Source organism: Arabidopsis lyrata, assembly GCF_000004255.2.
Source record: "Arabidopsis lyrata subsp. lyrata unplaced genomic scaffold ARALYscaffold_4, whole genome shotgun sequence".
NCBI lineage: Eukaryota > Viridiplantae > Streptophyta > Magnoliopsida > Brassicales > Brassicaceae > Arabidopsis > Arabidopsis lyrata.
Window position 1 is genome coordinate 4,202,627 of NW_003302552.1, and position 132,654 is coordinate 4,335,280.

Sequence of the window (132,654 nt, forward strand, 5' to 3'; positions counted from 1 at the left end):
GAAATTTGATACATTGATGATATGTAGAGGGGACTGCCTTCATTTGATAAATCCAGGGAGTCCCGAGGATGATGTTGTAAGCTGCAGGCTTATCGAAGACAACAAAGTCTACGATCTTCGATACCTGTTTGGCAAGTACCGGTAGCTTGATTGTTCCGAGAGACATGGCTAACTCGCTTGTGAACGCAACTAATGGGGACGGAGGCCCTACTATGTCCGCCTGACTAATTCCCATTCTTTCAAAAGTACTTAAAAAGATCAAGTCGACCGAACTGCCTGTATCGATAAGGGTCCTTGATACTTCGAAGTTGGCAACGTCAAGGGTAATGACTAGAGCATCATCATGAGGTCTTTCGAGGTGCCAAATTTCTTCTTCGTTAAATGATATTGATGCACCTTGAAAATCGACTTCATCGCTCAAGCTTGCTTTGAGTAAGACATTTCGTCTATGTTTCTTGATGGAACTTATCGAATCTCGACAAAATTTGGAACCTCCTAGAATAACATTGATCTTACCCTTCGAACTCCTTGGTTCTTCCTCGTTGGAAAACCTTGGTCTTTTGGAATTTTGATCTTTGGAGTTTTCCTTTGCTTCGTGGTATTCCTTCACAAAATCTTTTATATCGAATTTGGAGATATCTCCACTGGCCCAAAGCTCCGCGAGGTGCCTTTTAAGGATACTACAATCCTTGGTTAAATGTCCGGTAACTTTATGAATTTCGCAATATAGACTTTCATCACGGACCCAAGTGTTCGACCTTCCTTTCCCTTTGAATGGCTTTCTGACGGTACTGTTGAAGGGTTGCGACCCAAATTTCCTTGGTCCTTTGCTCTCCCTAGGTTCGAACTTCTTGGTAGGGACGGCGATTGCCGGCTTTTCTTGATTGTTTCTTTTGGCGAAATTTTCTTTTTCGTCCTCTACTTCCATCCAGTTGTTTGCGCGGAAGAGTGCATCCTAAATTGTGTCTGGTTTATGAAGTATTAAATCCTCTTTAAACCTTGAATCATGTCGCAATCCTTTTCGTAGGGCAGATAAAGCTGATTGTTGTGAGATTCTTGGGAGTTTCGACAGCACTCCTTTGAACTTGGTGATGAAAACTCGAAGCGACTCATTTGATCCTTGTGATAGGTTCCAAAGATCGGCATCCAAAACGCTTTTATCCATAAGGATGGAATATTGCTTTAAGAACACAGCTGATAGTTCGTCGAAATTGCTGATCGAACCCGGCTCTAATTGGGTGAACCACATTAGAGCTTGGCCGCATAGATTTTCCGAAAAGAGCTTGCAGTACCCCACGTCCTCATCAGCTTCATCCAATTCGACTCTTCCAGCAGCGATCAGAAAAGCTGCGAGATAGCTCTTTGGATCCTCCAATCCGCTGTAAGGGTCCAATTTGAGCTTCCGGGAATCTTTGATTCTCAAACTTGCAATTCGCGAGATGAAAGGTGTTCGCCTAGCTTCTTCAATGACTCGATTGATGTCTGGCTCCGAACTTGTAGCTTGATGAAATTTTGATTTCATTTCTTTTAATTCCTGGCTAACCTTCCTCATGGTCTCGAACTGGTCGAGGTTCTCCTGCTCGTATTGATCTGCAAGTTGATCTTCATCTTCGAGCTGTGTCTCTCCTTCCGACGGCTGAACTGCCGTATTAGTAGCACCAGGAGTCGTTTGTCCGCTGGTTTCATTTCGCGCAACGGAACTTGGCGAGTTGAATATCCTTCTTCGGATCCCCACAGGGTTTCCTGCACTTAAAGAGCGAACACGAGTTTGTATAGTACTGACGTTTTGACTAAGAGATACATGGGATGTTTGTAACGTGTCGACGGCCTTTTCCACATTCGAGAACTTCTGCGACATTTCCGACATGGTTTGTTGCATGGCTTTGAGGGTTTCGGCCACTGATACATCAGCGGCGTCTCCTCCGGACATTGTTGCTTACCTCGGAAACGTAGTAAAGAAAAATCTGACCACTCAAGAATCCTCTAATCCCCACAGGCGGCGCCAAAATGTGGAAGTCGGATTCGCACACTCAAATATTTTTATTAAGTAGGAAAGATTATTCTTGAGGGACAAAAATGAATATGTAAAAAACTTATGAATTGCTACAAAAATCGCTATAGTATTTCTTACTCGAGAGGAATCATTCCCTTTTACATGGCCATTGGCCTTTTTATTTATACATAGAAAGACGACATTTAAATGGCTAATTAAGTACAATTATTCTCTCTTAAATGTGTCCGTTTTGATCTTTGATTTTAATGCTTAACGTTCGAATTTGAGTTGATTTCGATCTTCTTGGGCCTCGCCTTTTGGCCCATATGTCCTTGGACCGACTTAACTGCGACTTCGTCTCCGGACTCGTGTCGAGGTGCAGTCACTTCGGATTCTCCTTGTGGTGATAACCACTTCGACTGTTCCTTCGACTTGCGGGTCTAATAGGCTTTATCCCTCATGGGCCGTTATCCTGATTATGTGGCAATCTTTGGTTGGTCCCGGACCTCTAGTGCGGGATCCGACACCAACAGAGGATACAATCTTACAAAGCCCTAACTAACTGACTTGCAAAAATAAAAACAGCACAAGACTTTATCAAATAGGATGTGTCACCAAGGAAGAGATAAACAGAAATTATCTACATCATACTAGGTATGAACCCCCACGATGTTTAGGAGGAACTCATTTTCAACGAAATTTTATAAAAAAAAAATATTTCTCAAAATAATATATATTTTTATGAAATTTTTAAATACTTTCAAACAAATATTATGTATAAGTGAAATACTATTTCTTTAGCAAATTAACAATACATGAATGGTAAATGAACGCACATAATAAAAAGCTACATGAAAATATTTGTAATTAAAAATAGTAAAAAAGTGTGACTTTGTAAAACACTTTTAGAACTTTTAAATCGGTATTTTCCCTTTTCGTTGTAACCATTTTCAAAAAATGCTCCATTTATCTTTACATTTTCAAATATGCCTCTCATTAAACCTGAAAAGAATTATAAGGTTTATAAAGAGCATGATTATTGGTAGTATCTTAGAAATACCTCTTAGCAATATTTAAGTAATATATGTGTAAAAGTGATTGTTAAGAGATAGTATTTTTGAGTTAAGATTTTTGTGTGATTAATGGTAGGCTCTTAACATGTGGTTCTTAGAAAAAAAAATTAACATAAAAATAAAATTTATAATTATAGAAAATTTAATAATGGTTACAAATTAAAAAAATTAAAACATACATGAGATAAAATTTATAACATAAATAAAAGAAAGCATAAATATTTTATACTTAATTTCTAGAATATTTTGTCCATATATGCTCTTAGCTAAGGAACGTTCCTTAGCTAAGGAATGTTTCTTAATGTTAAAGCACAAAGTTGATTAAATTATATTGCATTAAATGCTAAGAAAAACTTAAGATTTCTATAAGAGCTTGCCTTTAATCATGCTCTAAGGTTTTTCTCGATGGTAACTACTATTCGGAGACCCGATTCAAGTATTTAAATGGTTTTATAAGATATTCATATGACTTTATAATGTATTTATATATGATTTTATAATATATGTATAAAGTATTTATAAGGTTTTACACATGTATAAAGGTTGTTTTGTATGTTTTTATAATGTTACACCCATATTTGAGTATTTTTAAAAGGTTTTAGAGAGAAAGCGTTTTTGAAAATGGGCATTTAGAAAAGGATATTTCTCAAAATTTTCAATGTTAAATGGTTATAAGTAAGATAGGTACATAAAAAATAGTTGTGATGATAAAGACAAGCCACACTCCAGATCATTTTTAGGAAACCAATTAATTTTTGGGAGATTGACAAAAATAGCACTAAAATAAGTTTTTCTTCCAAAAATAGCACTACATTTGAAAAGTTCCACAAATAGTACTATAAACTTTAATTAAATATTAAATATAAATAATTAGTTCAATTAAAATAAATAAATAAATAAAATTAGGAATTTCCCGCCAAAATTTATTTTTCCAGCCAAAAAAATTCCGCAACTTAAAAATATTTTTTTGCCAAAAATTTTTTATCAAAATTTTCCCGCCAAAATTTTTTTTTCAACATTTTCCCGCAAAAAAAAATCCGGTATAATTTTTCCCGCAAAAAAAAACCACGAAATTCAGGAAGGATTCCTTGAATACCAGGAAAGGATTGCACGAAATTTAGGAAGGATTCAACGAAATTCAGGAAGGATTCCACGTAATTTATGAAGGATTTCATGAATTTCAGGAAAGATTCCACGTAATTCAGGAAGGGTTTCATAAATCGTGAAAGCCTTCCTTTTTTTTGTCAACAATCGTGAAAGTCTTCCTAAATTACGTGAAATCCTTCTTAAATTTCGTGGAATCCTTCGTGAATTTCTTGAATTTTTTTTTGGCGGAAAAATTCTAACGGAATTTTTTTTTGCGGGAAAATTTTGACTATATTTTTTTATTTTCGGGAGCGGAAAATATTTTGGCAGGAAATTTTGGCGGGAAAATATTGACGGAATTTTGTTTTAGCGGGAAAATATTAGCGATGAATTTGTGATTTTTTATCTATTTATAATTATTTATTAATTTAATAAATCTATAATAAGGTGCTATTTTTGTCCAATAAACTTTTGAGTGATATTTTTTTTTTTTTTTGATAAACCCTATCGGCTGATCCGGTCAGCCCCGGTAGAAACGCACCGAAGTGCTTCAGAGTGGACTTCTCCCCGAATGGCCACCACACTGTCTGTCCCGAGTTTGGAATGCTTTCTGACTAATGCCAGGGGGTAGCCAAATCGCGTATTACTGACTACCAGGTAAATTGTTTGGGCCTTTGGCCCAAACCCAGACTTCCCACACATATGTGATTTTTGTTTTCAGGGTGGATCGAACTTGGGTTAGTTCCTTCCAACCTATCCCCAGTTCTCCCTTACCACTAGACCACATATGTCTGGGCACTTTTGAGTGATATTCTTATCCCAAAAACTTGATTTGGGGCTATAAGAAGCAATTTCTCTTAATTTTTTAACTTCAAATTGTTTTTAAAAATCTTCAAAAATTTTTTAAAAAATAATAAGAACTTATTCACTTATAAAATAATGTATGTTTAGAAACAAATTTTGAATAATTGAAATAATATTGTTGTTAAATTATGGATTCATTGAAAAGTTAACATATTTCAATTTTTATTTTTAAGAAATAAAGAGATTTAGAAAAAATATGAGTGGTAAATAGATACATATGTTAATGAAAATATATATGATGAAAACTTATAAAAAAAATGATCTATAGTGAAAAATACAAAAAATAAGTTATAATAAAAAGTTAAACATTTCAAATTATGTTTTACATTTATATCATGATCAATAAATAAATAACAAACTTGATAGTTATCTAAAAATTAAAGAAATAAATAAAGTTATAAATCTAAAAATGTTAGACATAAACAACTATAGCAATAATATACAACTATCTAAAACAGTGAGATGGAAAAAACGAGCATAATAAAAATTATGGTAAAGAGACGAAATCATAAATAAAAATGATAAACAGTCATATTAAAAAGAAAGTGACATTTTATAAAAAAAAAAATTTAAGCGATCATAAATATATTAAACAAAAATATATATTTAGAAAAAAAAAATACAATCTTTAAAGCTACTAGGTCGAAACCTGCGCACCGCCGCGGGATAGTTTTTGAATATTATTTTTGTTTTAATATAAGTATAATTTATACAAATTTAAAAGAGTTTTAGGATTTGTTCTGTTATCTACCTCGTGATATTTTTTGAAATTAGTTTTGTTTTAATATAAAGATGATTATTATAGATTTAAAAGACTTCTAAAATTTGGTTTTTTTATTTTTTTTGGGATTTTAGTAGATTCAGTTTACTATTTTATTTTATATATATACATACATTTATAAATACATGTTATATATTATTTTTACAAAATTAATATATTGTATTATCCCTACATATCAATAATTATGTATAATGCACGTGTTTACACAATATTTCACCTAATGTACATTCAAACTCTTAATGTCATATATTCGTTTGTGTATTTTATTTTGTTTATTGTTTTCAATAGCTTAATTTTACTTTAAGAAAAAAAAAACAAAAGACATTTTATTAAAAGAGCAAAAAAGAAAAAGAGTGAGAGTAAGAGAAAAACAAAAAGATAATTTGGAGCCTATTAAATACTATCTTTTTGTGCTCAATTTGTGATCAGTGGATAATGGTTTGTGGTAAAATTACTTCTCAGGATTAATTTTGATTTTTATGTGGTTAGATTTTGTAGTTATAATTATAGTCTCTATTTCAATTCTTAGTTTTTTTTTTGTAGTTTATACAAATTTAATCACCCAATTTTATATATTTTTTGTTGCTAGAAAAGTTATTTATTTCTCTTTTGTTATTTTTGTAAAATATAACTGTTTTGAATAATAGCTCCATGTATGTCAAAGTACAAATACATATTTTTAATTTAATTTGGTTTTGTGTTATTCTTAGCTAACATTGATTTATATTTTATTTGTATTATATTTATATTTTATATGATGTATATAATAAGCCTTTTATAATATTTTTATAAGATGTATATGTTATAAGATGTTATAATATGTAATATGTTTATACTTTTTATAAACACCGCATAATATAAACTTATAAACATCTTATAAATATTTATAAAATATTATAAGGTTTTATAACCTTTATGATATTTTTTATATGCTTTTATAGCTTTTATAAAAATTTATACAAGATGTTTATAAGCTTATATAATATTTATAAGATGTTTATAAGCTTTTTACTTATAAAACACATATACATCGTTATAAAAAACCTTATATGATTTCTGTAAGCCGTTTTTATCAGATTTTTTATAATAATATACAATTTATGTAAATGTGTTTTATAAGTTAAATTGTAAGGCTTATGTAAATGTACATTTTTTATTTTTAAAGCGAAATTGATGTATTAATTTATATTAAATTTAAGCTATAATTTTAAACCATTTTTTTAGAAAATATTAATATAATGTGTATTTTTTTAAATATTATTTTGTTTTAATATAAGTATAATTTGTAACAATTTAAAAGATTTCTAAGATTTGGTGTTTTATGTATACTTCGGAATATTTTTAATATTAATTTTGTTTTAATTTAAATATGATTGGTATAGATTTAAAAGACTTCTAAAATTTGAGTTTTTACCTTTTATCAGATTTTAGTAGATTTAGTTAGCTATTTTATTATATATATACAAATATTAATAAATATTAATATGCTATATATTACTTTTACAAAATGAATATATTGTATTATCCCTCCATATCAAAATTTATGTATTATGCATGCGTATACTCAATATTTCATCTAATGTATTCAAACTCTTAATGTCATATTTTTAAGTGTGTATTTTATTTTATTTATTTTATTTTTTCAGTAATTTTATTTTACCTATAGAAAAAAATAAAATACTTATTTTGATACTTTATTTATTTTATGACGATATATCATACGATATATATTGATACTTAATTTATTTTCAAAAATAGGATTTTAATTTTTTGGAATTGGATTAATCATAAAATAAATGAAGTATCAAAATAAGAACATCAAAAGTCTTACGAAATTGGATCTTACTACAAAAAGATAATTTGGAGCCTATTAAATACTATCTTTTTGTGCTCAATTTGTGATCAGAGGATACTGGTTTGTGGTAAAATTACTTCTCATGATTAATTTTGATTTTTATGTGGTTAGATTTTGTAGTTATAATTATAGTCTCTATTTCAATTCTTAATTTGTTTTGTAGTTTATACAAATTTAATCACCCAATTTTATATATCTTTTGTTGCTAGAAAATTTATTTATTTCTCTTTTGTTCTTTTTTTAAAATATAACTGTTTTGAATAATAGTTCCATGTATGTCAAAGTACAAATACATATTTTTAATTTAATTTGGTTTTGTGTTATTCTTGGCTAACATTGATTTATATTTTATTTGTATTATATTTATATTTTATATGTATTATATTTTATTAATATAATACTTATTGAATTGCATACAATAATTATTATATTTGGTTAACATTGTATTTTTTAAAGCGTAATTGATTTATTAATTTATATTAAATTTAAGCTATAGTTTAAACCTTTGTTTTTAGAAAATATTAATATAATGTGTATTTTTAAATATTATTTTGTTCTAATATAAGTATAATTTGTAACAATTTAAAAGATTTCTAAGATTTGGTGTTTTATCTATACTTCGGAATATTTTTAATATTAATTTTGTTTTAATATAAATATGATTGATACAGATTTAAAAGACTTCTAAAATTTGAGTTTTTACCTTTTATCAGATTTTAGTAGATTTAGTTAGCTATTATATTATATATATATATATACAATATTAATAAATATATGCTATATATTACTTTTACAAAATAAATATATTGTATTATCCCTCCATATCAAAATTTATGTATTATGCATGCGTATACTCAATATTTTATCTAATGTATTCAAACTCTTGATGTCAGATTTTCAAGTGTGTCTTTTATTTTATTTATTTTATTTTTTCAGTAATTTTATTTTACCTATAGAAAAATACAAAATTCTTATTTTGATACTTTCTTTATATTATGACGATATATCATTTGATACATATTGATACTTAATTTATTTTTAAAAATATGATTTTAATTTTTTGGAATTGGATTAATCATAAAATAAATGAAGTATCAAAATAAGAACATCAAAAGTCTTACGAAATTGGATCTTACTAAGTTTTGTGCTTTCACTTTGCAAAAACGAAAAGATAATGACCGAGAGTGTTGTTGTAGTAATTTAAATTGTAACACATTTTTTTTTCATCGATTCACTTTCGTTTTGATTTTCTTTAATATTTGAAATAAACAATGGGTTAAAATTGAAATATATAAAAGTTACAAATTAATTTGGAGGAATCGAAACAGATAAGACAATGAGACCGTGAAAACAAATCTAGAATATACAAATAGATGTTTATTTGTTTTTGTTTTTCTTTTAACAAAATTAAAAATATATATGTTATTATAAAAAAAATTGTAGTGTATATTGTTTAATTTAATTTGATTGGCTATAATTTTAATGAGGTATTTTTTTAGTGAAAAAATGATGTAGCAAGATGGAGAGATGATGTGTATTAATTGAAATGTTTTGATTGGTTTGTCTTTTTAATGATGTCTCAGCTCTAGAATACACCAAATTGCTGATGTGTCAGATGCTGGAGAGTTTCCTAGTGTTTTTATTGTATTGATTTGTTGAGACTACTATTATTATCGGAGATGATAATAAAATCTGCCAATTGCTCCTCGATCTCAAACCTAGCATTTAAAAGAGATTCCATAAATTAGAGAGATGATGGTTACTATGAACCAACATAATCTCACAAAAAAAATGCTTGTTTTTATTATTTTGATGAATTTGGGTTCTCTCCAAAAATATACTCCCTCCGTCCCACAAAAATGGATTTTTTAGAAAAAAAAATTTGTCCCACAAAGATAGAAGTTTTGTATTTCCAATGTCAAATTTAAAACAGTTTACCTATTTTACCCTTATTAAACAATAATAAATAATATACTCCTTAAAATGTGTTAAAAGGTTAAAATTGTCAATTTACATTATTTCTTAAAGAATGTGAAATATCTGATAAATCTATCTTTGTGGGACGGAGGGAATATTTGATTTAGTAAATTTTCTTTGCTTTTATATATCTTTAATTATTGCCTAGAAAAATATGTTGCAACAGTTCATCAAATATAATAAAAGTTGCAACAATTCATCAAATATACTAATAATTGCAATGGTTCATCAAATAGCAAAGATTACAACAGTTAATCAAAATAAATAAATGTTACAACTGTTGGTGTCGGATCTCATAATCCACCCTACGCAAAGGAGAAATGGTTAGTTTCGAGTGACTAGGAATTAAAAATTAAATATTAATTTTTCTTCAAAAAGTTAAAAGTTTACCCGCAATTTAGGACAAGATTTTTTCAAAACTAATATGGGTTTTCTCACACTTTGGGGCACTTTTTCAGTTTGTTTGAGCAATATGAGTACTTTGGTGGGAGTAGACACTTTTTTTAGGTTTTTTCACTGTACAACAAAAATCAATACAATTTTGCTCTCAGATTTTCTACAAAAGCTTAACTAAAATAGTTAAAAAGTAACTGAACATGTTTTAATTCTGGCCGTCGGATTTAAAGTAGAAAACAGATTTGATAGTAAGTGGGAGAATATACTGCAAAAACAAAACTGAAAAATAAAACCTAAATATCCTCTCTACAACCATCGTCATCCTTCTCTCTTCTTCTTAGATCTAAAATGCCATTGTCTCCTCTGCAACCATCTTTATCCTTCTTTCTCTCTCATTTTTTTTTTCTAATCTGAAACTCAATCAAAGCTCAATCAAGAGAATACAAAATACTGAATCCACAAATAAAACACCTTATTCTTATTAATCGTCGTTCCATGCGTACTTCCAAGATCAAATATATACGCGGCTCCACTTCTCTTGTACTGAATAACTGTCAAGATTCATTACAAAGCAATTAAAACAATGTAATCCAAAATTAAAGCAATAACATTATGATAATCACTACATGAAACCGAGATATCAAAGGCAATAGATTCATAAAAGTTTACTTACACGTCTAATTTGTCAACAATGGTGCCTTCTTTAAGAACTTCAAGCTGAAAAGAATAGGGATCTACTCGTGCTAAAGAAGATTGATAGCCAACTACCATCTTATCTGTTCGGAACGAACTCCTATGTTTGGTGAGACGGAGGGCCACTCCACTCTGGAATAGTGTAGGGGACTGGATTCTGCTTCACGGTTCGGGTACGAACTGGTTTATTTTCGTCTACAGCGACGGAATCGTCCTTGGATTCCTCCATTGGTTCGGGCTCTACTACTTATTCCGTTGTCTTCAGATCAGGTAGGTTAGGGTTTCTGGGAGGTGGAGGATTCATCGATGACACTTCGGTTAGCGTTGAGGATTCGTCGCTTTGAGGAATTGATGATGTAGTGTTTGGTTCATACTTGGAATTATCATGGCTAGGGTTTCGCGGTGGAGGAGGATCCATCGCCGATGGTTGCAGAGATTGGAGAAATTCTGAAATTTGGCCGATAAAAGAGATCAGTGAGGCGGTAATTGTAACTCGGATCGGGTTACGGGGTACTCGCCAGTGACTGCAACTCCACCACCTCCGCCTATGGGCTCCGTGGAGGTACTCCCGTTGTTTAGGGATGTGCCGATTTCAGAGAGGCAATCTTTGTTCTTGAGGAAACTCCAGAATTGATGTTTCCTACTCGATTTCACTGACACGATTAAGAACGCGAGAGAGAGGGAGATTAAGAGGCAAACGTTGTTGGAGCTGGTGGATTTTATACAGTCTGGATCTAGTAAGATCTCAGAGTCGTGTCAGGAAAAAATGATTAAGATGATTTCTTTCGTTTCTTTAATTTAAGAAAGATTTAGCAATTGAATTTAGATGAATTTAGATTATAGCATTTTTTTTTGATTAAGTGATTTTTGTGATTGTGCAGACTCAAATCTTAGATTTATTTTAATGCAAAGCTTTTGTTGAATCAAATCTTATATTGATGGAAAGATGAATTGAATTATTAGTTCTTAGATATTTTTGGTTTCTTCATGAAGAGACGATCTTGTTTATGCAATCTCTTTTGACTATCTATATGTTCGCATCCATCATCTAATATGTTCATCTAACAATAAGCACACAAGTTCACTTGTGTTATTAAAAGCTCATCATCAAGATTTCTTGATATAAATTTCTCATTTTCATGTCCACATAAATGTATCCATTAGACGATGACCATAACAAAGTATGTTTAAGAATAATAGACGATGTATCAACGAAGTCTTCTGGCTTGTCTCAAAGAATCGAACAAAGTGAGGATATCGCCCTCCAACACCTCACTTTTAATGGTGAAATATGATTTTCATTCTCCACGTCCATGAAATCATATCCATATAGACGATGTGTTATAGATGATGAAACACAAGTTAATGAACACATATGTCAACACCAAAAAGTGTGCTATGACACAAAAGTGTGCTAGAATATAACGTAATTCAAGTTTCAAAAAGTGTGCTAGAATGTAATCTATTTTCGCCAGCTTCACCGTCTTACTCCCCATGGCGTTTAGTATCACATCGGTGACCACGTTTGATTTGTAGTGGAACTGTGGTGGAGGATGACGTAATTTGCCAATTTGGTCTCCAATAAATCCTAAATCCTAAACCCTAAACCCTAAACCCTAAACCCTAAACCTTATACACAAAACACTGAACCCTATACCCTAAACCATAAAGACTAAACCCTAAACCATAAATACTAAACCCCTAAATCCTAGACCTCCCTACACCATAGAGTCTAAACCCAAAACCCTATACACTAAACACTAAACCTAAACCCTAAACCCAAAACCGTAAACCATAAATCCTACAAATGCTAAAACTCTAAATCCTTAACCCTATACCTTAAACCCTAAAACCTAAAGCCTAAACCCTATATCCTATATCCTAAACCCCAAACACTAAACCATAAACCATAAACCCTATACCCTATACCCTAAACCATAAAGACTAAACCCTAAACCATAAATACTAAACCCCTAAATCCTAGACCTTAAATCCTATACCCTACACCATAGAGTCTAAACCCAAAACCCTATACACTAAACACTAAACCTATACCCTAAACCCAAAACCGTAAACCATAAATCCTACAAATTAAATGCTAAAACTCTAAATCCTTAACCCTAACCTTAAACCCTAAACCCTAACCCATAGAGACTAAACCCTAAACCCTAACCCATAGAGACTAAACCCTAAACCCTAAACTATAGAGACTAAACCCTAAACCATAGATACTAAACCCTTAAACCCTAGACCCTAAATCCTAAACCCTATACACAAAACACTAAACCCTAAACCGTAAACCATAAATCCTACAAAGTAAACACTAAAACCCTAAATATAAAACTCTAAACCATAAACACTAAACCCTAAAACCTAAACACTAATATTTACCTCATCCACTGTATTCTGACCACGTGGTCATTTCAATCTAGGTGTACTTTACCTCTTCATTCTCAAAAAACATATATTCATCCCTATCGAAATAGAGGCTTCCATAATATTTTTTCTATGCATGATCATTCATAATGCATAATACGACAACCATTATATGCCATCCATAATATGTCATATATAATAGTCAACAATAATAACGGCGATTGATTCAGATAAGTGTGGGAAGTTATTGACACAAAAAATATTTTTTTAAGGGATAAAATAGAAACTATCCACATAATCTTGAACACATGACAGTCTCTTATAACTTTACATCAAAATTTACAACACATTTTTCAAATTACCGACCATACACGCACATCCACCGAACTTCAGACAAATTAGAGCAAATAAGTTGATGAACATTAAATATATATACACATATATATTATATATTTATTAAATATTTTAAGTAATAAAATATAAAAAATCCACAGAATCTTGAACGCATGGTAGAATCTTTTTAATTTTACATTAAAATTTACATAAAAAAACTATTTATATATATATATATATATAATTTACATAAACAACTATTTAAAAATATATATTGAGCACATAAAGAATCTTAGAAAATTATCAAAATTATTAGACTTCTCTTTTAGGTACTCATCGTTGTTTGATGTTCTAACAACAAATTCTCAACCAAACATTGACTAGTATCAAAATTGGTTTCATAGAAAATGAGAAAGTAGTAGTGGATCGGAGGATCTTTGTTGGATTTACGAGCAGTGAATACACTGTCATCTATTTGTTCTAGTGCATATCTATTTGTTATCTACTACGTGGATACACTGTCACCTAAAAGTGTATATCCATTTGTTCGATACTACATGGATACCTATGGTGTCCTAATGAACACTTATTTGTGGATTGTCAGGGATGAGAATTTGTTCATTTATGTTTGGCAACTTATGTAGCCTTCGTTCAGATTTGGTGTTATAGAATATATTTTGTTCGTCGTTAGTATTTATGATTACGGAGCTGAAATAGGTGTTGTTATACCGTCCATCATTAGTGATTTTGCTTGTGTAGCTGAAATATGATTTGCTTGGTTTATCTAACCAAGAATGTCTTTCATGGTAATTATGCCGAACACTTGGAGGGCATTGTTTGTGATGTTGATACGAGTATTAATTTTCAATTTTTCTCGAGGAATAAGACTTGATTTTTATAACCCAGGTAGAACATCGGAGAAATCTACATGTTAATGTGTCAAATAGTCAATACTAAATTGATCAAAACATGGAAACAAAAAAAATCTTAATTTTTTCAATTCTCTTTATTCTTCTCTCTCTCTCACATTCTTCCTCCAAGTCCGGCGTGGTTGTTACCGGTGAAAGCCAAATCTTCCTCCGAGTCCGGCATGGTCGTTACCAGTGATTGATCTCCATCTTCTCAAACCACCGCTTCATTGCATTTTCCGGTAATAGATCCAAGCTGGTAAGAGAAGCAGAGCACTTGAAGCCAGAAACAGAGACTCAAAACCGGTGAGAGATGAAGCCATGACACTAAATCCGACGTTGAGAGGCTTGAAATCGAGATCAATCGAAGTAACCTTGTCGTTTTTGCAAGTACCGCCATCGAAAAAAATACAGATTGTGGATCTAAACAAAGTTTTCAAGCTTAGATTGATGGACAATGATGAACGAGCGAATACAATTGATCTCACGACGGAGGTTCTCCGACAGAAAGACTTTGTTATTTGTTAGGCTTCGGGAAAAATGAAAGAAAGAGAGAAGAAAGAGAAGAGAAGAAATGCATAATAATTATTTTAGTTTTTTATTGTAAAATATTTAGAGTAAATGAGAAGATGAAAACGTAACTAGACATTGAGGGTATTATAATAAAAAAAACTTAAATAAGTACTCACTACCCCCAATGTACTCTATTAAGAGATTGAGTTTCAGAAAAGTACTCCAGAGAGCAAAATTTTCAACTAATATTGCACTTGCATTTGTATAAAACTAATTGTAGATTGCACTTTCTTCAAGGTGACTATAGTAAAGTCTTATAAGATTGATGTTCGAAACCCTAGCACATATTATTTGGAAGATATATATAGTAAGGATCTTAAGTATTACTACTACGCATGCTGACCAACTGTCTCGCACAAAGACAAAGGAACAAAGTCTAGCATTGGATTAGGAACATGAGATCTAAAAAAGAGAATCAAGTCGGAGATGTCTATATATAGAAAAAATTTAACAAACGAATTGACAAGAAAAATAAGGATCAATTTGATTAGGTCTTTTTTTGAATTTTCATCATTTGTATTTAAATTGGGAAATCATGGTCATATGGTAAAGCAGAAAAAATTGTGCGAGTTTACGGCTTTCACATGTCATATAAGCAAAAAAATAACTGAATTTGTGGGTAAAATGAAATCCTTCTAATTCGGAATACGTGGTGGTAATAGCTTAAATTAGATATGCTTAAATAGGAGTTACATCTACGTTATTATATATAGCTACATTATTATATATATAGTTACATTATTTTTTATTATCTATTTTCAATTTTTAAAACACTACTAATTCATTTCTATCATCTACGATGAAGAAACACTTTCAACCCTCGTTCATCATTCTGATTATCTTCACCGTTTTTGTGCTAGGTATGTCTTTATGTTTCAAACTGTTTTATCATATCACGCATAATCGTTGTAGAAATTGTAGTTTTTTTTTTTTTGAATGAATGTAAAATTTATTCACCAAAAAAAGACGTTTGTATAAAGAATGCAACTTCGAGATTTGATTGTTTGAAATTTAAAACCAGCTGAAAATTTTAAAACCTGAAAACAAAGAATAGGATTTCAACGATACGAGTACTAAACTAGTATTGTAGCCCCCCTTCGTACGCATTTGTTCCCGATCTTTGAATGGAGCTAAAACGATTTCTTACATTCTTGTCAATGAGTTTTGCGAGCTTAGTAGATAGTGTAGGAGTCTCACCGTGACGCCTTCCATTGCGCTCTCTCTAAAAAGTATGAATTGTTAATTGGAAAGACATACCTTAACGTGAAAGTATATAACTTAGACTGAGAAGTGTCGAGCAAAAGAGAGGAGACCAGGCTCCAACTTGCTGCATAACGGTACTGAAGGATACCTCTTGTGAGAGATGACCACACTTGAGATGAGTAGGGGCAAGAGAAAAAAAGATGATCTCTTGTCTCCAAATGATTCTCAACAAAATACACAACTTACTCGAGCCGCTACGTCCCAGCTCCTAAGTTTGTCGCCCGTTGCTAAACGATCATGGTAAGCTAACCAAGTGATGAAAAGTGATATGGAGTAGAGAACGAGAACCAAACTGCTTTGTGCCAGTCGCTAATCGGTTTATGTTCTTGAATCAGATTCTAAGTGTGTTTCGAGGAAAACATATTCTTGAAGCCATCTTCTTTGAATTTCCAAAGAGAACGATCAACTTCTTCCTTTCTATGGAGTCGAACTTGGTCAATCTGATCCTCTATCAGATTGAGTATACTCACGCAATGATTTCGTCTCCTGTGATTGTCAAGCACTTCCGAAACAGAGGCACAAGAAGAAACTCCCATGTCTATTGTTCCTCTAGAAATTCTAGTTTATAAAAACAAGTCGACCAAAAATAAGTTTAAATACCATATAAAATTTTAATATATCATTATCAACTCACCTATGCTATATAAATTTGTGTCAAATCTTTGTTCAACATAGATTGGCATAGTATCACGTTTAGCTTTTTCTATGTCTCAATACATACCATAGCTATCCCTAACAAACTGATCCCAATAATTAATATTTTCAGAATTCCTTGATTCTGTAAAGTTATATGTCTTAACTCTTAACATATTATAAGGAACTATTGTGACATGAATTGATTAAACATACTTCTATTGATTTTTAGTTTGTTCATAGCCAATTCTTCTTTTTCCGCGCTGCTTATATAAATGTTTCAAAATACAGGTTTTTGTTTCATAACTATTGATGTTATATAGTTTTCTATGGAAATTGATATAATATTTTTCTATTCTCTCAATACAATTATAAATTCAGTTACAATTGCATGTCTTTTAAGAAAAATATATTTAATTAATGTTTTAAATCTCTTAATAATATTTTCAATATCCATAGAAATATATATCTTCTTGAAAAAAATAGATAAAGTCGTATTTTCTTATTTATATATAGAGACTAAGCTATTATGTTTTAAACATATGACAGGAGTGGTGGGAAATATGAGTGTTGACCAAAAAAGATGTTGGGCGACTCTAAAAGAAAACAATTGTGTTCACGATGAGTGCCGGTCCATGTGTTTGAAGAAAAATCCAAAAGGACATGGTAGATGCATTAAATCATCTCAGGGACGAATTATTTGTCTGTGTGGTTATGATTGCCCTTAATAATTATTTATTTACAATAAATCTCATATCATATTTACGATTAGAAGTCTTATGACAAAATAAAGTAATATTTTATGTGGGTTTCTGGTGTAACCATTATTATTGTTATCGAGTTAAAAATATATATTCAAATATTGTAATGCATCCTCTATATATTAAAAGAGAGTCTTTGGTGATTATGTGTCAAACAATTAATTTCATCTTTTTATTCTTTATTTATTTAATTCTATCATTTTTCTTGTCAAACACTTTTATTTCCATATACTACTTATTTTTATCATTCAAAAATTAAATGCTAAAAATATATAAATATTAACAAAACTTACTAATACAAAAGCAGTACTGTGTTTTTAAATTAAATTAGAAAAAGAAGATGGAAATTTATGAAAAATATAGAAGATTTATCCTATGAATATTATTTTAGAACAAGCTAATAATGTAAATATAATAACAACAAATTGAAAAAATAAATAAATAAATAAATAAAAATGATAGGAAATATACACACATGAACTTAAACTCAAAGGAAAACCATACAAGAGACTTAAGACACCAATGGCGAACCAAAAGGCAAAAGGCACCGAGGTTACATTGGTCTAATTCACATAGAGGCTTTAAAAATTTAAGGTGAAGTTGTCACGAACCAGAAAATAGAAATTTTCTTATACGAACTCAAATATAATTGTTGGAATGACTGTAGGTTTTTGCGTTTATCTAGAATTATCCGGGTTAGGTTTTAACTAGTCTGAAATGCGTTAAGGTAGGCCAAAGTGGCTTGGGACTTAACCGCTTCCACTACAAGAAATTATTCCAAATTTCAGGCATATTTTTTACCAAAAACTAATCAGAAAAAGATTGTCTTTGTGTTTTGTTCCGGCAAACCAAGAGGTAAAGAACACTTTATCAACACCATATCTATGGATAGTGACTATTACAAAACTCCTTGATTTGATCGTGGATGTGTCTTTGACACACCATAAGTTCGTTTGTGGAATGTTGTTTGATAGCTTATGTCTCCGATTTTCTATGGCTTATCAGTTATCTCTGTCTTTTCAAGTTGTACGCTTTCACTTTCTTAAGGATATTGTTCCCAACCTCTTGGTTGAAGATTTTGTAAACTTTGCTCCTATGGGGATAAAATGAATGAAATACAAGATTGTTTGCAGAAAAAAAGATGGAGATGAAATATTTTTATATGATTGAAGAAACTAAAAAATAATTTATAGCAAACAATAATAATTCAGAAAAAGAAAAACATTTAAAACACTACTTCACAATTTTGTACTGCCACTTCATTTTGTACAATCTAATTATAGTACCTTTACATTTACTACTCTATTTTCATAGAAACAAATGTAATGTCTATATTTTGTAATGCACACTTTTGTATAATTCATGTGATTGGTTACATTAGAGGCATTACAATCATTACTACTTCCATTTCATGTAACCAATCAAAGCTAATATATGCATTATCACAAATTCACATCCACATATATAATTAAATTTTAGATTATGTTTCTGATTACTATTTGACTTCAAGGTGGCGTCTATTATATATAGATATAAAATGAACCAGTCCAAAACATGAAATTGTGGCGATGATTAAGTTGGATACATGTGCTACCACAACTAGCTACTGGTAGCTTTAACCGAGGAAGACCATTGAAAAAAACTCCGAGTCCAAAATTGTTGCTAACTAATGTTGACTATTTTATAGTTTAAAGTAGTCTTGGGAAAAATACTCGGAACCGAAATACCCGAAACAAAAACCCGAAAAAATATATGAATTGAACCTGAACCGATTTTTAAAAATATCTGAATAGATCTTAAACTTTTCTATCCAAAAAAATCGAATTAAATTCGAACCGAATCTAATGCTCGTAGATACCCGAATACAATTATACACCTAAAAATATTGTTTTAATTTATACTTATTATACCTATTTACTCAAACTTACAATTATATACCCGAATATATTAGATGTTTTTGAGTAACTCGGATACATTTGGGTAAAAAATAACCAATATTTTAGTTTTTTTTCGGGTAATTTAGATATTTTTAGATAAATTAAGTTATATTTAGGTAAAAAGTAACCAATATATTTTTGGGTAATCAGGTATTTCGGCTAGATTTGGGTATATATAGATAAAAACCCGAATCCTATCTTAACCCGAAAATATTTCAGATATTTTCGGTTCTCAAACTAAATATCCGAACCTAAACCGAACTCGAACTAAAATTTTAAAATACTTGTATGGGCCTAGAACACTCTACCCGAATGTACCCAAAACCCGAAAGAAACGATCTGATCGGATCCGGATACCCGAATGTTAGTAGTTTAAAGTTGTTGTTAAGTAAACAACAAATTGGGAAATTTTAAAAACGTATTTGTTATTTAGTATTTACCATCTCCCTTCCCCAAATTCTAGTAGTTTGCTTTTTGGATCGGTAAATCGGAAACTCGATCTCGTCTCCGATTTGGATGTGATCGGAAGATCATATTTGGATGAGATTATGCAAAGACGGAGTCCACCGAAACATAGACACGATGGAACATCGCCGCTTCCACTGGGAATGGACTGGAGTCCTCCGCCGCGTATTTGGGTGAGTTTCTACAGTTTCCGAGAACTCAACGATTTTCTCTTTCTGTGAGATGCTTTGTTAGCTTCTTTCTCTGTTATGGTTTTGCTATCACAATTTGAGATTAGGGAAATTGTGAGGTAAGAGTTTAAGGGACTACTCAAAAAATGGAGAAGTTTGTGTTGTTTTGTGCAGAATGGTAGAGATACAGTTTGGCCTCATGATTTTCGAACTGGATGGAGTTATTGTGTCACTATACCATCATGGACACTTCTTTCAAAATCAAGAAAGTCTGATCCTATAGTGGTAAATAAGTTGAATATCTCTCTATAGTTTATATTTTTCAATAGCTAGTTGTTGTTCTTATCGCAGTTTAGACGAATATTGGCTATTTGTTGTTATAGATCAACATGCCCTTGAATATATCTTAAGTTGTGTATTTTCATGAATTATTCGTAGGAATTCGCTCAATATATGTGACATTCTTGAGGTACAGTTTTACAGGGTTCAGGTAAGTGTGCAATCTCTAGAAGGTGTTACTACAACGCGAGGAATTCTGAAGAGATTTAATGATTTTCTAAAGCTTTTAGCAGATGTAAGATTCTCAAGCTTATTCAACTCAGTGATGTTCAACATGATTTGTAGTTTTTTTTTTCTCAGTGTGTGATTCAAACAAGTTAATTGCACTGTGTTTTATGGCATATGATTTACAGCTCAAAAGAGCATTTCCTAAGCAAAATTTTCCATCAGCTCCTCCTAGAGGAATTCTGCGTGTCAAAAGCAGAGAAATGTTAGAAGAGGTATGCATTCTCTTGTGGATATTTGTGAATTGAGTTGCTGTTCTTTTCAAAATTTCTATCTTTTGTGCTTTCCTGGTTTTGGGGTTTCGAGTTTCGTCAATCAAGAATTTGACACAGATTTCTTGTAGACTCAGGGGTAGAAGTATACGTAAAGCATAGTAATCAAGAGTTATATTTCACTCATTCATGAAAACAAGCAATAGGTTATTTAAAAGTTGTGATCTTGTTGCAGAGAAGGTACTCTCTGGAGGACTGGATGACGAAGCTATTATCTAATATAGAATTGGCTAGAAGTGTTGTAGTTGCATCCTTCCTCGAACTAGAAGCTACTGCTAGGTCTGGTATGAGCCCATTAGATAGTGTGAATATCTGGAAGGCAGTTAGTAATTCTATGCTCAAGTAACTGTGGTTAGTCCATCACTAGAATCTAATATTGATGTTTTGTTTTTCCAGCATGCCAAGTTGTAGATCAGAATGCTTCTGATTCCAATGATGATGGAAATATCACAATCTTACCGTCTCTGGTTCACCCAAATTTGAGCTTTTTACATTCTGGTGGCAGTTCTTTGCTCTCATCTGACTATAGCAGCGATACTGCTTATGAAACATCTGAGCTTGGATCAGCAAGTTTAGGTCAGGATGATGTTTCTGAAACTGGTACTGGAGATCTAATTTTGGATGAAGATCTGACAAATCCAACAGAGAAGCTCGTCAAGTTTACCATGTCCAACATTGACAAGGGACTGAGTATGAGCCAAACTATTATCGAGCAGCTAGATGATTTTCCTAAGCACAGAGTCCACTTAGGATATGCCAATGATATCACAGAGGCAAATTTGTACAATGGAAAAGCTTCTAAAGGTGTATTTCGAGCAAACGACGACTTACGACGTCTCTCTGAATCAGAAACAAGTCAATCAGTGATGCATGATAGAAAGCTTTCTGCTGAGAGCACTAACGAGTTTCCATCACTAGCCGGTGAGACATCAATCTCTGGTATCCAGCTGGATGTACATCATGGTATATCTGTTGGTAACCTGGAGATGCCGGGTAGTGGACGAATAGTTCTCCCGCTGAAAATGCATAATAAATTAAATAGGATTCTATTAACTATGAATGAGAGACTTCTCAATTCAAAAACAGACATGGAGGATCTTATAGCGAGACTAAATCAAGAGACAGCGGTGAAGGAATATCTGAACAGAAAGGTACATGAAAGAGAGTAACAGTACATTCTGTTTAATGTTACATATGTAATCTTGATTTTCCTTCTCAGGTTGATGATCTGGAAGTGGAACTTGAAACTACTAAACAGAGAAACAAAGAGAATTTGGAACAAGCTTTGATGACTGAGAAGCAGAGTGTTACCCAGATGCAGTGGGATATGGAAGAATTCAGGCAAAAAACTTTTGAGATGGAACTGAATTTAAAGTCAAAAGAGGTAATGAAATTTGATATAATTCCATGTCAATCACTTTCTTTCCACAACTAAGCAAGTTCACATCAAGAAGTAATTTCTCTCTAGCAAAGTAGCTTGCTGACATCTGCAAACTAATACAGGATGGGAGCTCACATGGTAAGCCTTCAGGAAACTCAACAGTCGGTGAGAGCCATGAGCTGATACAAGAAATGGATGCCACAAAACAGCAACTGGAAGATCTTTCTAGACGGTATGTTGAACTGGAGTCAAAATCAAAGGCAGACATAAAGGTGCTTGTCAGAGAGGTCAAATCCCTGAGACGTTCACATATGGAGCTAGAAAAGGAGCTGTCTCGATCTCTGACAGAGAGGTCAGACACTGAGGTAAATCTTTAGCTTGAAAATGAAAAGCATTACATTATTGGTTGCATCATGCGGTTGTGGTATATGTAATATGATACTACAGAAAGAACATGAAAACATACTGAAACATGTTTAATTTTCCAGAAACTCCTCCAACAGGAAAGGAAAATAGTCGAGAACAAGCTAGAAGCAAGAAAAAAGTTGGTTAGTGACTGCAAAATTCTCCATGACAGGCTTAAAGTCAACAACACAAACTTGTCAATGGGTGAGCAGTGTAACTTGAGAGAGGACTTATCTGACTGAAGTATCAAATGCCTTGCAAGGTCAGATTGAGGTAAGATATGAATTGGTACATCTACTTTTAATCTATAGCAAGAAAAATCATATTCAAATGTTAATATGATAACCATGGCTCAAAATCGCCAAGCTAGATTCCTCATTTTAAATTTGAATGTGGCATATTTTCAGGTGCAACTGCTTTTAGGGTTTGATGAGACTGCTTCTGAGGATGAACTGAGGAAGATGATGGCAGATATATATGCGGAGAATATCAACATGAAAAGCATGTGAGTTCCGCAATGCGGGTTACAAGCTCTCTGAAAGATGAAAATGAAAGACATGAAAGGTGAAGAGAAAGATAGAATATAGTTATATAGATAGAGGGTATTGTATATGTACAGAGTAAACTCAAAACCCATTTAGATGGAAATAATGGTGGTTATGTGTAGAGAAGAAAGTTGGTTAGTGATGTAATCCATTATTGTGAATTTGTGATTCAGATTCTTCTTAAATCTTAATGTAATTAATTAATCTAAATGCACACACATGTCTACATCAGATCTTAACCCGTGAAACCATTAGTGTCATGTTTCTTGTTAACCAAAAACACCTACCATCTATCGATGATAAACCGGAATGTATAGTTCATTCGTATACCAGGTTAGTTTTGAAGTGAAAATAGAGAGCAATCGTTGAAAAGGAGTGTAAAATTTGTTATTTTATCTCATTACTGGTATGAACTACGATAGTAGTGTATACTAGTATTTGGTTTGGCAGAAACGGAAAAAAAAAAAAAAAACAAGACTTTTATAGCTAACCGAACTAAACCGAAACAAACCATTCTAAAACTTGGTTCGGGGGTTCTCAACTTCCGATGGATCGTCTTCATTCTTGAACGAACAATTCTTGGGTTCACCCCTAGGGAGGAACCCAATTCAATCACCCCTTTTTAATCACCAATCAAAATTTGACATGTCATCTAACTAAAATAACTAATATTATCTAAACAAAATAATTAAACTAAATCATTAAAAACTCAAAATTAAATTAATTGTAGGCCCTACTACTCTCTCTCCCACGTCTCTCTCTTTTCTTTTCTTTTTTCTTTTTTTCAAATATTGTTTTTCTTCAACTTTAATAAAAAATGTAAAAAAAATAATTTAACCAAAATAATTAATAGTAAAGCTTTAGCATTTCCATATGTTTTCTGACTTTGTATTCAAAATGATCGAGCTTTACAATAAATCTCCGTAACTTTTGTCAAATTCCTACAAAATATAAGATTTCAAATCATGAAAAATTTGACCGAAAAGTCAAATATAAATAGTAAGAGTAAATTATTTACCTGAAACACTTATGAAGAAAAAGACTCCGTCTGTAAAGTCGGGCTGCTTGTAGCTACAGATAAGTGGATATCGGAAGCAAAAGTTGAATCCTGAAGCATTTATCGATTATATCTTGTAATTAATATACATACATCTATTGACGAAGTCACCGAAAAATCAAATATAAATAGTAAGAATGAATAGTTTACTTGTAGCACTTGCGAGGAAAATGGCTCTGGCTGTAATGTCGGATTGCTGGTAGCAAAAGTTGAGTCCTGAAGCATTTATCAATTTGATCTTGTAATTAATATATATACATATATTGACGAAGTCACGTTTTGCTGGAAATTGGACATAAACGAAAAAGAAGAATTATTTATCAAATACCTGAAACGATAATTTTCTCTTTGATGTACCCCGTTTTTTCGTTTCAAGAGCATTCAAATATCGACCGTGGGGTCCGACCTTTTTGTTCTTTGGTCGTCCAACAGTAGCTTTTCTTTTAATTCCACGTGTATTTAGAACTTCCTCGTCTTCTTCTTCTCTTTCGACATGTTCAACATTTGAAGTTGGGAGCATCCATGCATTAGCCTTCACAAGTTCTTTTTTCTTTTCCTCCAATTTTTTAAGCAATTCACATGCAGCTTCATTCGCACACATCGTCAATTCTACATGTTCAGCAGCAACATATGCAATCTCACGAAAATTGTGACATAAATGGCTATAACGCTTTCCAATCGATTGCGTTACTGTTCCATTAAATGTCTCTGAACGATAAGAAAATATGTTTCGTGATTTTGCCTCTTTACTCCATCGATTCAAGATGTAGCTAGATGGAATTCTCCTAACATCCTTCTTATCCAATACTTTCAATGCATGACGATATAAGATCCCAGCAAAAGAGTACTTTATGCAACTACACTGTATCGTTTGGTTTGTAGCATCATAATTAACCAAATGCTCTCGCGGTCCACCACGATAAGATACTTTGTATTCATACACCATCTCAGACTTACTGACTTTTTTAGCAACATAATCACCGATAACTGTATATTGCTTCTGAAACAACTTAAAAACTTTGGGTGTATACACCTCCTCTGCATGTTGCAACATCTCTACGGTAGCAGATAATACCGAAGAGGTATGCATCATTTTGAAGTCAGCATTTAACTCGTTATATCGCCGATCATCCAACACTCTCTCATAGTGTTCAAAGAAGGACAACAAGTCATAACTACTCTCCAAGTATCTTTTCAAAATATTATTCATACTTTTCAATTGACTAATTTTTAAACTAAGAAACTTTGATGTAAATATAAAAATTATTTTGACTTACGTTTAAATTGTGTAGAAACGTGAAACTCTTTCCTTTGATAAAACTAATCTCTTTTGATGATATGTGAGAAGAAGAATAGAAAAAATGAAACTCTTTCCTTTGATAAAACTAATCTCTTTTGATGATATGTGAGAAGAAGAATAGAAAAAAATTATGAATAAGGTTAGGGTTAATGACTTTATAAAACATTTAGAATTAGGGTTTTTTATTGACTTATTAAATTTTTTTTTTCTATTGGATTTAGGAGTGTTACGTGAATGAGAGAGTTAGTGGCCCCACAATTAATTCAATTTTAATTTTTAATGATTAAATCTGATGAAACTAAATTATTTTTTTTACATTTTTATTATAGTTGAAAAACAATATTTGAAAAAAAAACAAAAAAAAAAAACAAAAGAGAGAGACGTGGGAGAGAGAGTAGTAGGGCCCACAATTAATTTAATTTTTAGTTTTTAATGATTTAGTTTAATTATTTTGTTTAGATAATATTAGTTGTTTTAGTTAGATGACATGTCAAATTTTGATTGGTGATTAAAAAGGGTGAATGAATTGGGTTCACCCGAAAATTGTTCTTCTTGAACATCCCCAAAGCCATAAACTTTAGGGTTTTAGAATTTTATTTAGGGTTCTTGTTTCTCTCTATCTCTCAGTTCTGCTCGTGCTCTGTCTTCATCCATTGGTGTTGTTATTTGTTACCGAAGAAGTAAGAAAGATGGGTACTGAAGTTTCTACCTCGCCGACAAGCCTCATTGATCAGACTGTTGTGCGTAATTTCTATTAAAATCTCTGCTTCTTTGATTATCTTTATAAATTGAGATTTGATTGAAAGATTAAGTTTTATGAGATGGGTTCCAGGTTCCAGGTGATATTGTTCTTGATTTATCAAACATGACTAACCAAACAATCAAGCTCGGCAGTGGTCTCCGTCAGGTTTCTAACTTTCTCAAATCACACTTCTTACAAATCTTTCAACTTTTTTTTTGGAGTTTGACACTTTTTGTTTTCCTCAGTTCTGTGTTATGTGTAAGAATGAATGATTGAATTTCATATTATTAAACAAATTATGTTTTCTTAGTTGAATTTTGGATCTAACATTGGCATTTGAGGAATAAACTTTCTATGAGATTGATATATGATTTTGTGGATCTTTCAGGATAATGATTCGATATCTGCTATGAGAGCAGGGAAGTTGAGGTACTCTAAGCCAAATAAGTATTGGGTGGAAAGTTCTCATAAAAGGGTGAGAACTAATTAGTTAAACCCGTAGTTTATCGCCAGTTATTTGATTGTTCATCTGCGCTTAACTTGTGAAAAAGTGGTGGTTTGAAGGATTATTCCATGTAACTCGATTTTGACTCTGCTATTATGGTTTTTCTTGCAGTATATACCTCGTCCTGAGGATCATGTTCTTGGCATTGTGGTAGATTGTAAGGGAGAAGTAAGTACTCTAAAGCCGATCCTTCAATTTTGCTAGAGATCCTTTTCCCTTGGACCCTCTGAAGCTCAAGCATTTTATTCTCTGTATAACATCATGTCTATATAGAATGTTGATGTCTGTTGCGCTTTATCATTATCCAAAGACTCCAATGATTGCTCAGCTTGTTTGTTAGTAACATGTAGATATTAATAAAAACTTGAGAGCATGGAAATATAGTTTAGATCAGAAGAAAACAAGTAGGCGTGAAAGTAAATAAAACGGCATTAGCCTTTATTTAGGGTGTTTCCCCTAGAGTTATCAGCCAAAGTTTAAGCATGTTGCATGTGACAAAGTAGATCATAATATTTTGTAAATCGTTTTGACTCATGTTTTATTGCAGAATTATTGGGTAGACATTAAAGGACCACAACTGGCTCTTTTACCTGTGCTTGCATTTGAAGGAGCAAACAAAAGAAATTATCCCAAGTTTGAGGCAAGTACCTTCTGAATATGCATGTTCAATCTGAACCATCATCAAAATAGTCTCTAGCTGGTAACTGCATTCAGTTGCTTGCTTGAGATGTTATAATGGCTATTACAGTGTATTGGGAATTCCCCTGGAAATTACCATGGCTTGTGTGTGATATTGAAAGGATTCAGTACTTCATTGGTTGTTTATGGGCATAATAGACACTTTTACTTCGTCTGGAGTTGAGCTCTATTTCAAGTGGATTTGCCGTATGAAGTGATAATATAAGGATCACGTGTTTTTGGGAGTTTTAACAATTTGTTGAAACAGGTAAGCACTCTGCTTTATACTCGGGTTGTGAAGACAAACACAGGAATGAACCCGGAGCTGTCCTGTGTAGACGGTTAGTCCGTGATCACAAAGCTTAAAAAGTTAATCTTTTCCTTGTTTCTCTGCATTAATATTTAGACTAAGCAATTGATTGTTGGACAATGTAATAGAAAGTGGAAAGGCTGCAGTATTTGGTCCCTTAAAAGATGGTTTCATGTTTGAAACTTCAACTGGTTTATCAAGAATGTGAGTTTTCAGTCTTACTCCTAGATTTTTCTTCTAGATGAAGCCGCCTCTTCTTGACTCTCTCTCTCACACACTTTGTTCTTCTTAGGTTGTTGAGTTCACCAACTTGCCCGGTCCTCGAAGCTCTTGGGAAGAAACTCTCGTTTGAGACTGCATTTGGCTTAAATGGGAGATGTTGGGTAAGAAAAATAGTGATTGCTTCTTAAGATTCCAAACAATGTATAACTTCTGAAATCGCATGTTTTAATATCTTCTGTCTGGTTTCAGGTGCATGCGGCTGCTCCTCGTATCGTGATTATCGTCGCCAATGCGTTGATGAATTCTGAAACTCTAAGTGGGACACAACAGAGAATCATGGTAGAGAAATTGCTGGAGAAAATTTCAGACTGAAAAGCGTGCTGTATGCTTAACATTATCACTACTTTATAAAAGAAACAATTTGATTCACATCTCTGTTTGTAGTTGTTAGGCAGAGACATGTACACATTACATTATGTTTCTTTTTAACATAAAAATGACATGATTTAGCCATTTTTAAGTATTAAGTAGTAACCATAACGAACCAAATAAAGACCACATTATTAGGTTTTTTATTGTCACCTATTTGCTTAAATCCGTAGCTTTAAAGAAGATCATAATTCAGAAAAGTAAATCCCCTTGGCAACATAATACCCAAATGGCTTACCACTCTTCCCATGCCTAAATTAACCGGTTAACTTAATCAATTCGGTATGCTGCCAAATCAGGACGCAAACCGGCAAAATAATTAACCAACACTATTCGATCACCCGGTTAGTCGCCAATAGTTATCAAAGAAAAACTTAGGGTTAGCCTTGGGAGGTTGATTAGTGGAACTAGGGTTTTGACCAAGGTGGGATTCGTGAAATGATAAGTTTACTTTAAAAGTATCATCAATGGCATTTAATGGAAATTTGAAGTCTATAGAAAAATCAATCGACACTAAAACAAAAACGGTTACAATAATTACATTAAGGTGCTTTTATATCAAAGGCTCAAAGCAATTAATTAGAATTTATTTGGCAACTTCTCAAGCACGCTTTAGTCCCTCTCTCTTCTTCCTCTTATATATAAGTCTTCAGATTCTCCCAATAAAACTATTTGAACACTAAACAGACATGCAGAGACACGACCTAAACTTGAGTTACAAAAAAAGGCGTTTAGATTCTACGACAAACCCTAAAGGCGAGGGTGGTTCTACAGTCGTCCAATCTGACTCTGCCGTGGCAAAATTTTTGGACAATGTCGTCTACAGATTGTACATCAAGGGTTTGGTGAGTGAAGAGACGGTGGTGGACGGTAAGGAGAAGACTAAGAAGGCTGGATTTGGAGTTGCGATTTGCGATGAGAAGGATAATTTGTTGTATGAGATTAAGGAATCACTTAGCGACACTGAGATAAGCTGCTTAGAAGTAGAGAGCAAGGCATTGATTCGTGGGTTAAGAGAATCCTTGGATTTTGGGATCCGAAACGTCATGGTTTATTGCGATGACCAACAGATTTACCAATATGTAAGTGTTTTCTCTTCTTTTTTTTTTTGGTATGAGTGTTTTCTCTTCTTTGTTAGTGCTTGGTTTAGTTATTCTGAATCATTAGACTACTATTGTAGCGTGGAATAGTCAGAGGCTAAATTGTTGATATTGCATGTTAGAATATACTTTGAACTCTTTGTAATGATGATATAATGTCTTGGTTTTAATGAGAGTGAATTCTGATTTACATTGCAGATTATTGGTGGAGGGAAGGTTAAGAAGAAGATTGTCCATCTAGTGGACGAATTTCAACTTCTTCTAGAAGATATGACCTCTAATGACGTTGATTTGGTCGCCCCGAACGATGTTAACTTTGCTTTTAGACTTGCAAGAGAAGCCATAGTTTCAAGGGACGACTTGAAGGCAGAAATATGTGGCATTTGTGTTAAAGAAACCGATGCCGAGCGCATGTTCTTTACCACCGACAAATGCATTCACCGTCATTGCTATTCTTGTGTGAAAAAGCATGTGGAAGTGAAGCTGCTTAGTGGAACTGTTCCCACATGCCTTGAATATGGATGCAAGTTCTCACCCTTGAAAACTGTAACAAGTTTTTGACACCAAAGCTGAATGAGATGTGGAAACAAAAGATGAAAGAAGACTCGATTCCCGCTGCAGAGAGAATTTATTGCCCATATCCAAACTGTTCAATGTTGATGTCCAAAACCGAGCTCTCTAAATTAACCGATGAAGCGTCAGACCAATCCAATGTTAGGACATGTGTCCAATGCTATGGACTCTTCTGCATTGATTGCAAAGTACCATCGCATTCTGATTTGTCGTGTGCTGATTACAAGAAACTTCACCCTGACCCTCTAATTGATGACTTGAAGCTAAAGTTTCTGGCAATGGACAAAAAGTGGCGTCAGTGTGTAAAGTGTAAGAACATGATTGAACTTTCTTATGGCTGCAACCACATGACTTGCAGGTATATATTTATTTAACTCGATTAGTATTCTACTTCATTCGAATACTTTCATTTCGTACTGTTTTCTTTGTGCATGCATTGTGTAGATGTGGATATCAGTTTTGCTTCCAATGTGGGATTGAATGGAAGAAGAACCAGAGGACTTGCCCTTCTGCTGGATGCCTACAAACGAGACATGGTGATTATGATGATGATGACCAAGAATATGATTCTGAAGAGGATACGGGTGATTACTCTTCCGATGAAGAAGGTCGTCGTTGATCTAGCTATGAAGAATATATTGACCAGCAAATGGCAAATCCAAGAGTGATGTTCGCTCTCTTATTTAACTCCTTTGGTTCTTATTTCTTAATCCCTCACTGTATTGTTATATTTGACTAATTTTATGGATCTTGCAGCTACGACACTCAGATGGATGATCAGGATGTGGAATACAAGTATACTTCTCCTGAGCAGTTTTTCAGTGAATAAGAGAATAGTGATGGAAGTGATGACAATGGGGAGGACTAGAACAATTATGGAGGTTTAACTGATTCTGGCGATGAAGGTGGCTTTAATGAAGACTTACTATTCTCTTTAATTTATGTTTGGATCAACACATAGATCTGAGTTTTTGGAACACATTCCTTATTTTTCTTTGGCATTTTCTTTCTTTTATGATTTTTGAGAATTTTACAGACACTATATATCGTGTGTCTAGTACCATCTTTGGGGTTTCTTTTATTGTTCGTTTTTTTTTGTTTTACAACCTTTTTCTTAGTGTAATTTAAAGAATGGAAATTAGCGGTAGCTTTTTTTTTCATCAAACTCAATTTTCTGATATCATTTAACAAAAGGTTGGAAGCTAAATCGCGAGTTTGGGGTATTTAAGAAGTGTTGCATTGGAAGGTAGTAGCTATGTCTCAACCACAATGGCCGGACTATAAGTTGTACTCTCTCCGTTTCAAATTAGTTGTCGTTTTATGTTGTTTCACACAGTGGCGGAGCTAAGACAAACTTTTATTGGGGTCAAAATTATACAAAACAAAAAAGAACACTGAAATGCACTTGGAAAAAAAAATTATAAGCCCAAATTTTAGAAAACTTTACATTGTCTGAATTATTGTATTATGTATTTAGATTCAATCTAAAGGATCAAGTCTTTGTAGCTAGAAGAATATGGATTTTCTATCTTTTTTTTAAGTAAATCATGAGTTTAAGTCAAATTTATAGGGTTCAATGTCAAATCTTCAGTGGAGTCAATGTTATAATTTCTTAAAAAACATAAAAGGTAATTAAATTTTGTTGGGGTCAGTTGACCCCCCTTCACTACACTTGCCTCCGCCACTTTCACATAAATTAAAAAAATAAATAAATGTTCTGTTATGTCTTTATTTGACTATTAGAATTCCAAACTAGGTGATTCTTATTTCTTAAACCAAATATATATATATATATATATATATATATATATATATGTATGTATAACGTTTTCTTATAGAAGTTGTAACATACAAATATTCATGTGTCATTATTCTTTGCATTTCATTTCCAAGAGTTGTCAAATTATGTGTACATTTAGTAATACAGTTTTGAGTGTTGCGTAATGAAATAACTCAGATTTTGTTTTTTTTTTTTTTGTCTGGTAAATGTGGTTTGGATATACGAAATTATAGTGCAAATCAATAACTTTACTAATGAATCTGATAATCTATAGAAAAAAACAGTGTCAACCTCCCAAAGGTTAGTTGGGATGGTATACTAAACTTTGATTTGATATTGTCTTCAACATTGCTTTGCCAATTAGTAACCTACATGAAGAAAATGGAACATGTTTTACTACGATATGTGCAGGGGCTTGTGTAAAAGATAATTTAAACAGGCAAGTAACAATGGTGAAGTAATCGTACCTTTAGAGAATAAGCTATGTTAAACCATTCTCTTAACTCTTCAAATTCGGAAACACTTTTTTGAAAACCACATTAGTTGTTTGTCTTTCAATCTTGCCTACAACGTCTCTTCTCTTGTAATCTCTGACGGCGAAGACGAAGAACATTGTCCCGATCATCATCGTCCGGGTCTAGATAATCACAGTGATGAAATCTGATGGATGAGATCGTATTCTTGCGATTGAATCAAAAACCTTCCGACTAACGCAAATCAATCAGCTTTAATATAATCATGTTCTTATCGATTTTTATTTTGTTTTTGATTCGTCAATCATTTCAAAAATCGCTTCCGATTATTTCATAACAGAAGCGTGTGATTGAATCTAGGTCCATGGGTTCAACCGTTCCACTAATCCTTGTGATTACGCACAAATCTTTCATGTAGAAACCCTTTTCTTAGTGATTTAGAAGAATCGGTTTGGTGATGATCTTCATTTTATCTCTGTTTATCTTGTTTATTGCTAAATATATGTCACTTTTCTCTGGTTAATCATCGTTTTAGGGTTATGAATAACATTGGTTACATGTGTCTTGATTTGATAAATTGTTCCTTTGTTTATGCAAATCTTAGAGATTTAAAACTATTTGTGATGATTTGTCTCTGATTCGTTTGGTTAGATTTGGTCTATGTATAAAATCTATGTATTGATTTTGGTATTAGTTGCAGTGGTGCGTAGAGAAGGGGATAATAATGGTGGGACTGTTATCCTCAAGCTTAAATGGGGATACTTTGAGTTTAACTTTGGCTTTGCTCTCAAATGAATCGTGTATACTTTGTCATATTTTCATGAATATATGTTATTCAAAATGTGTTTATCAAGAATGTATCAAAAACTTGTGTACTTTGTCTTCTCTATCTTTCTTTTCAAGCAATCAAAACTCTAACACCAAACACCAAATTTTATTTTCAATTTTGTTTTTCTTAAGGATCTCTTAAGGATCCATACCGTTGGACATGAATATTTTTAAGAGCCCTAAACAAATCCTTAACTTTATATTTGTCAAAAAATACAAAAGAAAATTCCTAAGGATCCTTTAAAGATCCTAACCATTGGGGTTGCTCTTAGTTATTACTCTAGAAAACAAAGGTTCTTTCAAAAATATATTTTTGAAAAATGTTAATATTGTTGTAAACCACATAACGGATAGACTCCATAACCGTGGCCCATGTCCATGTTCTAGAAAGCCCATGTCTAGCTTCTAGAAGACTCGCCCAATCGACCAAGGCCAAAGACGGTTTATGTTAGTCTTAGTGGGCTTTAGTGTTTTCTAGTCCAATTGGGATTTGTCTCCCCTATTGTGTATATATATAAGTTGTAACCTCATTCATTAATCAATAAGAATACACGAGATTCATAACACGTTATCAGCACGACTTGCTCTTAACGATCCCTAACCCTAATTCGAAAAATCCTTCACACAAAACCTAAGTCCGCCTCGGTCATAAGCTTACGATCGGATCAATAGGTGCTCGCGATTCCTCCAAGCTCCCAACGTTCGTGATCAAGTTCGAAAACCGAGTTCTTTAGCTCCCGGTTCATATCCGTACAACCCCATAAGGTGAAAGGTAAAATCTGAAGCCCTAAAACCTAAAGACCAACATCGAACTTGAACCTAAAGAAATCGCAACCCTAAAAATCGGATATTGTTTGAATCAAAGTGTTTGCTATTGCTTGCTTTGCTCGCTTGTTCTTAGGAGAGTTATTGATTCAAACCCTAAATAGTATTGTTGAAAGAAACTTAAATCGAATCGAAACCCTAAAATTCGAAGTTAATAAATCCGATTGATTGAGGTTGCTTAGGTTGTTTAGATTGATTGTTTCTATGATTGGTTGCATGCATAAATTGTTAGAAATAAAACCCTCATATCGCATGAACCCTAGAAACCAAAACCCTAGAGAAAGCTTAATCCTAAATAAAATAGGAAAACCTAAGTAAAAAGAAAAAAACTAAAAAAAAAAAATCTAAAATCCTAATCAAAATAGAAATTTCTAAATCCTAAATCCTATTTGAAATAGGAAAATCTAAAAAACCCTAAATCCTATTCTAAATAGGAAAATCTTAAATCCTATTATAAATAGGAAAATCCTTAATTCTATTCAAAATAGAAAATCTCTAAACCCTAATTAAAATAGGAAATCATATATCCTAATCAATATAGGAAAACCTAAAACCTAATCGAAATAGGAAATCCCTAAAAGAGGAAATTTAATCCTAAGAGGAAAGTCAAATCCTTAAGTAAATCGATTCATGATTCGGTCTTAAATACCGCATGACATTAACGATTACATGATCTTTACTCAAAACCCTTTTTTTGCTTGTAGATGTCGAATTACAACTTGTATTTTACTGCCCTAAATATCTGAGGAAATAATTATTTAAAATGGGCAATGGATACTAAGATTATCCTAAAGTCAAAAGGACTTGGTGAATGTATCACATAAGGCAATAATGCCAAGTGAGAAAGATAGATACAAGGCAATATTAATTATTAGCCACCATCTTATTGAGAGTCTCAGAATTCAGGAACTATAAGTCCGTGGATGAGTCTATTGCTAGCTGAGCAAAATAATGACTTACTGATGAGAAACAATAAATTAAGACCTTATACATTAACCCCATTACTTGATGCCAATAAGGCCGCAGAGGATAAGAAAGAATCCAAAGAATCTAACCACGTCCAGAGTGATAGACCACACGGCCGTGACCGCGGTGGATGGAAAGAACGTGGTTGTGGCCACTATAACTCATCCGGCCGTGGGAACCACTATAACTGTGGTTGTAGACCCAATTTTGGCCATGGTCGAGGGCGAGGAGGCTGTGGTATTTGTAAACCACAACACTCGACCAAATCAGTGTGCCATAGATGTGGAATGGGGAACCATTGGGCTAAGATATGTAGGACTCCCAAACATTGTTGTGACCTCTATTAAGAGAGTGTAAAAAGGAAGAATCCTAAAGCCCATTTGGTCTATAAAGATGGTAAACATGATCAAGATAGTTTAATGGAGTATGCAAATTCTGATTGCCTAAAAGAATCAAGTTGATAAATCTGAATTCGACACAAAACCTCTATGTTTTCTTTGCCGTTTTATGTGTTCATTAATTGTTATCTCCTTGAATTTATTTGATATTATTTTATGTTTAAAACATGATTCTTGTCCATATTAGAAATGGCTGAGGACAAGAACATACTTGTGGTGGATAGTGGATCGAGCCACACAATTTTAAAAGACAAGATATTTTATAAATCTAACATTGAAAAATGCTAATATTAGCACCATAGCGGGTATAGCTAGTCTTATTGAGGGCCATGGTCAAGCCCATATTCTTTTACCTAAGGGCACGCATCTTGAAATAAGCGATGCCCTATATTCACCTAGCTCGAAGAGGAGCTTATTAAGTTTCAAAGATATAAGATTGAATGGTTTCCATATTGAAACAAAGGGTGAAGGGAATAAAGAATTCCTAAATATAATTGAGATCACCCAAGGACATAAGAAAGTCCTAGAGACTATACCCGCATTATCCACTGGTCTCTACTATGCTAAAATCGATATGATCGAAGCTAATATGGCAATGAACAAAGAGTTCATCGAGAAATTCACTTTATGGCATGACCGGCTTGGCCATCCGGGTCATAGTATGATGCGTAAGCTTATGATAAATTCAAGGGGGCACACCCTAAAAGAGAAAAGAGTTATCCCTAAGAATCTCACGTGTGAAGCATGTTCACAAGGGAAACTCATTATAAGGCCATCACCGGCTAAGGTAAATAAAGAGACCTTAAACTTTCTGGAAAGGATACAAGGGGATATATGTGGACCAATACACCCACCATGTGGGACATTTAGATATTACATGGTCCTCATTGATGCATCGACAAGATGGTCGCATGTTTGTTTATTACCCTCTAGAAACCAAGCGTTTGCTAGGTTGTTGGCCCAGATCATAAGACTGAGAGCCCATTTTCTAGATTTTCCGCTTAAGACTATACGTCTAGATAATGCCGGTGAATTCACGTCCCAAGCGTTTAATGACTACTGTATGTCCATGGGGGTAAGTGTGGAACATCCCGTGGCACATGTACATACACAGAATGGATTAGCGGAATCCTTCATTAAACGAATTCAATTGATAGCTCGACCATTACTCATGAGGTCGGAGCTTCCAGTAGCCGCTTGGGGACACGCTGTTTTACATGCATCAGAGCTTATACGCATAAGGCCATCTAGTGAACATAATTATTCACCATCCCAATTACTCACGGGTCATGAGCCAGACATATCCCATCTAAAGATTTTCGGGTTTGCCGTATATGTACCGATTGCTCCACCACATAGAACAAAGATGGGACCTCAAAGGAGGATTTAAATATATGTTGGATTTAATTCTCCCACCATTATTAAGTATCTAGAGCCAACTACGGGTGATCTATTTAAGGCTAGATACGCGGATTGTCATTTTAATGAATCCGAATTTCATACTTTAGGTGGAGAGACGAACAAGCTGGTCGAAGAAATATCATGGAATCAAACATCCTTAAATTGGCAAGATCCTCGGACTCTGGCATGTGAATCAGAGGTCCATAAGATAATAAATTTTCAAAAGCTAGCTAATGAATTGCCGGATTCCTTTGTTGACCCAAAGAAAGTTACAAAATCGTACATACCAGCTTGTAATGCACCAGTACGTATTGATGTCCAAAAGGGAATCAATGAAGTTGCTACCGAGTCTAACGCACGTAAGAAACGTGGTAGACGAATAGGTTCCAAAGATAAAAATCCTCGAGAATCAAAGAAAGGTGCAATAGGAAACGAGGTTAAGGAAACCATAGACATGGCCGCGGCAGACCCTAAGGAACCAAATAGAGAGATTTGGGACGCCAATCCTCATGGTCCTGAAGGGATAGATAATAATGAGATCTCAATAAATTATATCATGTCTGTAATAAAATAGAACCGCAAAGATGTCGACATCGATGAAATATTTGCATATAAGGTAGCACTTGAAATGAATGAGGATCATGAACCCACGTCTATATTAGAGTGCACTCAAAGATCAGATTAGCTAAAGTGGAAAGAAGCCATAAACGTGGAGTTAAGTTCATTAAAGAAAAGGGATGTGTTTTGTCCGACCTTAAGGACACCATCTGAGATAAAACCAGTAGGACACACGTGGGTCTTTGTGAGAAAGAGAAATGAGAATAATGAAATCGTGAGACATAAGGCACGGCTTCTAGCACAAGGATTCTCACAAAGACCGGGGATAGATTATGAAGAAACATACTCCCCTGTGATGGATGCAACGACTTTTAGATTCTTAATAAGTCTGGCAATAAGAGAAAATCTTGATTTGCGGTTAATGGATGTTGTGACCGCTTATCTATATGGTCCACTGGATAATGAAATATATATAAGATTACCAGAGGGTATTGAGCTCAAAGATAAAGATAAGAAAGGGTCTCGAGACCAATACTGCATAAGGCTGAACAAATCGCTTTATGGACTGAAACAAAGTGGGCGCATGTGGTACAATAGATTAAGTGAGTACCTAGTCAAAGAAGGCTATAAGAATGATCCCATCAGTCCATGTATCTTCATAAAGAAGTTTGCAAACAAAGGATTTGTGATAATAGCAGTATATGTGGATGATTTGAACATCCTTGGAACCTCTGGGGGAATCGCCCAAACAGTCGAATATCTAAAGAAAGAATTCGAGATGAAAGACCTAGGCAAGACAAAATTCTGTTTGGGATTGCAACTTGAGTACGTGAATAATGGAATCCTTGTACATCAAAAGGCATATACTAAAAAAGTACTCAAGAGATTCAATATGGACCAGGCCCACCCATTGAGCAGCCCAATGGTGGTGAGAAGCCTCCACTACAGGAAATGTGGGTATTGATAGCACTAAAAGATAGCGGTTTTTATGTCTCTGCTATGTTTTACGAGATTTGTTTAGGGTTTTAATTTAGGGATACGACTTGCGAGAATTCTCAAAGAACAACAAAACGGATCGAAACCAAAGATGGTGTTCTTGGTATTATTAAGAAAAAGATAGCTTTGATCGTACAAGAGTTTGATCGTAAAAGAAAAAGTGTTTGCGCTTTGAGAGCTTTGTGTAGTCTAAATTCTAGAGCGATATTGCCTTCCCGTTCTGTGAGAGCCTTGAGTCTTCTTATATAGGGATGGTAAACCGCCTCTCCAGCGATATTCTCGGAAGATTTCCATTTATCTTGAAGTCCGCTTAGAATATCGCGGATTAGGATAGTTTCCTTATTCTTCGGGGTTTTCGGAAGTTTTCCTGATTTGAGTTGATCCTTCAAGATTCTCCCTTATCATTTCCGGGCATTTCGGAAATGATCCTTCTTCTTCGGAAATGATGCCTTGTTTTAGAAATGGTACTTTGAAGGTGAATATTTTACTAAGTCCTTGCCTCGGGCAACTGATGATGAAGACTTCCTCCTCGGTGACTGAGGACTTCTCCTCGGGTGTTTTGTCCGGTAAGCACCTGAGGCTGCTCTGGCGAAGTTGGCTAGGGAACACGGGTGAAGTCGCCTCGGGGACATGGGTGAAGTCGCCTCGGGGACACGGGTGAGGTCGGCTCGGGGACACGAGTGAAGTCGCCTCGGGGACACGGGTGAGGTCGGCTCGGGAACACAGGTGAAGTCGCCTCGGGACGGGATAACAGTGTCGTATACAACCATAACAGAGGCGCTTTGGGTGTACCCCAGCTGACGGTGTACCCAAGCAATCTGACGGTGTACCCGAGCTGTCTGATGGTGTACCCGAGCTGTCGATGGTGTACCCGAGCTGTCTGACGATGTACCCGAGCTATCTGACGATGTACCCGAGCTGTCTGATGGTGTACCCAAGCTGTCTGACGGTGTACCCGAGCTGTCTGATGGTGTACCCGAGCTGTCTGATGGTGTACCCGAGCTGTCTGATGGTGTACCCGAGCTGTCATATGGTGTACCCGAGCTGTCTGATGGTGTACCCGAGCTGTCAGACGGTGTACCCGAGCTATCTGATGGTGTACCCAAGCTGTCTGACGGTGTACCCGAGCTGTCTGACGGTGTACCCGAGCTGTCTGACGGTCTACCCGAGCTGTCTGATGGTGTACCCGAGCTGTATGATGGTGTACCCGAGCTGTCATATGGTGTACCCGAGCTGTCTGATGGTGTACCCGAGCTGTCAGACGGTGTACCCGAGATGTCTGATGGTGTACCCGAGCTGATTGGCAGGATACCTCGAGCTTATTAGAAAGATAACCCGAGGTGTTGAAGTTCGGCTCGGTCTCAAAGGATGGTTGAAATCCGACCCCAACAGTTAGCCCCCTAGCTTGTTGACTTGGGGAGCAAGTGTAACGAGCTTCATGAACGAGCAGACCGAGCTGTTAACTTCTGCTTCGAGTCGCAAGTGAACCTGAGGCGGCACTCTTAGAACCGTTTGTTTTTCTTCCTTTTTGTTGTAGTGTAAGATTGTGAGGATGGCTTTATCCAAACGAACATGAATGTTTCATTAATTCTGCACGTATTCTTGAAACGTTTCTCGTTCTTTTGAAGCGGCTTTCATGATTCGAAGTGTTTCTCTTTTTGACTTGGAATGAGGACGTTCTTACTCCTCCGAACCGTTTCAGCTTTAGAACTAAGTTAAACACTTGTGTACCAGTGTTAGGATAACTGGGTTTCTGAGAATATGACTTTATCGTTTTCGGTTAAGTAGAAGTTATTCTTTCAAACCGAAAGAAAAATGAACTGTATACCAGTGTTAAGGTGACTGGGTTTCTGCAAATACGACTTAATCGTCCTCGGTTGCGACCCGATCTGATATAGTCAATATCCAGTGCTTAGAAGCGAACTGGGGCACCAGTGTTAAGATTTTACTGGGGTTTCTGAAGACAATTTCATCTTTGGTCGGATATCTCCGACCAGATTGTCTCGAATGCTTATATAGCGCGCTGTAACCGTGGAGGTGCAGATGAATTTAGTTCGCGGGCGTGGCCATCGCCCAAACGAACCGAACGGAGTTTAGACCGTGTTAAATTCCCGAGGCGAGTTTCGGGGTGAAGATCGTGGGTTTACTTCAAAGGAATAAAGCCCGAGGTGTTAGTCTTAGAAATAAATTCGTTAAAATTTTGAGTGGGAGTATGGATATACGGACCCCACTCCCCCCTCTTTTTGATTCGGGGGGGGTAGCTGAACTCGTCCGAGGACGAGCTGCCTACGTACCCTTTTCAGGGATCAAGCCACCCCGTAGTTCAAATTTACGCATACCTTAGGTTTTTAGCGGTAGTATTTCCTGAGGTGTTTCCACAACTGGGATAGTCTCGGCCTCCTCGGGACCAGTTGTGACGGCAATGGGGCTAGGATTCGTCATCTCCACCTCAGGCTCATCGGTCGCTTTGGGAGGAGCAAGAGTTCCGAGAACGGCCTCCAGAGCTTTCTTCTCTACGGCCGCCTTCTTTTCCGCAAGGTACTTCTCCTTGCTTCGGCCAATCTTCGCCTTTTTATGATTGACCTCGACTTTAGATTGGGCGACGAGGTTTCGAAGTTTATGTGCTGCCATGAAGCACATCCTGGAATTCTTTTGGCTTCCCCATATCGTTTTCACACCGTTAGGCGTCGGGAATTTCAAGCAGAGATGGTATGTCGAGGAGACAGTTCGCATTACGTTTAACCATGGGGTGCCCATAATGGCGTTGTAGATGGTCGGCTGATCTGTGACAGAGAAATCAACTATCTTCGTTATTCCACTGGCCTGGACTGGCATCTGAATAGTTCCGAGTGTCATTAGGGTTTCTCTAGAGAATCCAAGTACTGGCCTCGGAGTCTGGTTTACTTGCGACATGCTGATGTTCATTTGCCGAAGCGTCTCGCAGAAAATGACGTCAATAGTGCTGCCGGTGTCGATCAACACCCTTGATACGTCGTGATCTCCGATGGCAAGCGTGATGACCTTGTTGTGTCCACCTGTTCGGGCTGAACTTGTTCTAGTTGTAGGTCTTTGAGGGTTATGTTCGTCCCAAGCTCTCCGGCTATAAATTTGGCCGCTAATATTGCTCCGAGGCTCCTGCATCTGGAAGTGTGATGCCCGAAGGTCTTGTGATGCTCGCAGTATTCTTTTTCGTCATCTTGGGGTTGACTTCTTGTCCAAGTGAATGAATCTCTTCCTCGCCCACGGCCTTGGCCTCGGCCTACGTCGACTTGATAGTTGTGGGCTCCTGAGAAAACGTGCCCCTCGTGGTGCGTGTACGTTTCACTCTGATTCGGCTTCATCTGGCTCAGCGGTCCTGTTTGGGCGTTCTCGGTTCGGGATGCTTGCTTTGTCGGATCGTGTCTCTTTGCTAGTAGCTCCATTTCTTCTTCGTGGGCGACGAAATCTGAGGCTCGGTGCAGCGCGTCGCGAATTGTAGTAGGTTTGGATAGGTTCAGCTCTTTTCTGAATTCTGACTTGTACCAGAGAGCTTTCTTCAAAGCCGAAAGGGCAGCTACGTCTGTGATTCCCTCAACCTTGGCTAGCGTTGATTTGAAAGTCGTGAGGAAATCTCTTAACGGCTCGTTGGGCTGTTGAGACAGAGACCACAGATCTGCGTCGGAAGTTCCGGGGTCGATGAGCACAGAGTATTGCTTGAGGAAAAGTGTTGATAGCTCGTCGAAACTATCAATTGAATTTCGATCTAGTCTTGAAAACCAATCCAATGCGGGTCCCTTGAGGTGTTCCACGAACAGTAAGCACAGACCAGCATCCTTTTCTCCGGGTTTGAACCTGGCTCGGGCCACGGATATTACGAATGATTTAATATGACCCTTTGGGTCGGTTGTCCCGTTGTAAGAGTCGATCTTGAACTTTCCCAGATCAGAAATCGTTGCTTCGGAAATTCTTCTGGTGAAAGGCGTATTGCGAGATTCTTCCAAGATTCGGTCGATATTAGGTGCCGAGGAGGAAACGCTATACATCTGGGACTTGACGAGCTTCATATCGGCTTCCGCTTTGGCTAGAGAGGCTCGGATTTCGCCGAGCTCGCGATCTCTTTCGGTATATGTATATGTGGATGATTTGAACATCCTTGGAACCTCTGGGGGAATCGCCCAAACAGTCGAATATCTAAAGAAAGAATTCGAGATGAAAGACCTAGGCAAGACAAAATTCTGTTTGGGATTGCAACTTGAGTACGTGAATAATGGAATCCTTGTGCATCAAAAGGCATATACTAAAAAAGTACTCAAGAGATTCAATATGGACCAGGCCCACCCATTGAGCAGCCCAATGGTGGTGAGAAGCCTCCACTACAGGAAATGTGGGTATTGATAGCACTAAAAGATAGCGGTTTTTATGTCTCTGCTATGTTTTACGAGATTTGTTTAGGGTTTTAATTTAGGGATACGACTTGCGAGAATTCTCAGAGAACAACAAAACGGATCGAAACCAAAGATGGTGTTCTTGGTATTATTAAGAAAAAGATAGCTTTTATCGTACAAGAGTTTGATCGTAAAAGAAAAAGTGTTTGCGCTTTGAGAGCTTTGTGTAGTCTAAATTCTAGAGCGATATTGCCTCCCGTTCTGTGAGAGCCTTGAGTCTTCTTATATAGGGATGGTAAACCGCCTCTCCAGCGATATTCTCGGAAGATTTCCATTTATCTTGAAGTCCGCTTAGAATATCGCGGATTAGGATAGTTTCCTTATTCTTCGGGGTTTTCGGAAGTTTTCCTAATTTGAGTTGATCCTTCGAGATTCTCCCTTATCATTTCCGGGCATTTCGGAAATGATCCTTCTTTTTCGGAAATGATGCCTTGTTTTAGAAATGGTACTTTGAAGGTGAATATTTTACTAAGTCCTTGCCTCGGGCAACTGATGAAGAAGACTTCCTCCTCGGTGACTGAGGACTTCTCCTCGGGTGTTTTGTCCGGTAAGCACCTGAGGCTGCTCTGGCGAAGTTGGCTAGGGAACACGGGTGAAGTCGCCTCGGGGACATGGGTGAAGTCGCCTCGGGGACACGGGTGAGGTCGGCTCGGGGACACGAGTGAAGTCGCCTCGGGGACACGGGTGAGGTCGGCTCGGGAACACAGGTGAAGTCGCCTCGGGACGGGATAACGGTGTCGTATACAACCATAACAGAGGCGCTTTGGGTGTACCCCAGCTGACGGTGTACCCAAGCAATCTGACGGTGTACCCGAGCTGTCTGATGGTGTACCCGAGCTGTCGATGGTGTACCCGAGCTATCGATGGTGTACCCGAGCTGTCTGACGGTGTACCCGAGCTGTCTGATGGTGTACCAAAGTTGTCTGACGGTGTACCCGAGCTGTCTGATGGTGTACCCGAGCTGTCTGATGGTGTACCCGAGCTGTCTGATGGTGTACCCGAGCTGTCATATGGTGTACCCGAGCTGTCTGATGGTGTACCTGAGCTGTCAGACGGTGTACCCGAGCTGTCTGATGGTGTACCCAAGCTGTCTGACGGTGTACCCGAGCTGTCTGATGGTGTACCCGAGCAGTCTGATGGTGTACCCGATCTGTCTGATGGTATACCCGAGCTATCATATGGTGTACCCGAGCTGTCTGATGGTGTACCCGAGCTGTCAGACGGTGTACCCGAGCTGTCTGATGGTGTACCCGAGCTGATTGGCAGGATACCTCGAGCTTATTAAAAAGATAACCCGAGGTGTTGAAGTTTGGCTCGGTCTCAAAGGATGGTTGAAATCCGACCCCAACAAGATGTTACACCGAAAGTGGCTGCTGTAGATGATGAGGTAGAAGATGTAACACCAGAAGCTGTGGAAGAAGAAAAGGGTAATGACAAAGATATAACACCGGAGGCTGATCAGACTGAGAAAGCAATGTCTGAAGATGAGAATGAAGGAGAAGCTTGTTTGACTGGACAGGGCCAGGAGGAGGATGAAGAAGAAGAAGCTTGTTTGACTGGACAGGACCAACAAGAGTATCATCAAGAAGAAGCTGCCACTATGGAAGTAGCTGCGAATAATGAAGAAGTTGCCAATATGGAAGAAGATGGTGTTGGCAATGGTCAAGATAAAGCGATTCCTACCAACACTGATGAAGGAAGTCAGGTACCATAAGAAAGAGTGAAATTAAGAAGAAAAAGAGGACCAACAAAGATGCGTGAAGTGGCTGAAAATCCTAATGAAAGGGTTTCAGTTTCTTTCACTGACTTTGGTGATCATGTTGGAACTGGTTCAGTAAGATTATCATCTTTTTTTGGTGTCCTCGTGAGTCAATTCATTCCGGTTACAATTTCTGATTGGAGACAAGTTGATGCAGCGACTAAAGAAACATTGTGGGAACAAATTCAGGTATATATTTATATGCAACTAATTTTTTGTTTAACAGATATGAAACATGTTTGATCTTTGCTTGTTGTACTTGATGCAGGGGAGGTTTGACATGGAAGAAGAATGGAAAAAAGCTGTTATTATGAAGCAAATGTGTAATATCTTTAGGGGTATGAAGTCAAGACTAGTGACAAAAGTACGTGCTGCTAAGACAACTGCTGATATACTAGCTTTAAAACCCAGCAACATCCCATCCATTCAAGTGTGGAACTCTTGGGTTAAGAGCAAGACTAGCAAAGCTTTTACGGTTAGTATGAAGTTTATATGTTTATATGTCATGTCTTATAGATTTAATCACACTCATATTTATAATGTAGGAAGTAAGTAACAAGATGAGGAAGTTGAGACATGATCAGATTCCTCAAACCTCCAGCCGCAAAGGATTGGTTCGTTTAGCTGATGATATGGTAATAATAGTTGTCAATATCTATATATATTGTATATCTTGTTAGCATAAAATGGTACTGAGATATGTATATGTACTTTATATAGAAAAAAAAGAGTTCAAACCCAAGTAAGGTGACTAGGACTAAGGTATGGTTAGCGGGACACACTCATGCTGATGGTAGACCTGTGAAGCCTCAATTTGCTGAGACTATTGTAAGAATTCTGGAACTTGTTATATTGTGTGTAAGTAATGCATCATGATCAATGAGTTTTAATATTGTGTTTGAATGTTTGTCTCAGAAACAAATACAATCACTTGATAGTGAAAAGGACTCTACATCAGCTGCTGATAACATAAGGGAAGATGCTGTGAGCCAGATTTTGGGAAAAGACAAACCTGGACGAGTAAGGGGGTTTGGTAGAGGGATTACGGCTACTAAGTTAGCGTTTATGCAAGCTAGAGACGCAAAAATGGCAGAAATGAAAAGTGAGATTGATGAGTTGAAGGGAATGTTTAGAGACTTAGCTGGAAAGAAGGTAATCATTTTCATTACATTTAGTCAATTGGTCTGGTTTTAAGACATTAACAAAATTCCTTTTCCTTATCTCAGAAAAGTTATTGTGAGACTGAAACATGTGAGAGTAGTGGTGTATTCAAAGTAGGAGATAGAGTACAACTACTGGATTGGATTCATTCTGGAGAAGTAGTTGTTGGTGAAGGAGAATTCTGTTCTGATGAACCGATGTACAAAATTGGTCGTATACCAATTGGTCCTAATGCAGTGGCTGTCATTGTTAGTTCTGTACTAAGCTCAAAAGCTTCTCTCTGGAGGCCTACATCAGATGTGTTATATCTTAAGGAAGCTGTTGGATGCAAAATATCTTGGCCAATGGACAAAGTGCTTAGGGTTCCATTCACTTCTGAAGATGTATCCTTAGGGGTAAAGTTTTAAATTCCAATATCATTTTCTTGTGGTGAATTGATATATATCTAATCATTAGCCTCTTATATTTTAGCCAAACAAGGAAGGTGAAACTCGAAGCTGCAAAATATTTGATTGGGAAAATATAGAGAATGATGAGCTTATTGCTGAAGGTATCGTGTGCTCATCTAACTCCAAAGAGAGGGTTAACAATATTCCTCTAGGTCTGGGTGCTGTTAGTCTTCAAGTTGTGAAGGTGTTCAATTTTAATGCTCCTTTGTGGAGGCCAACTGCTGATATTAGTGTAATTGGTGAAGCAATTCATGAGAAAATCGCATGGCCAGTCCTAAAGATTGATGTCACGGCTGCAGCCACTCCAGAACCAACACTAACTAAATCAGTGGTATGTTATTGAAATTAAGTTTTTCATTTGTTTGTCTGTTGATTGATGTTGGGACTTTCATTGATGTTGGAACTTGCTTCTATTATTTGCTTTGAGTTGTAGAGTCCATGCAGCAATAGTTCCACCAAAAGTCCAAAGCAGAAGTGTGTTCTTTTAGACTGCAACAATTCTGGTCGTATTGTAGCTGAAGGAACAGTGATGTCAACAGATCCAGAAGATAAGTGCCATAATGTGCCCCTCGGTCCAAATGCAAGCAAGGTCTCTGTAGATTTGATTAAGATTGGTAATGCAAAGGTTTGGAGGCCAAATTCAGAGTTTGTGTTCATTTCTGATGCAGTAGGTTCAGTTGTACCTTGGCCAACCGAGAAAGTGAAGTTTGTGTGAAACTTAGCCAATTGTGATATTGGTATTGTATTGGTATTGCCGGTTATGGATATTAGATTGTGTAATATTTGTATTGTGATATTAGCATATTTGTATTGTGATATTAGCATATTGGTATTATGATATTAGATTATGGTATTGGTACTTTGTGTAATATTATGGTATAAATTAAAGAGAAATTGTTAAAAAATGCCCCTTTCAATACTCCTTTTCAAAAATGCCCCCTTTGAGAGTCCATTTTTAAGTTTACCCTCTTTTAATTTTTAATGACCATTTTACCCTTATTTGAAACAAAATTAGGTCCACAAAATACAAAATATTTTTTGGCGGGAAAAGTGATCCCGCAATTTTCCCGCCAAAACACTTGTAAAAACCTTTAAAATACCTTGTAAAATTTTCCCGTAAAAATTTTTCCCGCCAAAAATTTTTTTTTGCGGGAAAAGTGATTCCGCAATTTTTTTGGCGAAATTTTTTTGGCGGGAAAATTTTTGGCGGGAAAAATTTACAAGGTATTTTAAAGGTTTTACGGAGTATTTACAAGTGTTTTGTAAGGTTTTACAAGGTACTTATAAGGTTTTATAAGGTATTTATAACTTGTAAAACCTTATAACTTGTAAAACCTTATAAAATAGCTTGTAAAATCTTATAATATCTTATAAATACCTTATAAATACGTTGTAAAACCTTTTAAAATACATTGTAAAACCTTATAAATACCCTGTAAAAAACCTTTAAAACCTTGTAAATTTTTCCCGCCAAAAAATTTGCGGAATCACTTTTCCCGCCAAAAAAGATTTTTGGCGGGAAAATTTTTTGGCGGAAAAAAATTTTACGGGAAAATTTTACAAGGTATTTTAAAGGTTTTTACAAGTTTTTACAAGTGTTTTGGCGGGAAAAATTGCGGGATCATTTTTCCCGCCAAAAAATATTTTGTATTTTGTGGACCTAATTTTTTTATATTTCCTTATATATTTGTGATATCTTTTATTAAAAGAAGGGTAATTTAGTCATTTTGTACATAAAAAGAGGTATTTTTAAAAATGGACAGCCAAAAGGGGTATTTTTGAAAAGGGGTATTGAAAAAGGGGCATTTTTGTGAGTCTCCCTAAATTAAACTCTAAATTAAAGTTAAAATCTTAAATTAAATCTCTAAACCCTAACCCTTAAAGTTTAAACTCTAAATTAAAGTTTAAACTATAACACATAAATACTTGAGTAAAAAAATCTAAATCCCAAAGTTTAAACCCTAAACCCTAACCCTTAACCCTAAACCCTAAACCCTAAACCCTAAACCCTAAACTCTAAACTCTAAATTAAAGTTAAAATCCTAATTAAATTAAATCTTTAAAACTCTAAATTAAAGTTTAAACTATAAAACATAAATACTTGAGTAAAAAAATCTAAATTCCAAAGTTTAAACCCTAAACCCTAAACTATTCCTTAGTGTATATGAACATATAAGTTAGATAGTTGGAATACTAACCTATATTAATTGTTCTTAATTTTAAAATTTTATACTTATAAGAAAAAATATTTTAAAAATTGAAATACATATATTGTATTTTTAAAGAAATAATTTATATTTTTTTCATTAATAAAAAATTTTATATGATAATGTTATGATTTTTTCATTACTAGCCAATGAGAACTCACCTCCCACATTGTGGGACGAATCCTGCACCGTTAGATCGCGCCGACTTTGATCTGAGCTGTCCTTTCTTATTGTTAACGCGATTAATATACCCCCTTGATCTGTATCGCTGATTTGATCTGAGCCGTTCATGGTCTTAGCCAATAAGCTAAGACTACCGAGATTACAGTCTAGGCGAAACATACACCGTTGATCTCTCTCGCTGATTTGATCTGAGCCGTTCATGTTCTTAGCCAATAAGCAGTAACTACCGAGATTGCAAGCTTATTGAACCTAGACCGTTGATTCGTTTCACTAATTTTGATCCCATCCGTTCATTTTTTATATTTTGATTTAGGGTTTATCATTTCAGAACACAAATTTTCAGAGAACACAACTTCCCCAAATCGATTTTACCAAAAGTTCATCATTTCAGAACGGATTCATCTCCATCGTGACCAAATGGATAAGACGTGGATCTCGCTGCCAAGGTATACACTTAATTCTATCGAGCTTACTTATATTATCTGATTGAAAGAAATCTGAATTCTTTTCCAATTGACAATGTAGGAATACTATCGAGTACTCAGAAGGAGCAACGAATTTCGCCAATTCATCTGCAAGAAGATTGGGAAATCTGTCTGAAATGCTATGCCCATGTAGAGATTGCCGCAATTTATGCCATAAGTCTATAGAGGAAATTGTTGAGCATCTAGTGCTTAGGGGTATGGATAAGAAGTATAAGACTTCTTGTTGGAATTTTCATGGTGAAAAAAGAGCAGATACAGAAGACAATGCTCCTCAACATGAAACAGAGGCATTTGACTTGTTTAAGACATCATTTTCTATGGGTGAAGGTGAACCAAATCAGACGAATGATGATGAAGCATTAGAGGCAAACGACGATGAAGCAGTAGAGGAAACTGAGTTTAGGAAAAAGTTAAGAGAAGCTGAAACTCCATTGTACTCTGATTGTATCAAATACACAAAGGTTTCAGCAATTATGGGACTTTACAGATTCAAGGTTAAGAGTGGTGTGTCGGAGAACTACTTTGATCAGCTGTTGGGTTTAATTCAGGACATGCTACCTGAAGACAATGTACTTCCGAAGAGTTTAGATGCAATCAAGAAATTCCTGAAGATATTTGGTTTCGGATATGAAAATATTCATGCTTGCAAGAATGATTGCATACTATATAGGAAGGAGTTTGAGAAGTTAGATAGCTGTCCAAGATGCAAAGTTTCAAGATGGGAAAAGGATAAACATAGTAATGAGATAAAGGTTGGGATTCCAGCAAAGGTCCTTAGATATTTTCCAATCAAGGACAGATTTAAGAGGATGTTTAGATCAAAAAAGATGGCTGAAGATTTGAGGTGGCACTATACGAATGGCACTGAAGATGGTACAATGCGACACCCCGTTGATTCTATCCAGTGGGCACAAGTGAATGATAAATGGCCAGACTTTGCTGCTGAACCAAGGAATCTTCGACTTGGAATTTCTACAGATGGGATGAACCCTTTCTCCATGCAAAACACCAATCACAACACATGGCCAGTGATGTTGGTGAACTATAACACGCCTCCAACTATGTGTATGAAGGCTGAGAATATAATGTTGACTTTGTTGATCCCTGGTCCAACAGCTCCTGGTAATAACATAGATGTTTACTTGGCACCACTGATAGACGATTTAAAAGATTTGTGGGCTGAGGGTATTGAAGTGTATGACTCATTTGCAAAGGAGAATTTCACACTTAGAGTCATGCTGCTTTGGAGTATCAGTGACTATCCAGCCTTAGGAACATTGTATGGATGTAAAGTGAAAGGGAAACAAGCTTGCAATGTATGTGGAAAGCATACACCTTCCAAATGGCTTAAGTTTAGCCGTAAGTTTGTCTATATGGGGAATAGAAAGAGACTACCGCCTGGCCATCGTTACAGATATAAAAAAGCTTGGTTTGACAACACTGTTGAGGAAGGGACTGCCAATAGGATACAAACTGGCTCTGAAATATATGAGACACTACAAGCTTTTAAGAATGATTTTGGAAAACCTCTAGATAAGGAAACTAAAAGAAAAAGAACTGAGTTGGATCAAGATGAGGTGGTTGAAGAAGAAGAGTGTGAAGAATCAAATGATCTATGGCGGTGGAAGAAGAGATCAATATTCTTTGAACTACCTTACTGGAAGGTAATGTAAACTATTTGAACTATATTCTCTTATTGTTGGATCTGAATAAGCCTAACAGTTTCTTATTTAATGTGTTAGGATTTGCTTGTTCGTCACAATATTGATGTTATGCACGTAGAAAAGAACGTCTCAGATGCTATATTGTCTATCTTGATGCAAAGTGCTAAGTCAAAAGATGGTTTGAAAGCAAGAAAAGACTTAGAAGATATTGGAATCAGAAATCACTTACACACAGAGGTCCGGGGAAAGAAAACATACTTACCTCCAACAGCCTATTGGTTATCCAAGAAAGAGAAGACAATTTTCTGCCAAAGATTATCTAAGTTTAGAGGTCCTGATGGTTATTGTGGTAATATTGCAAATAGTGTTTCAGTTACCCCTCCAAATATAGGTAGTTTAGAGTCGTATGATCATCATGTCCTAGTACAGAACTTGTTACCAGCTGCATTAAGAGGGTTGTTACATAAGGGTCCTAGGATTGCCATAAATAGATTATGCAGTTACTTCAACAGGTTGTGTCAGCGAATCATCGACCCAGAGAAACTTATGACAATGGAGACAGAGTTTGTGGAAACAATGTGTCAACTGGAGCGCTTCTTCCCTCCATCCCTTTTTGATATCATGTTCCACCTTCCAATACATCTATCAAAAGAAGCACGTTTGGGAGGACCAATACACTTTCGCTGGATGTATCCATTTGAAAGGTTTGAAATATGTACTCATTTGATTCAATATATGTATTACTGCAATGATATTGGACTAATATTCATTTCTTGACTGAGTTATAGGTACATGAAAACACTTAAGGCTTTTGTTAAGAATCATGCAAGGCCAAAAGCATGTATGGCTGAGGGGTATTTAGCTGGAGAATGCGTTGCATTTTGTTTAGAGTTCCTTAAAGATTCAGTACCAGTTCAAGAAACAGTTAATCGCAATGAAGATATTGAGGCTGATAGAAGCGTGGTTGAAGGTCGACCTCTGCAGAAGGGTATAGAAGTTACCCTATCAGATAAAGATAGAGACAATGCACATCGCTATGTGCTAATGAACATGGCATCTTTGGATCCTTATGTCGAGTAAGAGGTTACCCTTTATGTCCCATCTACTAATTATGATTATAATTTCATTCTCAAGACTGTTGTTTAATGTAAAATCAGGATGCATTTGGAAGAATTACAAGCTAATGATGCTCGATGTGCTAAAAGTGAAACTTTGTTATGGAAAAACCATACTGAGCAGTTTGCACAATGGCTTAAAAAAAAGGTTTACAGCTGCAACTTGTCTTCTTGATTATTTGTTATACAACTTGTTAAATTGACTGGTTAGCTTGATGTCTGGTTTTCTTGGCACAGAATTGTTAGCTTCATGATCATGTTTTGCTTAATGACTGGTTAGCTTAGCTTGTAGCTTGATGTCTGGTTTTCTTGGCACATATTAATTGTTAGCTTCCTGATCATGTTTTGCTGTTGCAGATTCATTCAGACTCAAGAAATAGTCATTCTAAGGAGATAAGGTGGTTGGCATTTGGACCAAGAAATGTTGCTTTAGCACATAAAGGATTTATCGTTAATGGGCAACGGTTTCATATAGATGCGGTTAAGCGGAAGACACAAAACAGTGGCATAACTTATGAAGCATTTAGCATGTGTAGATCAAGTGCTCGAGATATGAGACAAGTCGCTAATGTGCTTACATATTATGGAGTGATAAAGGAGATTTTACTTATGGACTATGACATGTTCAAAGTGCCGCTGTTTAGATGCAATTGGGCCAACACAGGGAATGGTGTGAAGGAGGAAGATGGTTTCACTCTTGTTAACCTTCATATGAACCAAACAGCCTATTTGAAAGATCCATTCATTCTACCTTCTCAAGCAAAACAGGTTTTCTATTCTAGGGAAGATGATAATTCAAATTGGTATGTTGTTATGAGAGCACCACCTAGAGGCTATCATGAATTGGAAACAGAAAAGGATTTAGGTGGTGCACCTTTGCCTGTCCAAGAAGTCGATGATTTGGATGATGAAGCTTTTGATGATTGTGAAGGCTTGTTAGTGGTAGATTGATAGGTATGTTTGTGGTTTTTGTAAACAATGAAAATTGAAATGGGTTATTAAACATTTTAATGGTATTTTTTTTTTACATATATTATATATAAATTAAAATATAATTCGTAATTATTTATTATTTTGAATAATTTAAAAACAAACTAATAACACAAAACAAATGCTATCTTTGCTATAGGTAAAATCTAATTAACGAGTTTTACTAACATCTTTATCACGCTATTATAAACATTAACAATTGCACAAAAGACAACGCTATCGTTGTATACTTAACTATTGCACAACGCAAAACCGCTATCAAAAGTGTCCGACTTTCTATAACGGGCGATGTCAGAGCGCTTAAGAAAACGCTATGGTAGATGAATAATTGCGTTTTTCGGCCGCTATTAATACCCACATTTCCTGTAGTGCTCGGATTGGATAGTGATCCATTCGGTCCAAAGAAGGACGAGGAAGAAGTTCTCGGTCCTGAAGTACCATACCTCAGTGCCATAGGAGCGTTAATGTACTTGGCTAGCCACACTAGACCAGACATTTGTTTTGCCGTGAACCTCCTATCGAGATTTAGCTCATGTCCGACCCAAAGGCACTGGAACGGAATTAAACATCTTTTACGTTATTTACAAGGAACTGTTGATTTGGGTCTATTCTATACTAACCATAACAAAGAAGGTTTAGTTGGTTTTGCTGATGCAGGTTATCAATCAGATCCGCATAATGGTAAGTCACAAACAGGTTATGTGTTTACACACGGTGGAACCGCGATTTCGTGGCGTTCAATGAAGCAAACCATCTCAGCCACTTCATCCAATCACGGGGAGATCTTGGCAATACATGAGGCCAGCCGTGAGTGTATGTGGTTGAGGTCGATGACTCAACACATACGATCTAATTGTGGCATGGACGATGAGAAGGGACCAACGGTCATGTACGAGGACAATGCGGCCTGTATCGCTCAGCTCAAAGAAGGTTACATCAAGGGAGATCGGACGAAGCACATCCTACCTAAGTTCTTCTTCACACATGATCTACAAAAGGATGGAGAAGTTCAAGTGGTACAGGTCCGATCCAGTGACAATTCAGCCGACCTATTCACTAAGGCCTTACCAACATCGACAGTGAGGAAGCTCACACATCAAATTGGAATGCGAAGACTTAAGGACTTTCAGGGATGACCAAAACAAGGGGAGTAATACGTGCTGTACTCTTTTTCCTTCACCATGGTTTTGTCCCAATGAGTTTTCCTGTTAAGGTTGGGTTTTCCTGTTAAGGTTTTAATGAGGTAGCATCCCCAAGCGTATTACTGAGATCCTTTGGCATCTACACGGTTATGTCATCCAAGGGGGAGTGTTGTAAACCACATAACGGATGGACTCTATAACCGTGGCACATGTCCATGTTCTAGAAGGCCCATGTCTAGCTTCTAGAAGACTCGCCCAACCGACCAAGGCCAAAGACGGTTTATGTTAGTCTTAGTGGGCTTTAGTGTTTCGTAGTCCAATTGGGATTTGTCTCCCCTATTGTGTATATAGGATAAGTTGTAATCTCATTCATTAATCAATAAGAATACACGAGATTCATAACAAAAAAAAAAAATATATATATATATATATATATATATATAGGGTCATTGAAATAAGACGAAAATCAACCACTTATCACAATTTAAATAAATTTGAGGTTGATTTTTCTAAAATATTTTTCTTTTCCTAAAATTCTCTCTTTGTATCAACACTTAAACAAATAGCTAGTGTAATTCCTCTACAATGTTCCTTTTAATCTTTTATAAACAAAGGTAAGAACAACTTTATTGGCGTCTATTACATAGAAACTCCCTATTAAATTAAAAGATATTGTTATTTTATAGTTGAGATACCCTACCCAAATGGGTATTATTCAACTGATGAAGATGATGCTTTGTGAAGAGACACCATGTTGTTTGTGTCTTATGAAAATTAAGTAACTTCCCAAAACTATCGGTTGACTAAACCGATTCGATATGTTACCATATGATGGGTGTAAACCGACCATAAACCAACACTATCCCATCACTAGGTTAGTCGCCAATACATAGTTCAATCTAAATATACATTTTTACAGGGGATTTTTGCATAAATTCTTTTGGATCCGGGTTTGACCCAGTTTTAGTCTATTCGGATCTTGGATAAGCAATTTTAGGGATGTTGTCTTAATTTCAAACTGATAAATGAAGCCATGTTGTCTTTAATTCATCTACTTATTCTTATACTATTTCCATATTAATCATCTCCGGATACTTAGCATTTACCATACCTAATTGATTAACTCCATTTTTACCAAAATCAAAACAAATAACTTCTCACATTCCTTAAGTGTATATTGTTCCTTTATTTTCGCAATGCAATCTGCATCAAAGTTATTTTTTGTATCTGTCAATTTAAATCCCTTCCAAATATGTGTTTCCCTCTACTAAACTATTATTTCGCATATTCGTTAAGACTACAATTAATTCTTTTATTAATCATATTCGTTAATTTCCTTAACTTCTTATCACACCTCCATATATATTCTCTTCTTTAATTGAATCCACAATTTCCGCCACATTCAATTCGTTTATATTCAATTCCGTCTCAACGATGAGATTTTGTAAACTAACCATATTTGTTTATCTCATTGTATCCTATTTATATGTTATTTGTTATTTCCTGCCAAAAATAATATATTTAAAACGAAATTAATTACTTTTTAAATATCAACTAAAAGATTTAGGAAATAACAACCATTCCCTCAAATATCTCCATTAATTGTCGTTGAATACTTTCTATAATTTACAATCCCTTACAAATCAATTTAATTACTACCAACAAATCATTTTGGATATTTCAAATCAACAAGATCTCTAACAATACAATTTCATAAACAAACTAATGATGCATTGTTTACAAATCTATACGTTTTCTTTCCAAAAGCAAGATTCCAGTATATATTCTTGCAACTAATCACTCATCATATCTCTAATATCTCTACAAAATCGATTTAAGATAAAAAAAATTATGACTCATAAATTACCATATTCTTGGCATATTCCATATTACTGTAGATTTGAAAGATTTTATCCTTAATTAGTTGCTATTTAGGATTTTTGTTTTGCGTGATAAGCTACGGATATCGACCTAATGTTGAGCCTATAAATAATCTACACCTAAACGCTAATAAACATCACCAAACACCAAAAACCACAGCATACTTTTAAACCATTATACTCACCTTTGTTTTCTTTGATGTTTCTGCATTCTTAGTAATTTCATATAGGACCAAACTTGGGACTTGAATGGTGGCATTGACGTTGTAGCCACGGAGGAGTAAAAGCTTGACATTCAAGACACTATGTAACCGGAAGCTCTGGTAACGCAGGCCACCTTTTCTCCATCGGGCATCTCTCTTCACTTTATCTAATTAGTAGAATTAGTGTGGCTGGTGGGATTCACTATTAAAATGATAAACAAATGCCATAGTTATAGTTTCATACATTTTTAGTTTGATAATCTAATTTTAAATTTGCATTCAAAGATGTGTAAATGTAATTACGCAAAGAAATTGGAAATTTTAGAACTTTGAAATCAAAATTACCTTTGCCTAACTTTGCTTTTAGTACCTCGATTCCCACTTTCATCATCTATGTGGGATTCTTCTTCTACTCCCTAATTAAGGACGAAAGATTCGATTTCATAAGCATGAACAATTATTAGCAAATACTAATCGATTAAAGATTCTTTGGAAATCAAAACCAAAGCATGCTTATGAAATCGAAGAAGGAAATTAATACCTGAAGAACAAAAGATCTATATTAAATGAGCGTCCCATATCATATGTAGCTATTCATCACGGTCGTGCTTGCCAGTTCTGGAAAGATCTTTGGACACCCTTTGTACCTCTTGGAGCACTTTGATGGATCGCTTGGTCCTACTACTGATCCATTGTGTATAATTTTACAATCGAAACAAAAATCGAAAAAGAGAATGAAAATGGTCATGGTTCTCTTGACTGCATCATGGTCACGACTCTCTTCTTCTCACTTCTTTTTTGCCTCGACGGTACCGCTTCTACCTACGGCAATTAGTTGGGCCATTTTGGGCTACTACTTTGCTTGGGTTGGGCTATTTATACATCACACTTATTTCCTCTATTTATCAGTCAAACAATACTTCAAAATTTTATAATTGAGAAAATTGTAATACCATGTTATATTATTTATGATACAAAATGCATAAATATAATTTTGTTTGTGTTCTACTACGGGTTAAATCCTAGAGAATGCCATTACTACAATTTTTTTATCTATTAGTTAATATAAAAAAAACTTTATCTATATAAAAATATATATTTTATCTATATTTACATTAACTAATAATACAAAATATGAATACATATTCAATATTGTTAATTTTCTTTTTATTTTAAATATTTATAATTTTAAGAATTTTATAAACTTTCAAATAAAATAAATATTTGAGTTTTAAGGAAATTCTAAGAAATTTAAACATTATAAATATTTACAAAATATATTAATACGGAACGGTATATTACGGGTGAAATCCTAAATAAAACAATCAAAAGACTATTTGAATTTTGGGTCGATATTATTTTATTAGAAAATGACAAAATGATGTAGATTTCACGGGACAGGTTTATATGGTCGGACGAGGTTGGGTCGATATTAATACAATATGATATACTACAGGTAAAATCCTAGAATTGACAATCAAAATATAACTATACAATCTTAATTCTTAAACACTAAACAAAACTAAACAAACAATATTAACAAAACAAATAAAAAATTTAATTTTAATTTTTTACTTATAACATATCGTCGGTGTACCATACATTTAAATCAAACAAAATAATAATATATATCTATAGATCATCTTAAAAAATTTTAATTTTATTATTTAGTAAAATTATAGGCCCGCGGTACACCGCGGGTTAATATCTAGTATCAAATAAAACATTAGGGTGTGAACTGTGAAGTGTCAACAATGCGGGATTCGTCTAATTGATAAGTTTACCTTAAAAATTATATATCATAAATACATATTAATGAACATTTATAGAAAACTCAATCGATACCAAACCTAAAACGGTTACAAATATTACGGTGCTTTAATAACAAAATTTATTTGGCAACTTCTCAAGCACGCTTTAGTAGTCCCTCTCTCTTCTTCCTCTATATATTAGTCTTCAGATTTTCACGAGAAAATTACTAGAATACTAAACAGTCATGGAGAGACACGATCAAGACTTAAGCTACAAAAAACGGCGATTAGATTCTACGATAACCGGAGATTTTCCAAACCCTAAAGGCGAGGGTTCTTCTGCGGTGGCAAAATTTGTGGACAATGTCTTCTACAGATTGTATTTCAAGGGTTTGGTGAATGACGAGGCGGTTTCGGAGGGTGTAGAAAGGACTGTAAAGGCTGGATTTGGGGTTGCGATTTGCGATGAGAAGGATAATTTGGTGTATCAGATTAAGGAATCACTTAGAGACATTGAGATTAGCCGTATAGGAGTAGAGATCATGGCACTGATTCGTGGGTTAAGTGAATCATTTGATTTGGGGATGAGAAGGGTTGTGATTTATTGCGATGACGATTGGATTTACCAATCTGTAAGTGTTTCTGTTCTTTGTTATTGATTTGGTTTAGTTGTTCTGGAATCATGAGACTATAATGGTGATTTATTTTGCATGTAACATGGAGAAACCACTCCAAAACTAGTTTTTCTAAATAGTATAGGAAACCTAATTTTTTAAAATCTTGAATGGTGAGAAAATAGAGTTTCAAATAACAAAAACCAAAAACTACTAATGCAAGCTTTTTCAAAAAGTCTTGATTATTGTAGAATCTCAGAAGAGTAATGAAGATGTTAACTTTGATTGTGATGATATAAGGTCTTAGTTTAAGGAGAGTGAATCTGATTTTTATTGCAGATAATTGGTAGAGGGAAGTCTAAGAAGAAGATCGACCATCTTGTGGAAGAAGTTCAATGCATTTTAGAAGAAATGGCCTGTAATGATGCTGTTTTGGTTGCGCGGAACGATGTTAAGTCTGCTTTTCGACTTGCAAGAGAAAGCATAAACAGTAGCAGCGTTGATGTGAAGGCAGAACAAGGAGAGAATTGTGTCATTTGTTTTGAAGAAACCGATGCAGAGCGCATGTTCTTTACCAATGAATGCATTCACCGTCATTGCTTTACTTGTGTGAAACAGCATGTGAAAGTAAAGCTTCTTAGCGGAACTGTGCCCACATGCCTTGACTATGGATGCAAGTTTGAGCTCACCCTTGAAAGCTGTAGCAAGGTTTTGACACCAAAGCTGATTGAGATGTGGAAACAAAAGATGAAAGAAGACTCGATTCCCGCTGTAGAGAGAATCTATTGTCCATATCCAAACTGCTCAACATTGATGTCCAAGACCGAGCGCTCTAAATCAACCGATGAAGGGTCAAACCAATCAAATGTTAGGACATGTGTCAAATGCAATGGACTCTTCTGCATTGATTGCAAAGTACCATCGTATTCTGATTTGTCGTGTGCTGATTACAAGAAACTTCACCCTGACCCTCTAGTTGATGACTTGAAGCTAAAGTCTCTGGCAAACGACAAAATGTGGCGTCAATGTGTCAAGTGCAGGCACATGATTGAACTTTCTCATGGCTGCAACCACATGACTTGCAGGTATTTATATATTTATGTAACTTGATTATGCTATTTCATTCGAGTACTTTCATTTCGTAATGTTTTCTTTGTGCGCGCATTGTGTAGATGTGGTTATGAGTTTTGCTATCAATGTGGGATTGAATGGAAGAAAGACCAACAGATTTGTCCTTCTGGTTGTCTACAAACTGGACATGGTGATTATGATGATGAAGATAGCAATGATGATGACTCGGAACATGATTGTGAAGAGGATATGTGTGACTGCTATTACGATGAAGATGGTGTTCGTTGGATTGACTGGGAAGATTTTGTGGATCACCAAACCGCACAGTGATGCTTTGCTCTCTTATTTTACTACTTTGATTCTTAAACTCTCACTGCATTGTTGTGATTGACTTATTTTATGGTTCTTGCAGCTACGACGCACCAATGGATGATCAGGATGTGGTATACAAGTATCCTTCTCCTGAGCAGTTGTTCAGTGAAGAAGGGAATGCTGATGGAAATGATGACAATTGGGACGATTACAACAACTATGGTGGTTTAACTGATTCTGGCGATGAAGGAGGCTTTAATGAGGACTTTTTTAGAGATTATTATTCTCTTTGATTTCTGTTTGGATCAACACAGAGATTATAATATGTTTTGGAACACATTACATTTTGTTTCTTTGGCATTTTCTTTCTTTTATGAATTTTGAGACATTTACAGACACACTGTAGGGTGTGTCCTAGTAACATCTTTGGGGTTTTGATTTTTCAAAACCTTTTTCACCGTGTAATAAATATCATGGAAAAAGCATTAGCGGTAACTCATATTTTTCTTCAAACTCAATTTCTGATATTTATTTAATAAAAAACTGGAGGCCAACATTTTTATTTTTTATTTTTAATTATACTATCACACTATCACATATGTCAAACATAACTTTTCTTAATCTCATTCTCTTAAACCACTAACCAAACATATATATATATATATATTGTAAAGTCCAAACATATATATAAATCTCCTAAACCTATAGTTACCAAAGATTGATAATTTTAAGTTCTTATATTATTCCCTAGTTTAGCTATATCAAAATTTTACAAATTAAATGATTTAACTTTTTAAGAATCTTAACTAATACTATTAATTAAGAAATACATGTATGAACTTCTCCTCAGACTTGAAAACATCAATTTGTATTGTTCTGCAAGTACACTATACAAATCGAATCAAATCAAATATATAAGTAATAATTATAACATACAAATTGTTTTGTTATTATCACCCAACACATGTAAAGTTGATATAGAGAACTATAATTCTCCAATGGAACTTTCATTACAAAGTAGCTCCCGCTACCAAGTCTCAAGTCAAAGCAAGCCAAATCTAGCCAAATCTTAAACACTTATATAAACTTCACATCTTCTACGTAATCTACGAATAAGTGAGCTACTGTACTGGTCTTAAACCCTCCAAGTCCTTGGATTTCAACTTTCCTAACACTATTCATCTCGAGATTGTAGTAGAAAAGATAATAAGGCCGGTCAGATAAACCATACGGCGACAACACAATTTCACATGTCCCATTCATTCCAACAATACGCAGCTTAGTAGTATATTCAACCATATTCCTCCACATAAAAGGCAATACATAGCTACGCTTCGTCCATCCATTTTTCTTGACATCCTCAAGAATCAACAAATCAAAACTTTTACTGCTTCGAGTAATTAGCCCCGAGTTTGAACACTGAAATATACCCAACCGACCCTTGTAGTTAATCAGTCTCGACTCATATTTAACTATCATTCCCTTAGGTTTGTCGATAAAGCTCAACTTCTCATTCCTAACATCAAAACAAACGATAACAACATCCTCTCGATCGCAATTGAGCTTACCAAAATAATAAAAACAACCATTGATGCAAATCCCACCATCAAACACTGGACGAAAAGGTTTGCAACATTGGAGCAATCGCCAAATCATTTTACCACCAGCTCCTAATGTAATAACATAATGCTCTCCATGAGTATTGAATTTATGGTGCGGTGACCATTTAGTGCAAAATACCTTGAATTGTTTCTCAATCGGATCATACCCCAAAACGCTTTTCGACCACATCATCATCGATTTCAATGGAGGCAATGTTACTGATTCACTTGTGATTGGATTACAAATCACAAGCATCCTTCTCTTATCTTCGAGACATACCAATCCACGAACTGGTGGAGAAATTTTAGAGAAACGATCAATTGGTAGATAAGTACCGTGACGAGTGGCTTGAAGAGACGAATTTTGGTGATTTTGAGGTGAAGTGAAGAAAGGTAAGCCACCGTCGAGTATGAAGGCGAATAGAATCAGAGGCTAATTCGGAGATTTGGTCAAGAACAGTTCGTCGAATTCGGGACGGCGAAGAATCGCCGCCCACGATTTCGACACGCGGCGACAGTTGGGTATAGATTTTGCTTGCAATCTTGAGATGATATCGATAAAGACATCAGATGGGATCGAATTGAAGAGTGAAGAAGGTGTAGTGCATCGAGTAATGGTTAGATCACGATCCTCTGAAGAGAGCTGCTTCAGCTTTTTCATGGCGGAATAAAAGAGACATTAACCCTAAAGTGGACTCGGTTTTATAGTGAGAGACTTAAGGCTCGATTTCAGACTGACTTAGTCAGAGTCCATTGGGCCTAATCACTTATTTAACTTCTACTAGGCCCGTTATTCACCATAATAATGAAAATTTCAAAAAATATACAAATTGGTTCTGACCAGCACCTATTAGTGAGAACACACCAAAACCAGTAGCATTATGAGACAAAAACATATCAGAGTCAGCACATATACTGATATACAAGTCTAAAGACCAGCAGCAACACATAGTGAAAATACACCAAAACCAGCACCAACAAAAATCTAAATAAACAAGCAGAATTTGAATGAATCCAAAAACCAGCAACCATGCCAATAAACAAGCTCTCGTACCAGACTCAGCCATATTATGGCCAGGTTGACCGCTATGCATAATGTGTCTACCTAAGTCCGCGAACGCTTGATGCAGGAAAAGGACTAAACCAAAGCCCCATGAGTTTTTGGAGTCCAGCTTCGCATCAATAATCGCAAAGGTTTACCCTCAAGTGGTTGCTAAGAATGGTGTTTACATTAGGGAAAAGGGGATTTTCATACCCGTACTATCTGCACCGTGAATTTTCATACCTGGACAAATTCGTAGGATATTTTACAACCTAAACTTCAATAAAATTTAAATCTCATACCTATACTTGATACAACGTGCAAAAATCAGAGTCAATCTAACGGGTGTTAGTCAACTCCGTTACGGTGCTGAGTCATCGTACACGTGTACGCTGATCCCACAACATTCATGGAATCAGTTGGTATTCGGTGCTTCTCATGTGACTACGGCTCGCGGGTTCGAGTCCCTAATTTTGCAAAAAAACTTAAAACTTTGAGAACACATATCAAAATGACGTCGTTTCGATATGCACCGTAACGGAGTTGACTAACAGCCGTTAGATTGACTCCGATTTTTGCACGTTGTATCAAGTATAGGGTATGAGATTCAGATTTTATTGAAGTTTAGGTTGTAAAATACCCTACAAAATTGTTCAGGTATGAAAATCCACGGCGCAGATAGTACGGGTATGAAAACGACGTCGTTTTGATACACGTCAGCGTACACGTGTACGATGACTCAGCACCGTAACGGAGTTGACTAACACCCATTAAATTGACTCTGATTTTTGCACGTTGTATCAAGTATAGGTATGAGATTCAAATTTTATTGAAGTTTAGGTTGTAAAATACCCTACGAAATTGTTCAGGTATGAAAATCCACGGTGCAGATAGTACGGGTATGAAAATCCCCTTTTCCCGTTTACATTACTTAAAAGATCTGAAACCTGCCTCCCATTTTGGTAAATCTAGGCATTCATGGTTCATTGAGATCGAGATGATGTACTGCACCTACTTAGTCAAGGCATTTGCTTGCTCTTTGCATTGATTTGTCAACCCACAAGATAACGGTTCTCAAGTACTGCCACTAGAATCTGTTTATAAGGAGCCAAAGCTGGAAGAGATAATACATCAAGAGGTGGAATTAGCTTATTGTGGGCTGCCAAATCCACGCAAAGAGCAACCAAATGCCTAGTTTGAAATAGGTAAATAGGGGCAGAACGGCCTCTCAAATCTCCATCTCCATAAAAACTTTGCCTAAAGCTAAATTGCATCTCCCATCCTCATAATTTTCCCTTTTCTTTATGTCTTCGTCGTCGAAGTTTTTGCTACTATCGGGGTATACATTGTAGTCTAGAGGAATCTAATCCACCAACCGAGATACATGATCCTCAACTTCAAGGTCAAACCGATCCATTGTATATCATCTTCTCTTTTAGAGTTACTACCATCACTGCAAAATTAGACGCACGATGTTAAAAGCCGAAACAAAAACTGAAACACAAGAAGTTAAAAACCGCAACACATTATCATCAACATCAAACCAAGACATGACTATACTATATGCATCCTTAAAATCACAGACAACTTAATAATTAACGTATGCTTTAGTCACAAATGATGACCAAGAATTCAACTAACCATCTTAATTGTTCCCTAATAAATAGGCACAACTAAATTTGATTAAGTAAAACACAGAACATAAAAACGAAATTTAACAATAAAAACTTCTATAGCACACATCTTGATCGACTTCCCACTAGAGCACGTCTCGCAAACTGGGGCTTACAAATTGATACAAGCTGCTGTCTCTGTGGCTCATTCGCTGAAACTCGGGACCATCTCTTTCTTCACTGTGAAGTGAGTGAAGATCTCTGGGCAGAAGCAAACCGCAGACTAGGGTACGCACCGTTTACCTTCCACACTTGGGAAGCTTTCTCCCTCCGTAGGCTGGTCGCTCAGGTTGTCACTTACGAAATCTGGAGGGAGAGAAACAACCGTTACCACAACAACATCTCCACAGAGGTCCGTGTTTTATTCAAGGCGCTTGATAGGCAGATCCGGTACGCCATTATCGGAAAGAAAAAACGTAAGCTTTTTAAAAGTCTTATGCGTGTGTGGCTCAAGTATGACTAGAATTATTTTTTACTCTTTTCTCTGCTAGTAGATTCTTCCTTGTTTTTAACTTTTTTGCCAAGGAATGATCTGTTGTATCAAGTACATTGTAGCTTCTACAAGCCTTTTCATATAATGAAAATTCACATATTTAGCAAAAAAACTTATATAGTTTGTTCAACAGCCGATCTGCTTCAGGCATTTAAACAGAAATGAACATACAGCTAAATTGTCTCTCAAGTTTCCTTCACCGTAATAATATGATGATGGCCTCAATCAACTTACTAATACAGTAGTCAAAACTCAAAACCACTGAAAGTACTTGCAATTACTAAAATTGCATTTCATAATCCCAAAACCTTAAAAATTAGTAAGTTTTCCTCAGATCCACACATATACTCTTATTTGTTATCGGTGAAGATTGAGGAGATGTGTTAGACAATGTAGTTATTGGGCTTCGGTTTGTATAGTTGGGCCTTCGTTATGTCTTATATGACGGTCTATTGTATGTGTATATATATGAGGCATGTTTGCCCTAATGTGAACAAGAGAGTTTTCCCAATCATATCTCAAGCTTATCATGGTATCAGAGCAGCTTTCCTGAAAACCCTAAAGTTTTTTTCTTTTCCTTCTTGCTTAAGCTAGTTGCTTTTGGCAGTTTCTTTTGGTGTTTGTGTGAGTTCGTGAGACTCTTGTCCTCTTGTTTATTTGTGTGTGTTCGTATTAAGCTTCTTCAATGGTGAGTGAAGGTGAATCCTCCGGGTCTGAATCTGATGTTGAGACATCAACAAAGAAAGTTGAAAGTCCAAAGAAGGTTGCAAGTAAGAAGAAAGTTTCTCCTTACGCTATGTTCGCTTCTGATAACCCTGGTGCACTGATCTCGTCGGTTCAGCTGAACGGAGAAAATTACAACGAGTGGGCCACTGAGATGCGTAATGCACTTCAAGCTAAGAGGAAGATAGGATTTATCGATGGGACGATCGAGAAGCCTCCTCCCGACAGTGATGATCTCGACTCATGGAGGTCTGTGAATTCCATGATCGTAGGGTGGATCCGTTCGTCAATCGAACCAAAGGTGCGCTCCACTGTGACGTATTTCGTGGATGCTCACAGCCTTTGGGTGAATCTGCAACAACATTTTTCGGTGGGTAATAAGGTACGTGTGTATGAAGTCAAGGCGCGTCTTGCCTCGTGTCGTCAAGAAGGTCTCTCTGTGATGGAATATTATGGACGTTTGTGTTCTATGTGGGAAGAAATTCAAACATACAATTTATATCCGCTATGTACGTGTGGTGCTGGTTGGGAGTTTGAGAAAGAACGTGAAGAAGAGAAGGTTCACCAATTCATCATGGGTCTCGATGATGCTCGTTACGGTACCATCGTCACCTCCATTATTGGGACAGATCCACTGCCGGACTTAGCCACGGTTTACCAGAAGGTTATTCGTGAGGAGCAACGCCTCAAAGCTGCCCGTGTTCGTGAACAAGGTAGTGAAGCTGTTGGTTTTGTAGCTAAAAAAGACGTGTCTCAAGAGTCTTTGGCTATGGTGGCTAGGTTTGAAGCGTCTAGTGGGCAATCTCAGCGGCGTGTTGTTTGTTCTAACTGTGGTAGAACGGGTTATGAGAAAGCTAACTGCTGGCAATTGGTGGGATTCCCTGAGTGGTACACGGAGCGTGGCAAGTCAAGTACACGTGGTGCGAGTCGCGGACGTGGTGGTTATCATGGGGACATGTCTGGTGGAGGTCGGGGTCGTGGAAGTTACGCTTCCTCCGGTCATGAGTCTCCTTCTTATGGGCGTGGCTCGTCAGGTGGTCGTAATCAGAATGCTCAAGCGCACACTGCTCATGCCACTACATCAAATTCCTCTGTTTTTCCCGACTTCACACCCGATCAGTTACATGCATTGTCTCAGCTAATTCAAGAAAGGACTGCTCCTTCTAATGACAAGCTCTCTGGTAAGTTATATGGTGACCTCATTCTTGACACAGGCGCCTCCCACCACATGACCGGAGTACTCTCGTTTCTCGAGATAACAAGTATTTTTCATTGTCCTATTGGTTTCGCTGATGGGAGTAAAACATACGGGAGCGTGATGGGGTTTATTACTTTAAGGATGTCATGGCTGCTCGTGTTAACAAGGTCTCGGCTTCTACAGATCAGATTTTGTGGCATCGCAGACTTGGGCATCCATCATTTTCTGTTATTTCGGCTTTACCGGTGTTGCCGCCTGCATTTTTTAATAATGTTGGTCCTAGTCCTTGTGACACATGTTTTCGGACTAAACAAACTAGAGAGGTGTTTTATGACAGTTTGAATAAATCAAAAGAATGTTTTTCGATTATTCATTGTGATGTTTGGGGTCCGTATCGCGTTCCCGCTTATTGTGGCGCTGTGTATTTTCTTACCATTGTTGACAATTTTTCACGCATGGTATGGACCTACCTAATGCTAGAAAAATCAGAAGTGAAGACCATTTTGACAAATTTCTGTTCTATGACTGAACGACAATTTGGAAAAATGGTAAAGACAGTTCGTAGTGACAACGGGACGGAATTTATGTGTCTATCCGCTTATTTTCGGAGCGAAGGAATTTTGCATCAAACGTCTTGTGTTGGAACTCCACATCAGAACGGGAGGGTTGAACGCAAACACCGACACATTCTCAACGTTGCAAGATCATTGTTATTTCAGTCAAATCTGCCGGTACGGTTTTGGGGAGAGGCAGTTCTAGCGGATGTTCATCTTATTAATAGGACTCCATCTAAGGTCCTAAATGGCAAGTCCCCATATGAAATTCTACATGGTGAGCCTCCTGTGTATCAACATCTCCGCGTCTTTGGTTGTTTGTGTTATGTTCATTTACGAGCTCGTGACAAGGATAAGTTTGGGGAGCGAAGTCGTCGTTGTATCTTTGTTGGCTATCCTCTTGGTCAAAAAGGTTGGAAAGTGTTTGATCTAGAACGACAAGAGTTTCTTGTCTCACGAGATGTGGTTTTCAACGAAGAAGAGTTTCCATTCTCTACGTTGTCTATACAGCTCGTGTCTCCGAATGTTACTTTGAATCCAACATTGGTGTATGAAGATGATGATTGGATAGTAAATCAGGTCCCGACGTGCAACGACAGGGGGAGCTCGTCACAAGAAAATGTCGGATCGACCTCCCAGAAACACGGATCGATCGATCCGCCTACCTTTGACGCTGGAGCGATATCGTCTGCAGACACCGGATCGATCGATCCCGTCACTAGAACGATCGACCCAGACCAGTCTGGTCCAAATGCCAAATCTGTTGCAACGCCGGGATCGGGTACTCCTTTATCTGGATCGCCTGCTACACTTGCTCCTGCAGTCACTGAACAATTGGGTCAAGGCAAACGTGTCAAGATTCCGTCTTCTCGACTACAAGGTTATGTCACCTATAATGCGAGCACTAACATAAACCCATCACATGCTCACGCTTGCTCCGCCTCATCCGCCAGTGAAACGATCCCAGGTACTCCTTATCCTCTACTTGACTATGTCTCCGACGAAATTTTTTCTCCTTCGCATCGTGCATTTCTTGCAGCTGTGACCAAGGGTTATGAACCGCGCAGCTATAACGAGGCAATTAAATTTAAAGAATGGTGTGATGCAATGGGTATTGAGATCGATGCGTTGGAAGCTAACCACACATGGGACATTGAATCTCTTCCTCCTGGTAAAGTTGCGATTGGATGCAAGTGGGTTTACAAGCTCAAGTATAACTCTGATGGTACTTTGGAATGTCATAAAGCTCGTCTAGTTGTAATGGGAAATAATCAGACCGAAGGCGTTGATTACGATGAAACATTCGCTCATGTCGCAAAAATGACTACTGTGAGAAATCTCCTTCGCATTGTAGCTGCTAAGAATTGGGAAGTGCATCAAATGGACGTATACAATGCATTTTTACATGGGGATTTAGACGAAGAAGTCTATATGCGTCTACCTCCTGGTTTTAAACATGATGATCCTACTAAAGTTTGTCGTCTTCGAAAATCTCTTTACGGTCTCCGCCAAGCACCGCGGTGTTGGTTTTCTAAGCTTACCAAGGCTTTGAAAGAGTATGGTTTCTGCCAGTCCTACTCTGATTACTCGTTGTTCACTTACTCTAAGGATGGCATTGAAATTCGGGTACTTGTGTATGTTGATGACTTGCTCGTTTGCTGTAATGATTTGTCTACTCTCTCTGTTTTCAAGTCATATTTAGGAGAATGTTTCAAGATGAAGGATCTAGGCCGTTTGAAGTATTTTCTAGGCATTGAAGTTGCTAGATCTGCTGATGGGTTCTTTCTCTCTCAGCGAAAATACGCCATAGACATTATTGCGGAGATGGGTCTTCTTGGCACAAAACCTTATTTAACGCCCGTCGAACAGAATCATCATTTGGCTCTCGATGACGGTCCGTTGTACTCTGATCCACAACAATATCGACGGCTGGTTGGTCGTCTCGTTTATCTCTCTCACACTCGTCCGGAGTTAAGCTATCCCATACACATACTTTCACAATTTATGCAGTCACCGCGTGAAGCTCATTGGGATGCTGCTATCCGCGTAGTTTGCTACCTCAAGAGTGCTCCGGGCCAGGGAATTCTCCTTCGCTCTGACGCTGATCTTAGTCTTTCAGTTTAGTGTGATGCTGATTATAATGCTTGTCCTCTCTCTCGACGATCATTGACTGCTTATGTTGTTTTCTTGGGGGGTTCCCCTGTTTCATGGAAGACGAAGAAACAAGAGATGGTGTCTATGTCTTCGGCAGAGTCCGAATATCGATCCATGTCGGATGCTACTAAGGAAATCAAGTGGTTGCGTCAGCTTCTCTCTGATCTAGGTGTAAAACAATATCGTCCGGTTCGTATGTACTACGATAGTCAAGCTGCCATTCATATAGCCAAGAATCCCGTGTTCCACGAGCGCACGAAGCACATCGAAAAGGATTGTCATAACACACGGGATGCTGTTACGGACGGCCTTCTCACTTTGATACATGTCCGCACGCATGAACAGCTTGCCGATATACTTACAAAGCCACTCGGCCATTCACAGTTCGATAAGTTTATTCCCAAGTTGGGCATTGTTGATCTACATGCTCCAACTTGAGGGGGAGTGTTAGACAATGTAGTTATTGGGCTTTGGTTTGTATAGTTGGGCCTTCGTTATGTCTTATATGACGGTCTATTGTATGTGTATATATATGAGGCATGTTTGCCCTAATGTGAACAAGAGAGTTTTCCCAATCATATCTCAAGCTTATCAAGATGCATGGGATATGGCTCCGACGCGAGAAACCCTATATGAATTATATATATTTAAATTTTGTTTACCTAACAATGAGCACCCATGGCCTAATGGATAAGGCGCTTGACTTCTAATCAAGCGATTGTGGGTTCGAATCCCACTGGGTGTGATCATATTTGCCTTTTTTTCCTTTTATGATCACATTTGCCTTTTTTCCTTTTACGCTGGCAAAGGAGAATTAAAGAACATACAGCTCCGTTATAAAAACCATTGTCTAGGGCCATTTACGTTACGTAGTCTGTCAAATCCTCATGGTGGCGATTCCAACGTTTCTATCGATGGTTTATGCTAGGATATTCTTTATAAGGCAACTTTATTTGAAAGTGCTACCTTTCTTTATACGAACTAATCGTTCATGTAATAATGTTCTCCATATTTTAGCTATAAAGGGTTGTAATTCATCTTCGTTCTTCTCTGGTTGTATGGATCCTTCGTCACAGATATCTGACCTCTTGCATCATGATCGTTTCATAATATATTATATATAATCATTTTGCTGAAAAAAAAGAAAAAAAAAGCTCATATATATAGCATTTTCAAATAAAGTTGCATATGGTGATGAAAGACCATCCGTGAGCTTTCTATAAGTAAATAATCTTATTGTCATTGATTAGTCAAAATATACGATTGGAGGTTTATAGATAGACTGACTTTAGCCTAAATATATATAGCCGTAAACCGGAAAATGATAATGGTTTATCCGGTTATACAATACCACCAGTGTTCACAGATTCAATAGCAGTATAAAACTATACAGACTCGAGTATATATTAATATTTTCCTTGAAAACTATCAAACTCTCCGAATGTTTTAACATATATTTTTTTCAAAGTATTGATTTCATGAAATTCGATGACTTTTTTTCATGAAATCATCCTAGATCTTGTGGTTTTTCAAGATTACCCCACTCAATCGAATAACTAGGAGGCTTTTTTATTTTATTTTTATAAACTCAATCGGGTGATCTGGTCTGGTAGGAACGCAACAACGTGCTACAAAGCGCACTTCTTCTCGAATGATCACCACATTGCCTATCTTGAGTTTGGAATACTTTCTAACTAATAACTGGGGTAACTAATAACCATTACTTTCCCACATAGATAAGATATTTGTTTTCAGGGAGGCTTGAACCGAGGGGGAGGAGAAAGTCTTTTAGCACATTCCCAAATCTCACATACCATTGGACCACAACCAGTCGAGCACTAGGATGATTACTACTGTGTTGGGCTTCGAGCTTTGTCCGATAGAAGTCTATTTACTTCAATGAAGGAGGGCTCCATTAGTAGTTTACTGTTAGCGTTTAACAACAATCACGTAAGTTGTTTTGTACCGCTTTGAACTGCTTCGAATCGTTATATTTGAAAAGTTTCTTCTCGATAGTAACAAAAGTTATCATCATATTTTTATTTTATTTTCTGTTATTATTGTTTCTGTTATTAATTGTTATCATAAAAAGGGTTTAAATATTTTTTATGTATATTCACTAAAATATTTATAACCGTACAAACATTTCTTAAATATCAAGAAAGGTTCTAAACTTCTCTAAATAATATTTTAATTAGTTATTTTATGATTTATATAAAATTAGCATTTTAACATTTCATTGTAATAATACAACTTTAGTTGTTTTTTTTAATATTAATTATATATCATATGTAGTTTTAGTAAATTTTATGTTTGTGCCTCTTTTTCCGCTAATCGTAATACCTCAATTGGGTCAGTCAGCTCAAATTGAGCTCTATAATGAAAATCTTGGTTCTGTGGACTTGGTAAATCAAACTCGAGTGAGGGATACTTCACTTGAGTCGAATTATTCTGGATACCGTTGTTTTGTGGATGGATCATGGAAAGGAATTGATAAGTTCTCCGGTACAGGGTGGTTCTGTACATCGTCAAATGGAGAGCCGCCAACCATGGGAGCTGCGAACCTCCGTAGAAGTCTATCTCCACTACATGCCGAAGTCGAGGCCCTTCTCTGGGCGATGAAGTGTATGATTGGTGCAGATAATCAAGTGGTAGCGTTCTTTACAGACTGTTCAGACCTGGTGAAGATGGTGTCTTCTCCAACCGAATGGCCGGCGTTTTCAGTGTATTTGGAGGAATTTCAAAGCGACAAGGAAGAGTTTTCATCTTTTTCTTTATCTTTAATTTCTCGTAGGGCTAATGTCAAAACGGATAAACTGGCACGAAAAATTCGTACAGAACCGCTTCATATCACATATGTAAACAACATTCCTCAGGAATGGCTCTTTTGAGCTCTAATTAATTTCGAATGACAAAAAAAAAAAAAAAAAAATTTTATGTTAAATTACTACGATAACTGTTGTCAACCCGTCAAGGAAATTTTATGTGAACGCATATGTGTTTAGTTGTCAAATTATAGGGGTGATTTTTTTTTTTTTGGTAGGCGGAGGGGTGCAATTACCCCCTCAATTTATTAAACTAAAAAAATAAAGAATTACATACGAACGTGTCGTGGGAACGCAGTCCCATTAGCATCCGCTAAAAGAATCGGATGCACTACATCCGGACAATCATCTAAAAGCAAAAAACCCAAACCTAACGTAAACGCATAGTTCGCTAATCCATCAGCTAGACGATTAGCTTCCCTATACACATGAGTAACCCGGACTAACCAGTCCCTTGAGAAAAAGCCTTGGCACAACCGTACCAGGAAAGACAGAGGATGACCATCGCTAACCCCTGACTGAACGAACCCGACCACCAGCTCCGAATCCACTTCTAACTCTACCCGCCTATACCCACGTTCCCAGGCTATCACCAATCCATAGTATATACCCCATAATTCCGCCATCGGGGCTGAACATATACCTATATGAAGTGAAAACCCTCCCCGCCAATGCCCATCTCCATCTCGGATCACTCCTCCGGCTGCTGCCTGACCCGGATTTCCCCTAGAAGCCCCATCTATATTAAGTTTCACCCAGCCGTCCCCCGACTTCTTCCATGATACCAACCTTGCCACTCTCGGACCCGACAAAGATCCCATATTCCTACCCAAGTCCACCCCTAGTTGCGTGTGAGCCGCCATGACTTCCGTAGTCACATCTTTCAAAAACCGTACTCTATCTCTACATTTTCGTCTCTCCCCAAAGATATTTCCACATCTCCACTTCCATCCCCACCAGATTGCCATGCTAAAGAGAGTTGCCCAATTCTCAAACCCAAACATCTTCCCTCCATTTAAGTTTGTAAATAGCCACTCCAACAAAGATTTGTTAAAAAACGCTTGTCTCTCCCTTTGCGGTATATATGAACCGTACCCAAATCCCCGCCATGGCCGGACAATCTCTCAATACATGAATGATGGACTCCTCAGCCCCCTTACAAACCTGACATATCGCACTCTCGCCAATATGGCGTCTTATTCTTTCCATGTTGGTCATAATAACTTGGTGAGTTACTAACCAAATGAAGACATGAACTCGCTCTGGTACCTCCACTGCCCAGACTTGCTTGAAGAACCGTTCCATACAAGGCACCTGCTCATTCTCCTGCTTAAGTAGAGCGTAAGCTGAGCGTACCGAAAAAACACCATTCGCCGTCTCGTGCCAGGAAAGCTGGTCTGCCAAAAATGGGACACCCTTGACTACCACCGCATTTAGCCGCTGTAAATCAGACACCGAAAGATATTGACTTAGAGCAGCCGTATCCCACCCGATCCCCACAGTCCAATACGCCTCTACCCTCTTACCAATCTCTTCCTCCGGCAGCTGGGCTATTACTCTCTCCCGCAGTGGTTCACCTAGCACCCATCGATCAGCCCAGAATCTGATTGTTTTTCCATCCCCCGGAACCCATCCAATACCACGTGAGACCACCTCCCTCAACCCTACTCCAACACTCCGCCAAGTCGATGACCAATTACTCTTCGGTACCATCCATGAAAGATCATGAGCCTCCCCTACTTTATATTTCATTCGTACCACTCTTGCCCATAAGCTTTCCTTATCATTCATCAGCCGCCAACCTACCTTTGCCAATAAAGCTTTATTCATAGTCCTGGCTTCCTTCAGACCTAGCTCACCGTCCTTTTTCAGTTTACAGACCTTGTCCCATGCTAACAAGTGTTGTTTCCTCTTCTCCACTGTGCTCCCCCACACAAACGAACGCGCCAATTTATCCAAACCATCCAGCGTTGATGCAGGCAATAAAATAGAGCTCATGAAATACACTGGAATTGAAGATAAAACAGCTTTGGTCAATGTTATCCTCCCTGCCATGCTCAAGGTTTTATTTTTCCATCCCGCTAACCTTGACGATACCTTCTCCAAGACCTCGCCATAAGTCGTCTTGTTTATTCTTTTCTGCAAAATGGGCATCCCAAGATATTTTCCCAACTCTCTAGTTGAACTAATCCCACTTTCCGCGCTGATTGCTCTCTCCATATCCCGACTCAAGATTATAGGGGTGATTGGTTAAAACTTAAAAGATTTTTACATTAAAAAAAAAAATTAAACAGCCAAAATTTTACCAATCAGGCTTTTATTTATTTTTCTCTTTCTAAAGTTTCTAGAGTCATTTTCTTTTAGTTTTTTTTTTTTGCTTTCTATTTTTACATAAGTCACGTAAACATGGTTGTAGGATTTTGAAGACTATTTGCTACTCCCTCCGTATTTGAATAAATGTCGTTCTAGCCTTTTTTCTGTGTTTTTAATTAGTTGTCATTTTAACAACTTTTGCATAAAATTTCCTAAATTACCCCCAATTAATTGATCATAATTAATCAGTCTAAATTACCAAAACTACAGATACGAATCGATTTTCATAAAATTATGTGCCCTTTCTTAATTGATTTAAAAAATATAAAATATAATTGTAAATAATCGTTTCTCATATGGTTAGTTTTGTAATTCTGTGCCCTTTCTTAATTCACCCAAAAACAGTTGAAACGACATTCTTTCAAATACAGAGGGAGTATGTTGTAAGGAATTTTGCGCATTCCTTACAAAATTCATTACAAAGTCTTGACATCGTTCTTTTAACCAATCATGATTTAAGAATTTTTATTTTATTTTAAAGTCTAACCACCCACTATCTCTCTACTTTATGTTCAATTTCTTAAAGTTCCAAAAAATAATCTTTTTGGACTGTAGCAATTAATATAAATATGGCAACCAGCAAAGTCAGAACCACTTAAAAGTAACCAATCACCCTTTGTTTTAGCACCAAACTAAAGTGGTAACTGTAACGCCCCGACCGTCACCTCTCTTAATGGGTCCACATCCTCTCTCGGCCCGTGGGTTTACCATCTTCCGACGGTCGGTCCGCTACGTCCGGGAGGCTTTAAAGACTTGTTTACCAACCCTACAAATCACCACATTATCTTTTCCTGTGTTTTGTCCTCACTCACACAGTTCCGACAATCACTTCCCGGAAGGTCAGCCATCCTAAAACTACTCCAGCTCAAGCACGCTTAACTGTGGAGTTCTCTCTGGACAGTTGACCGAAAAGATAAGTGCACTTTGGTGACATAGGTGGCTAAATCAATTCTTTTAAACCTCTCCGCATGCACTACCATATTTCTGAAACCGGGGTGTTACATAACCAATCACCCCTTTTACTTTTTCCTATAAGTATCAAAAATTATTTTCTAATCTATAAGGTCGATTGGTAACGACTGTTACTTTTGGCTGTACAGACTTTGACTATAAGAACTTTTGCTGTAGAAATTTTTGTTGTTAGGACTTTGATTAAATAAACTTTTGCAATAAAAAAATTGGTTAAAACTTGAAACTAATTGATAAAAATTGTGAGTTTAGAAATTATAGTTTTAGATAATATAAATGACTAGATTATGACATGATCCGATTATCGGTAAATCTCACCAAAAATTATAAAATGGATCATAAACGAACTGAAAAAAAATGACTATTAGTTAATCTAATATTTATTTTTGATAAATTACATATAGATTAGAAAAAAAAATTATTACTAATGGAGAGAAGAATAATAATAAAAAATAAGAAAGAGAAAATTTTGAATCTAACTTTAGGAAGTAATTGGCTTAGACTTTCGAAACTTTTACTTTAACAAAACTTTTAACATACCAAAGTTTTCATTGAGGCTATAACTTATTTTTTTCTTTTTAAAGTCTCTAAACTCATTTTTTAAAAACCTTTTCTCTTTCATTTTTTTTTAAATCACCACGTAAACATGTCTTTAGGATTTTACTTAGTTAACTAGGATATGACCCGCGGTACACCGCGGGTTAATTATTTGATTTTTTTATTTTTATAAATTGATGAATTTATTGTGTATAATATTTTTTGTTGTATACCGCGGGTCATATGCGTTGTATCTAAAATAAAAAATTTTAAGTTGTATTTGTTTTGTTTAGTGTTTAAGATTGTATAATTGTATTTTGATTTGTTATTTATAGGATTTCACCTGTGGTATATTGTCTCGTATTAATATTGACCCAAACCCGTCCAACCATATAATCTAAAATGAAATTAAACATCATTTTGTTATTTTTTTAATAACACTTTTATTTAAATGTCATATAATTCGAGTTAATTTGAAAGTTGCTTTCAAATAGTTTCCATGTATATTTTTAAATTAGTGTGTGTTTTTGGACCAACCCGTAAAAACAATTTATAATTGTATCTTAAAATACTAATTAGGATTTCACCCGTGATATACTGTCCCATTTTAGATAATTGTAAAAATTAAAGAAAGATCCGAATGACTCAATTTCGGGTCCGAATAAAATAACGACATGATTAAATGCTCAATTTGTTCTTAAAAATGTTAATATAGATTACACACATATTTTTATTCATCGATTGAGTAATATATGTCCGTTTTAAAAAATTTGAATTGTAACATATGCAGAAAAAAAAAACTAAAATTTACTAACTATTTATATATTTTATAATAATTTAAAATAATATAAATATAAGATCAAATAAAAGTGAAATAAGAATCATATATTTATGTTTAAATTAGGTAGAGAGGTTTTAGGAAATTAGTGCAAATTTGTTATATTAGCATTAAATCATCATATTTGATTTCTTTATCTATAAAAATCGTGGAGAATATACCATAAATAAAGCGTTTAAATATAGTAATTAGTTGAGAAAGTATATATATTTTAGATTTTATTAATTATTTTCGTTTTTTAATTTTGCCAAAATTTAAGGAAAGATCCGATTGAAGATTTCCGGGTCAAAATTAAACAAATTTGACCCGATTTGGGTACCCCAAAAACTGCTGCAAAAATGTATAGTAGAAGTTCGATTAAAAATTCTAGCTTTTCTTCTTTTCTATTATTATTCTTCTCTTTCGTAGTTTTACAAATTCTTTTCAAATCTATGAGTAATTTACAATGTTCAAGAACGCGTTATGTGCTAAGAGGGTGGTGACTCAACGACCAGCGCCCAGAACGCTTAATCAGAGCCTAGACGGTTTTAGGCGGTTTAAACGTTTACCACATAAATGTTATAAATATGGTATTATAGATAAAATCATATAAAAGTATATATTAGAAAAATTGTTAATATTAAATTTTCAACAAAAATTAGACAAAAAATAAATTTATATCGAACAACATATGAATAGTTATAACCATATATATCAAGGTAAAACTTATAAATTTAAATCTATGTAGTCGAAAATTAGAAAAATACACTAAAAACTTTTTTATGCTATTTTAGGCGATCGAGGCGGTTATCAAGGCGTAACCTGAGTCTAGCGCCTAGACGGGGCCTAGGCGACCGCCTAAACCGATTTTTAGAACACTGGTAATTTATCACAAATAATTATCTATTTTCCGATTTTTTTAATATCCATTTTCCTTAATTTTTGGTTTAGATTTACCGATCATTGGAAACCGTCATCAATTCCTTAATTTTTGGTTTAGATTTACCGATCATTGGAAACCGTCATCAATTATGTTGATACCAATAACAACGAGCTTTTTGATAGAGAAGAAAAAACTATTGTATTGCACATGTCATAATCTGTTCATTTATATTATTTAAAATTATAATTTCCAAACTTATAATTTTTTACCAATTGGTTTCAAAATTTCAACAGCCAAAATTTCTATTGCGAAAGTCTTTATCGTTAAAATCATGACAACAAAAATTTCTAGAATGAAAGCTCTAACAACAAAGTCTCTATAGCCAAAAGTAACAGTAGTAACCAATCGACCCTTTGATAAAAAGAGTAACTATAGTCATGTTTACGTGACTTAAAAAAAATAAAAGGAAAATGGCTAAACAAAAGTAGTGACTTTAGAAACTTTAAAAAGAAAAAAATAAGTAAAATCCTGATTTGCAAAATTTTGGCTTTAAAAACCTTTTTCTATTAAAGTAAAAGTCTTTAAACCCTCAACCAACCACCATATATTTCTAATTTATTACAAACTAGATTTGGACCCTGCGTTGCACGGGTTACATGTCGAAATTGTCATTTTTAATTTTTATTTTTGTAAGATTAATTAAAATTATATAAAAATATGTTTTAATTTTAGAAAATATAGTATTTTAATTATTTTTAAAATATAGATTAGTTATGAATAATGTGTAATATAAAATACTATTTGTAGTTTTATTTATTATATGTGACAGTATGATATTTAATAAATGTTCATATGTGTATTATTGAATTTAATAAATTATCTACATCCATCGGAAGAGTGTATAACACTTTCTAATTTCAGTGTGGGCAAGATGGAAACAGAATTGTGACAATATGAGACAGTCTATATCCACACCATTTAACTTTACTTGATAATATGAGAAATCCTTAAAACAAAAAGACAAATTCATAAGGAATTAGAAAATATGCACTAAATAAACTAATAAAATAATATTAACTAAACAGTATCTATTTGCTATATGGTTTTTGTCAATTTTTGCCCCATTAGACAAATCCTCGAATCTCTTTTTTTCTCTCATTAGATTTCTCTTATTTTTTCTCGATCTCCTCTTTCTTTTTCTTTCTATCCCTCTCGTTGGATTTTTTCACCACCATATTTTTTTCTTTTTCAATATCACTATTTCTCATCTTTGTCGGGCATTACCACCGAGTCTCACTACTCCGATCCACCAGACCACCACCACAACTGAATCTCACAACTATCACAATCATCATCACCATCAATACTAAATCTCGCTAAATCTCGCTTATTATGGTATACTAATCATCGAAATCCGGCGTTGACCATCGTTGACCGGTATTGACCAACAAAAATATTCAAATTTTTTTTTTATATTTTAGTATTAAAAACAAAAACAAAAAATTGTTCTATTGAATCTTTTATGGTATTGTATAATTAAAGAGGAAAACACATTCTATATTCAACTTAAATAAATTTTGTATATATATTAAATAAATTGATTATTATAATTAGTTAGTTTTTTCAATTTCAATACTAAAATAAAAGTGAAATAAAAATAATTAAGCGAATTATTTATTTTTATATTGTCAATAAAAACATTAACTTCTTATTTTATAAATATTTTTGCTAAAATCAATATCTTTAGATGTTCTATTTGCTATATATTAAAAAAAAAAACAAATTGCGACCTTTTTTGTTGTTTATCCGTTATTACGATAAATTTTTTTAATAATTATAATTACAAAAATTAACAATATCTTAAAGTTAGACTAAAGAGTATGTTAAATTTTCTATATTTTCAACTATGTATTATGATTTTGATTTTAGCAAAAAAAACTTAATATTTTTTTACCATGAAAACTTTAGATTGAAGAGTCATATACTCAATTTTTCTAAAAAATTAATAAAATTTATTTCATCTCACTTTTAGTTTAGTTTTGAAGTTGAAAAAATTAACTAATTATTAAAATCATACAAAATATTTTTTTGTTAAATATAGAATGTGTTTTCTATTATACAACACCATAGATGGTTTAATAGAATAATTCTTTTTTAAATATTTAAAATAAATTAAAAAAAAAATTTTGAATATTTTTGTTGGTCTATACCGGTCAACAATGGTCAACTCCGGATTTCGTTGATTGATGTACCGGAATAAATGTTCGTGATGTTAACCACATATCATCATATAGTTGGTATATATGGGCATGCAATACATTTAGTTCATGTAGTTGGTTTTTTATTTTTAAACTTGGCATGTGTAGGTATGTATTCTCTTATACTTCGTGTAGCTGAATATTTTTTTCCTATAAATTATTTAACAACGGTTGAAACAGCAACTTCTGTCTCTTTCTGCAAATTTCCGCATCCGCTGCATTTAAACCAGTTGTAATCAATAGAAGTTTATAGTAGTCTGAGGGTAATGATAAGTAAGTGAACTTATCACACTCCTTATCGCTTCTCTCTCTGACCTCCGTTGCTTTCACTACACTAGACTGTCCATTAGCGGACTAAACGAAGACGACGAGAAAACTTTTGCTGACCTGAAAATTTCCCATTCGTCTTCAATCTCCAAATCTCGATACAATCTCGGGATTCTACTTGCCGTTCCGTGCGATTTCATCTCCTTCCCTACCAAAATTGATATCTCTCGAACCCTAAATTTCCTCTGGAGCTAAACGATGATCTTAGACGAGAAAAATCGGAAAAATCTCGTATTCCTAATCTTACAGTTCTTTGATGAAGAAGGCTACGAAGAAAGCTTACACTTGTACGGTTTACAATTGTTTCTTTGATTTTGATTTTTGGTTTCTCAAATAGTTTTGGTTATGGCTAATTTATGTGTGATTTGTTTTTGTTATGAAGATTGGAGCAGGATTCAAGAGTTTTCTTCGATTTTAGTTACTTCTCCAATGCAATCCTCAATGGTAACTTTAAAGAAGCAGATGACTATCTTTTAGCATTCACTCGTCCAGAAGCAAATACATATTCAAGGAAGATGTTCTTTGACTTGTTCAAGCGGAAATTATCCGAAGCACCGGATAGGCAAGCATTCCCCTAATCTTCTTAAAGAATTGCTATTGTATCATCATTGATCATTTTTGTTGTGTTCTGCAGGAGTGGTGGCTCTGAAGCTGTGAGCATATTCTCTAAGGATTTGAGACGGATTCCTGTTTTAAAAGATGATAGCTTCGACGATTTGGTTGAGGTGATTGCTGTAGATGATATGAGGCAAGGGTTAAGATATATTTAGCTATTGATAATTTGTTGCCACAATGCAGATCTTATAGAGTTTTTTAGTTGTGGTTTTGTTTATAGGATTCTGGAGGGAACTTGTTGTGTGGACAAAGTACCGGGAAGAGCTAAATTGTGTGTTGATCTACATAAACTAGCAGAAAGCAATCCTTGTTTATGTGACAAACTCGAATTTCCGAGCTTGAATAAATCTGCATTGCTGTCACTTATCTCCCTTATTTGTCCAAATTGTAGTGGGAGAAACGGAGGTTTGAAGGTAAAATTTTACATATTGTCGAAGGAACCGGAAATAGCTATGTTGAAACTAATAATGCAATGGAAGAGATTTTTGGCTTCTTGGGTTCTTTTGTTTCTGATCAGTGCGTTTCTTGTAGGAAGATCTCATTTGCTTAATCCTTCAGTTTCTCTATGAAGCCAAGTACAAGAACACTCTGCATAAGTAAGCTTTGCAGGGATAAATATGACTTTGGATATATCGTTGTTTACTTATTGATGGTAACTTTTTCTTTCTGAAGGTTAGAGCAAGAAACAAAAGTCTTCTTCAACTTAAATTATCTGGCGGAAGTGATGAAGCTCGGTGAATATGGCAAAGCTGAAGAGTACCTGGGAGCTTTTACAGACTCAAAAGATAACAAGTACTCAAAGGCTATGTTTCTTGAAATCCAGAAACTTACATGCCTACAATCTACAGAATGGTTGGTTTAGATTTATTTATCTGCATTTACATCTCATAATTTTGTTATGAGATCCCAATTATTTGGTTAAGGACTTTGCATATGATGAAAGCATGAACATAAGCGCAACATAAAGTAGGTATAAGTTCGTATTGAAATATTATTATCCCCAAATTCTCTACTTGTCAATTTTCCACTGTATGCTGGTGAAAAGTAGTTAGACTTCAATTTGTCAATTTTGATACAGAAAACATATCTTGAAAAGCTATTTACTCGTCCGCTGTATGCTGATGAAAAGTGCACTAATCGATTGAGCAATTCTAGATTTAGTGTTCTTTAGTAAATCCTGTTAATTATTTATTTGACAGGCCACAGCTTTCATCCTGATTAAGATTTTCTACTGCAGGGAGGTTGCAACCCCATCTGGATCTCTTGATAACATGTCGCCGAAGATAAAGCTACATGCCTCTGTTGCCATGCTAGCGAAGAAGAATCCCGTACTGAAAGATAAACTCAAGTTTCCTAGCATGGAAAAGTCAAGACTTTTAACACTGATGAAGCAGACGTAAGGCTGCCAAAGGTTTTTTTTTCTAGTCTTGATTGTCTTTTCGTGGTTTCTTTTAGTTCTTATTTTCTTCACCTCATGCAGTATGGACTGGTGGACTTCTCGTACATGCAACAATTCTAGTTCTCTGGAAAATGTTCCAGTAGTGTCATACCTTTGTGGCACACCATTCTCTTTGAAAAAAAAATTCAATAAAACAGGGCAAAGGAAGAAGGTTGTTAACTACAAACCAAACGAAATCAATGATCCATCTCAGTGCAATGCACTCGTTCTTCCTGATTATTTCTCAGAAGAGATGGTAAGGTTACTTTCTCCAGAATCTGTTAAAATTTGATGTACTTCAGTTTTCATGTCATCCAACGCATTCATTCACATTTTTAATTGATCTTTAAAAGGAAAAAAGAACATGGCTCTTGAGAAATTCTAGCCATCAAGGATTGTGCTTTGTTGCTCCCAAGAACTCTACTTTGTTCAGAGTAATATTATCAGTTAATTTAAGGGGAATGTCTCATGTTAGCACTTATTATTTGACTACAGAGTTTCTACCACCTGTGTATACATTCTCGGTACTAGCATCATCTAGAAACCATATTCTCTGAGAAATTTATTTCGCTTGAGCTGTTTGGAATGAAAGTATCACCTACGCTTGTAGTCCTCGGTGAATATTGAATGTTAATGCTGTTTGTTGATGCATATAGTCAAACTTGTCTTCTATATCTTCAACTATTGGGATCTCATTGATTTTGTTGACTTTGGTAGATTGCACGTTTGACCTATTCCCCTTCTGGAGATTATATACTGGCTTTGGCAGAAGACGCCACACATAAACTCTGGACGTGGTCGAGTAGCCAAAATGAATTCTCCAAGGTTTAGTCTCAGATGCCAAAATTATCTCTGCTATGTTTCAGCGCTGATGTCCTGACTACTTACCTTGTCTACTTGATTGATTCTTTAAATTTTCTGCTTATAGTATACTCCTCGAATATTGAAGGAAAATGTATTTCCGAAGCCACGATTACATCAACCTCAAAGTGGGAAAACTATGAAAAACGAGATGGCCGCCTCTGTTCAGAATTCAACGTCATGTTTCGCTATCAAGGGTTCCTATCTTTTCTCTACTTCAGGAGGAAAAATAGCAGTTTTTGATCTAAAGAGTTTTGAGGTAATAAGCATTGTAGTGTTATAAGCTTTTAGGTCATGCCTTTGTGTCTGCATCATCAAATGACACTGTTTGCATAATAATGCAGAAGGTAGCTGCTTTTGGAAGTCCTACACCTATGGCTACGTATTTTATATTTATTCCTGGTGATTTGCTTGCTGTCGGGCTAGATGATGGTTCTATCTTTATCCATTGTTTATCCTCGAGAAAGGTAAAGTCTTCGTTTTTGTAGTAATCGTCTGAAACCGTTTGCCTGACTTTGTCTGCTGCTTAAAGATGTTATAAAGCTGTAAATGTATTAGGTCAAAGAAAAGCTGGAGGGCCACGATCAGAAAATAACCTGCCTAGCATTTTCACGCTGTTTTAATGTCCTTGTCTCATCTGACTCTGATGGAAAGGTTTGTACATGCATCTGTAGATACCCAAAATTGTTACTTTCAGGATTTCTAAAGTGTATTTGTTTTCTCCAGCTCTGTCTTTGGAGCACAAAGAGTTGGGTTAAGCTAACAAGTAAGAACTCTACGCGTAAGTTCTGCACCCGGTCTAACCATGAGTCCACCTCTTTAGTAACTCACATCCAGTTTGACCCATATCAAATTGAGCTACTTGTGGTCCATGAGGGTTGGATAGGTATATACGAAGCTCGAACTCTTGATTGCCGTTTGCAGGTAAAAGGCAAAGACTTTGAAGAAGACTCTTTTCTCTGATAATATTCCCTTGCCTCTAGTTTTATCTTACGACTCTAAATAAAAAATGCTACGCAGTGGATACCCGATGAATCTGATACTTCAATAACTTCCGCTACATATTCTTCCGATGGTGAGATCATCTATGCTGGCTTTAGAAGTGGATTTATAAAAATTGTGGACTCCAGGACCTTCATGACGGTATGTCGAATCAATATGACTTCTCTTACTCAACCCAGCCCCAACAACATCAGGTACAGTTTCCTTGCCCACACTTCTATTTTGATTCAAACAATGATGTAATTGAGTTTGCTAACAAATTTGGGATGGCACAGGCTCGAGGTTTATCCGACTGTTGTTGCCGCTCATCCTTCACATCCGAGTCAGATCTCTGCTGGACTCAGTAATGGTAAGGTCATCGTCCTTCAGCCGTTGTGGAGTGGAGGATGGGGTGAAGCAGCTCCCCTTGAAGACAATGGAGATTATTCTAATGACTCAGATCATAGTTACTGACCAGTGACCACAGAGGTTGTCTTAGTTTTCTGTATGTCTCTCTGTGCCAACTGCTCTTTTTGTATGTAAGTGAGATTACTGCTCTTTTTGTATGTTTGTCTATGTAACGTAATTCGTAATAAATATATGTCTTTTTGTGTATTATTCATCGTAAAGCATCTGCCAAAAGGCTACCAACTTACTTCTGCACCTTTTCTTGTAAATAGTTATGACTTAGTTATTAGATGGAGACAGAAGATTAGTGCTGGTAAAGTTAATGCATTCTCTTTTTGTTCTCCAATAAGATTGGAATATCTATGCCAATTTGCGGGAAGATAGTGTTCCTTTTTTCATTATATATCTATTTTATGACACAAGATTTTGTTCCATTTTTCATTGTGACTAGTAACACTGTAACAGTTAAAGGAAGTGAGAGTAATTATGATTTTTTATTTCCACACTTATAGTCATCAAATCAGACCCTTAGTTTACCACCAACAACAACGCAACATAACACAATGGATCTCATAATTGACCTCCCACATCAGTTTTTAGAGAAATTGTGGTATATTGTCATTCAAGATTAGGAGTTAATTGCCAAAAATTGGAGTTATTTTGTGGAGTTAACTCTGAATTTAATGGCCAAGTAAAGACACCCTAGAAGGAAGGAAGAGACTATAAAAGAGAAGTGAAGACTCCAAGAAAGAGACTCATATTCTTCTACACAAGATTCATCTTCTACATTTCTCACCATTATTTAGACACAAACAATGTCATTCCTAATAATGACTAAATACATTCTCTTTGTTGTAATCGAACTACGTTTTGGCTTGATCCCGCTTTGGGTACGTAGGCAGCTCGTCTCTCGAGTCCAGCTATAACAAAATCTATATTATTTTCTCCACAAATTTATACGATCTATTCAACCCATCTTTGTGCTTGTCTTATGAGAACTTTGTCCCATCTTTTACATGATGTTACCAACCCTGGGGGGTTCGGGTTCAACAATAAATGTTTTTAAATGGCTCTCGAAAGTAATCTTAGAGGAGATAACATATGCCGAAAAGCAAAGACCTCATAAGAAACAACATATCTCAGATGGTTTTTAAACGATAAGGGAATAGACGTAACTAACACATATTTCGTAGTTTGTTTTTAGCAATGGCTGAATTTTGTTTAGATAAAATAAATGATTTTTTAGTTTAGAAAATAAATAAGTAAATGATTTTAATACAAAATAATATTTTTTATTTTTGGTGATATTTTCTCTTTTTACACAAAAGTAATTTGTTTTAATGTAAATACTATAAAATATTACCGAAAATGAAACAATTGTTTGGTCTAAAATATCATTTAATGAGAGGAAAAAAAGAGAGAGAGGGAATTGTTTAAATGGAAAATTGTATTGTATAACCAACAAAAAAACTATAATTCACTAACTAACCATTCTAACTATGAAACCATAATATTCTTTATAGTATATGTAATATTACCAAATTTGTCCTTTCGCTCTCTTTTGTCATCTCATCTTATATTTTTTTATTCTAATATAAAAAGAAAAAACAAATAAACAAAATACTAGTCTATATTCTATAATCACCACCACCAACAATTATTATTACACTATCAACATAGCCACTACCATCGCCACTACAATCATTATCACTATCATCGTCATCTCACAACCGTCATCACCACCCCCGTCACCACCACTACCATTGTTACCGCCATCCACCGCTACCGTCACTGTCATGACTACCACCATTGTTACCACTTACCACCACCATTTCCATTATCATCACTACGACCACATCTACCATCCCTGTTATCACCACCATCACCACCACCGTCATCACCATCACCACCATCACTATAACCACCGCCACCGCTATAGTTACCACTATCGTTATACTATTCAAAAGTGATGATAAATTGTATACTATGAAGTATGTACTATATATTCTGTTCTATGTGTGTCTATACTATGTACTATGAACATTTCTGTTTTTTATTAACAACATTTTTCACCATTTTAAAAATTTCACATCAGATTTAAAAAATATAAAGTATGTCCTATACATAAAAAAAAAACAATACTATTTTAAAATAGATTTGAGATTAATAATTTTTTTTAATAAAAAATATGTTGTAGAAAGAATATGAAGGGGTAAAAATATATTTTATTCATAAAATATTACCTTTTCTCTTTCCTTTGCCATGTTACGCCCAACTTCGTTCACCTTCCTGCGTACGTGTCCAGTTAGGCAGGTTAAAATTGTCATTGCACTATGTCTTCTGGTTAGTTACTTCATTTTATATATTATAGTGCTATATGCTTAATTTATTTATCAAAAAGTGTTCACCAAGGCTTGTGTTAAGATAGAGCGAATCATTGTTTATGACTGATCGACTATCAAATGCAACTTGATGAAGACTTACAGTATTACATGATGAAGTTCAACCCTTGTTTAAAAAACAAAAGAGATGGGGTTTTTAAATTTATTTTCTGATTGGTAACTAAAAGCTATACAAGTTTCTTGGTTGTTAGATGGAGCTGTAAGCTATACCGGAATAGTGCAAAATTGTAAGAAATAACTGTATAAAAAAAACTGTACGAAAAGTTAAGAGTAAAATTGTTGGTAACGCTTTGATAAAGCTTTTGTGATTGGTAACTGTCAAAGCTATATACTCTGTACCGCTTTGAAAATGAGTTAACATTCAAAGCCATTATCTTAGTTTAGTTGATTTATCGTGTAGAAACATCATTTTTTAATTAATTTTTTTACAGCGACATCACTTTTTAAGTTGTCCACCAAGTATAAAAATGAGACAATAAACAAATTACGGTATATCATACTCTCTCCGTTTCATAATATAAGGCATTTTGAATAAAAAATTTTGTTTTACAATATAAATGGTTTTCGAGTTTCAATGCAAATTATATATTACTTTAATATTTTATGATTATTTATATTATGTAGTCTCTTTAATGATTGGTTGAGTTTTTAAAATTAGATTTTTTAATGAGTGTGATTTTATTTAAAATGCTTTATATTATAAAACGGAGAGAACATATGATAAAGCCGTCGTTCCAGCTCAGACTATTCTAGTGCCACCGTATTTTTAAATAAAATATTTTTTTCAACGCTTTCGAACTTCCATTCTCCCAACTTCAGAAAAAAAAAAAAAAATTCTGCTTCTACTTCGAAACATAAGTAATCTGTTACCTACATTTCAGAAACTAGAGTTAATTTCCCCAGACAAAAGTAATCTGTTATTACGCAAATTACATGTTTGAACCCAAAAAAAACAAAAAATAACATCTTTACCTTCCGACAAGCACCCAGCTCCCGACAGCGCCGGGTAAAAAAAAGCTTTAGCATCTCCTTCTCTCTAAATCAACGACTTAAAAATCGCCACGTCATCACAGACTCCAACATTCCTCATAAATCCAACTCTGTTCTCTCTCTTCAGCCACCACCATTCTCTTTTACTCCTTCGCCGAATCTCACAACGCCAAATTTGGCGTTTCTACAGATCTATAGATCCCAGAGATCTCCAACAAATCCGACACCGTTTTGTACTCCGACGAATCCTCCTCCGTAGATCTAGCCAAGGTACGAACCTAACGGTAATTTCTAAAAATAGCTCAAAGAAAAAATCGAAATCGATTTTCAAATTGTGTTTCCCGTTAGATTCTTAATCAAATCTCTCATCAATGTCAAATTATTTTCGATTCTTTGTGTTTTTTGAATAGTTGTGTTTAAACTTTTTCAGAAATTCGAAATCGGAGATGGCGCCGAGTATTCGAAAAGCGATCGGTGCGGTTAAAGACCAAACAAGCATCGGAATCGCTAAAGTAGCAAGCAACATGGCTCCAGATCTAGAAGTAGCCATCGTGAAAGCTACAAGCCACGACGACGATCCCGCGAGCGAGAAATACATTCGTGAGATTCTAAACCTGACTTCTCTCTCCCGTGGCTATATCCTCGCTTGTGTTACTTCCGTTTCACGGCGATTGAGTAAGACGCGTGATTGGATTGTTGCTCTCAAGGCGCTTATGCTTGTGCATAGACTTCTTAATGAAGGAGATCCAATTTTTCAAGAAGAGATTCTTTATTCGACTAGACGAGGTACGAGGATGTTAAACATGTCTGATTTTCGCGATGAAGCGCATTCGAGTTCGTGGGATCATTCCGCTTTTGTTAGGACTTATGCTGGTTATTTGGATCAGAGGCTTGAGTTAGCTTTGTTTGAGAGGAAGAGTGGTGTGTCGGTGAATAGTGGTGGTAATAGTAGCCATCATAGTAATGGTGATGATCGATATGGAAGAGGAAGGGATGATTATAGGTCTCCACCGCAGCGATCTTATGATTACGAGAGTGGTGGTAGTGGTGGTGGTGATTTCAGGGGAGATAGTAATGGTTATGGTGGTGTGCCGAAGAGATCTCGGTCTTACGGAGATATGACTGAGATGGGAGGAGGAGGAGGGAGAGATGAGAAGAAAGTTGTTACGCCTTTAAGGGAAATGACGCCGGAGAGGATTTTCGGAAAGATGGGTCATTTGCAAAGGTTGCTTGATCGGTTTTTGTCTTTGAGACCTACTGGTTTAGCTAAGAACAGTAGGATGATATTGATTGCGTTGTATCCCGTTGTGAGGGAGAGTTTTAAGCTGTATGCTGATATCTGTGAGGTTTTGGCTGTTTTGTTGGATAAGTTTTTCGATATGGAGTATACGGATTGCGTTAAGGCCTTTGATGCTTATGCTAGTGCGGCTAAACAGATTGATGAGCTTATTGCGTTTTATAATTGGTGTAAGGAAACGGGTGTGGCGAGATCTTCTGAGTATCCGGAAGTTCAGAGGATTACAAGCAAGTTGTTGGAGACGTTGGAAGAGTTTGTGAGAGACAGGGCAAAGAGAGGGAAGAGTCCCGAGAGGAAAGAGATCGAAGCTCCTCCTCCGCCGGTTCAAGAAGAGGAGCCTGAACCTGATATGAACGAAATCAAAGCGCTTCCTCCTCCAGAGAATTACACTCCTCCACCTCCGCCTGAACCAGAACCTCAGCCTCAAAAACCGCAATTTACCGAGGATTTAGTTAACTTGAGGGAGGATGAAGTCACGGCTGATGACCAAGGGAATAAGTTTGCGCTTGCGCTCTTTGCTGGTCCACCCAGTAACAACGGAAAATGGGAAGCTTTCTCGTCGAATGGTGTAACCTCTGCTTGGCAGAATCCTGCTGCAGAGCCCGGGAAAGCGGATTGGGAGTTGGCATTGGTTGAAACAGCTAGCAATTTAGAAAAACAGACAGCCGCTTTGGGCGGTGGATTCGATAACTTGTTGCTCAACGGGATGTATGATCAAGGAATGGTCAGACAACACGTGAGCACCTCACAATTGACTGGTGGTAGCGCGAGCAGCGTAGCTTTACCCTTACCAGGTAAAACCAACAATCAAGTATTGGCCTTACCTGCACCAGATGGAACTGTCGAGAAAGTGAACCAAGACCCATTCGCAGCTTCACTAACCATTCCACCACCTTCATATGTGCAAATGGCCGAGATGGAGAAGAAGCAGTATCTACTGAGTCAAGAGCAACAGCTATGGCAGCAATACCAGCGTGAAGGAATGAGAGGTCAAGCCAGTTTGGCTAAGATGAACACCGGTCCAGTTCCAGCTTACGGAATGCCACCTGTCAACGGGATGGGACCGCCACCGACGGGGTATTACTACAACAATCCTTACTAATTCATTCTTTTTTGTTTTTTTGCACCCACTCATATATGTGTAGATGACTCGTCTTCCACCATTGATCTTGTGTGTTTTTATCATATCCCCGGATTGTCGTAAAACGATTCAATCTTCCTTCTGTCTGCTCGAGTTTGATTTATAGTTTATGTACACTTTCTTGAGAATCTTGATTCCAATTCTGTATAACATTTTGATATGTTTCATGTTACCACTGTTTTAAAAGTTACTTATGGACACTTTTGTCGGATAGTTGTGACTTGTGACTTAGAAAGTCTCCATAGGACTGGTTATATTTTGGGTTGTGTTGTCCAAAACAGACAAGTGAAACATAGCCACTCTTTTGAAGCCATTGGTTCATTTGTAGATTATTAGGTGAAACAGATTTGTCGCTTTCTTGTTTTTCTTTCTAATATTCCATAAATATGATTCATCTTTTTATAGTTGAGATTGGAAAACGAAAGCACGAGATGTATGTGGAAGTCTCTGTCAGATCAAAAGAGTTAGGTTTAGGTGACTCAATGTGTTATATATATATTTGACAGCTAATATGTGACCGTCCATTACCAAAATATATGTATAATGACAAATTCTTTATATTATTTTTTTTTTCGTCGACCAGACATTAATTAATAAATAACTCCTTGATTGGTTGCCCAATTAGGAGGAGAAGAGTTTACAAAAGTAACTTCAGAAAATAAAAGTCTAGAAGAACGGGCTAAGCAGTCCGCTTGAACATTACATAAACGAAAAATAAGAGAAAGCGAGAAGAACGGGAAAGAGACACGGAGAAAACCAAATTCGTCTAGCAAATTGGAGAAAGCAGGCCATTCATCCGGTGACTGTATCATCGAGACTAACTCCGAGCAGTCTGTTTCAAACACCTGACAATCGATCTCTCTTGAAAGGATATTCTTCATAGCCCAAATTAAAGCTTCCATCTCCGAGTGAAGAGGGGAGGGACACCTCCGAAGGCACTTTGCACCGAGCAGTATCGTTTGATTATTTCCTTGAAAACACCACCATCCTATACCCATTGTTGGATCTGAATTTTTCCAAGAGCCATCAATCCGACATTTTATAGATTGAACCGGTCGTTCCAAAGTTTCCGTAATAGAACTAGTTTCGATCGGATCCAACTGAGTTTTGGGGCTAACGTTAAAGGTTGAAAGATACTAGCAAATCGTTTAAAGGAACTGCTACCGGAGATCATTCTTTCAAACCAAACCGCTTTTGTGAAAGATCGCTTACTGATGGAAAATGTCTTACTTGCATCTGAACTGGTCAAAGATTACCATAAAGAAGATATATCGCCCCGATGTGCGATGAAAATTGATATTTCCAAAGCTTTCGACTCGGTTCAATGGTCTTTCTTGCTCAACACGCTGCAGGCTTTGAACTTCCCGAAAAAATTTATTCACTGGATTCGGTCATGTGTAACAACAGCAACGTTTTCGGTACAAGTTAATGGTGAGCTTGCGGGATTCTTTGGTAGCTCACGGGGTTTGCGGCAGGGATGTGCTCTATCACCTTACCTGTTTGTTATCTGCATGAATGTACTATCTCACTTGATAAACAAAGCAGCGGCGGAGAATAAATTTGGTTATCACCCACGGTGCCATAACATTCTCTTAACGCATTTATGTTTTGCAGATGATTTAATGGTCTTTGCAGAAGGAACAAAGCGATCAGTGGAGAGTATCATCACTATTTTTGATGAGTTTGCCAAGATATCGGGTTTGAAGATCAGTTTAGAGAAGTCGGCTCTATTCATGGCTGGGATCCAACAAACCACTCAGGAAGAGATTTTGCAAAATTTTCCATTTGAAGGAGGAACTCTACCAGTGCGTTATCTCGGGCTACCACTCATGACCAAAGCAATGTCTAGCAGTGACTATCTCCCTCTTATTGAGAAGATACGGAACAAGATCAGTATTTGGACAAGCAGGTTCCTTTCGTATGGAGGAAGACTGCAACTTATAAAGTCAGTTCTTCTGAGTATCACTAATTTCTGGTCATCGGCCTTTTGTTTACCGGGAAAATGTATGAAAGAAGTAGAAAAACTATGTTCTGCTTTCTTGTGGAGTGGACCAGAATTAAAGACTCACAGTGCAAAGATAGGATGGCAAACAGTTTGTCTTCCCAAACGTGAAGGAGGCTTAGGTCTCAGGCCACTAAAGGAAACAAATACAGTTTGCGGTCTAAAGCTAATATGGAGGTTGCTCGCAGCTAAGACGTCTTTGTGGGGACAGTGGGTTCACACATATCTAATCCGTAACAAGTCTTTTTGGAACATCCGCGGGTCTTCTGCGCAGGGATCCTGGATGTGGAGAAAGCTACTTAAACTAAGGGATGTAGCCAAAGAGTTCCACCGAATGGAAATCAAAAGTGGAAGAAACACATCTTTTTGGTATGACCGATGGACTTCCATGGGGAAGATGTCTGATATGCTTGGAGACAGGGGATGCATTGATCTCGGGATTGCGAAGACTGCCACTGTTGAAACAGTCCTACACAACCATCGACGAAGGTATCATCGTGTGGACCTATTAAACAGAATCGAAACAAAGATAGAGAAAGTAAAGCAGAAACAACGACGAGCTGTTGATGATGTGCACCTATGGAAAGGAAGAGCAGGGTTCAAGCAGAAGTTTATCACTAGCGAAACATGGAAGCTCATTAGAACAGAGAGCCACGTTTGTGAATGGGCAAAGGGCGTGTGGTTCCCGCAAGCCACTCCGAAATTTGCGTTCATAACTTGGCTTGGAATGCACAATCGATTGTCTATGGGTGACCGAATGTTGAAATGGAATCAGGGTGCACACTCAGCTTGTGTCTTCTGTCAAGAACCGGTGGAGACTAGAAACTACATCTTTTTCAGCTGTAGCTACTCTCATCATATTTGGGAACAAACAACAAAGGGTCTCCTAGGGATTCATTACACCTCTCAATGGGACCAGATCAAGTCACTTGTTTCAAGCTCAACTCTCGGCAAACACACTCTGCTGCTTCTACGGTATTCTCTTCAGGTTGCTGTCCACTACATTTGGAGAGAACGGAACAACCGCAGGCATGGCGAAGCTCACATTCCAGCCCCTCGCCTTAGCCAAATGATAGGGAAAACAATTCGGAACAAGATCACACTTCTTCGCAGCTCGGGGAACCACAAGTATGCAGACCTTCTCATGTTTTGGTTTTCTACTCAAACTTAAGCTTGTAATTTAAAACAGAGTATTTCTATAAAACTCAAAACTGATGCACTTGTTGTAACACTGGTTTTTTTTATTGAATAAATTTTACATTCTTTCAAAAAAATTTTTTTTTCACTCAAAGCATGATTTAAAATGTCTCTGGGTTCAGATTGTAATCCCTTGAAAACCTTTTTATTCCTATCTTTCCAGATGAACCACAAAATCCAAGCATAACTGAAGGTTTTCTCTCCCTCATCCAGATTAGATGGTAACTTCCAAAAAGGATAATCTAGATTTGAGAATTTCGAGGTTAGAGGAAAACTACCTATTGCCGTAGGTATATCGGATAATTCCCATATTTTCTGAGAATGAGTGCACTCAAATAAAACATGATTTATTGTTTCCTCTGCCATCTCACACCTTTTACAGAGAAATTCTTTATATTATTTGCTTGTGGAGAATAATAAAAAAGAAAAGCTAAGCTGTTGTTTTTCATGACCAACTCAAGTAAGGGTGTCTCATTTTTGAAACCAGGTCACGTACACGTTTCTGGATAAATTAATTTATCACTATCCTTATTTACGAAATCGTTTTTCTAATACATGAGATCAAATATGAGATTATGAGGACTATCCCTCTCAATTTGACTTAATTAATATTTGGTGTTGTTTAATCTTATATTTGTAAATCAAATATTTAGTGTTATTCAAAACCTAGAAGACTTATATATTGAGTCATTTTAAATGAAATCACTTGGGAGTTTTATAAGTAAATTAAATTAATAGAATGAAAATCCTAGATATACAACAGAGTTTTTGAAATCCACACAAATAGTTTCTTAAAAATATCGAATTTCAATTCTAAACCTTAGAATTGATTCAAATTTCATGATTGAATAACACCTTCTTATTGATTCATTTGATTTTTCCACTCCCGTAAATACTTTTTTTCTATGAATAAATTTAAATTTTCAACAAAAAAGCCCAAAATTTTAATATTTTAAGATTTGTTAAGAAAACAAGTCCCAAGTAGGCCTGAGCAAATAAACTGAACCGAATGTACCGAATCGAAATCGAAGAAAAAAACCGAACCGAACCGAACCGAAAATTTGAAAATAACCGAATAGATAGTAAATTTAATAACCGAAATAACCGTAACCAAATCGGTATCGAACCGAAATATTTCGGGTAACCGAAATACCCGAAATACGATTATATTTTCAACCTTTAACGTTAGCCCCAACTATTTAAGATTTTCACCATTTTGTTTCGAAAAAGGCCCAAAAGTGTTTTTTTTTTTTCAAATAAGCCCAAAAATATATAAATTTGCTTAAAAGTTTTTGTATTAAAAAGTCCAAAAATTTGTTTATCCTAAGGCCTCTAATTATTGGGCCGGGGCTGTTAACACTAGCACTTAAGAGCTCTAGTGTACTTGAAGCATCGAAGCAGAACTCTCGCCACCTCTCTCCCTCACTCACGCGACGTAAGAATGACGAATCAGAGAGTGATATAATCACTTTGACAAGTCCTTAACTTTGAAGTTTGAACTTCGACAAATCTACAAACAAACAATAATCCATGCCTCTTTATCACGTCCCTAAGACCCTAACTTTGAACTTTGACAATCCAAAAAAAATAATCAATGCCACATGTTATTTTGTAAAGCTCTAAGAGGTATAAACTTCTCCATCCTCCGATCCAAAAACGTAGCAAATGTGTCTGAACATAGGTTATAAATTTCAAACTGATGTGGATTTCCATTCCAAATTTTACGTTGGTGAAATTTAGTAACGTGGATTTCACGTCATGATTTTTGTGGCTCTTAGATATCAACTTGGCACATATGCATCATACCAAAAAAAAACTTGGCACTTACGTATACTTTTCTTCTGACCTTAGTTAGCTCTGACTTCTTCTAAGTCATGTTTCAATGAAAAACCTCCCCTTTATTTATATCATTTTTTTCTCACTTTCCTTAAACAAAATCATTCTTCTTAAAAACATTTCATGACGACCATGCGTTTGCATTTTCTCTCTCTACTCTTACTTTGTTGTGTCTCCCCTTCAAGCTTTGTCATTATAAGATTCATTACAAATAATCCTGTTGCTGGTCTGGTACGTTGTCATCCCCACAAGTTTCAAGCCCTTATACAGTTCAAGAACGAGTTTGATACCCGCCGTTGTAACCACAGTGACTACTTTAATGGAATCTGGTGTGATAACTCCACAGGTGCGGTCACGAAGCTACGACTACGGGCCTGTCTTAGTGGAACTCTCAAGTCCAACAGCAGCCTCTTCCAGTTTCATCATCTTCGCTACCTTGATCTCTCTCACAACAACTTCACCTCCTCTTCCCTCCCTTCCGAGTTTGGAAATCTCAACAAATTAGAGGTCTTATCCCTTTCCTTTAATAGCTTCCTTGGCCAAGTTCCTTCCTCATTTAGTAACCTTAGCATGCTTTATCAGTTAGACCTTTCCCAAAACGATCTCACCGGTAGTTTCCCACTTTTGCAGAATCTAACCAAGCTCACACTTTTAGACCTTTCTCATAATCACTTCTCTGGAACTTTGAATCCCAATAGTAGCCTCTTTGAGTTGCACCGTCTTCGTTACCTTAATCTCGAGGTCAATAACTTCAGTTCCTCACTCCCTTCCGAATTTGGCTATCTCAACAATTTAGAGGTCTTTTCTCTTTCCTCTAGTGGCTTCTTCGGTCAAGTTCCTCCCACAATTAGTAACCTAACCCAGATAAAACTTTTGTACCTTGACCAAAACAAGCTCACCGGTACTATCCCGCTTGTACAAAATCTAACTAACCTCTCTGTTCTAAATCTTTATAAAAATGATTTCTCTGGAACCATTCCTTCTTCCCTCTTCACTAATCCTTATTTATTTTATCTTGATCTTCGTGAAAACAATCTCACTGGTTCTATTGAAGTTCCTAACTCCTTTACGTCATTTAGGCTTGAGTACATGTACCTTGGGTTTAACCATTTTGAAGGAAATATCATAGAGCCTGTCTCAAAGCTCACCAACCTCACACATCTCGACCTTTCTTATCTAAACACAAGCCACCCAATAGACTTAAAACTCTTCTCTTCTCTCAAATCTTTGGTGCACCTTGATCTTTCCGGTAATAGTATATCTCTAGCCAGTTTAAGTTCAGATTCATACATCCCATTAAACATGGCAATGATGTTCTTAAAGCACTGTGGCCTCAAAGAGTTCCCAAACATATTCAAGACCCTTCAAAAATTGGAAGCTATAGACGTATCCAACAATAGAATCGACGGAAAAATCCCTGAATGGTTATGGAGCCTTCCTCTTCTGCATTTAGTGAATATTTTAAATAATTCTTTCGACGGTTTTGAAGGATCAACGGAAGTTTTAGTAAGTTCATCGGTGCGGATATTACTTTTAAAGTCAAACAACTTTCAAGGAGCACTTCCTAGTCTACCACACTCTATCAACGCCTTCTCTGCGGGTTATAATAATTTCACTGGGAAGATACCTATATCAATATGCACCAGAACCTCGCTTGGTGTCCTTGATCTAAACTACAACAACCTCATCGGTCCAATTCCTCAATGTTTGAGTAATGTGACGTTTGTAAATCTCCGGAAAAACAATTTGGAAGGAACTATTCCGGACACATTCATTGTCGGTTCCTCCATACGGACACTTGATGTTGGATACAATCGACTAACCGGGAAACTTCCAAGGTCTCTTTTGAATTGCTCATCTCTAGAGTTTCTAAGCGTTGACAACAACAGAATCAAAGACACATTTCCTTTCTGGCTCAAGGCTTTACCAAAGTTACAAGTCCTTACCCTCAGTTCAAACAAGTTTTATGGTCCTATATCTCCTCCTCATCAAGGTCCTCTTGGGTTTCCAGAGCTGCGAATACTTGAGATATCTGATAATAAATTTACTGGAAGCTTGCCGCCAAGATATTTTGTGAATTGGAAAGTATCGTCCTCCAAGATGAATGAATATGCGGGTTTATATATGGTTTACGAGAAGAATCCTTATGGTTTAGTTGTCTATACCTTTTTGGATCGTATAGATTTGAAGTACAAAGGTCTACACATGGAGCAAGCGAAGGTCCTAACTTCCTACAGCACCATTGATTTTTCTAGAAATCTACTTGAAGGAAACATTCCTGAATCCATTGGCCTTTTAAAGGCATTGATTGCACTCAACTTATCAAACAACGCTTTTACAGGCCATATTCCTCAGTCTTTGGCCAATCTTAAGGAGCTCCAGTCACTAGACATGTCAAGAAACCAGCTCTCAGGGACTATTCCTAATGGACTCAAGGCCCTCTCGTTTTTGGCGTACATAAGTGTGTCTCATAACCAACTCAATGGTGAAATACCACAAGGAACACAAATTACTGGGCAATTGAAATCCTCCTTTGAAGGGAATGCAGGGCTTTGTGGTTTTCCTCTCGAGGAAAGTTGCTTCGACACTAGTGCATCTCCAAGACAGGACCATAAGAAAGAAGAAGAAGAAGAAGAAGAAGAAGAAGAACAAGTGTTAGATTGGAAAGCAGTGGCAATAGGGTATGGACTTGGACTGTTGATTGGATTGGGAATAGCCCAAGTCATTGCTTCATACAAGCCGGAGTGGCTCACCAAGATAATTGGTCAGAATAAGGGCAAAATCTGGTAGGATATTTTTAGTTTTGAGTTTGAATCTTACATGTTTCTCAAATAGTTTTGTATTGAAGCATTTGCATGTATTTTATATGATGCTTTTGTTTCTACTTATTTTTATATAAAGTAAGAATGGTGAATTCTATGTATGCATATTGATTTACATCTTTAGTTTTTCCCAACGAACAAAATATCAGAGGCAGGGAAGAGGTGAATGGGAATTAGTAATAAAAAGATTAGATTGATCCACTCACTAACCTATGCTAATATGATGTATTATTGCAACGTGACCAACGTCACGTTAAAATGCAGTAAATACAAATAACAAATCAGAGGCGTGTTTTGACTCTGAGATCGATCATCAAGATTTAACCAATTTGCTTTTGTAATGTGTATACAAATCTTGACAGATTTATGCGATAATTCTTCCATGTGGATGATCACAATTTCGTTGGAAATTTGATGGAGATTTCTAATATATTAAAATTTATCAGAAAATGCCAATGATATTGTGAATGTTGAAAATTACTGATAGGGTATTTGTCATAAATTCCAAACAGTTGGGAATATTATCGTTAAAGCCATTTCCGATGGACGTTTTCCGAACAAATTCATCCAAAAGGTTTGAGAAAATTTTGGTTATCAGAAATTACGTAGGAAATTTCAAGCCGTTTGGCATGTTATCGTTAGATCCATTTCTGACTGATTTTTTTTTTTTGTCACAAAATCCGCTGGAAATTTTGATGTATATAACCAAGACCAAATACTAATTCTTAAACAGCCACAGCCGAAAGGTGTTCCATGAAAATTATTAAATCACTATTTTGCGAGAAAGTGAATCCTAGCCACTTGATCCGTGATGTTTAGGATGCTTGTAACTTTGATGGATTTGTACCTAGAGTATCTTAGCCATTGGGATAGTAGTATGACAAAAGTTAATATCAAATTTGGTCAAAATATAGGGACTAGTTGCATCCCATAAGGAGCATAGACTAATCGATATATAGTGTTCCATTTTCATAATGGTGCTTTAATGATCATTTAGTTAGAAACATTTATAAACATCTGTTTTTATGCCTAGAAATGCAGGTTCCAACATAAACTCTATTTTTCTTCTCATATCGGAAGCATTGCTCTATTATTTTCTCATATCTGTTTTTAGTACCGTCAGGTTTTATGGTTTTTACCCATTGCACACAGAACCGACAACAAAAAATTTCTAAAAATGTTAACTCAGTTTTAAGCTTTAACAGAAACTAAATCGAATCACCTACATTAGGTTCGGATTCAGGTTGTTTTTTTTTTCTTTCTCAAAAACATGCCAAAAAGGAACCCTGTTTTGATTTTAGTACATAAGCCAGGACAAATGAAAACTTTTTCTCGACTTATCCCAACACATTATCTCGACCATATGCACAAAAATACTCTCTCTATATCTCACCATCCTAACAAATCTACACTAACGAGTCACCAATCAATAGTCAGAAAAACAAAAACTAGCCCTAATCATCGTTAGTCAACATAATATGATGCAAATCAATCTGAAGTTTCTCATGAAGAAGAGACACATCCACTACATTCCCTTTCTCCTCCTTTGCCGCCAACTCCGCCACCGGAATCGCCGCCAAAAACCTCTTTATATATTCTCTACAACACTTTTTACCTTCACAAACCAACTTCTCCGACGATTCCTCTCTCTCATACATCAAACTCGAATCATCAAACTTTAGAATGTAAGCTTGCTTGCATCCTTCAAACAATCTCTCCCCTAACGAATCGATTACGCAATAACCATCTAAATCTGCCTTCACCACGAAGAAATGATCGTTCCAGCTAACAATATAAACCCTAGTTTCACCATTACTTGAGGCTAACGCTACTTCTTTCTCTACCTCGTCCCAAATCTGATCAAACGACATTAGACCATCCAACGAAGCAAATCTCTCCGGGCTGAAAAACCCGGTAATCGATTTCTCAGTACAAACCCTAACCGGTCGTAAATTCGCGGAAACGATCGTTTCCAGATCGAAATGCTTGTTTGGGAACAATCTCAGATACGATTCTTTGTCGCAAAGAGATTGCCATAAAGAAGAGCCTTGCGTGATTAACGAATCGAACTCTGTTCCTGAAGGATTTATGAGCTTAGGATTCGCATGGAACCAATGCGCCACCACCACTGCAACCGCCGCGCAAGCTGCTTCTCCGGCGGCTTGCTCGCTTCTCTGATCAATCGACGCTGAGTAGACTTCCGATTTCAGTTTCGATTTACCATTGCGGCTCACTAAATCCTTCATTACCCATTTGTTTGCCTCGATCGTTAGCTCCGTCGCCGCCGTCGACGGTTTTTCTGGTTCCTCCGAAGGTTTTGTTGATGTCTTTGTAACTTCATCTTCTCTCTGCAAAAATAAACCGGTCCGGTTAAGGCTCAAAAGCGAACCGGGTTTTGAAAATTGAGTAAAACATTTACGTACCGGTTCTCTTCTCCATGTCATGGAAAAGCTTAACCGTCTTCTCTTCCACCAATTAAACCCGGCTTTCTGACCCGGTTCAGATTGGTTCTCATCCCGGCTTGAAGATGACCCGGTTTCAACAATTGGGCTCCGTCCACCTGAACTTGACGCAGTTGCCGGAGATGAAGACGAATCAAAATCCCTTACACCGCCGCGGCGACTCGTTGACATCTTCTTTGGAATTGCTGAGTCAATGGAGACCTGACCAAGTTGCATAAAGTCGTCTGGTTCGGTTCTTACCTCGGAAAAAGTCACGTTGACCTGATTTAAATAAACAACCGTGTGTCTTAATTAATTAAGGATAAGGATTAGATTATTAATTTACTTTTTCTTTCTAAGGAAAGTCTTTAAAACCTTTCCATGATGTTTCCGAGATTAATTTAATATCCAATGAGAACAAGAATAATTCAAATTCAAAATGACTTTTGGTGAATAAAAAAATAATGTGTTAGATTTTAATTGACCAGATTAATTACCAAAAGAGTTGCTTCCTTCGAAAGTACGGAACCTTTTGACCGAATCGGAAGCTTTCTCTCCACCGTCGATTCTTGTTTCGACGCTAACTCCGACAAATCCAACGATGCTTTTCCGATCAAAGACTTTTTGTTTTTTGCGTCCATATTCTCACCCTAATGCCAAAAATAGATGAATTCAATTAATTGAGTTTAAACATCAAATTAATAATCCTAAAAAGGAGAATTAAGAAAACTCACGTAGAAGACATTGAAGGAGAGGTTCCATGGGCCAACAATGCAACAAACGCGTTCGAATTCTTCTTCCCATTCTACATGGCTTACGCCTAAAGCAATCGGTTTAGAGCTCGTATGGTTAACCGGTCGATTCGACCGATAGAAAGGGACGAAGCCTAATCCAAAACCGGAGACCGGTCCTTTCCATTTCACCTCTACCATCGCGGAAAGGTTCTTCCCTGCGGTTTCATCACCGAGAATAGCCGGTAATCCATCAAGCCTCACCGGCTTCACCGTCACGTGAAGCTTCCTTACCTTCTTTGCCATAGATTTCAGAAGTTATTAATTCTTCCTTTTTTCTTGTTTTCTGTTGGGGTTTTCTTTGTTATTAATTCCTCCTTTTTTCTTGTTTTTTGTTGGGGTTTTCTTTCTATTTTTGTTTCTTTTAGGTGTTTATATAATGTGTGACTAAAAAGGAGGCGATGATTTTAGTTTTATATATAGCTGTATGTAAATGTGTACGTAGAGGCGTATCATACGCATTGTATGTCTTCTAAATAAGGCTAAGGAAACGTAGAGAACATTAAAAAAAAAAGAATCAAAGACAGCAAGGAAAGAAGCCCTCCAAGAAAACACATAAAAAAAGGTCAAGAAAAGAGCGACTCGGTCAGCAAACGCAGCAAATCCGCGTTTGAGGCAATATGAGATAAGGAACAAAACATCACGTGTGACTCACATGGTCTGGTTTCCGTGGGCTAATGCTGACGTGCCCGTTACTAATTGGATGGATGATTTTCGTACATTGGTTTTGTTTTTTTGTTTTTTTCCATCATTCGTACATGGTTTAAGACAAGCGAAACATTCTCTCTCTGACTCTCTCTCTATACAACTTTTACAAGACAAGAGAACTTATATTCGGATTGGTTCTTCTACTCCTTTTAAGTATCATTTTAAAAGTTTGCTTCTAATATTTCAATATAAATATTTGGAAAAATATATGAAAGTTCATGGAAATATAATCTTTGTATTTTTTTAATTATATGATAAAAAAAATTAACTCGTTCAAAGAGGACAAAGGAATCCTAATTTTCTTTCCTAAATACATAATGCTTTTTTTTGTTCTTTAATACAAAATGCTTTTACGATAAAGGATCAGCAGTACAAGTATAAAGTTGCCACGTCAAGTCGGATAAAGCTACAAAATGAACGTGAATTGTTTACTCCAAGCAAGTTATGTACTTCCTTCCTTCCTAGTTCCTACCTATGGTAGAGGAGAACAGAAGATTCTCCTGCCACGTGTTTCTGACGGTTTATTTCCTATACGAGCACGTGCTTTTTTCTCCCATTTTGGTTTTTGTAACTCTTATTATCCGTTTCAGCGTTCTTTAGGCTAATATTTGTTCTATAATATATAATTTCGAATAAGGAACAAACAATACAAGGTGGTATGTAATAAGCAAATCAAATGGAATAACCGAATAAGTAGAATAAGTAGAATAAGTGTAATCGTCATATGAATTTCTTGTCATTTGTTACACGAATTTTACTTCTTTAACTAGATTTTAACTCACGGTACACCGCATGATAATTTATTTACTAAAAGTAGTGATTTTTTAAATTTAATAATTATGTATTAAATAGAAAAATTTGCAATTAGTATCATTTTGTAAGACATTTATATTTTTATAGTTTATAATTTTTATTAAGTAGTGGTATACCACAAGATAATTTTTATTTTATACAATCTTATTAAATCAGGCTGATTCGATATGTCTAATAATCGTGGTATTAAAATAAAATAAAATAAAATGAGGGTTTAATCTGTATTGAAACGGTATTGAAGCGGCGAGTTAATGATATTTTCAATTTTTATTAATGTTAATTCAAATATGTCCCGCCATATAATCCGTACCGCAATATAATCTGTTCCGTGCTATTTTTTTAATATGTTCAAATGTTTAAAATATTATAAACTTTTTATTGATTTTAGACTGTCCTGTATTGAAGCGGTGAATTAATGATATTTTAAATTTTTATTAATGTTGATTTAAAACCCGTCCTGCCAGGCCACCATAAAACCTCGTCCCACAATATAATTCGGCACATGTTACTTTTTATTTTTATATGTTCAAATGTTCATAATATTATAAACTTTCTATTGCTTTCAAATATATCAGTTATAATATTTCTGGTAAAATGAAACAGTTTAACTAAAAACCGAATTAACTCGTATACAAAATTTTAAATTTGGATGCTTGTTAAGTTAAGGTTCATGCTCATTCAAATTTGAATTCATTTTGATCTATTTATAATATGACTCTGAATCATTGTCTAAACATTTTAGCCGAAGTGGAACGTTGAACACGCACTTTTTCATTAATTGGGTAATATATGTCCGTTTTTAAAATTTAAATCATAATATACGCAAAAAAAAATTGAGATTTTTTTAACTTTATGTATTATATGATAATTCAAAACAGTTACAAAAAATAATCAAACAAAGATGAAAGGAGAATTATAAATTTAAATCAGAACCAAATCTTCTAAATATCTTTATTATTAAATATAGAAACATAATTAGTGAATACGATCGAATTTTGGTAATATTTGTATCCGATTTTTAGGCAAACACCGGTGCAAGATTTGGGTTAGATATAACCCGATCCAACCAATTTTTTTATGAAGGAAATTTCTTATCGGGTCGGGTACCATTTGTATCCGAAAACAATTTAACCATCCGCTAAAAATGTACTTCAAAAATACTAGTATAGATTCTGATTTTGTTTTCCCATTCAAAATTTTCTGCTACTATCCTTAGATCCATTAAAAACTGCAACGATCGTTTTTTTGTAATTGTAAGTTTGGATGATTTGCGGTATTAAAATTCAGATTCTCTGTTTCTTTTTGTGTGTTAGTGGTTGTCTTTGATTTATAAAAATAGAGAGTTCTGTCTAGTTTGTATATATGATCAAGAACACAATCAAAAGAATGACTCTCTTTTATTACTTAGGAAAACTCGTTCAAAAACCTAAGCCTATCTCTCAATCTCTTTTACAAACTCTAAACGATACAAGTCATATCACAACACAACATGTCCTTATATAACAAAACCCTATGACCTAATCATATCTCAATTAGGATAACACAAAGATCCTTTCTAGATAACTCCTAAAGGATTTACAATAATATCTCATTAAACCAATGACTTGTTGTTTAAGTAACCCACCGGTTAAGCTCCTCTCAAGCTTAAACCAACAATCTCCCCCTTAAGCTTGAAATCCTTGATCACCACATCTTGCACACCTATGAGCTCCCTCATTTCCTTGAACTTAATCTTCCCAAGGGCCTTTGTTAAGATGTCTGCTCTCTGTTCATTCCCCGGCACATGCTCTACCTCTATCAAGCCGTTTTCAACACATTCTCGTATGAAATGATCTGCGGAACAATAATCTCTCTGGGAGTATCCCAAAGTTTGTTGATACCCACCCCATAAGAATTCTTTTGTTGAGTGGGAACAATTTAACAGGATCTATTCCAATACATCTCTGTGATTTAAGCAAGATCAGACTCTTAGATCTCTCAGATAACAAGCTCAACGGCTTCATACCTTCATGCCTCAATAATTTATCATTTGGACGAGGAGAGGAATCTGCGTACAATAGGTTATCTATCACCACAGAGACCCTTGACCTGGCATTTTACAAATACACATTCATGGTAGAGGAGCTCGAGGTAGACTACTTTACTTTTCAAAAAATTGAAATCAAATTTGCAACGAAGCAAAGGTATGATTCTTACTTTGGTGGCTCTGGGTTCAACAAAGGAATACTTGACTATATGTATGGGTTGGATCTGTCAAGCAATGAATTAAGCAGTGTTATCCCAGAAGAGCTTGGAGATCTCTCAAACCTACGAGCGTTGAATCTATCTCACAATTTCTTGTCGAGTTCTATACCACCCAACTTCTCCAATCTGAAGGATATTGAGAGCCTTAATCTTTCTCATAACATGTTGCAAGGAAGCATTCCTCAACAACTTACCAGCCTTGATTTTCTTGCTTTATTGGATGTGTCTTACAACAATTTATCAGGAATCATTCCCCAAGGAAGGCATTTTGACACCTTCGACGAGAACAGCTACCTGGGTAATCCTCTTCTTTGTGGACCACCGACCGATAGAAGTTGTGAGGCTAATAAAAGCTCAGATGAAGCGGTTAATGGAGGAGAAGAAGGAAGCGATGAAGCTGCTATTGACATGGTGGTATTCTATTTTAGTACTGCTGCAACTTATGTGACCGCGTTGATAGGTATTCTTGTACTTATGTGCTTTGATTGTCCTTGGCGTCGAGCATGGCTCCGCATTGTTGAGGCTTCCATCGCCTCAGCAAAACGTATGTTGCCTTAAAGCATTTCAGCTCAGTTGTTATCATTGTGTTTCTGTAACTATATGTACTTTGGATTTTACCTTGCATGGTTATGAATAAGGGTCTCTACATTATGAAAGAGAGAAATAAGTAAAAAGTATTGAAATCTTCTTTCTGTCTCGTTAAGGAAACCAAATTCCATTTTCTATTTGCTTTAGTCTCTCTAACAAATTAAATTTAAATCCTCTGATTTTTTTTCTGTTCAACAGTTTAAATCCTCTTAAATTAAGAAGTTAAAGCTTAAAACTTTATTTTGTCCAAAAAAACAAAAAAAAGGGTTAAAATTGAATTATGGTGGAGAAGTCCTCCAAGTTCCAATTCAACAAAACTGTTTTCTAGCTACTCTGTTTTTTTCGCTACTTTCCTTAACTAAGTTGTTTTCTACATACCTTTGCCTGATTTGATTTAACTTATTTCGTGTTATAAGTGCTCCTTCGATTCCTTTAATCATTTTCCAACATAAAAATCTTAAACCCCACTGAAAAAACCATGGAGCTTACCCGAAAACATATCTTGACGGCCAATCTCTTATTCAAACCCCAACGTAGAGTCGTTGGTGTAGAGGCGGAAGCTTGAAGAGGTAAGGGACGGGTGCTCTGTTTTTGGGAAGCAAAACAGAGGAGTTGCAGGTGGTTTATAAAGAGAGAGAGATCAGAACAAAGGTGGTGAGGGAGAGACGTGATTTGGTGAAGGTGAAGTGGGAACGAGACGTAACCGGCGAGAGTCCTCCTCTCAGGGCTTGGAACAAGCTCTTTTGGGCAATTAAGATTGCCTCTTTTTGGGTTTTCTTTTATTTCTCTTTCAAATCAATGATGTTGATACATGGATTTGAGACTCTATATAAAGGGAAAACGGAAGCAAAGATGCGATCTAATCCTAAGCAAAGATATGATCTAATCTCGAAAGATTTAGACTTATCCCGAGTTTAAAGAAATCAAAACAACGAAATAATGAGATGACGCTAACTTGTCGAACAAGTAATACTAAACCGGTCCGCTTGTTCGACGGTCGTAAACCGGTAGGATGTACGCTACATCAGGTCTCCCCAGGTGGGAGAGGATTCGCCCACGAATCCGGTTCGTCATTGTCTCCATGGTAAGGTGAAAGGTACTTCACGTTGAAGACGTCCGATGTGTTCAAATGTGGTGGTAACCGAAGGCGATATGCATTCGGGTTAATACGTTCAAGGATCTCAACCGGGCCAATCTGACGGGACTTAAGCTTGTTATACTCTCGAACCGGAAGTCGATCTTTGGTCAGCACGACCCATACCAAGTCACCCGGATCAAAGAGAAGTTCTCGACGTTTGACATCCGCTGCTACCTTATACTTAGCTGAAGCTGCTTCTAAATTGGTCTTAGCGGTCTTGTGCACCAGCTCGAGCTCCGTAATAAAGTCAATGGCCTGCCCATGGAAACGGGTACGGTCTGGTACTGGTGTCTAGTCCAGCGGCCCGCGAGGGATCAGGCCATACACGACGCGGAATGGGCTGAAACCCAAACTCCTATTTTCTGCATGATTGTGAGCAAACTCTGCTTGACAAAGCTTTGAATCCCAGCTGCGAATATGATCTCCGACCAAACAACGCAAGAGACTGCCTAATGATCTGTTGACGACCTTCGTTTATTCGTCACTTTGAGGGTGATATGCGGTGCTCATGTTAAGAGAAGTCCGGAGTAACTTCCATAATGATCTCCAAAAATGGCTAGGGAAACGAGAATCACGGTCGGAAACGATTGACAATGGCAGTCCATGGAGCCTATAAATCTCTCGGAAAAAAAGTGTGGCCACATTAACCGCATCCGATGTCTTCTTGCAGGGAATGAAATGAGCCATTTTAGAGAAACGGTCTACAACGACAAAGATGGAATCATGACCTCGTTGTGTTCGCGGTAGTCCCAAGACAAAGTCCATGCTGAGGTGAGTCCAAGGCTGATCCGGAATGGGCAATGGCATGTACAAACCGGCGTTAGACGCTTTGCCTTTTCCTTTTTGACATACATGACAGCGTTCCACAAAACGTTCAACGTCACGGCGAATTGATGGCCAGAAGTAGGACGTGGTCACAAGACTTAGCGTCCTATCACGACCAACATGTCCTTCATTGTGAAGCTCGCGGATAATCTGTAAACGCAGGCTGCACATAGGGATACAAACACGTAAGTCTTTGAACAAAAAGCCCTCATGGATTGTAAAGTCGCCGGTTAACCCGCGTTCAACGTCGCTGAAAATTGCTGCAAAGAAAGGGTCCGTTGAATAAAGATCTGCAAAGGAGGCGAACCTGGGAACGGTGTTATGGATGGACGCGAGAAGTGAGTGGCGACGGCTAAGAGCGTCGGCGACGCGGTTGGTTTTTCCAGCTTGATGGCGGATAGAGAAGGTGAACTGTTGGAGGAATGCGATCCAGGAGGCATGGCTTGCCGATACTTTGGCTTGACTATCCAAGTGGCGAAGAGCATCATGATCTGTGAAGAGAACAAAGTCCCGGTGCACCAAATAATGTCTCCAATGTCGAATGGCCTGCACAATTGCGTAGAACTCGGAGTCGTAAGTGCTATACCGTAAACGCACTCCCGAGAGTTTCTCGCTAAAATAAGATATTGGTCTCCCTTGTTGGCTAAGGACAGCACCAATACCCAGTTTCGACGCATCGCAATGAAGCTCAAAAGTTAGAGAAAAATCCGGCAGCACTAGCACAGGGGCTGAAGTAAACTTTTCCTTGATCATCGCGAAAGCTTGGTCAGCGTCACTGGACCACACGAATTTCCCTTCTTTCATACATCCCGTAATAGGAGCCATTATTGTGCTAAAGTGGGGAACAAACCGTCTATAGAAAGATGCGAGGCCTTGGAAGCTACGGACTTCCGTGAGAGTGCGCGGCACGGGCCATGACTTGACCGCGACAATCTTTGCCTCATCCACTGACAATCCTTTATTTGATATCACATAGCCAAGGAACTGAATTTCGGTGGTGCCAAACTCGCATTTCTGTTTTGCTGCGAAAAATTTCTCTTGACGTAAAACGACAAGGACTTCGCGGATGTGTTGGGCATGCTCGGTCATGGACGTGCTGAAGATGAGGATGTCATCGAAGTAGACGACGACGAATTTGCCAATGAACGGTCGAAGAGCTTGATTCATTACACGCATGAATGTACTTGGCGCGTTGGAGAGACCAAATGGCATTACTAACCATTCAAACAAACCTTCCCGTGTTTTAAACGCCGTCTTCCACTCATCACCCGGGCGAATTCGAATCTGATGGTAGCCGCTTTTGAGATCAATCTTGGAGAATATTGACGTTGTCTCGATTTGATCAAGGAGGTCGTCTAAACGAGGAATGGGAAACCGGTAACGCACAGTGATTTTGTTGATAGCACGACTATCCACACACATTCGCCAAGACCCGTCTTTCTTTGGAATAAGCAATGCGGGGACTGCGCACGGGCTCAGGCTTTCACGGACATAGCATTTTGTTAACAAATCTTCCACTTGGCGACGAAGTTCTTCGTGTTCTGTAGGGCTCATACGGTAATGAGGTCGGTTTGGGAGTGTTGCTCCGGGCACGAGATCAATGTGATGTTGGATATCTCTTAATGGAGGTAAACCGGTTGGCAGCTCATCCGGAAAAATATCACTAAACTCGGTGAGGAGGGTGGCGAACGGTGCTACGGTTTTGGTGTGCAGGGAGCTGGTCAGATATGTAAACAAGGCAAAAGCAACGCCTTCCAAACGAAACTCTGCTGCAAATGCTGAATAGGAGCAAAGAAGATGTGGGTTTGTTGGCTGAGAAGGTGGCAGCGAGAGCCGTGAGAACGCAGATGGTTGTGTAGGTGGTAAGGACAGCCGTGAGAAAGGAGATGGCCGTGACTTAGGCTCTTCTTTGGGTGGTGGTGGTGACGGGTTACACGTTAATTCTAGCGAGGAAAGGAGCAAAATTTGGTGAGTCTCCCAAGTGAATTTATATGTATTCTTGAAACCATCATGTATGATTTTTCGATCATACTCCCAAGGTCTTCCCAAGATTAAATGAGCTACATCCATTGGAACTATATCGAAATAAAAGCGATCTCTGTAGAACTGCCCAATTGAGAACGGTACAAGCGTTCTATGTGTGACCCGAAGATCCACACCATCGTGAAGCCACGTGAGAGGGTAAGGACAAGGATGTGTCTCCACGGGAAGCTCAAGTTTCCTTACTGCTGCCTATGAAATGATGTTGCGGCTGCTGCCCGAATCAATAACAAACGTGCAAATGCGATCACGAATGGTGCATGTTGACTTAAAGATGTTGTAGCGGAGCCAATTGTCTGCTTGGCCTGGAGGTGTCACCAACACTCGGCGAGAAACTAATGTTGTTCCCGTGTCGCCAAACGTTGCATGTTCTTCATTGTCATTACCGCCATCCACTTCTTCCGTGGAATCGTAAACGGGCTCTTGTTTCTCGCCATTGTCGTCAATGAGCATAGAACGACGCTGTTGTTTAGGGCATGCTGTTTGTCGGTGTCCTAATTCTCCACAAGAAAAAAAAACGAAGTGCGTTGCGGGTTGAACGCTTTACTCCATTTTCATCTTCACGGAAGCCAAGTTTTTGTTCTATTTTTCCCGGTTCAGATGCGTCCTTTGCGACAGGGCTAGCGGACGTGTTGTTCTGTTCCAAGAGACGAGCACGAGGAGTTGATGAAGACCACTTTGAGGAGCGAAATTGTTGTTCAAACGAGGCGGCGCGGCGATGAGCTTCCGAGACCGTTGTAGGGTCGAATTGAGCCAAAGAACTTTGGAGTTGAGGTCGCAGCCCACCTATGAATCGTGACACCAATTGAACTTGGCTATCTGCGATTTTGTTTCGAGTAAGCAATAGGTAGAATTCTTCTGCGTAATCGTCAACTGATCTAGCTCCTTGTTTCAGGTTTTGTAGTTTGTTGTACATCGTTCTATCATAATTGTGAGGCATAAACGTGTCTTTGAGTTTTTTTTTCCAGCTTATCCCATGATTGAATAGCGTTTTTCCCATTGCGAGACTGTGTCGATTTGGTTTGCTGCCACCAAGATGCTGCGTGGCCTCGGAATTTTGTAGCTACTAGTGGTACACGACGATCTTCAGGCACGCGTTTGAACTCTAATATTTCTTCCACAGAAACGATCCAATCAAGCAACGAATCTCCTCGGATTCCACCATGGAATTCAGGAATGTCAAGGCGAAAGCTAGCTTCCCAACGTGTGTCTATGAGACGTTGTTCTGGAGGTCTTGCGATCGCTAAGTCTTGGGGTTGATTTTGGAGAGCTAGACGATTGTCTTGATTTTCTTGAGGATTTGCGATGGCTGCAGCTACTGGGAGAGGGTTGACATCCATACGATTCTGGAGTAGGGCTTGATTCAAGGCAGTGATGGCGTTTTGCATCGCCGTTTGTGATTGAAGTAAGGAATCACGGAACTCTGCCCAATTAATTGTGTTTTCGGGCCCTCTGTTTTGTTCATCTTCGGGTTTTAAAGGTGGAGGCATGATGTGTGAACAAATTCACCGCCAGGAACGACGAGAATCTGATACCAACTGGTGTAGAGGCGGAAGCTTGAAGAGGTAAGGGACGGGTGGTCTGTTTTTGGGAAGCAAAACAGAGGAGTTGCAGGTGGTTTATAAAGAGAGAGATCAGAACAAAGGTGGTGAGGGAGAGACGTGATTTGGTGAAGGTGAAGTGGGAACGAGACGTAACCGGCGAGAGTCCTCCTCTCAGGGCTTGAAACAAGCTCTTTTGGGTAATTAAGATTGCCTCTTTTTGGGTTTTCTTTTATTTCTCTTTCAAATCAATGATGTTGATACAAGGATTTGAGACTCTATATTGATAATAGATTTTTTTTACGATCAATCAATCCTAAAACACTATCCTGTCGTTGTAGTATTTTAGGTGTCAATCCACTTTAGGTGTGATGCAAACAGATGAGATATGATCAGAAAGCACTAAGTCAAGCCAAGCATGAATTTGTTGTTTTTCTAACAGTTCTAGTGATTGATGCAGAAAACAGTAAATTTGCAGAAATGGACTGCTATACTCGATCACAAGGCTCACTGCCAGAAGGGAGGCTGTGATCGAGTAAACTGGTCCGAAAACAGACAATTATCAAATTCAATAGCAAGTAACAGAGAAGGTGAATGAAGCAGGTAAGCAAACAGATAAATCAATTGGATAAGAAACTCCTAAGGATGGGGTAATCGAATAGTGTGGACTCCATAATCAATTATGATGGTTAACAATTCTCAATGAAGCTATCCCTAGACAACATGTTCAACAACAGACTTACTCACTCCCGTGCAACAAATCCTCAAGCAAAGCTAGCCCAGACTAATTCCCATTAACGGAATCTAACTATGCAGGCAATAAGAACCGACTGTTAAAGTCAATAACCGCTCTAAACGGCCAATCCCTTGGGATAGAGACGATTATCACTGGAATTAGTAGATCAAGCATTCCATCGAACACCTTTTGGGTGCGAGAATGCTTTTGATCGAATTCCAGTTGATCAGAAAGGAATAAGCAGTAAACACAACTAATCCAGAAGGGATTCAATAAAACTACATTTAACCATCAGAATCGACTAAGGGTCTCACATCTACTCTATCCCATCCTCAGAAATCCTAGTCACTACTCAGACAACATGCTCAAAGACACAGAAACGATTGATGATTGCATAACTTCTAAGATCAAAGGAAATAAAACAGAAATGAACAAGGAAACGAAAGCGAAATCTCAATAACTTAGAAGAAACGAAAATACAGAGTTTCAGAAGCAAAAGCGGCTACTGAAAGAAACTAGGTTACGAGTCTAAAACGTAATTGAAAAGAGAATGTCCCAGGGAAAACCCTTAGAGACTTATTTATAATAAAAACGACAAAGATAAGTAAGTGGGCTTCGAGTCCGCTCAACAGGCCCATGGAACGTTGTGGTCGAGTATATGGGCTCAAAGTGGGCTTCATGGTCGAGCGTGAATCGAAGCCGCGATCAAGTGGTTCCTTCTCTCCTCTTCTCTTTCCTATGCTCAGGTTGTCTGGTTGAGTGCGGATTGATCAGAGGGTCGAGGTGGTGATCGAGTAGAATGGGTGGTGGCGTGGTCTGGACTGCTTCTTCTCTCTTGTGATCGAGTATGTGGGTAGACTGTCAGGACGGACTGCTTCTTCAACCTTGCGATCGAGTATAATAGTGAACTGGCAGGATGGACTGCTCCTCTTCCTCTATGATCGAGTATAAGGGTCCTGATGGTCTGCTGAGCTGACTGCTTCCCTCTCTGCTACTGGTGATCGAGTATAAGGGTCCAAATGTGACTTTCAGCTCTGTTTTTGCTCTTTCTGAACACCAATAGCTCTGAAACACCTGAAACAACTCCAGAATGCAAAATGCATGCAAGACTAATGCTAGACACACTTAAACATGCAAATTATGCGAAATGATGATGAATGCTATGAAAGATGAACGAAACTAGACTCGAAATGGTGATAAATGGATGTGTAAAACATACAAATTATAGACATATCAACTCCCCCAAACTTAGTCTTTGCTTGCCCTCAAGCAAACAAGTAAACATAAGATGAAGGAAAGGTTTGAAGGTGGGGATTCAGAACCAAAGCATCAGATAAAATAGATAAAATCAAGGTCCAAGTTGGTAGTTCTAGGATGCAATATGATCGATCTCTACTCAAAAACGTTAGCCATGCCTTATTATAATTCAATCCGACTCTTGTACTCGACCTACACATGCTTTCAAATCGACCAATCCCTTTAACATTCATTAGTTTCAGAACGTGAATCAAGCAATGCACCATCAATGAACTCATTTGGCTTAAGGTGAAGGTCAGGAGACAAAGATAGTCCCTTTAAGGTGGTTCAAGTTTAGTAACAGGGGACTCTCAAAAGAAATGGACTGAGCTTTAGGAGAATGCTAAAGGTAAGACCCAACCTATGCATACAAGAATAGTATCTCATCTACCCAATAACATAAACCGTGTTTACACCAGCAGATGGTACTACCCTCAAGCCCATAAAATGATCCTAGTTCTACCCTTTGCACTCAAGGCATTTGTTTCTCATTTTTATCTTTGATCAAATCACTCTTTCTTTTTCTCTGACTCTGTTCTAAGGAGAAGTTTTCTTGATGGATCTAGTGGGTTTTGGTTTTCTTTGACAACTATGGCTCTTGTTATCTTCTTATGATAAAGACTTTTCTAAATTTTTGCTTTTGTTACAGAGCCTATCTATTCGAATTTTAGTTCCTCAAAACCCATTACTAGACTAACTTGTTTCTCAACTTCCTTCTTCTAAAAACATCAACCTTTACCTTCTTTTACTCATATACTCGATCCCCACCCAAAAATAGACTCCCACCTAGTCCTATCTAGTCCAGAAAACATGGACTAGAACTACAAGAGACACTACTCTTGTCGGTTCAAACCTAACACTTTCTACCAAGCTCAATCCTGAAATAGGCCTCACAGTCACACAAGAGATATAACAGGGCTTAAAAGAAAGGTTTGGTTAAGGTCTAGGGAAACTGCTCCTATGGTGGAAGCAGCTACTTGGGTTAGCAAGGGTGGTGAAAAGTTGAAAGAAAACCCAAGTATGTATATGGTATCCATGAGTTCAAATTTGATGCTAAGACATGATAATTGTAAATCAGATTCAGGTTCAAATTGATAGGGAATGGTATCAAATCATGACAGTGTGATCGAGTAGAGCATTCAAGACATGGTGCAGTTTTACTTCAATTTCATTGACTACGCATCAGACAACTAGCAACGAGGGCATTGAGTTTATCTACTGAACCAACATGCTTACAAGGCTATCTCATCATAATCCCCTATGCATATGCATCCTATATGATAACATACTAGACTCGATCCTAAATGTGATGCAACTAAATGAACACTCTGTTTTTGTGGAATACATTTTCAGAAAATTTTCAATTTTTTTGGTTCTTTCTATGCTTTAGATGAATGCAGACTCAAGTGTGAAATGCAAAATTTGAAAAAAAGACTCAAAGAAAACATGTTAAATACGTCTTGAATCCTCCCCCAAACTTAAACTACACAGTCCCTTGTGTAGTAAAAATCTGAAGGAGATTTCAAGAGAGACACTACAAAAACAATAACAGAAAATGGTATTTACAATGATGGTTGGGTGTGGTACCTCAGTTGAAGGTCCTGGAGATGTAGTCGTCCATTTCCTCTCTGGTGTATTCCCATGGAATGTTGGGGCCTTGTTGTTGCTTATCAGCTGCTTCAGCTCCATGCTCAACCTGGTACTTGATCTCCTTGTGATTGAGTATGTGGTGATGAATTGGAATTTTTTGTGAGCAAAACTACAAATATTTGAGCCTTCTACTCGATGGTGAGGTCTCCGGATGCAACCAAAAATTTTCAAAATTTTGGACTCCATTGGACTGATATACTCGATCACAAGGTCTTTGGTAGAGTAAAATTTTTGAATTTTTACTCTATCTCCAGATTGTTCCTCCATTCCTGAGAACCACAAACATAACCAAAACAAATCAAAAATAACAAGAAAGGAAAAATTTATTTACAGAGATAGTCATGGGACTTCCTCCCAAGTGAGCTTGTTTTAAGTCTCTAGCTTGACTCCTCACACTTATTAGGCTTATGGAGGTTTATGGAGATGAAATGAGGTATCCTCTTCCTCCTCAGTAGATGGATAATCAAACTCAGCATGCTCTCTTGACAAGTCTATAACTGAGTACTCAATGGCCCTTTCTTCAAAGTAAGCTTCTTTCTGATCAGCCAGATAGTCTTCCTCTATAGACCATTCTAGTGTGAATTCATTTTTCTCTTTGCTAACCAGAGCAATTGCTTGATCATTTGGGACGTCCTTGATATTGAGTGGTCCTTGGTTGGCTTTCCCATGGAGCTCATTGATTTGATCCTTCAGCTCTCTCACAGTGTCTTTTAACTCCCTTATGGCTTTATCCTGCCATTTAGACCTCTTCTTGAGTTTTAACCAATCATCTGATGCAAAATTGCTAGACTTCTGAATGAGCAGTTTTGTCGAGGGTGAGCTTTGTGGACGAGTTAAAGGGTTACTCGAGTAGACGGTCGAGTCAGCTGGTCGAGTATGGTTTGAGCTTGCCTCATTTGCTGCCATACTATTTGTTTCTGACGCAATCAAACCCTTAATGACATCTGACCCAGTTTTTGTCTTGCTTGAGTCTAATGAGTTCTCAGACTTCAACGTTTCACCAGGGAGATACCCAGCTTCACCACTCTTGGTCAAAGTAGTTTGAAGGTGATCTTCATCAGCAAGCTCTTCTACTAGTTCATCAGCTAGCCGATCCATTTCCTCAACCAAGAAGGTCTGTCCTTCTATTGTTGGTTTCTTCATAGCATCATTGATGTCAAACTTCATATTGACATCTGATAGTAAGATTTTAACTAAGATCAATTATCCTTAAATCACTATCATGTCATTGCAGTATTTAAGGTGTCAATCCAAATGGGTGTGATGCTAGCAATCAAGATGCAATCAGGTTTCACAGAGTCAAGCCAAGCAATAACGGGTTTTGATGTTGTTATCAGTTCCAGTGACCATGCAGAAAACAATAATTCTAACAGAAACAGATAACACACTCGATCACACAGCTTGATGCCAAGCACTGGATGTGGTCGAGTGCCAGGTCGAGTACCAAACAGAAACTGCAACAAATGTACTCGACTGCACAGTCCGTTTCCAAACCAATGGGTGTGGTCGAGTACTTCAAGTGAAATAAGTAAAATGCAAAAACTAAGCAACAAGTAACGAGATCAAGCAATCAATAGCGATGTGAACAAAGAAATCAATTGGAAGAGAAATTCCCGAGGATGGGGTAATCGAGTAGTGAAGTCTCCTTAATCTAACAGGTGGTTAACATGCTCAACAAACTATCCCTAGACAACAAGTTCAATAACCAAATCAAAGTGCTACCGCAACAGAGATCCTCAAGCAAAGCTAGTCCCAGACTCAATCACCATTGACGAGAGCTAACCTAACAGGCATTACGAATCAACAAGTTAAAGCCAAAACGCTCCCTGTAACCAATACCTTGGTACAGAGCCACGAATCTCTGGAATTAGTGGTTCAGACATTTCATCGAACACCTTTTGGGTGCAGAAATGTCTGGGCTCAGATTCCAGTTGATCAGAAAGCAATCAGCATTAAGAACAACTAATCCAGAAGGGATCTACCAATCAAACTCAACCACCTAGCAGATCAAGGATTCTAAACTACCCTAACCCATCCTCAAGAACCCTAATTACTACTCAAAATTCATAACCAAGAACACAAACCCAGAAATGCATAAAAACTTTATATTAGCTAGATCTCAACAAGATGAACAACTTTGTAGAAGAAATCAAAAGCAAATACTCAATAGATTAAGAGAAATCTGGATTACAAATATGAAGAAAGCAGTAATTGTTCTGCAGAATAAAACTTAGACAGAATAAAACTTAGTCTGAAAATTATGAGAAACAACCTATTTATAGCAAATACTAGGAAACCCTAAATCACAAGACGACAAAGTATTAAGGCGGTTTACGGAGACATTCGGCTTCGTGCAATCGAGTGAAGAGGTCGAGCAAAGCTGGCTCCTTTGCGGTTTCTTGATCTGGTCATGATGCGATCGAGTGTCTAGGTCGAGTATGCACTCGAGTCCCGCTTCATCTTCTTCTCTTCCTTATGCTCAGTGTCTGGTTGAGTTGGGATCTGAGAAGCCTCTGAAGCGTGCAGTCGAGTGCTTGGTCGAGTAAGTTGGTGGAGGATACTCGACTGCGTGCTCGAGTCGTGATCTGGAGTCGTGGTCTACTTGGTGAAGGAGCTGGTACTCGACCATGAGGTCGAGTGGTAGGTCGAGTTGGTGATCGACTTGGTGATCGACTTGGTCGTGGTCGAGTGCATTTGGAAGGTCATGATGATGGTGCTCGACCTCGTGGTCGAGCATACTGATGGGTTCTGGTCCACTTCTTCCAATTTGCTCACCAACAGCTCCAAATCACCTGAAAACAACTCAAATATGCAACATGCATGCAAAACTATCCTAATCATGCAAAGTGATGACAAATGATGAAGAATGGTATGAAACAATGACGAAATGATGATAAAGTGATGCTAAATGGATGCTCAAAACAAGTAAAATATAGACATATCAACTCCCCCAAACTTAGTCTTTGCTTGCCCTCAAGCAAACAATTAAGAACAAGCTGGAGGAGAGGTTTGAAAGCGGGGACTCAGAACCAAAGCATACAGACAAAGCAAATGAACTCAATGTCCAAGTTAGTAATTGTGGAATGCTTAGAGACCAAACTCTACTTAAAAACTTTAGCCATATTCATCACAAGACAACCTAACATTTGTTCCAATCTACACACACCTTCAGATCATCAATTCCCTTTAACATTGATTAAGCTCAAACCATGAATCAAGCAAAACATTGTTGAAGAACTCATTTGGTTTAAAGGACAAGGCTGAGAAACAAAGATGGTTCCTCTGTAAATGGTTTCAGACTATTTCACAGTAACAAGGAACTCTCATGAATGGACAGAGCTTTAGTAGAATGCTAAAGGTTAGAACCAACCTACGCATACAAGAACAGACCCCATCTACCCAAATAACCATAAGTATATCAAACTCCATAGATGGTCCTATCTCTAAACCCCAGAAATTATCCTAATTCTACCCTTTTGCACTCAAGGCATGTTCCAATAATCTCTTGGATCAACCCATTCTTTCTTTTTGGTTTTGTTCTAAGGAGAGGTTTTCTTTTAGACTTTCTAGTGGATTGGGACTTTCTTTAACAACTAAGGCTCTTCTTCTCATCTCATGACTTAAGACAACTCTAGGCTTTTGCCTTTCTTTTTACTTTCCACAGAGCCTAACTTCTTTTATTTTCAAGCTTCCCAAATCCTTTACTAGACTAACAAGATATTCTTTTCTGTTTCACTTCCATCTCCTAAGAACAATAACACTTGTCTTTCTTTCTCATTTTCTTTCCAAACACATTCCAAAACCCAAAGTAAAACTCCCACCTAGTCCTATCTAGCCCAAAAAGCGTGGACTAGAACTACATGGGATACCATTCTTGTCGGTTCATACCTAACACTTTCTACCAAGCTCAATCCGGAAATAGGCCTCACACACACACAAATTTATTCAGGGCTTGAAAGAAAGGTTAGGTTCAGGGTGGGGGAAACTGTTCCAATGATGGGAATCAGCTACTTGGATTAGCAAGAGTGGTAGAAGGTGAAAGAAAATCCAAGTATGTGTATTGGTAGCCACAAGTTCAACAACAATGCAAAGACATGATAATTATAAGTCAAGTTCAGGTTCTAATAGATAGGGAAAAGAATCACATCAAGCATGCTTCAATTAAAACAAGAGAGTCAAGTTGTGAATTCCAAATATGGTGCTGTCTTACTTCAAGTTCTATCACAAGCATTAAACAACTAACAACGAGGGCATTGAATTCATTCAGTAAATGAGCATGCTTACAAGGTCATATCATCATCATCCCCTATGCATATGCAACAATCCTATATGAAACCTTCTAGACTCAATCTTAAAATGAAAATGCAACTACATGAACACTCTATTTTTGTGAAATCATTTTCAGAAATTTTTCAAATTTTTAGGGTTTTTTCAATAACATAGATGAATGCAGACAATATGTACAATGCAAGAAAAATTTGAAAACAAGAACAAAGCAAACACATCAGATACTTCCTGAGCCCTCCCCCAAACTTAAATCACACAGTCCTCTGTGTGACCAAATTTGGAAGAGAGTACTCAGGACAAACAAATAAAGAAAGAAAACATGAGATAGTATAAACAATGGGGAATGGAGTTGTTACCTCAACTGAAGAAGGAGTTGATGTGCTCATCAATGCCTGCTTTGTGTAAACTGCCAGGCCGAAGAAGGAGTTGATGTGCTCATCAATGCCTGCTTTGTGTAAACTGCCAGGCCATTGAGGAGTCTTACCATGTGGCCTCTTGTGATAGAGTGACATGTTAAAAATCCAAAAATCTGGAACCAAAACCCCACTCCATACTCGATTGCACTGTACCACTGTCATCCCATATGCATCATCGAGTATAACCTCCAAAATTCAAAAATCAAGACCACTTCACTTTGCACTTGATACTCATTTCCTGAAAACCAAAACACTACCAAACGCATTAAAAATAACAAGGAAATAAAAATATGTACGTGGATAGACATGGGACTTCCTCCCAAGTGAGCTTGTTTTAAGTCTCTAAGCTTGACTCCTCACACTCATTAGGCTTAGGGTGGTTTGCAGAGAGGAAACGAGGTCTCCTCTTCTTCTTCAGTAGATGCATCGTCAAACTCAGCATGCTCTTCTGATAGGTCTGCAGTTGGGTACTCAGTGGCCATGTCCTTGAAGAAACCTTCTTTTTGATCAGGAGGATGGTCTTCTTCTCTAGACCATTTCAATGTGAATTCACATCCTTCTTTGCTGACCATAGTAGTGGCTCCATCATTTTGGACGTCCTTGATGTTGAGTGGCACTTGGTTGGCTTTTCCATGGAGCTCCTTGATTTGATCCTTCAGCTCTTTCACAATATCTACTAACTCCCTTATGGTTTTGTCCTGCCATTTGGACCTCTCCTTGAGCTCTAACCAGCCATCTGGCGCGGAGTTGCTAGACTCTAGCAGCTTGTCAAGATGTTTGATCGAGCTAGAGTTCCCCAGACTAGTTGAAGGCTTGCTCAAGTGTATACTCGAGTCAGTTGGTTGAACATGTGTTGAGCTTGCTTCATATGCTGCCTTACCTACTGTTTCTGACTCAAACAAGTCTTTTAAGACCTCTGACCCTGCTACTTCCTTGTGTGAATCTAATGACCTACCACAACTCAAGGTTTCAGTGAGAAGATATCCTGCTTCACCATTCTTAGTCAAAGAAGTGTGTTGGTGATCTTCCTCAGCAACCTCCTCTAGCAGTTCATCAGCTAGGCGATCCATTATCTTTACTAAGAAGGTTTGTCCTTCAATTGTTGGCTTTCTCGTGGCGTCATTGATGTCAAACTTCATTTTGAAATCATTTCCCAGATTAAGATCAATCTTCCCATCCTTAACATCAATGATAGCTCCAGCAGTGGCTAAGAAGGGTCTTCCTAAGATTAAAGGATCTTTTGGTTCTGCATCCATTTCTAGCACTATGAAGTCTGTGGGGATTTCAACATTTCCAATCTTAATAGGCAAATCTTCTAATAACCCATGCGGTAGTCTGATAGATTCATCAGCCAGGATCAAGGAGATGTTGCAAGGTTTATACTTGCTGAAACCTAGTCTCTTGGCCACGGAGAGAGGCATGAGACTTATAAAAGCACCTAGATCACATAGGCAGTTACTGAAGGCCAAAGGACCTAGAGAGCAAGGTAAGGTAAATGAACCAGGATCTCCCAATTTCTTGGGAATAATCTTCGTTTGGATGATTTCACTGCACGCATGACTCTCCATAACCATCCCTTGCACTTCCTTTATTCTCTCTATGATCAAGTCTTTCAGAAACTTGTGGGAATCCGGAATAAGTGCGAGAGCATCAACAAGAGGTATCCTCAATTCAACTTCTCTGATGTTCTTGGCAAACATAGCTCTGTACTTATCTGCCAACACTTTCTTGTGACGACCAGGAAATGGAAGTGGGGGTTTGTAAGGAGGAGGAACAAAAACCTTCTTCTTGTTTTTAGCAGCAACTGGTTGAAGAGCAGTGGGTGATGTTACTGGAATTGGTGATCGAGTAACATGGTCGAGTGGAGGGTCGAGTACTTCTGTTGGCTTGTCAGCTTGATCTTCATTGAGACTGAAATCCTCCCCAACTTGGTCTGCACTGTCCTCAGTGACCGGTGCGGGGCTAGGTCGAGCTTGCAGCTCTCGACCACTGCGAAGGCGAATGGCATTAACATATTCCTTCGGATTCTGAATTGCTTTCCCTGGGAGTTGCCCTGGAGGTTTTGGAGTAGAAATAGATGCAGATTGTCCCTCTAAGTATCGGACTTTGGAATTCAATGCCTCTACTTTGACATTCAGGTCATTGTAACTACAGTCCAGCTTATTGTGTAATTCAGATATCTTCTTAGCAATCTCCATGGAGCCAGATGCTTGTCCTTGGAGAAGCTGTTGTAGCATTTGCTTCATGTCAGAATCATGAGCAGCAGGACCTTGGTGTTGCTGAGGTGCAAACCCAGGTGGTGGTTGCTGCTGGTAGTTCCCCTGAAATTGTTGCTTGGGAGCAAAACCTTGGTTGTAGGGAACAAAAGGTTTATTCTGACCCTGCTGTTGTTGTGGAGGATACACTTGATCCTGTGGATTAGCAACATTGGTGCTGCGGTAAGAAAGGTTGGGGTTGTTAGTCTTGAAGTTGTTATACCCTTTGTAGCCGCCTTGATTGTTGATGTAGCTGACCTCTTCTAACTGGTTCCCCTCCCCATCTTGGACTTGATACTGCTCGTCATCAAGTAGAAAGTGCACATTCTTCTGCTGGCCAAGGATAAGCCTATCCAGTTTCTCATTAAGAGCTTTCATCTCTTTACTATGCTTTGCATCCGATTCTCCAATACCTCTGTTGGAGCGATCAAAATCCTCGTTATAATTACCATCGGATTGAGCTAAGTTCTCAATTAATTCCTAGCCGTCTTCAACATCCTTATTCAAGAAATTCCCATTAGAAGCAGTATCCAGCAACATTCTGATCTTGGGCAGAACTCCCCTGTAAAGTGTGCTTAGTAGAGAAGCCTTCTTGAAACCATGGTGTGGACACTGTATAGTGTAGCCTTTGAATCTCTCCCAGGCTTCACAAATGGATTCAGACGGCTTTTGGGTAAAACTGGAGATTTCATTCCTAAGCCTTGCAGTTCTTGAATTTGAGAAGAACTTTGTTAAGAAGGCCTTCTTGCAATCGTCCCAAGATGTGATGGAGCCAGCAGGTAATGTCTTTTCCCATTGGTGTGCTTTGTCTCCCAGTGAGAAGGGAAACAGGCGCAGCTTGAAACTGTCCTCACTAACACCGTTTATCTTGGTTAGGCTGCAGAGCCTGTCGAAGTTATCCAAGTGGTCTAAGGGATCTTCCAGAGGCAGACCATGGAACTTGTTTCCTTGAATCATCGAGATGAGACCACTTTTAATCTCGAAGTTGTTGTTTTGGACAGCAGGAGGCACAATTCCTTACCTCTGATGGTGGTTTCTTGGTGCATCTCCAGCACCAATGTTTGCAGGCAGATTGTTGACATCTTGTTCATCAGCCATTCTGAAAGGATGGTTGTGTTCAAGGTCTGTAGTGTCTCTCCTTTCCCTTAGTTCTCTGTCAATACGGTCAATGTTATCGTTGAAAAGGAGGTTCTGGTTGCCTTTTGATCGAGTTTGCATACAGCAGGGTTGTACCTGGATCAAGAAGACAATAAGAAAAACAAAAAGTTAGTAACCTAAGTGAAAATTGAAATAGAACTTGATCTAAGCAAGTCTGAAATCTCAAATGTAACAAACAAACACCCAAATGGCAACGGCGCCAAATTGATAGTAAGATTTTAACTAAGATCAATTATCCTTAAATCACTATCATGTCATTGCAGTATTTAAGGTGTCAATCCAAATGGGTGTGATGCTAGCAATCAAGATGCAATCAGGTTTCACAGAGTCAAGCCAAGCAATAACGGGTTTTGATGTTGTTAACAGTTCCAGTGACCATGCAGAAAACAATAATTCTAACAGAAACAGATAACACACTCGATCACACAGCTTGATGCCAAGCACTGGATGTGGTCGAGTGCCAGGTCGAGTACCAAACAGAAACTGCAACAAATGTACTCGACTGCACAGTCCGTTTCCAAACCAATGGGTGTGGTCGAGTACTTCAAGTGAAATAAGTAAAAATGCAAAAACTAAGCAACAAGTAACGAGATCAAGCAATCAATAGCGATGTGAACAAAGAAATCAATTGGAAGAGAAATTCCCGAGGATGGGGTAATCGAGTAGTGAAGTCTCCTTAATCTAACAGGTGGTTAACATGCTCAACAAACTATCCCTAGACAACAAGTTCAATAACCAAATCAAAGTGCTACCGCAACAGAGATCATCAAGCAAAGCTAGTCCCAGACTCAATCACCATTGACGAGAGCTAACCTAACAGGCATTACGAATCAACAAGTTAAAGCCAAAACGCTCCCTGTAACCAATACCTTGGTACAGAGCCACGAATCTCTGGAATTAGTGGTTCAGACATTTCATCGAACACCTTTTGGGTGCGGAAATGTCTGGGCTCAGATTCCAGTTGATCAGAAAGCAATCAGCATTAAGAACAACTAATCCAGAAGGGATCTACCAATCAAACTCAACCACCTAGCAGATCAAGGATTCTAAACTACCCTAACCCATCCTCAAGAACCCTAATTACTACTCAAAATTCATAACCAAGAACACAAACCCAGAAATGCATAAAAACTTTATATTAGCTAGATCTCAACAAGATGAACAACTTTGTAGAAGAAATCAAAAGCAAATACTCAATAGATTAAGAGAAATCTGGATTACAAATATGAAGAAAGCACTAATTGTTCTGCAGAATAAAACTTAGACAGAATAAAACTTAGTCTGAAAATTATGAGAAACAACCTATTTATAGCAAATACTAGGAAACCCTAAATCACAAGACGACAAAGTATTAAGGCGGTTTACGGAGACATTCGGCTTCGTGCAATCGAGTGAAGAGGTCGAGCAAAGCTGGCTCCTTTGCGGTTTCTTGATCTGGTCGTGATGCGATCAAGTGACTAGGTCGAGTATGCACTCGAGTCCCGCTTCATCTTCTTCTCTTCCTTATGCTCAGTGTCTGGTTGAGTTGGGATCTGAGAAGCCTCTGAAGCGTGCAGTCGAGTGCTTGGTCGAGTAAGTTGGTGGAGGATACTCGACTGCGTGCTCGAGTCGTGATCTGGAGTCGTGGTCTACTTGGTGAAGGAGCTGGTACTCGACCATGAGGTCGAGTGGTAGGTCGAGTTGGTGATCGACTTGGTCGTGGTCGAGTGCATTTGGAAGGTCATGATGATGGTGCTCGACCTCGTGGTCGAGCATACTGATGGGTTCTGGTCCACTTCTTCCAATTTGCTCACCAACAGCTCCAAATCACCTGAAAACAACTCAAATATGCAACATGCATGCAAAACTATCCTAATCATGCAAAGTGATGACAAATGATGAAGAATGGTATGAAACAATGACGAAATGATGCTAAAGTGATGCTAAATGGATGCTCAAAACAAGTAAAATATAGACATATCAACATCTTTTCCAAGATTAAGATCAATCTTCCCTTTCTTAACATCTATGACTGCTCCGGCTGTAGCTAAGAAGGGCCTTCCTAAGATTAAAGGATCTTTTGGTTCTTCATCCATTTCTAGCACTATGAAGTCTGTGGGGACTTCAACATTTCCAATCTTAATAGGCAAATCTTCCAATAACCCATGAGGTAGTCTAACAGACCTATCAGCCAGGAGCAAGGAGATGTTGCAAGATTTATACTTGCTGAAACCTAGTCTCTTGGCCACAGAGAGAGGCATGAGACTCACAGATACACCTAGATCACAGAGGCATTTGCTGAAGGCTAAAGGACCTAGAGTACAAGGCAAGGTAAAAGAACCAGGATCTCCCAATTTCTTAGGTATGATCTTCTTCTGGATGATTGCACTACACTCGTGACTTAACACCAACATTCCTTGGACTTCTCTGATCCTCTCGGTAATCATATTCTTCACGTATTTGTGGGAGTCTGGTATTAGCGCAAGACAGTCAACAAGAGGCATGGTAACTTCAAGATCTTTGAGTTGTTTTTCCAGGAGAGCCTTGTACTTCTGTATCAAAACTTTCTTAAACCGACCAGGAAATGGGAGTGGAGGCTTGTAAGGTGGGGGAACAAAGAAATTTTCCTTGGTTTTGGTAGCAGCTGGTTTTTCAATAGATTGAGATGCTGCAGGAGTTGGCCAACTTCTTTGCGATCTCCATTGAACTTGTTGCTTGTCCTTGAAGAAGCTGTTGGATCATTTCCAAGCCCGAGGCAAAAACTTAGTAAATATTCGTCTTCAAAGTACCATTTCCAAGCAATGCATCATTTCCGAAAAAGAAGGATCATTTCCGATAGACCTGGAAATGATAAGGAAGAATCTCGAAGGATCAACTCAGATCGGGAAATCTTCCAAGAAACTCCGAAGAATAAGGAAATTATCCCAAAATCCGCGATATTCTAAGCCGACTTCAAGATAAATGGAAATCTTCCGAGAATATCGCTGGAGAGGCGGTTTATCATCCCTATATAAAGAGACTAAAAGCTTTCGCAGAAGGGAGGCAATATCACTCTAGAATTTACATTACGCAAAGCTCTCACAGCACAAACATCTTTTTCTCTTACGATCAAACTCTTGTACGATCAAACTACTCTTTTCATAAATAAAATCAAGAACACCATCTTTGGTTACTATTGTTTTCTGTTGTTCTTTGAGAATTCTCGCAAATCGTATCCCTAAATAAAAACCCTAGACAAATCTCGATTGTGTTAGTTTCGACTTCCACAGTTTGGCGCCGTCTGTGGGGATACTTTAGAATTCTCTTACCCTAAGACGCAGAACTCGATTACCGAAAAGGACGATGAACGAAGACGGTCGTCAGACACCACCAGCCGGAGGAGGGAACCTTAACCCTTCGAACCCTCAGAATCCTCAGGCCGACCCGACAATCTCAGCAACCCTAGCCGAACTGAAGGATTTGATGATTAAATTCCAGAAGAAAGCTGACGACCAAGAGAAAGCTAACAAGACCTTGGCGCAGCGAATCGACGAAATCGCAACACGTGGGCAACAAAAAACCACGCGTTTCCAGACACGGCCGCCACGAGCCCGGAGGGATTTGCCTGGCATCAACCCAACAAGACTCACGTTCGCGACACCAACCGACAACACCAGAGTCGCAACCCGAGCTGACCCTGCCAGACGCGAGAATCAAGGTGATCCCACCGAGCCAGACGTAGTGGACTTGACGGACGAGCCGGATGATTTGCAAGACGAGCGCACCCGAGCCGGAGCTAACTCCGCCGAGCGGACGGATCTCACTGATGATGAAGAAACTGAGGAAAACATAAGATGGGCCGAAGAATCCGAAAGAGAGGACGAGCTCAGCAAGATCCGAGCCTCCCTAGCCAAGGCGGAAGCTGATATGAAGCTCGTCAAAACCCAGATACATAGCGTTTCATCCTCTGCACCTAACATCGATCGAATTTTGGAAGAATCTCGGAATACGCCTTTCACCAAAAGAATTTCCGAAACGACGATGTCCAATCTGGGGAAGTTCAAAATCAACTCTTACAACGGATCAACCGACCCGAAGTGTCACATTAAATCGTTCGTGATATCCGTGGCCCGAGCCAGGTTCAAGCCTGGGGAGAAGGATGCAGGTCTATGCTTACTATTCGTGGAACACCTCAAGGGACCCGCATTAGAGTGGTTTTCAAGATTGGAACGAAACTCGATTGACAGTTTCGACGAGCTGTCGACACTGTTCCTCAAGCAATACTCCGTGCTCATCGACCCCGGAACCTCCGACGCAGATCTGTGGTCCCTATCTCAACAGCCCACCGAGCCGTTAAGAGATTTCCTCACAACCTTCAAATCGACGCTAGCAAAGGTCGAAGGAATTACAGATGTAGCCGCTCTTTCGGCTTTGAAGAAAGCTCTCTGGTACAAGTCAGAATTCAGGAAAGAGTTGAACCTGTCTAAACCGACAATGATTCGCGACGCGCTGCACCGAGCCTCGGATTTCGTCGCCCGGGAAGAAGAGATGGCACTGCTAGCAAAGAGGCATGAGCCAACGAAGCAACCGCCCCGAGCCGAGAAAACCGAGAAAGCCCAAGCAACACCTCCGGTCCAGAAGAAGACGCGTGAGAACGGTACACGTATACGCATCACGAAGGGCGCAATTTCTCGGGATACCATAACTACCAGATTGACACGCCCCGAGGCCGAGGCCGCGGTAGAGGCCGAGGCCGTGGGTGGGGAAGAGAATCCTTCACCTGGACAAGGGATTAACCACCGAGCAATGATCAAGAATATTGCGAACACCACAAAATTTTCGGCCACCATACCTCGAGATGCCGAAGCCTCGGCGCCAAGTTAGCAACTAAATTCCTAGCTGGAGAGCTCGGGACGAACAACACACTTAAAGACCTCGAGCCAGAGCCAGAGCCCGAGCAGACCAACCCGGGAAGAGACCCCGAACCAAGAAACTAGGAGTCTTAGAAAAGAACCCGGGGGACGGAAGACGAGGACCGAGATGGAACGCGGCAGAAGGTTCTCACCATAATGGGTGGATCGCCATACTGTCCCGACACCGTAGCGGTAATCAAAGCTTATCAACGCCGAGCCGAGACGCCTAGTAACTGGAGAAGACCCTTCGATCGACTTAACGATGTGATCACATTCGAGGAAAACGAGACGAACGGGCTCGACATACCTCATAACGATCCAATCGTCATCACATTAGCGATCGGAGACCATGACATTTACCGAGTATTAGTCGACACCGGCAGCACGATCGATGTTATCTTTCGCGAAACACTCCGACAAATGAATATCGACATGTCATAGGTAACTCCGACCCCGAGACCAGTCCTCGGGTTTTCAGGAGAAACTTTAATGACGCTTGGAACCATCCAATTACGAGTCCGAGCCGGCGGGGTGACAAAGATAGTCAACTTTTCGGTCACCGATCAACCTACCATCTATAACGTCATAATGGGAACGCCGTGGCAAAATCTAATGCGAGCTGTCGCCTCAACATATCATCTCTGTGTCAAATTCCCGACCCCCAATGGCATGAAAACGATCTGGGGCAGTCAGAAGAATTCTCGGATGTGTTTCATGGCAGCACACAAACTCCGAAACCCTGTCACTGAAGCAAAGGCTGAGACCGACCACAAGAAATCAAAACTTGGCCGGAGCGAAGAAAAGGCTATATCTAAACAGTTATAGCAATTACAGATTGAGGAGGCGCGCGAGGAGAAGAAGCCTACCTCGGATCCTGTAATCTCCATCAGCCTCGATGATGAACGGCCTGAACGATGCGTGGAAATCGGCAGCGACTTAACCGAAGAGATAAAGACCGAGCTCATCTCATTCCTCAAAGAGAACATCAGCACCTTCGCCTGGTCAGCTGAAGATCTACCCGGAGTAAGCATCGATGTAATCTGCCACGAGCTGAATGTTGACCCATCTTTCAAGCCCATCAAGCAGAAGCGAAGAAAATTGGTTCGGGATCGCGCAGATGCCGTGAATGCCGAAGTAGAAAAGCTCCTAAAGATCGGCTCGATCTCCGAAGCGAGATATCCAGACTGGCTAGCGAATCCTGTCGTGGTTAAAAAGAAGAACGACAAATGGAGAGTGTGCGTCGTTTTCACCGATCTAAACAAAGCTTGCCCTAAAGATAGTTTTCCACTTCCACATATCGATCACTTAGTGGAAGCAATCGCGGGAAATAAGTTGCTATCATTCATGGATGCTTTTGCAGGATACAATCAGATTCTCATGCACCCTGACGATCGCGAGAAGACAGCATTCATCACAGACCGAGGTATCTACTGCTACAAAGTCATGCCCTTCGGACTCAAGAAAGCTGGCGCCACGTATCAACGGCTCGTCAACAGGATGTTCTCTGAGCAGCTCGGGAAAACGATGGAAGTTTACATCGACGACATGCTAGTCAAATCCCTTGAAGAAAGCGACCACATAACCCATCTACGCGACTGTTTTCGCCAACTCAACAAGCACAACATGAAGCTTAACCCGGCAAAATGTCGTTTCGCGGTAAAGTCGGGTGAGTTCCTGGGATATCTCATAACCCAACGAGGCATCGAGGCAAATCCAAAGCAAATCGATGCTCTGTTAAACATGCCCTCACCACAGAACAAGCGCGAACTCCAACGTCTCACCGGGAGAGTCGCAGCCTTGAACCGATTCATCTCGCGGTCCACTGACAAATGCCTGGCTTTCTACGATACTCTACGCGGAAACAAGAAATTTGAATGGACCGATCGTTGCGAAAAGGGTTTCCAGGAACTGAAGAAGTATCTGGCAAATCCACCGGTTTTGGCGAAACCAGTCCCGGGCGAGCCATTATTCCTGTACATCGCAGTCTCGGATACAGCAATTAGTGGAGTCATAGTCAGAGAAGATAGAGGCGAGCAGAAGCCAATATTCTATGTCTCGCAAACTTTCACCGACGCAGAAACACGTTACCCGCAAACTGAAAAACTCGCTCTTGCCGTAGTAATGTCAGCTCGGAAGTTACGACTGTATTTCCAGTCGCACTCAATCGTCGTCATGGCGCCCGTGTCACTCCGAACTGTCCTGCACAGTCCGAGCCAGTCCGGACGCCTGGCCAAGTGGGCAGTAGAACTCAGTGAGTACGACATCGAATACAGGAACAAAACATGTGCAAAATCTCAGGTCCTCGCCGATTTTATCATCGAACTGCCGACGGAAAACGCTCGAGAAGAGTCGCCCGACGCTGTTTGGATCCTCCACGTCGACGGCTCATCCTCGAAACAAGGTTCTGGCGTCGGAATCCGCTTAGCATCACCAGAGGGTGAAATCCTTGAACAATCTTTTCGGCTAAATTTTGACGCGACTAACAACGTGGCAGAGTATGAAGCACTGATAGCAGGACTTACGCTGGCTCGGGGACTTAAGATCAACAAGCTGCGAGCTTTTTGCGACTCCCAGCTCGTGGCCAATCAATTCAATGGAGAATACGTGGCACGTGACAAACGAATGGAAGCATATCTTGCCCTCACGCAAGACTTGGCAAAACAGTTCGGAGAGTTCGAGTTAACCAGAATCCCGCGAGGCGAGAACACGTCAGCCGACGCCTTAGCGGCTCTAGCTTCAACCTCCGACCCAAATCTGAAGAGAATCATACCGGTTGAATTCATCGAAAAGCCGAGCATTGAAGACAGTAGCAAAGATCAAGTTCTAACAGCTCGGGAGACGGAAGAACCGGAAGAAATGGACATCGAACTGCTAGACCAGCAAACTACAGACGCGACCGAGCCCGAATACGGAAGCGACGCCAAATGGATCGGAGCCATCCGAAGTTACATAGCCGATGGGGAAGTTCCTGCTGAAAAATGGGCAGCTCGGAAACTTAAGGCAAAAGCAGCGCGGTATACCCTGATCGACGGAGAACTCTTTAAATGGCGATTCTCCGGACCCCTCCTTATCTGTGTCGAAGGAAACGAAGCTCGGAGAGTCATGGAAGAAGTACACGGTGGATCTTGCGGGAATCACTCTGGCGGCAGAGCCCTAGCCATAAAGATCAAGCGCCACGGGTATTTTTGGCCGACGATGGTCAAAGACTGCGAGAAGTTTTCTTAACGGTGTGACAAATGCCAGAGACACGCACCAACCATTCATCAACCCGCCGAGCTCCTCTCTTCCATCACCTCGCCTTACCCCTTCATGCGCTGGTCCATGGACATTATCGGACCTCTACACAACTGCAAGCAGAAGAAACTCGTCCTCGTACTAACAGACTATTTCTCCAAGTGGATCGAGGCGGACTCATATGCCAGCATCAAAGACGCGCAGGTCGAGAACTTCGTCTGGAAGAACATTATATGCCGTCACGGGATACCTTTCGAGATCGTTACAGACAACGGGTCGCAGTTCATTTCGGCTCGATTTGAAGGATTCTGTGAGAAATGGGGAATTCGCCTCAGCAAGTCTACGCCTCGGTACCCTCAGGGAAACTGACAGGCTGAAGCGGCAAACAAAACGATTCTTGACGGAATAAAAAAGCGCCTCGATGCGAAGAAAGGCCGCTGGGCCGATGAATTGGAAGGAGTATTATGGTCGCACAGAACAACGCCGCGGCGTGCCACAGGAGAAACACCTTTCGCCCTCGTTTATGGCACGGAGTGTGTAATTCCCACCAAAGCCGAGATCCCGGGAATAAGAAGGCGTATGCTCCCCGAGCAGGAAAATTCCAATACTCAGATGATGCTGGACGAACTAGACTTAATTGACGAAAGAAGAGATTTGGCTTTGGTCCGTATGCAGAACTATCAGAATGCTACAGCTCGGTACTACAATTCTCATGTGAAGCATCGCCGTTTCCACGAAGGAGATCTCGTACTGCGCAAAGTTTTCCAGAATACCGCCGAACAGAACGCTGGTAAGCTCGGCGCGAATTGGGAAGGACCTTATACGATCGCAAAGGTGATTCGTCCCGGCGTCTACGAACTCATCAATATGAACGGCAAAGCGGTACCTAGATCCTGGAACGCAATGCATCTAAGGAAATATTATCGCTAAGAACCTAAGGTACGCATGTACTTAAACTACGGGGTGGCTTGATCCCTGAAAAGGGTACGTAGGTAGCTCGTCCTCGGACGAGTTCAGCTACCCCCCCTAATTAAAAAAGGGGGGAGTGGGTCCGTATACATATACTCCCACTAAGTTTTTCAAATTCTCTAAGTTTTTACCCTTCGGATTTTCAGTTTTATCCACCTCGACATCTTTCCCAAAACTCATCTCGGGAACTTTTACGGTCTTCTTATCGATCCACAAAGCCAACAGTTCGTCCGGACGATGGCCACATCCACGGACATAGAGCTCATTTCACCGCTTCGGTTACAGCGCGCTATATAAGTATTCGAGACAATTCGGTCGGAGATATCTAGCCACAAAGAAATTGTCTTCAGAAAACCCAGCTGACTACGACACTGGTACCCC

General features: G+C 37.6%; 12 protein-coding genes, 2 long non-coding RNA genes and 1 other non-coding gene across 18 annotated transcripts; 11 read left to right on the forward strand and 4 right to left on the reverse strand.

Annotated features, from left to right (window-relative positions):
- Positions 1 to 10,114: 10,114 nt before the first annotated feature.
- LOC110229353 lies at positions 10,115 to 11,655 on the reverse strand. Its single transcript, XR_002332749.1, has 2 exons — positions 10,699 to 11,655; positions 10,115 to 10,576 (listed from the first exon to the last, which is right to left on the reverse strand). It is a non-coding gene; the product is annotated as an uncharacterized LOC110229353 (long non-coding RNA).
- Positions 11,656 to 15,646: 3,991 nt separating this feature from the next.
- Positions 15,647 to 17,676, forward strand: LOC110229399 (putative defensin-like protein 137). Its single transcript, XM_021029461.1, has 2 exons — positions 15,647 to 15,768; positions 17,354 to 17,676. Exons 1-2 carry the CDS (start codon positions 15,708 to 15,710, stop codon positions 17,530 to 17,532), a joined length of 240 nt encoding a protein of 79 aa, XP_020885120.1. The 5' UTR covers positions 15,647 to 15,707; the 3' UTR covers positions 17,533 to 17,676.
- Positions 17,677 to 19,929: 2,253 nt separating this feature from the next.
- Positions 19,930 to 23,514, forward strand: LOC9316745 (PX domain-containing protein EREL2). The gene is made up of 10 exons (XM_021029600.1): positions 19,930 to 20,140; positions 20,312 to 20,422; positions 20,613 to 20,711; positions 20,830 to 20,916; positions 21,149 to 21,257; positions 21,370 to 22,124; positions 22,193 to 22,357; positions 22,477 to 22,719; positions 22,843 to 23,032; positions 23,167 to 23,514. The coding sequence occupies exons 1-9, from the start codon at positions 20,051 to 20,053 to the stop codon at positions 22,999 to 23,001; spliced, it is 1,818 nt and encodes a 605-aa protein (XP_020885259.1). The 5' UTR covers positions 19,930 to 20,050; the 3' UTR covers positions 23,002 to 23,032; positions 23,167 to 23,514.
- Positions 23,515 to 24,674: 1,160 nt separating this feature from the next.
- Positions 24,675 to 25,571, reverse strand: LOC110229069 (protein FAR1-RELATED SEQUENCE 9-like). Its single transcript, XM_021027887.1, has one exon. It carries the CDS (start codon positions 25,569 to 25,571, stop codon positions 24,675 to 24,677), a length of 897 nt encoding a protein of 298 aa, XP_020883546.1.
- A 644-nt stretch (positions 25,572 to 26,215) lies between these two features.
- Positions 26,216 to 28,689, forward strand: LOC110228843 (putative exosome complex component rrp40). The gene is made up of 9 exons (XM_021027027.1): positions 26,216 to 26,401; positions 26,494 to 26,568; positions 26,792 to 26,878; positions 27,020 to 27,076; positions 27,456 to 27,548; positions 27,855 to 27,927; positions 28,025 to 28,100; positions 28,189 to 28,279; positions 28,368 to 28,689. The coding sequence occupies exons 1-9, from the start codon at positions 26,351 to 26,353 to the stop codon at positions 28,488 to 28,490; spliced, it is 726 nt and encodes a 241-aa protein (XP_020882686.1). The 5' UTR covers positions 26,216 to 26,350; the 3' UTR covers positions 28,491 to 28,689.
- A 357-nt stretch (positions 28,690 to 29,046) lies between these two features.
- On the forward strand, positions 29,047 to 31,810 carry LOC9314918 (potential E3 ubiquitin-protein ligase ariadne-2). The gene is given in 6 exon segments (XM_002878805.2): positions 29,047 to 29,629; positions 29,846 to 30,176; positions 30,179 to 30,578; positions 30,665 to 30,828; positions 30,977 to 31,014; positions 31,017 to 31,810. Coding segments are annotated over 6 exon segments (1,491 nt in total). The 5' UTR covers positions 29,047 to 29,236; the 3' UTR covers positions 31,182 to 31,810.
- Positions 31,811 to 44,681: 12,871 nt separating this feature from the next.
- LOC110229070 lies at positions 44,682 to 46,953 on the forward strand. The gene is made up of 6 exons (XM_021027888.1): positions 44,682 to 44,817; positions 44,897 to 45,103; positions 45,174 to 45,263; positions 45,349 to 45,456; positions 45,544 to 45,565; positions 46,907 to 46,953. The coding sequence occupies exons 2-6, from the start codon at positions 44,909 to 44,911 to the stop codon at positions 46,951 to 46,953; spliced, it is 462 nt and encodes a 153-aa protein (XP_020883547.1). The 5' UTR covers positions 44,682 to 44,817; positions 44,897 to 44,908.
- Positions 46,954 to 55,560: 8,607 nt separating this feature from the next.
- On the reverse strand, positions 55,561 to 57,005 carry LOC110229417. The gene is made up of 3 exons (XR_002332829.1): positions 56,649 to 57,005; positions 56,453 to 56,523; positions 55,561 to 56,309 (listed from the first exon to the last, which is right to left on the reverse strand). It is a non-coding gene; the product is annotated as an uncharacterized LOC110229417 (long non-coding RNA).
- A 988-nt stretch (positions 57,006 to 57,993) lies between these two features.
- Positions 57,994 to 60,350, forward strand: LOC110228960 (probable E3 ubiquitin-protein ligase rbrA). Of its 2 annotated transcripts, XM_021027448.1 has the most exons (5): positions 57,994 to 58,490; positions 58,812 to 59,557; positions 59,645 to 59,692; positions 59,727 to 59,849; positions 59,956 to 60,350. In XM_021027448.1, the coding sequence occupies exons 1-5, from the start codon at positions 58,104 to 58,106 to the stop codon at positions 60,146 to 60,148; spliced, it is 1,497 nt and encodes a 498-aa protein (XP_020883107.1). In that variant the 5' UTR covers positions 57,994 to 58,103; the 3' UTR covers positions 60,149 to 60,350. The 2 variants fall into 2 exon arrangements, with proteins under 2 accessions (XP_020883107.1, XP_020883106.1); XM_021027447.1 differs by having other exon boundaries at positions 58,003 to 58,490; positions 59,645 to 59,869.
- A 9,615-nt stretch (positions 60,351 to 69,965) lies between these two features.
- Positions 69,966 to 70,038, forward strand: TRNAR-UCU. Its single transcript has one exon. It is a non-coding gene; the product is annotated as a tRNA-Arg (tRNA).
- A 10,224-nt stretch (positions 70,039 to 80,262) lies between these two features.
- Positions 80,263 to 84,854, forward strand: LOC9316746 (protein TOPLESS). 2 transcript variants are annotated; one of them, XM_021029713.1, is made up of 15 exons: positions 80,263 to 80,569; positions 80,665 to 80,844; positions 80,917 to 81,030; positions 81,118 to 81,310; positions 81,429 to 81,493; positions 81,570 to 81,749; positions 82,135 to 82,293; positions 82,378 to 82,591; positions 83,053 to 83,160; positions 83,285 to 83,455; positions 83,541 to 83,663; positions 83,755 to 83,850; positions 83,923 to 84,120; positions 84,217 to 84,392; positions 84,474 to 84,774. In XM_021029713.1, the coding sequence occupies exons 1-15, from the start codon at positions 80,481 to 80,483 to the stop codon at positions 84,649 to 84,651; spliced, it is 2,244 nt and encodes a 747-aa protein (XP_020885372.1). In that variant the 5' UTR covers positions 80,263 to 80,480; the 3' UTR covers positions 84,652 to 84,774. The 2 variants fall into 2 exon arrangements, with proteins under 2 accessions (XP_020885372.1, XP_020885371.1); XM_021029712.1 differs by having other exon boundaries at positions 80,265 to 80,569; positions 83,264 to 83,455; positions 84,474 to 84,854.
- Positions 84,855 to 87,937: 3,083 nt separating this feature from the next.
- Positions 87,938 to 90,628, forward strand: LOC9316747 (putative clathrin assembly protein At2g25430). 2 transcript variants are annotated; one of them, XM_002878807.2, is made up of 2 exons: positions 87,938 to 88,261; positions 88,408 to 90,628. In XM_002878807.2, exon 2 carries the CDS (start codon positions 88,424 to 88,426, stop codon positions 90,374 to 90,376), a length of 1,953 nt encoding a protein of 650 aa, XP_002878853.2. In that variant the 5' UTR covers positions 87,938 to 88,261; positions 88,408 to 88,423; the 3' UTR covers positions 90,377 to 90,628. The 2 variants fall into 2 exon arrangements, with proteins under 2 accessions (XP_002878853.2, XP_020883911.1); XM_021028252.1 differs by having other exon boundaries at positions 87,974 to 88,247.
- Positions 90,629 to 95,028: 4,400 nt separating this feature from the next.
- On the forward strand, positions 95,029 to 98,364 carry LOC9314921 (receptor-like protein 12). Its single transcript, XM_021029465.1, has one exon. It carries the CDS (start codon positions 95,574 to 95,576, stop codon positions 98,238 to 98,240), a length of 2,667 nt encoding a protein of 888 aa, XP_020885124.1. The 5' UTR covers positions 95,029 to 95,573; the 3' UTR covers positions 98,241 to 98,364.
- A 1,179-nt stretch (positions 98,365 to 99,543) lies between these two features.
- Positions 99,544 to 102,061, reverse strand: LOC9314922. Its single transcript, XM_021029467.1, has 4 exons — positions 101,448 to 102,061; positions 101,211 to 101,363; positions 100,696 to 100,995; positions 99,544 to 100,620 (listed from the first exon to the last, which is right to left on the reverse strand). Exons 1-4 carry the CDS (start codon positions 101,748 to 101,750, stop codon positions 99,727 to 99,729), a joined length of 1,650 nt encoding a protein of 549 aa, XP_020885126.1. The 5' UTR covers positions 101,751 to 102,061; the 3' UTR covers positions 99,544 to 99,726.
- A 2,799-nt stretch (positions 102,062 to 104,860) lies between these two features.
- LOC110229403 (probable LRR receptor-like serine/threonine-protein kinase At1g12460) lies at positions 104,861 to 105,925 on the forward strand. The gene has a single exon (XM_021029468.1). It carries the CDS (start codon positions 105,138 to 105,140, stop codon positions 105,825 to 105,827), a length of 690 nt encoding a protein of 229 aa, XP_020885127.1. The 5' UTR covers positions 104,861 to 105,137; the 3' UTR covers positions 105,828 to 105,925.
- Positions 105,926 to 132,654: the final 26,729 nt, after the last annotated feature.

What these genes read in the sequence shown, in the direction of transcription:
- LOC110229399 (XM_021029461.1), top strand. Translation starts at nt 15,708, where the DNA reads ATGAAGAAACACTTTCAACCCTCGTTCATCATTCTGATTATCTTCACC. An exon ending in CTTCACCGTTTTTGTGCTAG is followed by an intron (nt 15,769 to 17,353) that starts GTATGTCTTTAT and finishes AACATATGACAG; the next exon opens with GAGTGGTGGGAAATATGAGT.
- LOC9316745 (XM_021029600.1), top strand. Translation starts at nt 20,051, where the DNA reads ATGCAAAGACGGAGTCCACCGAAACATAGACACGATGGAACATCGCCG. An exon ending in GAAAGTCTGATCCTATAGTG is followed by an intron (nt 20,423 to 20,612) that starts GTAAATAAGTTG and finishes CTTGAGGTACAG; the next exon opens with TTTTACAGGGTTCAGGTAAG. An exon ending in AGAAGCTACTGCTAGGTCTG is followed by an intron (nt 21,258 to 21,369) that starts GTATGAGCCCAT and finishes TTGTTTTTCCAG; the next exon opens with CATGCCAAGTTGTAGATCAG.
- LOC110229069 (XM_021027887.1), bottom strand. Translation starts at nt 25,571, where the DNA reads ATGAATAATATTTTGAAAAGATACTTGGAGAGTAGTTATGACTTGTTG.
- LOC110228843 (XM_021027027.1), top strand. Translation starts at nt 26,351, where the DNA reads ATGGGTACTGAAGTTTCTACCTCGCCGACAAGCCTCATTGATCAGACT. An exon ending in TCGGCAGTGGTCTCCGTCAG is followed by an intron (nt 26,569 to 26,791) that starts GTTTCTAACTTT and finishes TGGATCTTTCAG; the next exon opens with GATAATGATTCGATATCTGC. An exon ending in TGGAAAGTTCTCATAAAAGG is followed by an intron (nt 26,879 to 27,019) that starts GTGAGAACTAAT and finishes TTTTTCTTGCAG; the next exon opens with TATATACCTCGTCCTGAGGA.
- LOC110229070 (XM_021027888.1), top strand. Translation starts at nt 44,909, where the DNA reads ATGGAAGAAGAATGGAAAAAAGCTGTTATTATGAAGCAAATGTGTAAT. An exon ending in TTCGTTTAGCTGATGATATG is followed by an intron (nt 45,264 to 45,348) that starts GTAATAATAGTT and finishes TACTTTATATAG; the next exon opens with AAAAAAAAGAGTTCAAACCC. An exon ending in ACAAATACAATCACTTGATA is followed by an intron (nt 45,566 to 46,906) that starts GTGAAAAGGACT and finishes TTTCTGATGCAG; the next exon opens with TAGGTTCAGTTGTACCTTGG.
- LOC110228960 (XM_021027447.1), top strand. Translation starts at nt 58,104, where the DNA reads ATGGAGAGACACGATCAAGACTTAAGCTACAAAAAACGGCGATTAGAT. An exon ending in TGCAACCACATGACTTGCAG is followed by an intron (nt 59,558 to 59,644) that starts GTATTTATATAT and finishes CGCATTGTGTAG; the next exon opens with ATGTGGTTATGAGTTTTGCT. An exon ending in GTGGATCACCAAACCGCACA is followed by an intron (nt 59,870 to 59,955) that starts GTGATGCTTTGC and finishes TGGTTCTTGCAG; the next exon opens with CTACGACGCACCAATGGATG.
- LOC9316746 (XM_021029712.1), top strand. Translation starts at nt 80,481, where the DNA reads ATGATCTTAGACGAGAAAAATCGGAAAAATCTCGTATTCCTAATCTTA. An exon ending in TGCCTACAATCTACAGAATG is followed by an intron (nt 81,750 to 82,134) that starts GTTGGTTTAGAT and finishes TTTCTACTGCAG; the next exon opens with GGAGGTTGCAACCCCATCTG. An exon ending in TTAACACTGATGAAGCAGAC is followed by an intron (nt 82,294 to 82,377) that starts GTAAGGCTGCCA and finishes CACCTCATGCAG; the next exon opens with TATGGACTGGTGGACTTCTC.
- LOC9316747 (XM_002878807.2), top strand. Translation starts at nt 88,424, where the DNA reads ATGGCGCCGAGTATTCGAAAAGCGATCGGTGCGGTTAAAGACCAAACA.
- LOC9314921 (XM_021029465.1), top strand. Translation starts at nt 95,574, where the DNA reads ATGACGACCATGCGTTTGCATTTTCTCTCTCTACTCTTACTTTGTTGT.
- LOC9314922 (XM_021029467.1), bottom strand. Translation starts at nt 101,750, where the DNA reads ATGGCAAAGAAGGTAAGGAAGCTTCACGTGACGGTGAAGCCGGTGAGG. An exon ending in TCTCCTTCAATGTCTTCTAC is followed by an intron (nt 101,364 to 101,447) that starts GTGAGTTTTCTT and finishes TTTTGGCATTAG; the next exon opens with GGTGAGAATATGGACGCAAA. An exon ending in TGACATGGAGAAGAGAACCG is followed by an intron (nt 100,621 to 100,695) that starts GTACGTAAATGT and finishes TTATTTTTGCAG; the next exon opens with AGAGAAGATGAAGTTACAAA.
- LOC110229403 (XM_021029468.1), top strand. Translation starts at nt 105,138, where the DNA reads ATGGTAGAGGAGCTCGAGGTAGACTACTTTACTTTTCAAAAAATTGAA.